At 45.3% G+C, this 127050-nt stretch overlaps 5 protein-coding genes, 1 long non-coding RNA gene and 1 pseudogene across 13 annotated transcripts; 5 read left to right on the top strand and 2 right to left on the bottom strand.

Annotated features, from left to right (window-relative positions):
• The first annotated feature begins 6236 nt into the window (after positions 1–6236).
• Positions 6237–18934, top strand: Tm4sf19 (transmembrane 4 L six family member 19). 3 transcript variants are annotated; one of them, XM_087901484.1, is made up of 7 exons: positions 6237–6483; positions 9896–9972; positions 12817–13018; positions 13567–13632; positions 16959–17128; positions 17240–17423; positions 18547–18934. In XM_087901484.1, the coding sequence occupies exons 3-6, from the start codon at positions 12818–12820 to the stop codon at positions 17421–17423; spliced, it is 621 nt and encodes a 206-aa protein (XP_087757610.1). In that variant the 5' UTR covers positions 6237–6483; positions 9896–9972; position 12817; the 3' UTR covers positions 18547–18934. The 3 variants fall into 3 exon arrangements, with proteins under 3 accessions (XP_087757610.1, XP_048309981.3, XP_087757603.1); XM_048454024.3 differs by lacking the exon at positions 9896–9972 and having other exon boundaries at positions 6238–6483; positions 18550–18934; XM_087901477.1 differs by lacking the exon at positions 9896–9972 and having other exon boundaries at positions 6239–6483.
• Positions 18935–26310: 7376 nt separating this feature from the next.
• Positions 26311–37258, top strand: Dynlt2b (dynein light chain Tctex-type 2B). Of its 2 annotated transcripts, XM_048454028.3 has the most exons (5): positions 26315–26530; positions 27912–28045; positions 30345–30414; positions 31799–31862; positions 37117–37258. In XM_048454028.3, exons 1-5 carry the CDS (start codon positions 26409–26411, stop codon positions 37162–37164), a joined length of 438 nt encoding a protein of 145 aa, XP_048309985.1. In that variant the 5' UTR covers positions 26315–26408; the 3' UTR covers positions 37165–37258. The 2 variants fall into 2 exon arrangements, with proteins under 2 accessions (XP_048309986.1, XP_048309985.1); XM_048454029.2 differs by lacking the exons at positions 30345–30414; positions 37117–37258 and having other exon boundaries at positions 26311–26530; positions 31799–31860.
• Positions 37259–38464: 1206 nt separating this feature from the next.
• On the top strand, positions 38465–89601 carry Pcyt1a (phosphate cytidylyltransferase 1A, choline). Of its 4 annotated transcripts, none has more exons than XM_048454031.3 (9): positions 38465–38619; positions 59369–59495; positions 63899–63998; positions 71388–71504; positions 72586–72737; positions 75601–75679; positions 76275–76417; positions 84689–84877; positions 85869–89601. In XM_048454031.3, the coding sequence occupies exons 2-9, from the start codon at positions 59379–59381 to the stop codon at positions 86073–86075; spliced, it is 1104 nt and encodes a 367-aa protein (XP_048309988.1). In that variant the 5' UTR covers positions 38465–38619; positions 59369–59378; the 3' UTR covers positions 86076–89601. The 4 variants fall into 4 exon arrangements, with proteins under 4 accessions (XP_048309988.1, XP_048309990.1, XP_087757589.1 ...); XM_048454033.3 differs by lacking the exon at positions 38465–38619 and adding an exon at positions 38632–38867; XM_087901463.1 differs by lacking the exon at positions 38465–38619 and adding an exon at positions 50094–50224.
• On the top strand, positions 54489–56376 carry LOC148122994 (putative ribosome biogenesis protein RLP24 pseudogene; annotated as a pseudogene).
• A 477-nt stretch (positions 89602–90078) lies between the features above and the next one.
• Positions 90079–99728, bottom strand: Slc51a (solute carrier family 51 member A). Of its 2 annotated transcripts, XM_085685442.2 has the most exons (9): positions 99461–99727; positions 98643–98737; positions 94580–94734; positions 93613–93686; positions 92910–93068; positions 92038–92149; positions 91705–91851; positions 90940–91045; positions 90079–90512 (listed from the first exon to the last, which is right to left on the bottom strand). In XM_085685442.2, exons 1-9 carry the CDS (start codon positions 99496–99498, stop codon positions 90376–90378), a joined length of 1023 nt encoding a protein of 340 aa, XP_085541568.2. In that variant the 5' UTR covers positions 99499–99727; the 3' UTR covers positions 90079–90375. The 2 variants fall into 2 exon arrangements, with proteins under 2 accessions (XP_085541568.2, XP_085541569.2); XM_085685443.2 differs by lacking the exon at positions 92910–93068 and having other exon boundaries at positions 99461–99728.
• A 1415-nt stretch (positions 99729–101143) lies between these two features.
• LOC146895627 (uncharacterized) lies at positions 101144–108011 on the bottom strand. Its single transcript, XR_015736383.1, has 5 exons — positions 107841–108011; positions 107415–107581; positions 106125–106366; positions 102440–102858; positions 101144–101715 (listed from the first exon to the last, which is right to left on the bottom strand). It is a non-coding gene; the product is annotated as an uncharacterized LOC146895627 (long non-coding RNA).
• A 6738-nt stretch (positions 108012–114749) lies between these two features.
• On the top strand, positions 114750–122602 carry Zdhhc19 (zDHHC palmitoyltransferase 19). Its single transcript, XM_048454039.3, has 10 exons — positions 114750–114817; positions 114948–115030; positions 115137–115281; positions 115641–115762; positions 116293–116432; positions 117286–117458; positions 117778–117883; positions 121221–121306; positions 121650–121872; positions 122404–122602. Exons 3-10 carry the CDS (start codon positions 115139–115141, stop codon positions 122506–122508), a joined length of 1098 nt encoding a protein of 365 aa, XP_048309996.2. The 5' UTR covers positions 114750–114817; positions 114948–115030; positions 115137–115138; the 3' UTR covers positions 122509–122602.
• The last annotated feature ends 4448 nt before the right edge of the window (positions 122603–127050 follow it).

The following is a 127050-nucleotide window of genomic DNA, read 5'->3' as shown; positions in this document are numbered from 1 at the left end:
GCCTGTTGCTGAATCCAAGAAAATAGTTGACAAAGCTAGTTCCTGTGATGTGTTTCTGACCAGTGCTCCCTACTATGGGTGTTTAGTTTTCAGGTTTCTGGGCATTAATTCCACAGTACTATGAGATCATTTATTGTTAGAATGCTTCCCCAAATTGGAATGAAGACTTTGAGACCAGTGAAAAGGGGAAATTCCACCATCCACTGAAGTTTTTGTCCAGATATTCATGTGATTGTAAAGTGCTAGGGGAAGCCTGAAATCAAAAGGCACACGGAGGCAGGAACTGTAACTCCTGGCTGAGACTCACTGGGCTCCACTTGCTCTGAACAGAGGGCATGTTAGACACTTGGCTGTGATGTATCCATGGACACACATAGGCTATAAGCAAATGCTTTCTGAAGTCAGGATTTCTCTGTTGATGATTTCCTGGTTTGGGCTGTACCAAATTGTGAATATTTGATGTGTTGTACCCAGTTGCTTTATATTAATATTGCAACTTGAGTTGGGGTGGGTGGGTGGGGCAGCAGGATGGGGGAGGGAGGGGAATGGAATGAAGAAGTCTTTTGAAGACATCAGCTCACTGTGCTGAGAGAGGGACCAAACTCAAGGAAACCTCTTATCTATAAATTTAACTGCTGCATTTTTTTTATAAATACATGTAAATGTCCTGTTGTAATATTTGATCTTGGAAATAAAAACAAAAACTTTTCAGTATTAGTTTTTGGTGTCATTGCTTTTGTTGAGTAATGGATAGTTTCATTTATGTAATTCAGATTCCAAAGTTTCTCATGTGTTTTTAGAAACTTGATTTCTTAGTACTTTGAGGCAGAAGGATCAGGTGTTCAAGGTGAGCCTGGGCTATATAGCAAGTTCAAGGTTAGCCAGGGCTATCTAAAATACTCTCAAAAAAAAAGCCAGGCATGGTGGTGTATGCCTTTAGTTCTAACACTGGGGGGCAAGGGGCGTAGAGAGATTCTGTCTTAAACAACCAAACTAAACAAATCAACCAACAAACAAAAAACTAAGACGGTTGGTTTGTATTCATCAGATGGTTTTTGCTCTTGTTTTTCTCCGTCCTTAGTGATATAGTGAACATTTCAGTTAAAGTGTTCTGAAAGCAGTGGTTAGCGATAAGCCTTTAAAGTGCATTTATATATTTAACAAAGTTTACTCTTTCAGACCAATAATGATGATGAAAATCAGCTAAGATGGATATGGTGGGTGTTTCCTTGTAATCCAAGAACTTGGAGGCAGAGACATCAGTAGTCCTAGGTCATCTTTAGCTACATCACAAGTTTGAGGCCTGCCTGGGCTACGTGAGCTCTTACCTCAAAAACAAACAAAAGAACTAAAAACTCCATTTAAACAAATGAAGGGAAGATAATTACTAAATGGGCAGAAAATCAGGAGATATGATTATCTTGTATAATAGACATTGTAGTTTTGCCTAACTCACCAAGGTCAGTTTGTATTTCTTTCTCTCTCTCTCTCTCTCTCTCTCTCTCTCTCTCTCTCTCTCTTTTGGATTCTTAGTGTCCAAAGTACCAGACTACCATTACCATATTCCAAAACCTGCAAGTTTGAAGGCTGAAGCAGGATTTCTGTAAGTTGAAGCTGGGCTCCTGGGCTACAGAATGAAACTTTGTCTCAAAAAGTGAGCAACAGGGCACTGGAGAGATGGCTCAGTGATTAAGAACAGCCAGTGCTCTTAACCAGAGTGCCCAGGTTCAATTCCTAGCACCCACATGGCAGTGCACAACTGTCTGTAACAGCAGTCCCAGGAGATCTGGCATCCTCAGACATATGCAGGCAAAACACCAATACACATAGAAATAAACAAGAAACACCAATACACATAGAAAGAAATAAGTTTAAGTGGACAGAAAAAACAGTGTAAGAAAGTGGTAAAATGACATAGTCCCTGTCCTCAAGGAATGGGTGAAGTCATAGATTTTGCCAAGGTATGAAAAGGAACTGGTGGGGGGCTTTGTTTTCACTAGAATATTGAGGGGATGGGGATAATAAGCATTGGTAAGGTACCCAGGATAGGAAGAGGGCAGCCTGTTGAGTTCATTCTCATGCTGAGACCTGACCTGAAGGCTGACAAACTAATCAAGAGCAGGAGAATAAATGCAAAGACTGGAGAGGGAAAGAGAGTTTCAGATTCTGAGGAAGCCAGTTGGGCATGTGGTGAGTGCAGGGGGTGATTTGGAGACTCCTGTGTATTTCAGAGGCATTGGGAGGTAGAAAATGGAGTTTGCAGTTTCATCCGAGATGATGAGAAAAAAGAAATGAACCATTTCTGACAGGTGAGCACCTTGCTGAATGCATCAGACGTGGTTGGCAAGAGCAAACTTGGCCTGTGTGTTAGCTTCTCTTCACGCACAGTGTGGGAAACTGGACCCAAGAGTCAACTAGAAGGAAAGGTGAACTGGAGTTAGAGCCAAGAAACGCCAGTATAGGTGGAGCTCAGTGCTGAGAGTGAACGAGACTCCCTCGAGGGGAAGTGAAGGTCCAAAGCCTAAGGATCACCCTGCAAAGAGCCGTCCATGAGGTACAGCTAGAGAGGTGGGAGAGATGCCAGGGAGGTGCCAGGGACCAAGGGAGGATGTCCATCTACAGCTAATGCGGCGGGGGTTGAGTAAAGGGGTCAGTAAAGTGTTCACTAGAGTGAAACCAAAAGCAGTTTCAGTGAGCTGGAAATGAAGCTAAGCTTGAGTGGGCTCAAGTTTTCAGTATTTTTATACCAAGGAAGGAAAACACACCCAAGTGACCAGTGGCGTCTCTTTCAACCTCTTGAAACTTCCTTTTTTCCTCCCTCCAATTAAAGGAATGTGCTCTCTTCTGTCAGCTATCAGCGGAGGAGGATTAGTCACTCTGAAGAAGACTGGAAAACAGCTGGCCTGCTAGGCCTGTCTTTTCCTCTTTCCCTTCCTTCCAATCCTGTTGTCTGAACTTCCCCTTCTCCTGTCTCAGGCCCCACCTCAGTACCCTGAGAATGGAACATCTGTCTGTCTTGTTTATTTCCAGGCCTTCCAGCCTGACAAGCCTTGTATGGCATTAACCGTCCTACCCCAGCCCTATTCATAATCTGATGTGCAAATGCTCTGGCTAAGTGAGGTCTAGACCATGCCTCAGAGAGCCAAAGTCTGAGGCTCACACATCTGTGAAAGGATGGTGACCAGCGCTCTGTTGCTTCCCCAAGCTGAGCTGGATGAGGAAACTGACCTAATTCTGGCCTTTGTAAACCTGTTTGTTGCAAGTATGTATGTAGTTTGTTTGTAAAAATTTGAAAGTTGCATTTATTTTGTGGGTGTGCAAGCGTCACAGCACTTGTGTGGGGGTCAGAGGACAACTTGCAGGAATCAATTCTCTTCCACCGCGTGGGCCCCAGAGATCTTTAGTTTTGAAAGCAAGTCCCTTTGCCCATTGAGCCCTCTTGACAGCCTGCAGCATGTAGTTTATTGTGTTGTTTGTAAAATTAATCATTTTCTTGTCACAAATTGACCCAGCTGCCATTACAAGCTCCCCACTCAACTCTGCTCTTTACGATTTAAAGCTAGTGGTAGCCCTTTCCCTTATTCTACAGGTCATGCTTTGTTACTACTCACAAGCCAGGCAGTGGTGGCACACACCTTAATCCCAGCACTTGGGAGGCGAAAGCAGGTAGATCCTTGTGAGTTCGAGGCCAGCTTGGTCTACACAGAGAAACACTGTCTTTGGGGGAAACATGTTCTCATTCTCGCCAGGATGGTTATACTCAGCCTGGTATCTTTATTGAATTTCAAATTTCTGGGAAGATGGGGAATTAGCTTAAGCTCTAAATTATTGCCCCTTATAATGAAGTGGAGACTAAGCTGTACTTAGTTTTGGAGTGGTCACTTCACTGTGTTGCCCAGGCTGATAGTCCTCTCGCCTCAGCCTCTTGTATTCCAGAGACTACGGGCACATACTATCATACCCAGCTTAGGTTCTGTTTTTCTACAGGCATGTACAAGTTTACATATATAAACATACCTACATAATGCATATGGAGGCCACCTTAATCCCAATACAAAGGAGACTAAGGCAGGAAGTTGCCTGACTTCACAACCACCAGGAAAACATAGTGAGTATAAGGACAACGAAGAGAAAAACCCAGCTGGTATACAGTTTAAAAGTCTTAGTTGGAAGTAGATGGGAACATAAAGATCCTTGTGCTCACAGGTTAAACACGCAAAATTGTCTCCTCAACAGGAAAGATAACCTGTTTTTCATCCAAAACCTTGGGAATGGAGGTAGTTAATAGCCTGGTGATTTATGCTATCTGTACAACCAGACCATACCAAGATCCCACAACCAGGACCATTGGGGTGGCTAATAGATTAGGTGACCTTTGTTTATCGTGTGGCCAGGGGCACCCCCAAGCTCCCACAACCAGGACTGGAGGTGGCTAATAGCCCAGATGCTCACTACACTATCTGTATGATGGAGACCACACCAGATTCTCATGGATCATTACTCTGCTGACCATGGTGTTTGTAGAGACCCCCATGGAGTGGTGGTACACACTTCATATTCCAGCACTAGGGTAGCAGAAGCAGGCAGATCTATGTGAGTTTGAGGCCAGTCTAGTCTACAAGGTAAGCACTAGGATAGCCAGATCAACACAGTGAGACTCTGTCTCAAAACAAAACTAATTAAATAAATAAATACAATAATAAAAAAAAACTTAGACTAGGGCTGGAGAGAAGGCTCAACAGTCATGAGCTGTTCTTCTCCAGGGTTTGGTTCCCAGCATCCATAACAGACAGCTCACAACCACCTGTAACCCCAGTTCCAGAGGGATTTGACCCCCCTCTTCTGGCCTCCGCAGGTACTACATGCCTGTGATGCACATACTCAGATCCATACACATAGGTCATTTTGTTTCATCAACAGAAGTAAGGTCTGGCCAGGGACTATGTGTGTTACTTTATTTGGCACATTCATTAGTAAAATGAATCTTGAACTTCTATCATGATGGGTTGTGTATTCAGATCAAGTAAGATACAGCCTTCACCCTGTAGAACAGTGGTTTTGAGCCTTCCTAATGCTGCAACCCTTTAATACCTCATGTTGTGGTGACCCCTGACCATGAAATTATTTCTGTTGCTACCTCATAACTGTAACTTTGCTACTTCTATGAATCATAATGTAAATGTCTGCATTTTTTCATGCAGTCTTTGTGAAAAGGTCATGTATGACCCCCCAGTTGAGAACCACTGTTCTAGGGCCAGTTGCATGAACTGAAGTTCCCAGAAAACATTGCACAAGGCCACTGAGTGATTAAAATGTCTGTGGTTGGGCCTGGGGAGGTAGTTCAAACAGTTAAGAGCACTGGCCGATCTTCCAGAGGGCCTGGGTTTGATTCACAGTGCCTACAAGGTAGCTCATGACCATCTATAACTCCAGTGTCAGGGGATCCCATGTCCTCTAGCTTCACCAGGTACCGGGCACACACAGATGTGCATGCAGACAAAACTCCCATACACATTACATAATAAAAGAGATTTCTATGTCCCTTCCCTTCCTGAATTTGTGAATTTATTTTCTAAAAAATTCTTAAGCTGATCACTATGACCAATAGCCAAATACAGTGCATTCTGCCTCATGTAATTATCTCTGCTAAGTATGAGAAAGAAAATTAAGGGGAAATATTTTACTTGGATAGTTTCTAGAAAAAAATAAAAGAATAATTCTTGGATATTAGTTGTCATCTTTGCCATTAATATGGCATGAAATTATTTTAAACTCTGTTTTATTTTTGCTTTTGAGACAGGGCTCCTGTGTCCACTTCTCTCTTAGGATCACGGGGAGCTTCCACGACTGGCAGGGGAGGGGGCTTGACTAGGACCTTATCTAGGACAGGTCTGCCGCTCCCCTAGCAGTACAGCAGACCACATTTGTTGTGACTGTGATACTAAGGGTGGTGCCTGGTGCTTGAACAGGAAAGGAAGAAGAACGCCCCTGTGAGGCCAAGTACGTGGGGTGAGACGGAAAAGGGGTAGGTTTTGCTCATTGCTGCTCCCACGGAGTCCAGATTCTACAAGCAAGGATGATACAGCAGGATGGTGCAGTGGGTGTGGGGGAGGGGCACTGGTGGTGGTGGAGGCTGAGGTAGTTCTCCAGGGTGCATCTGGTGACACTTTAAAACCATTGCGCTCATGAGGTCACACCCCTTGTTTCCTTCCTTGGGATCACATGAAAATGAGCATGGGTCATGAGCATAGGGCTCGCCTATGTGACAAAATGATCCTTCGGCGGCAGCCTGTGGGCAGCTGTGGGCACACCCCCACTCGCGCACGAATGCCCAGGTGACCTCTCTATATACAGACCCTTCCTGACCCTGCAAGCCTGGCCTTCTAAGAGTCCTGGCTGGGACTGCAGGAGCCAAGGCCCATTTTGAACAGAGCGCCCTCCACTTTCTTGTTCTCCCATCCTGACTTTTGTCTTCGGGCACAGGTAAGTTGAGATGAAAGGGTCGGATGAACCTGCAGGGCGGCAGGGCGGCAGGGCGTAGCAGCTAAGCGCGCCAGTCTTGTAATACAAACCACGTCCCTCTCCTTGCTTTTTGCCTGTTCTGCCTAGCTTTATAGTCCTCAAGGAAAGGGACTGTGTTTTTCCACGTTTGTCTCCCTAGGCTCTAGCACAGCACCAGGCAAAGACGGGGCACTTGCTTAAAATTAACTGAGGATGAAGGGAATGGAAAATGGAAAGGTGGAAGAAACAGACACAGACAGAACTTGTACTCTCTCCGAGACAATGGTCCCTGTGCCCAGACGGTGGCTGATGTTTGATCGGCTCACCCAGCCTTCACCTCAGGTTTAAACACAGGCCTTCTCTACAACCAAATTTTGAGATTTGACCCATGAGGCATGAACATGTGTGCCTGAGACACCAGGCTTGGGAGGTGGAGGCAGGAAGCCAACCTGGACTACAAGAGACCCTGTCAAAAGAAACAAACTCAAAAATGACCTGATCCTGCCTGTCTCTACTCACATGGAACCGAGCCCACCTCTTTACTAGTCTTCTGACTCGAGTATTTGGAAGGATTTCTCAGAATGTTGTGATTTCTAAGGGAAAGGTCATGGAGAGGAAGTGAAAGTCAAACCATGGCTCAGCCCCCTGTCTCTTTAGATAGAGTAGGACCTCCCTGTTCTTGCTGCAGAGTCCGAGGTGCAGGCCAGCCGAGGGTTATTAGTGACTAAGGCTGGCACCCTCAGGGGCAGACTCTTGGGTTAATTCCCCTTCGGGGACCCTTTTTCTGTTTTCACTTAAACTCTTATGCTGCAAGCTAAGCATGCCCAGAGACATTTCTGTCCATTGATTCTACCTATGTGCACCCCCCCAAAAATATGTCTAGATTTCTATTTTAGGTTATGACTTAAGCTTCCTCAGAACGATTTCACTGAGCGTTCATACGTACATAGCACACATGTGTGCTTCTGCATACTATACAGAGGCCACATTTGCTCTCCTGGACTGGATATGTAATAACATGTCTTCCTTCACTCTCTCACATCTTATGTGCTGAATTTGGCTTGGCACTCACGAAGATACTGGGAGCCCACTGTGTTCAGTTAGAAGGGTTCTCTGAATTCCACTCACCCAAAAGATCACAACTCAGGTTTGTAGTTTTTCCTCTAATTTGTCTAAATTTGTTTGCTTTTAAAAAAAAAATCTAGGCTAGCCTCCAATATACTATGTAGCCAAGGCTAGTCTCGAATTCCGGATCTCTTGCTTCCAACAAGGAACTGGGTTAATGTGTACACACCATCATGCCTGACTTCAAGAATTATTCATTTGTTGGTTATCTGAAATTCAAGTTCAGTATTAACAGAGAGTCTTTGTTTGTTTGTTGGGTTTGAGAGTTTTTGAGACATGGTCTCTTGTAGCCACAGCTGACCTCAAACTCACTTTGTGGAGGACAGCCTTGAACCTCTGTTTCCCAATTCTGGGGTTATAGGTTTGTGCCACCATGTTTGACTCAGCCTCGACAATTTTCAACCCTTTCCTGAGAAGAAACAGTAGAATTTGGCTTTGATCATTGGGGGATCTCAATACACTTCACTTACGGGTGATTATGAGCAGGTGCTAAAGGGCCAGGTCCAAAATGCATTCCTGAATGCTTAGTAACATAGCAGTCCTTACAGGGCCATGACAAAATCGGCCCTCTGAGGGACAGTGGGTGAATGTCGAAAGCAGAGCACTGCCCTTAAATAGCAAGATAATCTGAGGAGGGAAGACTGCCTAAATCACAAGATAATGAGGAACTGAGTACAAGGGGGAAAAAAAAAAAAGCAAACCCCAGCATGGCGGGAAGGAGTGTTTTCCTTTTCTCTCTTTTTTTTCTTTTTCTTTCTTTCTTTCTTTTTTTTTTCCCAAGACAGGTTTTCTCTGTAGCTGTGGAGCCTGTCCTGGAACTTGCTCTTGTAGGCCAGGCTAGCCTCGAACTCACAGAGATCTGCCTGCCTCTGCCTCCCGAGTGCTGGGATTAAAGGCATGCGCTACCACTGCCCAGCAGGAAGGAGTGTTTTCTAGAGGACCTTGTCTCTGGACACCGGTCACATCCTGACAGGAACTGGGAGGCTGAATCTGGTGCAAGGAGGTAGGCTTCAAAAGGAGGCCACCATCGTCTTTCCTAGCTACTCACCACTCCTTTCCCTTCAGGTCCCTGGTATCCTGCTGTGAGCCACAACCATTATACAGTAAAATACAGCTGACAGATCACTAGACAAACTTAGGGGGGTAGTAAGGAACCCAATTTTCAGCGCTTCAGAAACATCTGTCCTTTGAATAGTCACTGTACTCTGTAGAAATCTTGTGAAGCCATGGCTCTTCTCCCTTCTGTAATGGGATTCATCCCAAAATATCCCAACAGTGTATAAATCATTCATTGAGATAATTTCTCAATGCCTGTACAGGCAACTGGATGACCTCTTCCATATCATGGGGCCCTGTTATGAAAGCATTCACTCAGCCAAACCTTTTCTCTCATAGTCAAATCTACATAAAGCTAGACCCCCACAGTTATCCTTATTGACAGGACTCATTGACAAGAAAGGAGCCCTGAGCAGGAGGCACTGAGCAGAGAGACAGTATGTCCACTCTTACTGATAAACAGGTCTGGGTGACCGTGAATTCTCTTGCAACAGACTCAGGAAGGTGTAATCCACTGGCCTTTGCTCTACCCTAGCAAGCTATTAATATTTTGTACTTACCTTCATCTTTCATTTGACACGAGGTCTTAGTCCCGGAAATTTAACTGTTTGTACCTTTACCCTAAAATATGCAGGAAAAAAAAGCTTGGGTTGCTAAACCAGCCCCAGAGAAAGAAATTCCTTCTCACCTGGATGACAGTGGATATATCACCCTGATGCTTAGTCGGGGATTGGGGGGAAGCTCCATCCTAATTCTCCCAGAATCTGAAGGGGAGCTTCACAGCCATGCTCTTCTGAGACATAAGATGCCTGCCTTGTCAGTCTCTTATCCATCCTGTTAGCCATTAAGAAATGCATGCATGGTATCATTGATATTTACCAGAGAATTGCTAACTCTGTCTATGTGGGTATTATAAATCGGAAACCTTGTGGGATGGGAGGAATATCAGAAGAGAAACCCTGAGGAGGAACATCAAAAGAACATTAGAGAGAACATAGAAAGAATAAATGGGATGTGATAAAAAGACTTAGGTGAGCTAATTTATTTTGTTTAATCAGACCATATTAGTTAGGTTTTTGCCTGCTATAGTGATCCTTCTGAATCCTGAGAGGTTTAGTGGGGCTTAATCCCAACATAAATCTCGTTAGTATCCCTGGGTAAGGGCTGCTCTTCACAGCCACCCCAGCTCCTCTAACACGCCCCTCTCCTCCAGACAGCCTTTCCCTTGGAACAGTGTGAAAGGGTTTGGTAAAGGCCGCTCACCACACAGAACAGAACTGCAGCAGGAAGGTAGGTGTGTGTGTGTGAGGGGGGGATCACAGCCACCAAGGGTTGTGGGGTGGGGCCCTGCTGAGGAGAGAGCCTGCCTCTTCGGTGCTGTCTCTGGAAACCATCTCCTTACCGTAAGCTGTAGTTTACACTAGTAGAAATCAGGCTAACTCACAGTCTTTGGTTTAAGACTTTTTTCTTTGTGTTTAGTTGCTGCTACTGAGACAGGGTCTCTCTTTGTAGTTCTGGCTGTCCTGAAACTCACTGTGTAGCCCAGGCAGCCCTCACTCTTACATTCTTTTTGGTTCAACCTCCTAATTACTGCGATTACAGGTGTGAGCCACCTATAGCATGGATCAGGACTTTCTCTTTATGGCTGAATATTTCCCTATATGCATATAAAAAAGTATTTGGTTGACAGATATTTGGGTTATTGACATCTGTCTAGTTTTAGCTGTTATGAGTAAAGCTACTATGGACATTCAGACATCAGGGTTTGTGTGGGAAAGCATTTTCCCTGCACTTTCATAAAGCATAGGAATTGCTGGTTGATTTGGTAAGTGAATGTTTAGGCACACAACAGTGTAAAAGGAGCAGCGGGCTGTGTTCCCACCCGCCACCCAGCTAGCTTTACCCAAAATAACTACACGGAAACTGTATTTTTTTAAACACTGCCTGGCTCATTAGTTCTAGCCTCTTATTGGCTAATTCTCACATCTTGACTCAACCCATTTCTAATAATCTGTGTTCACCACGAGGTCATGGCTTACCAGAAAAGATTCAGCATGTCTGACCTGGCAGCTTCATGGCGGGCGGCTCTCTGACTCTGCTTCTTTCTCCCAGCATTCTGTTCTGTCTACTCCGCCTATCTAAGCTGCTGTCCTATCAAAGGCCAAGGCAGTCTCTTTATTAACCAATGAAAGTAACACATAGACAGATGACCCTCCTACATCACAACAGTACCACATTATTCCCCAGAATGGTTCAGTGGTTATGTTCTTACCAGCAATGCCGGACCATTCCAGTTGCTCCTCATCCTCGCATATACACATATACATATATACATACACACATTTGTAAATGCTAACAAGCTGGGGCTGTCATTGGTGGTGCATTCCCAAGGGCAGAAGCAGGCTGATCTCTGTGAGTTTGAAGCTAGCTTGGTCTACACAGTAAGGTCTAGGTCAGCCAGGGCTACCTTGTGAGACCCTGTCTCAAATTAAAAAAAAAACAAAAAACAAACTTCTAACAATGACGGAATGCATAGTCAGTGTGTCACTCAGTCAGTCAGTCTCTCCTTCTGTCTCCCCCAGGCTAGCATTAAACTCCTGGGATCATGTGATCTTTCTCCTCCTGCCTAACCTTCCCACATAGCTGAACTACAGGGATGCACGGTCACACTGATGTGGGTCATTGAGGTCTTCCTTTTCTTCACAATGCTCTGTAATTGTTATATACACATTCTGCGCACACTACTAAACACAACCATAGGTGGTTTTGCTTTGTGCTATTACAAATACTTTTTAAATTAAAATTTTCAACTTACCGTTGCCTCTGTAAAGGGATGGAATACAGAATAAATATTTTATTCTATGTCCTTGCTAAACTCACCTGTTAATAACCTAAAATTAGTTCAAGTAATTTTCAATAGATTGCTTAGGATTCTCTACCTATATAGCCAGATTATCTTTGAATAATGTTACTTGCTGTTTATGGCTTTTTTTTTCTTATTACACTGGACAAGCGATAAGAACATCACTGGCAGACAGGTGTGGGGACACATGCCTTTCTTTGATCCTAGCACTTGGGAAGAAGAAGCAGATATATCTCTCAGAGTTTGAGAATTTGGTCTATATACTGAGTTTCAGAACAGCCAAGGGTACACAGTGAGACCCCAACACAAAAAAACAAGCAACATCATCAAAAGAATACCGCTGGCTTTGAGCATGGAGAATGGGCATTTTGATGGTCCCTTTAAAAGCTTTATTGAATAGAAAGTCTATTGAGATAACCCAGTAAGTAGGTAAAGGTGCTTGCCAACAAGCCTTACAGGTTGAGTTCAATCCCTGGGACCCACATGATGGAAGGAGAGAACAGACTCTTGAAAGTTGTCCTTTGGGCTGAGCGGTAGTGGCACACACCTTTAATCCCAGCACTAGGGAGGCAGAGGCAGGTGGATCTCTGTGATTATGCAGTTAGTCTGGTCTACAGGGTGTTCCAGGATAGTCAGAGGTAGACAGAGAAACCTTGTCTTGAAAAACAAAAAAGAAAAGAAAAAGAAAATTATCCTCTAGAAGGATGGCTCAGTGGTTAAGAGCACTGGCTATTCTTTCAGAGGTTCAAGTCCCAGCACCCACTTAGTGGCTCCAAACCATCTATAACTGTAGTCTTAGAGGATCAGACGGCCTCTTCTGGTGTGCAGACAGATGTACATACAGATAAAACATCCATATACATAAAATAGGTAAATCATAAAAGAAAGAAAATTGTTATATTTTTCTCTGACTTACACACATGTGATGTGTCACATGAATGCCCCTACACACACATACATATGCACACGCATGTGCAAGCACACACACATACACACACTGAAGAAAGTGTAAAAATTTTAAAAGAAAAATGAGAAATAATCACTGGCTATAATAAGGCACAGACAAAATGAACTGTGGAAATATGTGTGGTTGAAGCTTGGCAGAAAATGGAGGCTGTAACTCCAATTATTATGGAAGACTTAGCAAGGCAGTGTGTTTGAAAAGTGCCTCAGCTGTCCTTAACACGACCTGTTCTCAGAAGCCATCTCCAGCCATCTCCTGTTGGGTACTCCCACCCTGGCTCTGTTGTGACTCACTCCCATTGTTCCAGGATGTTGTCCTTTCCCCGCGTGGTGGCCTGCTCCCGGACCTGCTCCCGCTTCCTTGGGCTGAGCCTCGGAACTGCATCGCTGTTTGCCGCTGGGGCCAACATCACACTCCTCTTTCCTAACTGGGATACGACCTACCTAACGAGGGGCCTCATTGGCAAGCATGCCATGCTGGGCGCTGGGCTCTGGGGAGGAGGTTTCATGGTACGTGTCCAGGGTTTCATGAGTGGGAATTCTTTGGGAATTTCCATCTCTTTCAGGGATGGAACTGGGAGGCGGTGGTGGTCAGGGTGTTCCAACAAATTGGTATTGGGTTCATAAACAGCCCAAGGAAAGGGGGATTTATCATGAGTTGCTGGGTTTTAGCTCAGAACCAGGAAGGCTAGATGGATGTTAGCACCAGCAGAGTCAAAACAGGCTAAGTTCAACCTGGGCCCTAAGTTTATTTCAATAGCTGTGTGTGGCAGCTAGAAACGCAAATCCCCTGGTCTCTTCTTTCATATTTATTTATTTTTATGTGTATGGATGTTTTGACCGCACATATGTAAGGATGCGGACCATGTGGGTGCCGGGACCTTCAGAGGCCAGAAGGGGCTGTTCCATTCCCTGGAACTGGAGTAACAGGTTGTGAGCTTCCCTGTGTGCTGGGAACCAAACCTGAGCTATCCTACAGAGCAGCCAGTGCTCTTAACCACTGAGCCATCTCTCCAGGCCCACTTTGTCTCCTCCTAACACTCTCCTCTGCTTTCCAGGTACTCGTGGCAGCAACTCTCATCTCCCTGACGGGCTACTTCAGCAACAGTGCGCCCTGTCGGCATGTAAGCACCAAGCCCCACCCTTTAACACGGCTCTCATGTTCTCTGCTCTGGAGGAAGAAGGCTCAGTTTAGTTTTCAGGCTTGAAATCAGCGCCTAGCTATGTCCTTTAACAACTCCATCCTTTTGGCAAGTGACTTAATTTTTCCAGACTCATCTGTAAGAAGGGAGGTGGTCACTACGAGGTGGTGGCGCACAACTTTAATCCCAGCACTCAAGCAGATCTCTGTGAGTTTGAGGCCAGCCTGGTCTACAGAACGAGTTCCAGGACAGGCTCCAAATCTACATAGAGAAACCTTCTCTTGAAAAATCAAAAAAAGGGGCTGGAGAGATGGCTCAGAGGTTAGGAGCGCTGCCTGCTCTTCCAGAGGTCTTGAGTTCAATTCCCAGCAACCACATGGTGGCTCACAACCATCTATAATGAGATCTGGTGCCCTCTTCTGGTCTGGTGGCATACATGCAGACAGAACACTGTATACATAATAAATAAATATAAATAAATAAATTTTTAAAAAAAAAGAAAAATCAAAAAAAAAAAGAAGAAGAAGAGGGGAGGTGGTCAAGGCAAAGAAGGAAGTGCCTAACTGAACCACAGATGTCTACACAAATGTGATAAGCTGTTTATTCTCTCATACTAAAATAATATGAATAGAATTTAAGTATACTATAACCATATATCATTGATAGAAATCTTCCTGGCTATTTTTTATGTATTTACTTAGTTATTTCGGGTTTTCTTTTATTTTTATTTGTATTATTTGACTTCATGTGTGTATGGTGTTTTGACTGCTTGTATGTTTGTGTGCCACATGTGTGCCTGGTGTCTGTGGAGGCCAGAAGAGGGTGTCAGACCCCCTGGAACGGGAGTTACACTGGGTCGTGAGCAATCAGGCGGGTGTTGTGAACAAAACCTGGGTCCTCTGAAGATCAGGCAGTGCTCTCCGCCATGAGACATCTTTCTCCAACCCCTGTCTGGGCTTTCCTGAGACAGGTTTTCGCTGTGTAACTTGGAGCTATCTTTGAACTTGTCATCCTCCTGCCTCATCTCCCCAGTGCTGGCAATGTAGGTGTGAAGCACTCTGCTGGTGCTTGGATAGTTGAACCTTTTCTTAGAGGCCTGGGATGTAGCTCAGTGATGGAGCATTTGCCTGGTGTACATGAGGTACTGGAGTGAATTCTCAGTGCTAAAACAACCAACCAAGGAACCCAAACAAACCACATACATATACCCCTCCACACCCCTCCACACACAATCAGACACCTGTTCACATGTGTGCCCGCACACACAGACTTTTTTTCTTTTTTCTTTTTAAAGATTTATTTATTTATTTTGTTTACAGTGTTCTGTCTGCTTGTATTCCTGCAGGCCAGAAGAGGGCACCATATTTCATGGTGTGAAATATGTAATAAACCATATTACAGATGGTTGTGAGCCACCATGTGGTTGCTGAGAATTGAACTCAGGACCTCTGGAAGAACAATCAGTGCTCTTAACCTCTGAGCCATCTCTCCAGCCCCCTCAGACTTTTTTCTTACCATTAGAAATTACCACTACCTTGGTGTAGACTTTCTTTTTATTTTTTTAGACTTTCAAATACCCCAAGCTGGCTATGGTGGCTTACCCCTTTTAACACCAACTTTTGGAAGATGGATACAGGAGGATCACGAGTTCAAGGTCATCCTGGGCCACATAGTTGTGATCAGCCTGGATTCCTTGTTATGTGTGTGCACATATCTATGCATGTCATACATATGCATATATATTGTTCTAGTTTGCTTTCTGATTCTGCGGTAAACACCATGAACAAAAGAACTTAGGATTGAAAGGGTTTATTTCCTCTCACATCTTCCAGGTCACAATCCACCACTTGGGGTGACCAGGGCAGAAACTCAAGGCAGGCACCTGGACGCAGGAACTGAAGAAGAGGCCGTGGAGGGGTGCTGCTTATTGGCTTGCTTCCAGGCTAATGATCAGCTACCTTTCTAATACCTCTCAGGACCACCTGCTCAGGGATAGCACCTCCCACAGTGGGCCGGGCCCCATGGGCTCGGTCATCAATCAGGAAAATTCCATACAGACATGCCTAAAGGCCAACCTGATAGAGGCAAACCCTCAGTTGGTGGTCCCTCCTCCCGGGTTGTTGTGGTTTGTGTCAAGCTAACAGAAGTACTCAGCACATATGTATTTAGTGCTTATTTGATCTCAGACATGAACGCTGTCACCCCATATGAGACCTGCTCTGGTTCCCACCGCCACATACATACTGGGAAGCCCTCCAACTGCATTCCATGCTAAAACATTAACTATAAACACACAGGTGCTTCGTTTACTACTCTCTGTTCTCTTTGGCCTGAGCGAGCGAGTGGCTCTTTTTTTGCCCCCCTGAAACAGGGTTTCTCTATGCAGCTCTGGGCTGGGCTGTCCTTGAACTCACTCCTCTGACCAGACTGACCTCTGCCTGCCTGCCTCTGCCTTCCAAGTGCTGGTATTAAAGGCATGTGCCACCATTGCCTGGCTAAGCAAGTGACTCTTGGGTGAGCATCAGACTTTTCTTATTTATTTGTTTGTTTGTTTTGTATTTGGTGTTCTGCCCGCATGTATCCCTGCAGGCCAGAAGAGAGCACCAGATCAGATGGTTGTGAGCACATGTGGTTGCTGGGAATTGAACTCAGGACTTCTGGAAGAACAGCCAGTGCTCTTAACCTCTGAGCCATCTCTCCAGCCCCAGCATCTAAAGCATTTAAAACACAAATTGCTCTGTCTTACCTGGAGTTTCTAACCCAGAGCATCTGGGATGGGTTGTAGAGAGTCCACATTCAATTATGCATTCCCAGGTGATTGTGTTGACACTCAGTTAGGAGAAGCATGGCTTTGGGCTTCTGATAAACTAACAGAATTTGTGTCCTCTAATGACCCAGCCAACTCCTTATCTGCTTCCTTCTCGTCTTTTTTTGCTTGATTTGAAAGAGAACAAGAGTGGGACTTTGGTGGCTTTAAAACCGATAGCTTGTCAGTAGAGGAGAAAAGTGGGCATGCAAAAACCACTTTGTTAGTCCAGAGCTCAGAGACTGCAGTGGAGTAACAAGGGGGTCTCAACCTGCTGGAGGGGCCAAAGACCCTGTGCAGGGAGGAGATCCATATGTCTGTCTGTCCGTTTCTTCTTGGCTTTACCCAGGGACAGACACCCTTGGACACGTTCTAAATGAATCTGTCACCCCCACCCCTATGATAGAATGCCGGCCACCAGAGAAGCTAGTCTTGGCCGTGTCACCTCACTAGTCCAGTGACCACAGTTCCATGTAAGCCGTGTCTCCTGCCTCCTCTACAGATGCTCATTGCTTTGTTGTCAAGCAGCCTGGCTCTGCTGGGGGCCTTGGTTTGCTTTGTCACTTCTGGAGTAGCCTTGAAAGATGGTCCCTTTTGTATGTTCGACACCTCATCCTTCAATCAGACACAAGCTTGGAAATTTGGCTATCCCTTCAAAGATCTTCCCAACAGGTAACGGTCACCCTCACAAGCACAGTCCTGCGGCCTGGGCCGGGGGAGCCCCAACCCTGTGCTTTTCTATTGGAGTTCCTTGATGGGCTATTTTTGTTTATTCCGGTCTAGGAATTATTTGTATGACCATTCACTCTGGACCTCCGTCTGCCTGGAGCCCTCTAAGGCTGTGGTTTGGCACGTGGCCTTCTTCTCCACCCTCGTGTGTATCAGCCTCCTCCAGCTTCTCCTGGTGGCCATCCATCTTGTCAATAGCATCCTTGGCCTGCTCTGCAGCTTCTGTGAGAAGAGTTAGGTAACAGATGTCCTCTCCTGAACTGGTGTTCTCACTGCAAGCTTCCTCCAACCCTTTCTGCAAGAATAGGGTGGGAATCCCCGTTAGGCCTTCCTGTAAGCTGCCAGCATTTTCTTGCACACAGGGGGAATGGTAGGATAAAATGAAAGTCACGCTGCATACATTGAAGATGACACCGTACTAGAAAGAGCGATGAAGTCATTGCTGGTGTATAGAGAGGAATTTTTAACCCGTAAAATAATTTCATTTCAGCCTCTTGACAACCCCATGAAAGTTGATCACATGTTAGGACAGAGAAGCTAAGACTCCCAAAGGGGGCTCTCCAATCTCAAACACACAGCTAGGTGACCCCCTCAAATTCTAAAATCAGGTTTACTATTGTAATAGACATAACTGCATTTCCTCCAAAGCATAGACAGGAACCCTTAGCACCAATGAGACTGTATTAGAGAAAGAGCCTTCCTTACATGTAATCAAGGATACATGGGGTCATAAATGTGAGGTCCTGATCCAGTAGGATTGACATCCTTACAAGACGAGCAAGAGGCTGGGCACGGTGCTGCACACCTGTGATCTTAAGCTGGAGTCAGGAGGATCATCACTTCTAGACCAGCCTGGGCTACATATTGAGATCCTGTCTCAAACAAACAAAAAAGACTCAGGAAGGTGAGGCAGGAGGATGAGCAGTTCTGGGCAAATTAGAGAGACCCTGTCTCGAAATAATAGGGCCAAGGATGTAGCTTACTGTTACAACATAAGCAGAATTCTGGTATCAGTCTCCAATACCAGAAAAGGACAGAAGGAGCGGAGGGAGAGGGGGAGGGAGGAAGGGAGGAAGGGAAATAAATACTCCATGAGAGAAAGTTGTAGATCACCATGCTTATTAAGCCAATGAAGAGTATTAAGAATATACTGGGCATTTTCTTAGCAGGCAGTGCCTCCAAAAAACTCTTGGTAGAGAAGGGAGGATAAGGTCCTTAAGATAAGGTGCAGGCTGAGGGCTGGTTTTTAAATAATAATGGACCCTTTTCCAGAAGGGAGGGAGGAGTCCTTTGATCTGACAAACATCATCCAGGTGTCAATTCTCAGAGAAACTATTCCATTTCATCTGCCCCTCTCCCAGCAGGGAAGAAGGAATCTTTGACCTATAAAACACCTGGAGAGCATCCTTTATCAGAAGAAAGGAGAACCCTTTGTTTAAGGCAAGATGAGGCTCCAGAGAGGAGGTGTGGGTTTAGGGTAAGCTGGCCTTTCCTAAACCTTTCAAAGGAGGGACCCATGAAGGTGACTCATGGGTAAAGAAGCCTGCTGCTAAGCCTGAAGACGGGAGGTTTAATCTCCAAAACCCACTTGGTGGAAAGAAAGAACTGACTCTTGTAAATTGTCCTACCTCTACACACACAGACACATATATACACACACACACAGATGTGTACACACCATGGCAATGCACAGACTCCTACTCCTATATATAAAGAAATAAATAAATAAATGTAATTTTTAATTTAAAATTTGTCTTATTTTACTCGTATATATGGATGTTTTGCCTGTATGTATGTCTGTGTACCTTCATACAAGAAGAAAGCCTTTTCTTTTTCTTTTTTTTTTAAGATTTATTTATTATGTATACAACATTCTGCCTCCTTGTATGCCCGCACTCCAGAAGAGGGCGCCAGATCTCATCACAGATGGTTGTGAGCCACCATGTGGTTGCTGGGAATTGAACTCAGGACCTCTGGAAAAGCAGGCAGTGCTTTTAACCACTGAGCCATCTCTCCAGCCCGAAAGCCTTTTCTTGCAGGCCAGAAGAGGGTGTGAGATTCCTTGAGATTGGACTTACAGATGGTTGTAAACTACCGTGAGGGTGCTGGGAATTAAAACCTGGGCTCTCTGGAAGAGTAGGTTGTGTTCTTAATCACTGATCCATCTCTCCAGGCCCACCCCCATTTTTTTAAAGGTTGAGGAGAAGACGGAAGATGGTGTGTGTACATGTGAGAACAAAGAAAAGGCCACATAAAGACAGAGCAAGGAGTTACCCATCTGCAACCTGAAGAGACACACCTCCCTAGAAATCAAATCTGTTGTTACCTTGATCTTCAATTTCCAGCTTACTGAACTGTGGGAAAAATATGGTTATTATAGTTCATGCTTATAATACCATCACTCAGAAACCTGAGGCAGGAAAATCATGATTTCAAGGCCAGTCTTGGCTGAATAGAGAGACCTTGTTTCAACAACAGCAACAACCACAGACTTCTGTTGACTAGTCCTCCAGACTGAGGAAGTCTGTTAGAGTGGCCCTAGCAGACTAACAGACCATGGTTCTTTCCAGCACTCTACAGTAGAGTTCAACAAGTAGTGTGTTCTGAGTACCTGCTGTATGCCTGCATTGTTGTATATGTTATAAATCCAATCCAGAAGTGCCCAAGACAAGCCGCTTGCCCTTGGTCCCTGCCCTGTCCTTCAGACTTACCATAATTTGGACATCATATGGGTAAGAACTATGTTAGCATTCAACACAGGTACCAAAGAGCTCAGAGGAACAGTGATCTCCAGAGAAAGCCTCAGGAAGGCTTTGGATGTGCCTGAGCTGATGCTGCTTGGCAGAGTTAAGTTAGTCCAGCAAAGAGGTGTGAGAGGTGGCTTAGCTATTTCACTACTGTTGTGAAGACATGCCATGACCAAGGTCATTTATAAAGTAATAGTTTACTGAGGTTTACGGTTACAGAGAGTGAGCCCGTGATCACCATGGCAGAGAGCTTGGCAGCAGGCAGGCAGGCATGGTGCTGGGACAGTAGCTAAGAGCTTTGTATCATCTGGAAGTTTGGAGACAAAGAGAAAGAGACTGGGCTAGGCATGGACTTTTGACACCTCAAATTCCACCTCCTGTGACATGCTTCCTCCAACAGTGGTATGCCTCCTAATCCTTCAGAAATAGTTTACCAATTTTAGGCCAAATGTTCAAATATATGACCCTATGGGGACCATTCTCATTCAAACCACCGCAGTGCCAGACAGATTTCAAGCTTGTCTATGGATGCAAGGCTCATGCCAGAAACAGGGCTGGTGCTGTTGAGCCAAGGGGCAGCCACAGAGACTGTGAGCACTGAGCTGGTGTGGGCTGTGTACCCTGCCCTGTGGTCTTTCTCCACAGACCTCAGTTTGCAGGCCAGTTCCAAGAGGAAGTCATAACAAGTCAGTCAGAGCATGAAGAATCTTACCGACAGGCAAGAGGCAGGTGGATCTACGAGTTTAAGGCCAGCCTGGTCTACGAGTGAGTTCTAGGACAGCCAGGGCTACATAGAGAAACCCTCTCTTGAAAAACCCAAACCAACGCCCCTCCCTATTAAAGTGCTTTCAATTCCTGTAATCTTCACTTGTCGTGAAGTCCCATCTCTTCTTTCTGCTTTGTTTTGAAATGGTCTCTCTCTTAGCCTGGCTGGCCTCCTACCTCTGCTCCTGACACTGGAATTACAAGAGTGTGCCACCACGCCATCTTCTGGTTTTTGTTTTTGTTTTGACTTTACAGTTATTACAAAAATATAAATTTGGGATAGTAGGGATGCCTATAATGTCAGCACTCTGGTGGCTAAGGTCAAATTGCAGGCTACCTCCCAAAACCGTGCCTCAACCAATGGGAAGGCCCTATTGCTGAAGATAACACAGTTTTCACTGAACATGGAGGTGTCGAGCTGGTGCCTAACAAGAAGCATCACCCTATTTTCTGGTGACCTGACTGGAAGATATGGTGGGAAAATAGTGGCACAAATGTTATGACAGTTATCAACAACTCTCTGATTAGATTTAAGGCTTACTCCATGAGATAGAACCCCTGCTTGATACTAGGATGGCCAAGAACCTGAAACTGGATAGGCTATGGGTCTAGGGGAAAATAAAATATTCTTGTTAAGGAACATTGCAATAAAAAAAAAAAACTAATGACGTTTATACACATATGTAGTAAGGGGACGTTTGTTCGTTTTCCAGCTGCCCAGACTCCCGAAATAACCATACAGAAACTATTAATTAAATCACTGCTTGGCCCATTAGCTCTAGCTTCTTATTAGCTAGCTCTTATGTATTAATTTAACCCATCTCCATTAATCTGTGTATCGCCATGTGGAAGTGGCTCACCGGCAAAGTTTCGGCATGTCTGTCTCTGGCAATGGCTCCATGGCTTCTCCCTGACTCTGCCCTTCTTTCTCCCAGCATTCAGTTTAGTTTTCCCCGCCTTGCTCTGTTCTGTCCTATCAGGCCAAGCCAGTTTATTAATTAACCAATGGTATTCGCAGCATACAGATGGGAATCTCACATCACCCTTATATCAGCATCTTTCTCGGCCACCATCTGAGAAGCTTCTTCTTGTAGTCGAAGGGGACTAACACAGAGACCCACAATTGGACAGTGTGCAGAGTGAGACTTTTAAAGACTCAGTCCTAAATGGGATGACTTCATCAAACTGCTCCCTTCAGGGCTTGGGGGTCTGTTCTGAAGAGGAGGTGGAAAGACTCTCGAGCCAGAGGTAATGGATGACTCCAAGGAAACAGTGTCTTCCAGACACAACAGGACCGAGATACATATAAACTCACAGAGACTGTGGCAGTATGCCCCAAACCTGCAAAGGTTCAAGCCAGAAAGGGGGCCAACGCTGAAAGGTAAAAGTGAAACAGGCTCCTACCCCCAACCGAGAGGCTATGTACAACTGATGCCCTTTGGCAAAGGAAAATTACTTTCCTCCAGTGAGACTCACTGGGAATATTAAACACACTTCAGGGTAGACTTCCTGCCCAGGAACAGTTGATCAACACAAAATGAACGTGTCAGGTCCAAAGGAAACTCCAATTCTCCAAACTCCAAAAGTCAGTCCAAATATCCAGAAATGACCTTAACTGGGACTATAGGAAGAGTTCTGAAAGTTAGGTAAAAGCCAGCATTCCTCAGGAGCTTGTGAAACTGGTTCCCAGCCTGTTGAAGAAGTCATTCCCTTTATCTCTACCAGAACGGGCAGAGGTAGCAGCTGCTACAAGCCCAGCACGTGGCTGTTTGCTCCCCTCCCCCAACAGCCTCCAGGACCCACAGTTTAAGCTCCAGTCAGTTGTACGTGGATGTGGCTCTAGCTCTTGCCGCTGCAAACCCTCATCTTCGGCTCCTCCCTGGCTGTCTCTCTCCTTGCTCTCAGACTGTAGACCCACTGTGCTATCTCTCAGTCTCCACCTATGGTCCTGCAGCTCGTTTTCACACTCAACTTCCTCACCCCTAAAAAAAAAAAAAATTATTCCTATGGTATCTTATACTGCAAACTTTTGTTTCAGGATTTTTAAGTTGGTTATCTGACATGGTTTCCTGCAAAAAGTTGTTTGTCTTTCTGTGAAAAAGTCCCATCTATTTTGTTTGTATGGATAGAAATGTGTAAAGGTGTGTGGCCACGTGCTTGTTTCTGACTGATCTCGGATAGCTGAGTTTATGTGTTCTGTATGTCTTGGAAACAGCTAGCTGCCTGGACTCAGAATTTGCTTCTGGAATTTTTCTAGCCCTGAATCTAATGTAATGACAGAGAAAGTTATTTATGCTGCTCTACTTTATAAAAAAAAAAAAGTTAAGGAATTGGGTATGGTTAAAATCTGTAACAAATACTGGTAACTCCAAATTATAACACTCTGAAAACCAGCACCTGGGCAGCCCCCATGCTGACTAAGATTAAAAGGGTGAGGTCATGTGACTCCACCGCTATGTTACAACAGGTCTCCAAGATGCTTTAGATTAGGATGGGTGTTTGTATAATTCCTGCCCTGTCCTAAGAACAGGTTTATGCAAGATGAGGTTTAAAACAATGCTGGTTTACAGAAATATCAAAGCTGCACCTCCATTGCTGGCAACCAGATTTTGTAATGTCAGAGTAATTTTAAAAATGCTAAATGGTTTACATTGTGAAAACTGGGATTACCTTTTAGATACACTAAACTGCTTATGTTTAACAGATAATGACCCCCTGATCCTCAAACGCTTCAGAGGTCTGAGAATATGGCATTTTAATAAAAAAGCTTCTCATGGTAGAGACATGCCAGCTCCTGGCAGCATCCTGTATGGATGGCCACAGAAGAACTTCCATCTGGAGCTTGCTTTAAATGTAGCAAAGCTAGTCACAGGAAAAATTGCCTTGCATCTGAACTGCTGCTAAGACCCTGTCCAGACTGTGGACAAGCAAGACATCAGGGAATAGATTGCCCTGCTTTGTCAAGACAAGCAAGGTAGGTGGTCTCCCCCAAATTCCTACTACACAGGAAAGTCTGTCAGATCTTTTGACTTGGCAGTTGAAAACTGATACTGTCTTGGAACCTCGGAGAAACTTGGGGTAGCTGTCTAGGTAAATGGAAGGCTGTCTCATTTCTGCTTACTCAGGTAAAATTTATCCTTCTCAGATCTGATGGTGTTTGATGACTAGGGTACTGATAGATTTACCAGTTTAACAGCTCTCCCCTGATCCCCAAGGTTACAACCACCTCAGGATCTCATTAGTTCATTAGTTAAGTTGCCTGTTAAAATTACAGACAGGCGCTGGGGTATAGTGGTGGCGCACACCTCTAATCCCAGCCTGATCTACAAAGTGAGTTCCAGGACTGTTACAAAGAGAAACACTGTTTGAAAAAAGCAGAAAACAAACAAACAAAACAACAGCAAAAACAAAAGATCCTTCTCACCTGTACCTAGGCGCGCAGTCCTGTCCTCATTTTCATCTAAGTTCCAGGACAGTCAGGGCTACACAGAGAAACCCTGTCTCAAAACCCAAGAGAAAGTCTTTATTGTACATGAGGGAGAAACCAGCCAGTGGCATCTGGAAGAGTCCAGACTGACCATGGTCTGTAGAATAGACTGGGCTGTAGGGTGGGGGCAGGAAGAGGAAGAGGACGAGGAAGAAGAGAGGAGAGGGAGATCAAGAGGACCAAGAAGACCAAGCGAATGCATGGGAACCAAGAGGCTGTGTAGCTAAAATGGCTGTTGCATAGGGGTCAGAATCTGGGGGAAGGCAAATGAGGCTCAGACCCTAAGTTGGAGAGGTTTAGGCTGTGGGCCTGGGTGAGAAGTGCTGGGAGGAGCTACAGGTACTGAGTGAGACTTGTCCCATGTTTCTTTGGGAGCTAACAGAACTCCCTGTAAGTATTGCAGCTTGGATGGAAAGGAATTCTGACCGTCGGGAGCCAAAGAATGTCAGAGTCACTCTACGAGTGGCAGCTTACAGCTCTGCTCTAGGGAAAGATTTTCCCAATACAAGTGGACCAACTCTGTTCTGACAGGGGAGGGTTTCCCCAGTGAAGTTGTTATAGCTCTGCTCTGGCTCTGGCAAAAAAATCGTTACAGCTGGGCTCCACTCCAAGGAAAATGATACACACTGCACAACAAACCTCACTCAGGAGATTTATTGGGAAGGAAAAATCCAGGAGGGTGGTTGCCTCTAGGGTGAGAAGCAGGAGCAAACTGAACAGGGCACAGAGCTTACACAGGGTTTCTTGGGGAATGAGACTTCCCTGGGTGGTTTGGGATTGGTGGCTTTTGTGGCCCGATTCTAGGGCAAGATCAGGGGATTGGTGGGATTTTTGTGCTCAGGGATCTCAGGGATCGGTGGGATTCTGTGTTCAGGGATTGGTGGGATTCTGTGCACAGGGGCCTCAGTGGTTGGTGGGATTCTATGCTCAGGGATTGGTGGGAATTCTGTAGCCTGACTCTGGGGCAAGCTCAGGGATTGGTGCAATTTCAAGCTCTGGTTCTGGGGTCAAGTCAGGGGCAAGTTGTTTTCATTGACCCTTTCACCCTACACTCCCTCTGTAAAACAGGCTGGCCACAAACTCCAAGATCTGCTGCCTATGCCTCCAGACTGCTGAAATTAAAGCCACTAGACCTGGCTTTTTTGTTTTTGTTTTTTTCAGAGAGAGAGAGAGAGAGAGAGAGAGAGAGAGAGAGAGAGAGAGAGAGAGAGAGCAGTCTTAAGTTGGGGTTGGGGTAGGAAGTGTATTCAAGGGGACACAGTAAAGAAATTGCCAACATGACAGAGTTAAGGTTTTTATTATAGATATGAGAGAACAGCCAGAGACATCTGAAAAAGTCCAGATCAGAGTTCAGAAAGAAGTTGACTGAACAGGGCCAGAGGACTGGACATGGCCAGAGTTATCTGCGAGGGAGCCTGGAGGCCAGCATACACTTTGATAAACTGAGAAGAGCTTGGGTAGACCAACGTTCTTTCTGCAGAAGGTAAGGTGTAACCCGTTTCACAGGTTCTTGATTAATGCTGGCTTTTATCTCACAGCCAGAATTCCTATAGTCCAGCAGGAGTTAATTTCTGGATATTTAGGCTGCCCTTTGGAGTTTAGCGAATTAGAGTTTCCTTTGGATCTGACAGGGAGGTGAGGGGAATCTGGTGGAATTGGCATAGGGAGAAAGCGTGATAAGAATGTAGTGTATAAAATAAATTTCAACTAAAATAAAAAAAATCTTGCCTCAAAAATTAAAACAAAAAATTATACATAAATTCTACTGTTGACTCTTTCTTTTAATTCACAAGTTGTCCAAAACCAGAAGGAACAGTGTGCATAGATGTGGCTCAGTAGAGTTCTAGCTCCGGCACCCATAAAACAGCACGGTGGTGCATGCCCGTTATCCCAAACCTGGGGAGGTCGAGGCCGGAGTTCAGCGGTACCTTCGGCTACCTAGCGAATTCGAGGCCACCTGTCTCAAAAACAGGAAGAGAAGAAACAGAAGGAAGTTAGCCTGGGCTGGTCCCGAGGCTTGCTGGCAGCCTGCAACCGGTAGCTTCCCTAACTATTCCCAGACTCCTAGGCAACATTAGCTGAAGTCAGTGCGCAGGCGCCAAAAGGGGGCATGGCTATGCATGTCACGTGAGCGACCCGTTGCCCTGGGGATGCGCTCCGGGACTTCTGGGCTGCAGCAACCGGCCGGGCCGCTCTAGAGGTCCGCTGGTACAGACGCGGGACTATGGCCGTGTCCACCAAAGGCCGGGTTATATCAGTCGGCGCCTCCGAGGGCTTGTTCGAGGCCGACAAGAACTCAGGGGAGCCGGAGAACACCTATATTCTGAGGCCCATTTTTCAGCAAAGGCGCGTAGCGGTCGGGGCACTGCGGGCGATGTGGGTCGGGAGTGGGGCCTGGGCGCTTCAGTGTCACCAAGGAGACGCGGAGAGGGGCGGAGCTGGGCGGGCTTTGGCATTCTGATGTGGCGATTTTTCCAACGCCGAGCTCTGCTGCGGGATTGGTCGGTCTTCCCGGAACCCTAGACTGGCGCACGGGAGTGGTTGACCTCTTGGAGGCTTTAGGGGGTGCACACCCGGGACAGAAAAAAACAGAGGCTGGAAACAAGCAACTTGCTGGCGGTACTCTGAGAGTTACCGCGTGCTCACCTGTACTGTGCACTTGTGGTCAGGGGATAACTTGTGGGAATTGGTTCTGTTCAGTTCTCCCATTATGTGGTTCCTGAGATTGAATTTAGGTCATCAGGCTTGACTGCAATACCAGCTAAGCCATCTCACTGGAACCGAGAGAGGATTTTTTTTTTTTTTAATTTGAGGGGAAGGGGGCGTAGATTGTGTGTGTGTGTGGGGGAACTGTAGAGAGTTCTGTCTGTCATGTGCTTGCTCTGAAAGCTGAAGTCCTGAGTTCAATTCCTGCACCCATTAAAGTCGTTGCATGTTGTGATCCTAGTGATGGTATTGGAGAAACAGGCTCTGGAACTCTGGCCAGCCCAGCCTCACGTTCAAGACCTAGTGAGAGACCCTGCCTCAAAAAACAAGGTGAAGGGCTGAAGACATGACTCAGTGGTTTAGAGCATTGGCTCCTCCTCCAGAGGACTGGAGTACAGCACCCACATGGCGGCTTTCAACCATCTGTAACTGTAGTTCCATAGGGTCAGATGCTATCTTCTGGCCTCTACAGACATACATGCAAACAAAACACCAAAAACATAAAATATAAGTAAATCTTTAAAAAGGTAGAGATAGTCCTATATGATAGCAACTTCATGCAGCAGATTCCCCATAGATATAGAAAAAGGTATGTTCAGTTACCGCAGCAAATGTTCTAATGTATAGAATGTCCCTGGGCTGTGTTTCCTTTGTAAATGGTGCAGAAGGGGCTAGTAACAGATGTGTACCAATGAGCCCAAGCGTTCACGTGAGACTTGTTTAAGAGAAGCTTAGCATTTTATGAATGGTGGAAAGAGCGTAAGCAGGGGCTGGAGAACAATTAAGAGCATCTGCTGTCCCTGCAGAGTACCCAGGTTTGGTTCCCAGCACCCACACGGCAGCTTACTGTTTGTAACTCCAGGGGCACCAGGCTTCAGCCTCCATAGTGCTGGGACCTAAAGGCATGCACCACTACATCCCAGCTATTTCACAACTAGGTACAGTTTTTAGGGCTGCTGAAGTGTGAAGGATGTTGGGGTGCTGAACTGACATTTAGATGTTCTCAAATTGTTTGACTTAGGTTTAGACCCTCTGTGGTTAAAGACTGCATCCATGCCGTGCTCAAGGAGGAACTGGCAGTCGCTGAATATCTTCCAGATGAAATGCCTCATCTCACAAAACGTCTATCAGAAATCATTAAAGATAAACTGAAAGGTAACCTGGGCTGTCGCTGGAAATGAAGTTCCCTTCAAACACCCAGTTCTGACCATTTGTTTCTGCCACCCCCCCCCCAGACAGTTTCTCTGTGTGTCCGTGGCTGTCCTTGAAGTCACTCTGTGGAGCAGGCTGACCTTAAACTACAGAGATCTGCCTCCTGAGTGGCAGGATAAAGACATGGGTCACCACTGCCCACCTGGCACTCTGCCCCATCTTTGATACCAGGACATGATCTATGCATTCTATAAATGACAATTTTTCTTCAGTGTCTAGAATTCTGTGATTCTTTGGTAACTTTTTCTCAGGTAGGATCTCGCAGACTGGAGGAAAGAATATAGATTTGTGCGAAAGCATCACAGGGAAGCCATGTCCGAGAAATTCAAGTATTCACAAAGCTTCCTTCCTTTCCCTTGTTATTATTGCTTCTTTTCTCCCCCACCAACCTGTAGATTATTTAGTCCAGCATTCAGTACCCTCCCAGACTGTCCTGGGCCCCACTTCTTCACTGCTTTTCTTATTCAGCCCTCCACTCTTGCCAAATTCAACATATGCATAATACATTTTGTGCTTTTGTCTCTTGCTAACAGAAACTGTTTTGTATTTTGAGACAGGGTCTTACTATGTAGCTTGCTATGTAGACCAGACTGGCCTAGAATTCATAGAGATCCATCTGCCTCTGTCTCCTGAGTGCTGGGATTAAAGGCGTGCGCCACCACCGCCTGGCACCATGCCCTATTTTTAATGATATACCATCAGAGAAGCTCTTTACTTCTGTCTGTGCCATCCTGCTCTTGTACTGTTGGAGATGGAGCTCAAGGCCTCCCGCATGCCAGGCAGATGTTCTACCACAAAGTCATGGTCACATGGATGTCACAATTTCTGTTCCCTTGAGGCCACTGTGTAAGACTCCAGTTTCAATGGATCCAAGTACTCTCTTCTGGCCTTCATGGGTACCAGGCATGCACATGGTGCATATATATACTTTCCAGCAAGGCACTAACCTACATAAAAATAAATCTTTAAAAGGCCTTTTATTTCTCCTTCAGAATGATGATGTCATGGCTAGATGTAGAGTGCCCTACATACATTTCTATGCCATTAGGGGTTCAGGAAGAAGGGAGAAATCTCAGGTGAGGATGAAGTGTTCTTAAAATAATGATTTGGAGGGCAAGGTGGTGGTGCCCACATGTAGTCACAGTACTCAGGAGGCAGAAGCAGGAAGACTAATGAGGGTGAGATCATGGCTCTAACAAAACAAACCAACAACAAAAGCGCACCAGCAAACTGGGCTCTTCCCCAAGGATTTTGTTCAGGCTGCCTCTGGACAGTGTCTGTAGTCCTCAGGTTGTTTGTCCAGTTTACTGTGCTGCCCTGCATCCTGACCTTGAACAACTCCTCCTGCAGCCTCCAGAGTGCTGAGTTTCATGTGCAACCGTGCCAGGTTATGTTTCTTTTCTTCCTCTCCACCTTAATGAATAGCTTACAGTTTCCTGAAGATCCCATGTTCTCACCATCTACCTAGTTTTAGTCTTCAATTTATGTGATGCGCTGTGTGGGTGCCCATGGAATGGGGCTAGGGATTCTCTGGGGTTGAAGATAGAGGTGGTTTAGAGTTGCTGATGTGGGCGCTGTGGACTAAACTCTGGTCCTCTGCACGAGCAGCAAGCACTCTGTACCTCTGAACCCCCCCGCCCCACCTCTCCAGTCCTGTTCTCATGCCTCTGTTATTCCCGCTCCATGAAGGGAATAACACGGAAGAGCTCTCTTCCTGGTAAGCTCTCACTCTCCAGCACACTCTGTGTGCAGTCTTTGCTGATCCTGTGCCCCACCCCCAACACAGTGACGAACTCCCAGCTCTGATACACCTTGTACATGCCACTTCTAAAACAATTATTTTTGTCTACTTTTGAGTTCTGTTATGAGCTCTTTGGTCCCAAGGCAAGAAGAATGTTTTCTTATTTCTGTAAATTGAAGGGCAATCTCAGGAAGGGGCCAAGGCTCACTGGGACCCTCCCTGTGTGCCAGCACTGGGCAGAGAGCTGTGTCTTCACACCTTTGCAGGCGAGAACATTCCCTTTTAACAGAGAAATTAAAGGGAAAGTTAGGCTCCAAGGATTTACCTCAGGGCAACATTGTAGTCAGGGCTTATCTCCAGGCCTCAGCCCTGTAATCTTACTCTGTACTCCTTAAGTACCCAGGGACTGTGTGCTTCCTCTATTCTGGAAGAGTCTGTGACCAGCAGGTCATGTTACCACGGACTCAAATAGAGCTAACTTTCTGTTATTCTCCTTTCTAGAATTGGGATATGACCGGTATAAAATGGTGGTGCAAGTGGTGATTGGCGAGCAGAGGGGTGAAGGCGTCTTGTGAGTAAGGGGGGGGGGTGTGTTCCTGTCCTGTCTGTGCTCCTTGGGAGCTGTCCATTGTGTGCATAGATAACTCAGTACGCCTTTGTCTCTGCAAGACTCAGGAGGACTGTTTAACAGATGCAGCCGTGAGCAGAAGAGGTTCTGGCTGCTGACTCTTAAGACTAACATCTGGGTGGTTCTCAGGTGGATGTCCGTAGAATCACCTCTGGTCACTATAGTCTCGGCCCCCACGAATCTAGCGCTGTCTTCAGAACAGAAGCGTCTACTGGTTTGGGTTGGCACTGTGAAATGTAGTCAGGCCGAGCTCCAAGGAGCACTGAAGGCTGAAGAGACGGCTCATCAGCTAACGGCACCTGCCGTCAGGCCTGATAACCCAAGTTTTATCTCTGGACTCAACTTAGTGAAAAGACAGAACCAACTCTCAGTAGTTGCCCTTTGACCTCTATTTTATGTCATGGTGCACAAAAACTCTTTCTCCATCCTTTCAGTTTGAGGCCTGCCTGGTCTACATAGTGAGCTTTAGGATAGCCAGAACTGTAGAGAGACTCTGTCTTTAAAAAAGGAAAGAAGCCATTATCTAAAATTTCAGTACATGCAGAGTTCAGGGACTAAAGAACTACTCTATGATTTAACTTTATAGTTATAAATATAGTCTGATGCTATAATTATATTCCTACTGCCCCTAAAGGTATTTTCAAATTCTAGTTTTGTTTTCTGAGACAGGGTCTCATTGTAGCCCAGGCTGGCCTCAAGTTTATTTTGTGGTTGAGAATAACCTTGAATTCTAGATCTTCTGCCTTTAATTCCCAGGTGTTGAAATTACAGGCTTGCAGGACTGTACTTGGTTTTTGTTTGTTTTTGAAACAGGGTGTCCCTCTGATGCCCTGGTCTTTTTAGTAACTACCTTCACAGCTTCCCAAATGTTGGTTTTACAGGTTTGGGCCTCCTAATGCTGGTCTAGTTAGAAGATTGAATTATAGCTCAGAGTTGTCCCTTTCTTATATAGGTCTCTACAAATGACCAGGTTGGATGAAGTATTATATTGGGCCTTTCCCAAGACCTCTTTTCCTATTATTCTGCAGGAATTGAGCCCACTGAAATTCACCCACAAGTGTCGTAGCCAAATTAACCTGATCCGTGTAATTGTCAGGAAGCCAGTTGGGATGCTAGGTGGCTTAGAGACTCTGGCCCTCACCTCTAGCTGCAAGCAGCCTCACCTGTGACTCCTGTCCTTCCTGGTGGTCCAGCACATTTTGCCTTTATGTGCCATGGAAAGGTTGAAGCATGGACGTGCGAGATTGTAGGGAATGAACTTGCTTGTGGCAGATCATAGTTCAGATATACAGTGTCTACTGCTGACCAGTCTTCATTGGCATTCCAGCATGGCTGCTCGATGCTTCTGGGATGCAGACACTGACAACTACACTCATGATGTCTTCATGAACGTAAGTCTTTGGGAAACTCCTTTCTCCTTTCTGGGGACTCATGGCCATTGTGTAGCAGATTACTGCTAAAATGGGAGGACATGATAGTATTTTTTTTTCCTCAAAGTTTATTAAGTACAAAAGTCTCCATTTCCGCCCCTCCTCCCAACACCCTCCCACTCCCCCCACTCCCTCCCCTCCTCCCTCTCCATCCCCAATAGCAGTCAGGGTCTCCTGCCATGCGGGCAGTCCAAGCTCCTCCCCCCTCCCTCCAGGTCCAGGAACATGATAGTATTTTTGAGACATATCTCTTGGATCACTTAGATTTCTGGATAAGGAGTTTTTGTTGATTTTTTTTTTTTTTTGAGACAGGGATTCTCTGTGTAGCTGGCTGTCCAGGAACTATAGACCAAGCTGGTCTTGAACTTTGGGATCCACCTGCCTCTGCCTCCCTAGTGCTGGGATCAACAGTGTGTGCCATCAATGCCCAGCATCAGTAGTTTTATTTTAAATTTTACTGTTTTATTTGCTTCAGGCAGTAGAGCCCACTTTTGTGAGGAAGGCCTGGCAGCAAGAGCAGTTGGTAGCTGTGGCAGAAGGAACTTGCCCATGTTGAAGGCAGGTCTTTCCTTTCCTCCTCATGTAAACCTGTCTAGTGATGCTCCCACAGACTTCCCCCAGTGTCTCTGAGGTGACTCTACACCTAGTCAGGTTTACAATGGAGATTAACCATCTTACGCTCTTGTCTTAGTTAAGGTTTCTACTGCTGACACCATGACCACAGAAACTCTTATAAGGGTGTAGTGAGGAGTTGCGGGCAGGCCTGCTTTTCGTCCCACCCAGCTCCCACACAGCTAGCTTAGCCCCGGAAATAACAACACACAAATTGTATTCATTTAAACACTGCCTGGCCCATTATCTCTAGAGAGTTAGTTACTGGCTAACTCTCACATCTTGATTAACCCATTTCTAATAATCTGTGTAGCACCACGGGGTGGTGGCTTACGGGGAAAGATTCAGCATGTCTGACCTGGTGGCTGGCTCCATGTCGTCTGCCTCATTGCCCTCTTCCCAGCATTCTGTTCTGTTTACTCCGCCTACCTAATTTTCTGTCCTATCAGAGGGCCAAGGCAGTCTCTTTATTAACCAATGAAAATAACACATAACAGAAGGCCCACCTACATCATAAGGGAAACAACTGGGGTGTCTGGCTTACAGTTCAGAGGTTCAGTCCATTATCATCATGGAAGGAACATGGTGGTGTGCAGGCAGACGAGGTCCTGGCTACATCCTGATTGGAAAGCAACAGTAGACTGTGACACTGGGAGCAACCTGAGTAAGGAGACCTTGAAGACCATCCCTGCTCCCTCCAACAAGGCCGCACCTCCTTACAGTGTCACTCTCTTGGGGGCTTTTTCTTTCAAACCACACCTGCTCTCCCATAAATCACTGTGTTATAAAAACCCGTCCTGATAATCCTTCAGAGTAATAATTAATTTAAGACTATCTGTTCATTTGAACATACACTTCACTGAGCTACAAAGGAATTTGGATGAAGATTCTATAACCAAAGATGACCTTTTTTTTCAATAATAAAATTAGCTACTTTATCCTAAAACCATTTTGCAAAGCTAAAAAGAAATAAAAGGAACTGTTAAAAAAAAAAAAAAGACGTAACTGGAGAACCAGAGCTCTTTCTGCCTGGCTGCTCACAGTGCCAATGCACAGACAGAAACTGCATCTCTGTGCTTTACTCAGAGAGCTGACAATCTGAGACAGGCGATTAACACCCTCAAAAGTGTGTCTTGCATCTCTTCTTCAGGCAGCAGATAATGAAGAGAAGTGGGGATGGGTAGGAGACAAAGACTCATTCTGGAGCTCAGTCTCACCCCTCTAGTTAGGCACTCAGCCATATTTTGGAGGCTGTGATGTCTACATGTCTCTCATTAACATCCCTTCCATACATCCTTCATTTAGCTGATATATGGGCTCAGGAACTTCAAATGCTGAGTAAAGATAGTTTCTGTTGGTACTAACCTCTAGTCCTCCAGGGGCATCTGGGATGTGGGTAGGGTTAACTCAGAACAAACAGTTAGAGGCAGGAGATATGGTTCATCAGTTAAGAGCATTGGTTGCTCTTCTAAAGGACCCAAGTTCAATTCCTAGGCTTCACATAGCAGCTCTGGACTGTCTGTAACACTAGTCCCAGGGGATCCACCACCCTCTTCTGGCTTCAACAGGCACTGCACACATGTTGTGCACAGACATAAATGCAGGCAAAACACCCAAACATGTAAGATAAGAGACATTTAAAAAACAAAACAAAACAAGAACAATTAACTGGGCATGGTAGTGCATGCCTTTAATCCCAGCATTCAGAAGGCAGATGAAGGCATATGTTTGTGAGTTCAATTGTACTACAGTCTATAATATAGTTCCAGGATAGCCTGGGATACATAGAGAGACCCTGTCTCAAAGATACAAACAAACAAAAAACAACTGATGGTGCATTCTGCTACCACATGCAGACTCCTGTCTACAACAGGAGGACAATAGGAAAGTACCCCATCTAAACTTCCTTTCCCCTGTCACTTTCACTGGCTGGACATAGTGGTCAGTGTCCCAGCACTTGGGGGGTACAGGCAGAAGGATCAGGAGTTCAAAGTCATCCTTGACTAGCCATGAGAATCCTATCTCAAAAAACAAAAACTCATTGAACACACACACACACACACACACACACACACACACAGCCAAAACAAGGAAGCACATAAACATTGGTGAGTTATGGTACATGTGTTCCAGGTAACTAACTTTGATACTTCCTTTCAGAAATCGCCCCGTACTAAAGCCCCCAGTTGTAATTATTGGAGCTGCAGTTGGTAGAGCAGAACAGAAACTGAACTGAGGGAACTGGGAAGGCTTCTACTTCCAGCTGAGTCACTTTGATTGACTTTAAAAGTATAAACGCCAGGGCCTTTTGCAAGTAGATTCTGATCACTATGCCAACGTTTGGATCAGTGAACCCCAGTCTGTAGAAAGTTTCCCACATGCTACTGCCTGTTGCCAGGATTTACAAAAGCGTCATTCTAAAGTAGATGTGGTGGTACATGCCTTTGATCCTAGCACTTGACAATTGGAGGCAGGAGGATTAGAAGTCTAAAGCTGTGACTACATGAGACCCTATCTCAAAGTCCCCCAAAACCACCCCTGCAAATCCTCACAAACAAAACCAGAGTGTCACTCTGTGAACCCATGCAAACTAAAGCCAAACCACCAAGTCCTCCACCACAGATCTGCCGTTGTTAGAACAGACATACCCAGCCGTGAAGCTGGAGTGCTGCCCACCAAGGGGTGCTTCTGGCTGATAATTAGGTACTCAAGTTCAGCTCATTTTCCTCCCTGCTACCAGGCTGGAGTAGGACAACCATTGATTGCTAAGGCAGGGAGAACTCCTGTAGTAAGTTCTTAAAAATATCTTAAGTTTAATTGAGCTCTGAAAAGCATGTGATTTTAAGCTAAAAGATGAACAAAGAAAGCTGGGCCTGGTGATGCAGGCCTCTAACTCCAGGTGCTCAAGAGGCCGGCACAAGAGGGTTGAAGATCCTCTTGGCATAGTGAATTTGGGATTAGCCTGGGCAATTTCGTGAGATCCTGCTGCAAAGTTAAAAGAGTTTGCCTAGCTTGTGTGAAGCTGTCTCCCCTATCCAGAGTGTATATAATATAATGTTACTGCCAATGATAATATCCTATATTACTTGCTCTGGGTAATACACTTACTCCAAGACATTCGAAGCATTTGATAACTATTTCTGTCTTAAGTAAGGCAATATAGAATAATTATTTTGTGAGTATGCATTACCTAAAATTTCATTCACATATTTAATTTAAAAATCTGATTATTTTACCTCATTGTTTTTTAAAAAATATATATATAATATATACTTATAAGTATATATAAATATATGTGTATGTGTTGTGTGTGTGTTGATGTGAGTGCAGGTGCCCCGGAGGTCAGAGAGAGTATCAGATTGATTCCCCGTGAGTCACCTGATGTGGGTGCAGGGACCACGCAGGTCCCCTGCAAGAGTGTATGTGTTCTTCACCACTGATCCCTCTCTCCAGCCCCGGTTCTTGTTTTCTTAAAATAAGAGTCTCAGCCGGGCAGTGGTGGCCATGCCTTTAATCCCAGCACTGGGAGGCAGAGGCAGATGGATTTCTGTAAATTCAAGGCCAGCCTGGTCTACAGGGTAAGTTCCAGAACTGGCTCGAAAGCTACAAAGAAACCCTGTCTCGAAAAACAAAAAAACAACATAAAGACAAGAGTCTCACTATAGAACCTGTTAAGAGAAATCCACATGCATCTGTTTAAGTGGTATCAAGGATTTATTAAGATATGAAAGGGGGAGGGAAATGCACTCACGATTACAGGACACAGTAAATCTGGTTGCAGAGTTCTTGAAAAGCTGGGGACCAGTCACACTGCTTCATGCAGCCTGACCACCTGACCCGGTCTTCACCACCTAAGAGAGAGCGACCACCCTCCCTCCTTCCTTATAAGAGGTCTCATAGGCAGATAAGAAGCACTGCCTCTTAAAGGGCCAGATAGCCCAAGGTTATTGGCAGAGTGAATACCCACCACAATAATCCTGGCTGGCCTGGAACTTTCTATGTAGACCAATCCTGCCTCTGTATACTGAGAGCTGGCATTAAAGGCATGCACCGCCACACCATATAATTAATTATGCAATTAATTATATATATGTAATTAAAGAGGCTGACCTCCCACTCTCTATCTTCCTTTTGCAACCTCAGATTAATGCATGTTAATTATACATAATGGGTTTCACTGGCTTTTCCCCACACGCAAATAGACTGCTTCGATTATCCTCTCCCCCATCTCCCCTCCTACCTTACTCAGCACCTTTTAGGGAGCAGTCTTGTAGATGTCCTCAGGAAAACAACTTTATAGCGGCTCCTTGGAAACCTTCTGTTTCTCAAAGGAAGAAATCTCCATAATTGAAAATTGATGAAAAGGAGAGTATGGAGGGTCACACCTGTAACCCCTATACTTGGGAGGCTGAGACAGGAAGATCAGTTCAAGTTTGATTGTCTATGTTGAAGTCTCTGAAAACAAAAGAAAAAGTTAACAATGGTCTAGTATATCTACACTAGTACATAACACTGGTCTAGCATTGATGTCAGTAGCCTGTGTGACCTACTGTCTCATTAGCACTAACACACTGGGTTTTTGTTTTCTGTATTTATTTTTTAGGACAGCTTATTCTGTGTTGTAGCAGTGTTTGGTTGTTTCTACTACTGAATCTTTGGAAAGGGTGACTGTGAGCATGAAGAAACCTCGACTTCTGTATAATATCCTGACCAAATAAAAATAAGTTGGACCTTGGCACCTAAAATCTGTTGTTTTAGGTTTTATATATCTAATGGTTTGACTTTATCATGCTACCTGAGCTCTTACTACATCTGTCTAGTGTCAGGGTCTGAGAAGTTTCCAAGGTGTATATAAAGTAGAACCCCTTCAGATTTGGAGACTTGTGTGTTGGCTACAATCTGTACTGTTTCTGTGATGACCATCTTCCCCAGAGAGGCCCTTGGTGCCTCCTCCAGCTAGCTGTCCTTATTTGGGCCATTTTATCTGCCATGTCTAAATACTACTTGCACTTCAAGGGGTGTTTGTGTGTCAGACTTTAATCATTTCTTGAAGCACCTCAGCAGGTGCAGTTACCTATCTTTCTTTTTTTTAATTTATTTTATTTTATGTATGAATATTCTATCTGCATGTATACCTTTATGCCAGAAGAGGGCATCAGATCCTACTGTAGGTGGTTGTGAGCCACCCCATGTGGTTGCTGGGAATTGAACTCAGGACCTCTGGAAGAGCAGCCAGTGCTCTTAACCACTGAGCCAGCTCTCCAGCCCAGTTACCTATCTTTCTTCCTTCCCGGTTATCTTCAAGCAAAAAGTGCAAGCAAACAAATGTATTAAAGTTTGTGGGTCCCCCCATATTTTGTCTGTAACTTTATGTACCCACTTGTCTTACACCTACAAAATCGCACTGGGTGTGGCGGCTAATGCCTGCATTCAGGAGGCTGAGGCCAGAGGCCCACTGCAAGTTCAAGGCCAGCATGGGACACGCAGTTTCCATGCCAATCTGGGAAATAGTGTAAGACCCTGTCTGATAAAGTTATTTTTAATTTCCAAGCAAAAACCCACCACCACCATCCCGTCCCATAAAGGGGATGGAGCAATGGCTCAACTACTTTCTCAGTCGATTCGTAGGGATCATTTTCTGTGGGTCACCCTAGGTCAAAATAACCGGAGGCGGTGAGGTTCGCCGGACGTGGCTAGAGGGCTTGAATTCTTTGCTGAGGTTAGGTGTCGGGGCCGCACGCGTGAACACGTGCGGGGGTCGGCGGGTGCAAGGGGCGTCGGGAGAGCACAGGCCGAGGGAGCCCCCGCCGACAGGAGGCGCCACACATCCGGTACTCCGGGGCTGCTGACCCAGCGCCCGTCTCCGGTGCTTCTGCTCAGTCCCTCCACCCGCCAGGCCCGGCTGGAAGCGGAACTACTCTGTCAGGTAGTGGTTTTCAGAGACGTGGTGGTGGGATTGACAAGAGGGCGGGCAGTAGGCGGGACTTCCGGCCCGCTGTCCGGTCAGATGTTTCCCGGGCGTCTCCCCGCAACCTATTTGACTTGGATAGTCGGTGACGCGGCGCCAGGAAGGAATCGGACCGGACCCGAGCCCGGGAGAGCTGCGGTAAGGATCCCCGGGGTAGTGTTTGCTTGCGTGGACAAGCGCCGGCTGGGCCAGTGAGAGGGTTGTGACAGCCAGGGAAATGAGGAGCAGTGACTGCGGGGCTACTGTGACCGAGGTACAATGACAGCCAGGGGAACTGTGACCCAGGGGCGACTGCTTGTGAGGGGTCTGCGACCCCGGAGCAGTAAACGCGAGGGACTCTGACCTCGGAGAGCGCGAGGCAGAGGCTGCGACGGGACCATGACCGAGTAAGTATGCCGCAGTGACTCCCAGGGGACTGAGTGGTCGATGGATGGTGGCTGAGGGGACTGACCCGTGGGAACATGAAGCTCGGCGAGGGCTCGCTCATCAGCAAGCGGTGACTTGGAGGAGAACGTAAGATCAGGAGTTGGGGTTGGTGCTCTGAAGTTGTGTTTGTGTACGGAGTGCGAGTGAGTGAGTGACCGGGAAGAGTTCTGTCTTTAGTAAAAACCACACGAGCGTGACACTCATCAGACAAGAGTTTGAATTTTAGGGGCAAAGTTCTGTGGGTGAGAAACGCATTTCACCACTAAAATGCAGTTTCTTCATTTGTGAATGGGAAGTTCGGGTTCAGATTAGTGTCTCCCAACTATGAGTCTCAGAGTATCTATGTACTGTTGGGTTGTGAAGATAGTTAGCGCATGACAACGGAATAAAAACGGAAAACTGGACTAGAATAGAAATTTCCACTGTGTTTTCATAGTAAGGATTTATGAAAAGGGTTTCAGGTATGTGTGCTTGCAATGATGTAAAGTTAGTTACATACATCTTTACGATGTATACAGTAAAGTACAGCTGAATTTGTAAACTGGGTGTGGTGATACACAGCTAAAATCCTGACACACAGAAGGCTGAGGCAGAAGTATTTTGAGTTGTCCTACCGCCTGCTGGGTTCAAGGTGAGCCTGGGCTACCAGGCTGGCCTTGAACTCACAGAGATACACCTGCCTCTGCTTCCCAAATGATGTGTGGGTCACCACCACTAGCTCTGGTTTTTGTTTTTGTTTTTTTCTTTTTGAGACTACCTTGCTTGGGCTGTCCTGGAAGTCACTATGTAGACCAGGGTGGCCTTGAGCACACAGAGATCTATATCTGGCTTCTGCCTCCCTAGTGCTGGGGTTAAATGCACGTGCCACCATGTCCAGTTTTTGCTGTTGGTTTAGTTTGAGAAGCAGTGGATTGGATTATTTCTGAGCTTTTCTTTCTGTAATGATTCTGTGATTAAGGAACTGCAGGGAAGGAAGTGTGAAGCTGAAGTAGGAACTGGGACCTGTTCTGTTCACAGGCTCCAGCAAATGGGCTTAACTAGAGAACCCTTTTTGGACATAATTGAAGTGACTAGCTATGATTGAGGAATAAAACTCAGGGCCTTTTTTGGGAGAGCCTAAAGCTGTATTGAAATAGGGATACTGAGTCTCTTTAATCCCAGTACTTGGGAGGCAGAGGCAAGTGGATCTCTTTGAATTCGATTCCAACCTGGTCTACAGAGCTAGTTCCAGGACAGCTAGGACAGTTACACAGAGAAACCCTGTCTCAAAAAACCAAAAAAAGAAAAGAAAAGAAAAGAAAGACAGAGGCCATGAGGAATAGGAGTTTGTAGTAGGAGAAACTGCTAGGAATAGCTATTGAGGAAGAAGAAACTGAGGATAGGAAAGGAACAGAGCTGGAGAAGGGAACTGAACATAGAAAACAGTCTATGACAAATTAAGTAGAGGTGGGGAGATATATGATCTTCACAGTCTATTCAATTTAGAGAATCTGCAATTAATAGAATTACTAATAAAAATGTTACTGGGCTAAGTGTGATCTCAAATGACCTTAATTCCAGTGCTTGAGGGGTACAGGCTAAACTATATATATATATATATCAAGGACCAGAATTACACAGAAAGACTTTGTCTTAAAAAAACAAAAACAAACAAACAAAACTATTGGGACCGGGCATGTTGGCACACCTGTAATTCCAGCACCTGTGGGCTAGTTTTTTTAAAAAATTAGGATTACTTAGCCATTAAATGTGTTTACCTGATGCAGGCCTGCCTTCCTGAATTTAACCTCTGGAACCCACATAAAGATGGAAGCAGAGGCCGGGTGGTGGTGGTGCATGCCTTTAATCCCAGCATTTTGGAGGCAGAGGCAGGCGGATCTCTGTGAGTTTGAGGTCAACCTGGTCTACAAGAGTTAGTTCCAGGATAGGTTCCAAAGATCCAGAGAAACCCTGTCTCAAAAAACCAAAAAAAAAAAAAAGATGAAAGTAGAAAGCCAGGTGCACCTCTGAACATGCACCATGACATTCATGCACCTCCATGTCTAAACCATAAAATGCATGCATGAGCAAGCACCCACATAGGGAATCATATTAATAAATGAAAAATAAAAAGAATGATATTTTGTCCTGGTATGGGAGGTCCTTCTGCCTGTGTGTTGCTTTTCTTGTTTAAGAATAAAGAAACTGCTTTGGTCTGTTGGTAGAACTTAGGTAGGTGGGGAAGACAGAACTGAATGCTGGGAAGAAGAAGGCAGAGTCAGGGATCTGTGGCCGGAGGTAAACATGCTGAAACTTTGCTGGTAGGCCACAACCTCGTGGTGATATACAGATTAATAGAAATGGGTTAAATTAAGATGTAGGAGTTAGCCAATAAGAAGCTAGAGCTAATGGGCCAATCAGTGTTTTAATTAATATAGTTTCTGTGTGGTTATTTTGATTCTGGGCAGTCAGGATGAACAAGCGGCCTCTTCCTGTTGCAACAAATTGGCGCCCAACAAATTGGCGCCCAATGTGGGGCTCGAACCCATGACCCTGAGATTATGAGTCTCATGTTCTACCACACCACTGTCCTGTACAATGGTAAACAATATGATAATAATAAATGACAACCATCATGGGGAGAAAAGGAGGACAGAACAATGCTAGGAGTGGCAACAGTCATGATAATCTGGCATGGAAAGACTTTGATGTATTCGTCTCTCTAACTTGATGGTTTTTGCACTGTAGGCTAAGCCTGACACCTGGGAATGATGCTACATTCTGGCTCATTCAATTAAAGCTTTAGCTTCTAGTTTTATTTCTCACTCATTCTCTTTCATGAGGGCCATTAGTAATACAATTTAAATTGATTAAAATGAGTATGGTCTCCCCTAGTCTATTTTGAGATAGGATCTCTTTGTAGCACTGACAGGCATTAAATTTTTGGCAGTCAGAGGTGTGGTGGCCCATGTCTTTAATCACAACACTTGGTAGGCAGAGGCAGCTGGACCTCCGTGAGTTCAAGACCAGCCTGGTCTACATTATCAAGTTTCAGGTCAGGTGGGCTACAAAGTGAGACCCTAACAAACAAACAGATAATATGTATAGCAGTTCTCCTGCCTTACCTCCCAAGTGCTGGGATTAAAGGCATGCACCACCACTGCTGTTTGACATGGGGACCTCCTCTTAAGAAGAATGGTGTCATTAGGTGATGTCTTGGATTCTGAAGTCCCAAGTTACTTTACCTGATGTTAACACCAACTCACTCTAATTATGGGAAGATTACACTTATATTAGATTCAGATTTCTTAAATAATTGAATTATTTGTATAGTATGTTTTGGAAAGCAGTTTGTAGGTAGGTATATAGCAGGGCATGTCTCTCTCTGGTTAATTCTGTTGTAGCCACAGTTGGAAGTCATGTTAGTTGGGGCTTTCTGCTTGAACTAGGATGAGTGCCAGTGAGCTAAGGGAGCCTAGGTCTACAGGACTGTTACATCACACTCTCAGCTGTTTACAGATAGGGCCGCTAAAAATAGTGACATGGTCTTTGCTCTGTACTTGAGAACATGAATGTATGACTTTTAAGAAGGGTGAGTTTGGTTTGGTTTTGAGATCTACCTTGTGACTGTGTTTACTTCCCTTTTGGTTTCAGAACAAGGATCTTTTTATGGTATGATGAAACTTTATGAAGTCCATTTTCACAGTAATTTTTCCTTTTTTGAGGAAGGATTTCCTATAGCCTAGGCAGATCCAACCTTTGTAACTGAAGATGACCTTGGACTCCTAATCCTCCCATCTCTACCTCCCAAATGCTGATACCACAAATGTAACACCAAGCTTAGAGTAATTTTTCTTTTTGTTTTCTTGAAACTGAGTCTCAGCATGTAGCCCTGGCTGTCCTGGAACTCACTATGTAGGCCAGGCTGACCTCGAACTCATGGAGCTCCACCTGTCTCGGTCTCCTAAATGCTGGCATTAAAAGCCTGCACCACATCAGCAGAATAATTTTCTTTTTTAAACATTTTAAAAGAAATTTTTAATGATTTATTTAACTTTATTTTATGTGCAATGGTGTGATGGTGTCAGATTGCTAGGAACTGGATTTACAGACACTTATGAGCTGCATGTGGGTGCTGGGAATTGAACCCAGGTCCTCTGGAAGAGCAGTGGAGCAGTCAGTGCTCTTAACTGCTGAGCCATATCTCCAGTCCCCAGAATAATTTTCTTATACAGAATTAAAATACATACAATTATAAAAGAATTGTTATATTGCAATACATTTAACAAAATATTTTAAAGTATGTACTATAGCAGTTTATATTTTTAAAGGATTTATTTATATTTATTTTTTTAAAAATTTTACTGTACGTGTATGGGTACTTTTCCTGCATATGTGTTTGGCCACCAGATATGTGTCTGATGTCCTAGAAGGCCAGGAAGGAGCAGTGGCTCTCCTGGAATGAGAATTGCAGACAGTTCTGAGCTGCCATGTGGGCACTAGAATTGAACCCAAGCCCTCTGAAAGAGAAGCCAGTGCTCTTAACTGCGGAGCCATCTCTCAAACTGCTATTTTTATTTTTAAAAATTAGCCAGGCAGTGGTGACGTATGCCTTTAATCCCAGTACTTGGGAGACAGAGGCAGGCGGATCTCTGTGAGTTCAAGGCCAGCCTGGACTACAAAGTGAATTCCAGAACAGCCAGGGGTGTTGCACGGAGAAATCTGCCTCGAAAAACAAAACAAAACAAAACAAAATGTTTATATGTGTATTGTGTGTGTGTGTGGGGGGGGTATGTGCACATGAGTGCGTGTGAGTGCAGTGCCCATAATGTCTGTTGGTGGCAAAGTCTATTTTTCTGCTCCTTGTGCCATTACTGTTGTGGCTCCTGTTCCTAACACTCAAGGATGGTGACTCTGTTAGAAGCTAGTGAGAACACATGTGTACAATGTTATATCCAGATTCAGAATTCTCTAACACACCTGCCTTAGAGGAGTCTTACATCTCACTTTAGGAAGAGCGTAAGTTCAACAGCGGCTACTCCTTAAATCTTCATGGGCTCTTTTTGTTTGTTTGGCTATTTTGAGGGGAGGTTGGGGAGACAGTGCTTCACTTGGCAGTCCAGACTGGTCTGGAACTCATGGAAATTCTCCTGTCTCAGCCTCCCAAACGTTGAAGTTACAAATATGAGCCGCCCACCAGACATGGCTTCTCTTGAATAGTACAAAATAAAATTATCTGGATCTGGGTTATGCAGTATTAATGTGCATGCCTATTGTGCTTTAAGTCTCAACTTTGATGTCTCACACTGTCACCTCCCAAAAAGTTCAGATGTAAGAATTAGTGGGGGCTAGAGAGCTATCTCAGTGGTCAAGAGTGCTGGCTGCTCCTTCAGCAAACCTAGGTTCCACGGTGGCTTACGACCGTCCCCCTCCAGGGGCTATCACAAGTCCTCACGTCTTCAGGCACTGGACACACACGGTGCATAAACATATAACACAGGCAAAAGAACAGAAAGAAAGAGGAAAGAACTGATGTTAGTGTCCATTGGGAGTTTCAGGGGAGTCCTTTTTTTGTAATACCTTACTCTGTTTCTAGGCCCAAGAAGACACTCTGTTTTGCTCCAGCGGCTAACTCAGGCTTTCCACAGAACTCGTACCCACTCAGTGTCGAGCATGGGTGCCTTTGAATAAATTAGAAGGAGGGGAGCAAATTCAAAGTCAGTATTGTAGACAGGGCAACGTTCAGACCTCAAATATTGGAGTGTGGAGCATTGAACTCCAGCCTGAAACCAATGTGAGTTTGCAAGTTATGTTACAAAATTCGCCTTTACTTTTAGAAGTTCAAGATCAGATGTTCTCTTTGATTTGTTTGTTTAGTTTTTCGAGACAGGGTTTTTCTGTGTAGCCCTAGCTGTCCTGAAACTCACTCTGTAGACCAGCCTCGCCTTGAACTTACAGAGATCCGCCTACCTACGCCTTTCAGGTGCCTACCAGTTCTTCCTTTTTTTTTTTTTAAGTTAGATTTATTAGTGTGTGTGTATGTGTGTGTGTATATATACCTTTGTCACAGTAAAGGTGTGGGGTTCAGAGGACAACTTTGTGCTCTATGTCAGAGGATGAAGGCAACCCACCCTTGTGTGGATTCCAGGATAAACTCAGACTGTCACGTTTGCATGGTGGTGTCTGCCCACTTAGCCATCTACAATTTACTGAAATAATCCTATTCCTAATGCTGTCCTCTACCTTAGAGTGTATAGTTCTAGGCAAAGTTTGTCAACAGAAGATTTGTTAAAACTGAGTCTGAAGATGGGCATCATGGTGCATACCTTTAATCCTAGCAGTTGGAGGCTGAGGCAGAAGGATCACTGTGAGTTCCAGTTCAACCTGCTTTTACATCAATTTTCAGGACAGCCAGGCTACATGGATAGACCCTGTCTCAAAACAAAATGAAAACCAGTTCTGTCTTTATCTGTAAATCTAAGTTGTCAGGCTTGTATAATGTGTCAGTAAACGTTTTGGATTTGCAGGTCACGCGGTCTCTTTTGCAAGATTTGCCTCTGCTGTTGAGGCACAGAGCAGCCATGAACAATAATCAGTAGATAAGTTTGGCTGTGCTGCATTAAACCCTAGCAAAGCAGGCAGTAGGACATCTTGTGCCTGCTAAGAAGTGTGTTTCTTCCCAGTCTGGGAGATCTGTTTCTCGCATACAGCCCTTCTTCCTCATTTAGGTTAGCCCTATCTTCTTTTGAATTTCAAGAGACTTTGCGGAAGCAGTGCCACTGCTGAATGACCCGAGCGCAGGGTAGATGACACGGTTGCCATGCCCAGAGCATTGGAGTCACTCCTGGGGATTTACAGAGCTCTCCTATGGTCCAGCAGGGTGGACACAGAGTAAGTTTGCTCACTCAGAAGGCAGAAGTCTGAACACTGCAAAGCAACAGTTCACCTCTCCGTCATTGCAGATTTAGCCCCTGTATAGTAGTCAGCTAGGCTTGAACTTGTTGAAATTTGGAAATAGTTAATGTGGTACCATTTAGGTTGTCACACTTTTGGAACCACTTCCTCTTTTGCCCTGAGTGCTTGCTAGATGTAATAGCAGTACGTGTAATAGAAGGGTTTGGGTGAGAGTCCCTAAAACTGCTCCCAGGGTCCTGTCATCTTTAAGACACAGGCATGTGCATGCCTGAACCAAGGTTTCTTTCCTTCGGGTCATTCATATTGAAAAAGTACTAGATAGGGTAAGTTCAGTGGAGAAAGGCATTGTCCCCAAGCCTGATGACCTGATTTCTATCTGTGGAACCCACAAGTAGAGGAGAGAACCAACTCGTGCAAATTGTCCTTTGTCTTCCACACATATGCTGTGGCGCATGCACACCAACAACATGCTCCCATGCATTCATATGCATGCACACATGCAATGTTAAAAAAAAGTTCTAAAAATATAATTTTTTAATTAAAGAAAAAACGCTTGACTGGTTCCATCCTTATTATCTCCTCCCTGCTGCCCCACCCCCACGTACACATCTCCAACTAAGTCGGTGTGTCCAAGCAGGGAGGCGTGTATTGGAACACTGAAGAACAAGGCGGTCAGTGTGTGCTGGGAGGTGAGTCAGCAGAAGCACTGGGAGCCTGTGAGCGAGTCGAGATAGCAGGCAGAGACGGCACTGTGTGTCCTGAGAGCTCTTGGGAGCCGCTGATGTGCTGGCAGGCTGGGCGGTGCTGGGAAGGTGGGACACTGACCACATTTGGATGGTGTGCTGGAAAGGAGAGTTTGTGATTAAGGCAGTCACAGGCCGAGCAGGCAGAGGTATTAAAAGTGGGGCCTTATGTATGCTCCATTCCACTGTTGGCCCCTTTGACTTTTTGTTACAACTGTTCAGAAGAACTTTACTGAAGGGTAAGGTGTTAAGAGGGAAAGAGGAAATGTTTTATCTGCAATGTCTTTCCTTCCTGACTCTTCTATGTTGGAATATCTAGTATTGGATGCCTCTTGAGGACTAGAGGCCATTACTAGCATTGCATTATAGTTATGATTCAGGTTTTTATTCTTATAATTTTTTTTTATCCCAAGTGGTAAACAAAAGAACTGTTCTTAGCTGACTTGGGCAAAAGGAGAATGTATTAGTTGGTATGACTAAATAGTTTGGGTCTGGCTTCTCACCACCAGGTCTGCCTTACCTATGCTGACTCCCCAGTCTTTTCTCCTAGTGACAAGATGGGCACTGAGCTGGTCCCAGAGTGGTTCCTAAAGTCACACCCCCAGGTCCAAATACAGAAAATAATAATTGATCATTTTTGTCCAAGTGTTTTCATCTGTACGGTCCCAAGATTTCTTCTGTGTGGACTGGTTTGTCATGTACCACTGCTCCCGCCCCCCAACAAGTTGTAGCTGAGCCGGACTGATCACTGATTGGTTTAGGTTTGCCACATGGGGTCAGGTCCTAGGGGAGGGAGAAGGCACACTGAGCGCGTGAACCTCTGAATGAAAAGGAGGTCCTTTTAGGTCAAGGAGCGTGAGCGTTTGGAAAGGGAACAACAAATACCCAGGATAATCGGGATTTATAGTCTGATTTCTTACTTGATCTTTACCACAACTCTGGAATTTCTGCATTTTATTGCAGCCTTTCTTCATCACAGAAGAAACTCCCTGTCTCCTGGAGTTAAGAAGCTGGGAGGACCTAGAATTAAATCTCAGTTTAATTGGGATCCTGAGTACTCTTCTAATGATCTGCTTAGTGGGAAGGAAGCCCAGTGCTTATGAAAAGTGCAGTTAAATCCTGCCTGGCACTGTAGTCTGCAACACGGTGTGTTTTTGTGAGAGAGAACACAGACTGTAGGGAGAGAATTCCTGAGTTCAGATCATTTTGGGGATCCAACAAGCTATATCCTATGTACTGTCCACCTGTGCCTTTAAATATAAGAAGTTATCTTGGAACACAGATAAAAATGCTAGGGGCTGGAGAGATGGTTCAGTGGTTCAGAGCACTTAATGGCTCTTCCAGAGGTCCTGAGTTCAGTTCCCAGCACCCACATGGTGGCTCACAGCCGTCTGTAGAGGGATCAGATTTCTTCTCCTGGTGGGCATGAAGACAGCACTCATACATAAAATACATGAATGAATAAATCTTTTAAAAAAGAAAAGAAAATGCTGCTTCTTTCCTGTGTTAAGTGGGTGAGCTCAGTGGAATCATTTAACCGTGTGCTTCAGTTTTCTCATGTGTGAAATGAGGGCACGAATGAGCAGCTTTGTAGGACTGCGGTGAGGGTTCCATTAGTTAATATGCACAGGAGGCTTGTAACTTCCTGACACATAGGAAGTGCTCCAAGTGTGATCATTGTAATCACTGGTTTAGCATCGTAATATTTAGGACTGCCATATAGGAATGAGGATTGTTAGCACAATGAATTAGACTTATATCTGTTTGGATATACTTATAGGAATTCTAATATATTCTATATTTTGTTTTATAAAGATAAAATTATTTTATTGTATTTTACCTAAGAAATATTAGGGTACTTATTGGAAAGGAGAGGTTCTGGTAATATGTTACATATATTTATTTATTTTTGGTTTTTCTTCCCCCCCCCCCCATTTTTGGTTTTTCAAGACAAGTTTTCTCTGTGTAGCCTTGGCTGTCTTGGAACTCGTTCTGTAAACCAGGTTGTCCTCAAACTCAGAGATCCTCTTGCCTCTGCCTCCCAAATTCTGGGATTAAAGGTCTGAGCCACTACCTGGCAAAACAAAGGTTTTTGACAGATATGATAGCTTGCTCCTATAATCTCTGCACCTAAAACGCTGAGACAGGAGGATTGCTATGAGTTTAAGGCTATCCTGGGCAACATAGTGAGTTCCAGGCCAATGTGAGACTTTGTCTCAAAAAAGAAGTGAAAGTTGCTTTTCAAATTTATAAATTATGTAAAATTGTGGTAAGGAGCTAGCGCGGTAGATAACATTCAAGGTTAAGTTATCTGAATAGAATAGAACAAAGAGCTGCATGAACCTTTTCAGAATTTTGATAAAAAAATGAGCTTTAAAAGGATTAAGTATTTTATAATCTTTTGGTAGAAAGGTCAGTTGGCATCTCTGTATCACCACAAATGTTGGCTTGTGAGTCTCTGGACTAGGCAGAAAGTGTTTCTCCATGCACATAGATCTTCCTTTGTACTACAGTACTATCTCTATTGAAAATCTACTCTGGAATGCCTTTTATTACCAAGATACAGTGGTTCCTGAGCTGCCCAGTTCCTTTGCAGATAATTCCTAAAAAGAGTTTATTATATTCAGCTAGAACCTGTATCTCTACATTTTCCAGTAAGTAATCATTTTTGATGCCTGGACTTTCACAAAATAAGTCTCTGCCCTATCCACTGTGACACATTCATGTATTTAAAGATAATTACTAGGTACCTTTTTTTGTGTGTGTTTCTTTTAAGGTATGGTTTCTCTGTGTATCCTTGGCTGTCCTGGAACTTACTCTGTAGCCCAGGGTGGCCTCAAACTCACAGAGGTCCACCTGCCTCTGCCTCCCGAGTGATGGGGTTAAACCTCTCCAAAAAGAATTCATCATTTCTTTTTTGAAAATTATTTTCAGATTTGCCGATTTTATTCTTATGTGTATAGGTATTTGCCTACTACTAGTGTTTTCTGGTGCTCTCTGGCTGATTTTTTTCCCTTTGTTTTTTTTTTTTTTATTATTTCTTTTGTTCATGAGACAAGATTTCTGGCTATCCTGGAACTCACTGTATACACCAAGCTTGGCTTAAACTCAGAGATCCAGCTGCCTCTGCCTCCCAAGCTAGGATTAAAGGTGTGCATAGGTCAAAGGGTTGTGAACACTAAGAGTATTAATAATTTTAAAGTGCTCTTGGTGTGCAGGTGCTATATGAATGCTTACTATTAGTAAGATGGTTTTTTTTTTTCATAACAGCACCAACCTCCAAGAGTTCTTGCCAGAGCAGTGGCTTTGAAATGGGATATACCCTACCCCTCAATCACCTCAGGGCTCTACTAGTAAGACAGCCATCCTCAGGTCCTGGAGAAAGGACTCAGTGACTGAAACACTTGCTATGCAATCTGTAACTGCTGCTTTGAGAGTTTCAGCAACCCCTGCTAGCTTCCATATGAGCGCACCCCCCACAACACGTAAATATTAACAAGAAGAAGAAGAAAAGAAGAAGAAGAAGAAGAAGAAGAAGAAGAAGAAGAAGAAGAAGAAGAAGAAAAGAAGAAGAAGAAGAAGAAAAGAAGAAAGTAGTAACTAAGACAACCATTGAGCTATCTCTCCAACTCCTGGTAGAAGGGATTTTAGAACAGCAAAGTATCCAGGCTGAGAAGCAGGTATTATGGGTTATTTTTTTTATTCAGATTTACAAGGAGACTGAGGAGCAAAGGAATCAAGGTTGAGATTTGGAAGATTAGCAGCCAGAGGAGCTGAGAAAGGTCATAGAAGGTGTTTGGGTGGAAGCCTCACCCCAGCCCCTGGCATTTATATACCCAAAGAGTCTGGATTGTTTGGGTTAAAGCCTCATCCCAGCCCCTGGCATTCATATATCCAAGGAGTTTGGAATGTTTGGGTGGAAGTTCCACCCCAAGCTTCCTCCCATGGGAGTTGCCTCAGTTCAGACTCCACCTCCAGAAAGCCCACCAAACGATGACCCCACTCCAGAGATAGTCAAGATCACTCCCAAAGGGTATTTAAACTGGGTATTTTCCAGTCTTCCTTTCCCTTCTCCTCTCTGGGGGGCTGGAAAGCCATCTGGGAGCGTTGGTATCCACTAAACCTGGGTCTTTTCTTATTCAGTTTTATTTGGTCTGATTTGGATTATTGCATCAGCAGAGAGGCTTATTGGGGTACAGAAACTTTTCAGAAGGATGCATCCAGGAAGCTGTATGCCAGAGAGTGGTATTGGCTTAGCATTGGGATGGTTGGAAAAGGCGTGTAGTGTAGCTCAGAAATCAGCTTATTCTCCCCTCACAGGCGCAGAGGACTTGCAGAACAGAATTATTTCAGCATGTGCCTTGGGAAGGAGGTACCTTAGGCTCATTTCCCTGTTTCAGACTGGCCAAGCACTTTGTGGCTGCAACGTGAGTCACATGGGTCTAGGTACAGCTTGTACTTTGATGTCCATGTACTGAGTATGAAGACTTGCAGAATGCAAGAGTTAAGGAGTCATGGTGGCTTCTACCCAGCTTTCAAAGGAAAACCTAGGAAGCAAGGCAGAGTTTCTCACAGGGTAGGAACTTCTTCAGAGAGCCCAGATAGACTGTTTCTGTGTTGTCAGGCATGTTGAGACTCCAGAAAGGTACAGCTATCAGCAGTGTGAAGTGTGTGTCAGGCAGAGCTTCGGGCAGTGTGGAAAAGCAGCCCCAGGTAATAAGCAGAAGTCTTGGGGACTCACTTCTCAGCAAATGTATAAAAGAAGCTAGGCTTGCATTTCTTCAGTTAGAGTCTTTGCTGGGTTTCAGACTTTGCTTTGGACTGGGTGATCCTTTCTGTTTGTCTCTAGCCTTATATTAGATAAGGAATATCTATTCTAGTCCTCACCCACCATTTTATCTTGGAGGTATGTAACTCACTTACTGTTTTACAAGGAATCAGAAATAGAGGTGGTTGCCTTGAGTGTCAGATGAGACTTTGGCCTCTTGAGTGGCACTGGAACCTGTTATGCCCTGGGCTGTGGGATGGACTGAAAGCATTTTTGCACTGTGAGATGACAGGGCTATGGACTGATGTGACTACAGTCTCGAATTGTAGCCACCATGATTGTTACTAAGTAATCATAGCTAATTTTTTGGCTTATTTCTCCAGCAAACCATAAATGGATAAAATCACTACATGTAGCGATTTACCATAGGACCCTGATCCAGGATTGCTCTTGACTCCTTAGTATTATCTTAAGATAAAGCAGGTACATTCCAGCCACGATAGTCATTTTTGTCCTGACCCATAAATAAACACCTCCCTTTGACCCAAATTGCAGGCTCTAACTGGACTTGATACTGTTTATGACCAAACTTCTGTCAGTAAGTCCTCCAGTAAGCTGTGTTCTGTATAGCTTAGGTCTGTTCTGTCCTTATTGTACGAGTGTAATAGTGGGACTTTTAAGAGATGGAGCTTAATAGGATGTTTCTGGGGTTCCACCCCTCAGTAGGTGTTAAGGTAGGTTTATGGGACCCAGAGTCTGTCTGTCTGTCTGTCTGTCTATCATGTTAGTTATTTGAGACAAAGTCTCTCTATGTAGTCCTGGCTGTCCTGGAACTCAAACTTGAAATTGCCTATCACTGGGATTAAAGGCATACACCACCACCCCCAGCCTTACAGTTATATATATATCTTTTTATTTTTTGATATATTTTATTGGCATTATCAAAAGTTATCCTTGAAGATATGAAATTATTCAGAAATCATGTTCTCGGCTTGCCTATATGTTGGCACTATGCAATAATTAAAATATCAACTGTGTCATAAAATGTATCGGAAGTTAGTATGTTAACACTATTTTATTTCAAACTGTAGAACTGTTCATTCCATTTATTTTTTTTATTCTACTTTTCTTTAATATTGAAGAAGATAGCCTTGCAGAAAAAAAACAGCAGCAGCAACAACAACCAATTTCTAATAGGCAGGCCATCAGTACTACTGACTAACTACATTTCTTTTTTTATTACTTTATTAATACTTCCTCCCCTCCACCTGCTTCCCTCTCACTCCCCCACTCACCCTCCTACCCTCCCCCTCCAGTCCTAAGAGGGGGCAGGGTATCCTGTCCTGTGGGAAGTCCAAGGCCCTCCCACTTCCATTCAGGCCTAGTAAGGTGAGCATCCAAATAGACTAGGATCCAAAAAAGCCAGTACATGCCATAGAGATAAATCTCAGTGCCTCAGTTATATTTTTTTAAGTTGCATTTTAATTTTTAAATTTATTTTTATTATTTTAATTATATTATTTTAATTGTTTATATGTATGTGTGTGGTAGGTGTGTACATGTGAGTGTAGTGTGAAAGAGGCCAGAAGCACAACATTCCTCTGGAGCTGGAGTTCCCAACAGTTATTAGCTGCCTGTGTGGATCCTGGGCACTGAACTGGGGTCCTCTGGAAGAGCACCTTCTCAATTACAGAGCCATCTTCCATCCCCTTGTGCAGTTTAACGTATGTCAATTATACCTCAAGAGTTGTAAAAATATGGCATGCATTATATAGCAGTGCTATGTACATACGTCATGTAGCACGTGAGCATGCATTATGCAGCTCATGTTAGGAGTCAACAAATTGGGATTAAGAAGGAACTCTAGAGATGATCTCATTTGAGGGCTGATCTGTTCAGGAAACGGTAGAGATATTTGTTTTTTAAATAAAACATTTTATTTTGGAAAGAAAAGCTTCTGGAAAAGTTGCAGGAACACTAAGATGAACTTCCTCGTGCTAAATCTAGGGTCATACTTTGCTGTTTTCCTCAGTGTGGGATCCAACATAGGGCCTTGTGACTGGTGGGCAAGTGCTCTACTGAGTTATACTTAAGCTCTGCTTCTTAAGTATATATTATGACATTTTCCTTGTTTTCCCTTCCTCTATTTGTGTTGGGGAAAAATCATAAAAAGGAAAGCCTATCACAAAGTTCCTGAATATTAAGATAAGTCCCATATTCCTCACCTAGATTCATGTGTTGCAAATATTTTGCCATTGTCAAAAAATAATAATTTCTTTTTTCCCCTTCCTCTTTCTTGTCGTACCTAGAGTAAGTTGTAGATATGACTTTGTTTCAGGAAACTTCAATGTATGGCACCTAAAAACAAGCACTGCATGACAGCACAATCACCAGTTTCTTTGTTTCTCGTGACCAACAGTTTTTGAGGATTAGGCTCCTGTGGGATGTCCTTCAGTGGGAGTTTGTTAGCTTTTTTCCTCCTGACCTCATGGTAGACTAGTGATTATGGGTGGTTTTGTGGCATGACACCCCCCCCCCCCCGCTATCAAGGTAACCCCTTTCCCTTTGTAATTAATAATTAATCTATGGAGAGATGTTTTGACATTGTGGAAATATCTTGTTCCTCAGCAAACTGTCCCATGATAGGTTTGGAATTCTTTATCAAACATTCTGAAGGTGGAACCTAGAAGTGATAGTATTAACAGGTAGATTGTTGACTTTACTTTTATTTATTTATTTATTTATTTATTCTTAAATATTTATTTATTTATTATGTATACAATATTCTGTGTGCGTCTGAAGGCCAGAAGAGGGCACCAGACCTCATTACAGATGGTTGTGAGCCATCATGTGGTTGCTGGGAATTGAACTCAGGACCTTTGGAAGAGCAGGCAATGCTCTTAACTGCTGAGCCATCTCTCCAGCCCCCCTTGACTTTACTTTTAAGCCAAAAAAGCAACAACTAGTCTTAAATATTTTACATTGGTATGGATTTTTGAATATTGATACAAATCTGAAGTTGTTTTTGTTAGAACATATTGTATATATGTTTCTACTCTTTTTAAAAGTATTATACCTATGCAGCTCCTCTAACAATGTAATGTAAATTTCTAGTCCTTGAAAGTTATTATTACAAACCATTTAGGATAATAAAGAAATATAGGTTCCCTTTTAAGCTCGGCGGCTGGGAGGTGGGGCCCACGTGGAGTCAACATGAGGATCGAGAAGTGTTATTTCTGTTCCGGGCTGATCTACCCTGGCCACGGCATGATGTTCGTCCGCAACGACTGCAAGGTGGTGTTCCGATTTTGCAAATCCAAGTGTCATAGGAACTTCAAGAAGAAGCGGAATCCACGTAAGGTCAGGTGGACTAAAGCCTTCCGGAAGGCAGCTGGCAAGGAGCTCACGGTGGACAACTCATTTGAATTTGAAAAGCGTAGAAATGAACCCGTGAAATACCAGCGAGAGCTATGGAATAAAACTATTGATGCAATGAAGAGGGTTGAAGAGATCAAACAGAAACGGCAGGCCAAGTTTATAATGAACAGGTTGAAGAAAAACAAAGAGCTCCAGAAGGTTCAGGATATCAAAGAAGTCAAACAGAATATCCATCTTATCCGGGCTCCTCTTGCAGGCAAAGGAAAGCAGCTGGAAGAAAAAATGGTACAGCAGTTACAGGAGGATGTGGACATGGAGGGTGCTTCCTAATGGTGCCGCCTGCAGCCAGCCCTGCGCACACTGGAAACCAGTGGAGACTGTCGGTCCCTAAGTTATTGATTGGTTACATAATGTCCCCCAGGCAAAGGTGACTCATGTGCTTCTCTCTACAGTGCAGCCTGTAAAAGCATCCATTGCGGGTGATAGGTCTCAACTCAATGTGCTGCTTCACTGTGTTATGCTCACAGAAACACGAAAGTTTGTGTGTAGATGAAGGTGTGAACCGTGGGCATCATATGGTTGAGTCGTTGCTTAATGGCACCAGGCAACATTTCTGCACTGACTATCATGCTAGTGTGAAATTCGTAATAAAGTAATACTTTCCTTGCACTAGGATAGTTTATTTATTAGGGTTATTGATGCAGAGGTCACAGCAAGGAACTAACCATTCTCATGACAACCTCAGTCTCTTGTTTTGCTTTAGTTTGTTTAGGATCTCCTTAGACTTGCATAATGGCCTCATACAGTGCCACAGTGCAGCTGAATTATGCTGGGCTGTCTGCCCTGTCGGCAGCTTGTGGATGGTGGGGGTGGGGTGGGGTTTAATAAACTGCCTGAATGGCCTCTCATTACTGCTTTGGAGAATGCTCAGTTCCCAGCTGTGACTTCTGCTCCCTCCACTCCAGTTCTCTCCAGCCCAGCAGTAGTCTAGAAACAGAAGAATCTTGGTGCCTTTTAAAATTTATTTTGTGGTTTTCTTTTACTTTTTTTTTTGAGATAAGCTTTCTCTATTGTGTAGCTTTAGCTGTCCTGGAACTCACGGAGATCTACCTGCCGCCTCCTGTATGCTGGGATTAAAGGTGTGTACCACCACACCAAGCATTTTTGATTTTCTTAATTAAAAAAAAAAAACGCAAACAACCCAGCCAAACAAAAACTCATTGTTTTTTGAAAACAGAATGGAAAGAATGTTGCCTATTAATTTGTACATAAATAAAACCATTTCTAAAGTGCTAAAAAAGAAAGAAATATAGGTTGGTAATCACCTATTCCAATCAAACCTATAGTCTTGTTAAATATGTTTTCAAGGCCATACAGAGATATTTAAATAGGCAAGTCATCTTCAAACACTTCATAGATCTACAGGATATGGCATTTAAGATGTTTTAATATCATAGATTCTTTTTTTTTATGACAATGAGACATGTCTGCTCCTGGTAACCCAAATCTACTTCAGAGAAGATCATGGACATCAAAGAATCTCCATATGGAGTTTGCCTTTTTCATGGCAAAAGTTAGTCACTGGACAAGAAACTGCCCTTGCCTGGACTGCTGACAGTATGCTCTCCAAACTGGACAAGTAGGACATAAAAGATAGTGACTGCCGAACTTTGCCAAGACAAGGTAGGACAGTCCTTCAAAATCCCTGCTTCTCCAGAAAGTCTGTCAGATATGCTAGGCCTGTAGGCCAAAGATGGATGCCCCATTGTTACATAAGTACTTTGGGTGACTGTCAAGGCAGCCAGATATCTATGTTGTTGGTAACATTTCACCCTTCTGGAGTCCTTAAAGAAGTTGAAGACTAGATAGTCATAAAGTTTTTCCTAGTTATAATAAAAGGTAAATTAGGTATAAAACTTTAGACTCATAGGGATAAATAATAGAGTATTTTCTTTAAATTTGCCAAATACAAATGGATTGGGTATTGTTAAATATAATTCTTACTTAAGAACTGTTTTATTGTATATAATTTTACTATCTAATTAAACAAAAGGAGGAAATGTGGAGTATTCTTCTTTACACTGTGTGAATATATGTTGCTCTGATTGATTTAATAAAGCTAACTGGCCAATAGCTGGACAGGATAAGGTTGAAGGGAGAACCAGACTAAGGACACTGAGAAGAAGGGCAGAGTTAGAGGAGTTGCAAGCCAGACATGGAGAAGAAGCAGGAAGTGCAAGAAAAAAAAAAGAGGTAACGCCATGTGGCAGAATATAGATTAATATAAATGAGTTAATTAAAGTTGTGCGAGTTAGCTAGTAACCAGTCTGAGCTACTGGCCTAGCATTTATAACTAATAATAAGTCCCTGAGTGCTTATTTGGGAATGTCTGCCAAGACAGAAAAACTGCCTTCAGGAACCCTGCATGTGGCTTCCATGTATCAATTGATAAAATAGTGGCTACCTGCATTTAATTTTGCTACACTTACTTATTTCTTTGCTTCCTCATTTTTTATGGGAGGTTTGTGCATATGTGGCGGTCAAAGGACAACTTACAGTAATCAGTTGTCTCCTTCCGTGGTGTAGATCCTTGATATTGAACTTAGGTCATCAGACTTGGCAGTGGGAGCTTTTTCTCACTAATCCATCTCACCAGCCTGTATTATATTTTAATTGGCAAATAATAATTATGTATAGATATGGATACTGTAATTGTGTGTTTGTGGTGCTGGAAATTGAACCAAGTGCTTTTGCATGGTAGACAAGACTACCACTGGGCTACATTTCCAGCCTTTCCTTTTGTGCGACAAGATCTTGCTGTATAACTCAGACCGACAGGGAACTTGCCGTGCAGGCTAGGAGGCTGGCCTTGAACTCGTCATTCGCCAGCCTTTGGCACTCAAGTACTGAGATCACAGGCCTGTGTCCCTGTGTATGCACACTGTGGTGCTGTATGTGTGCTAGTTGGGAAACCTCAGCTGAGGAACTGAACAGCAGCTTCTAGAAGAGCCCTGTGATGGGAAGGTCTTAGCAAGCCTGTCAGATCAGTGCATAGTTAGAGGTTAATTGTTAACTAAGTTCTCAGTGTTGGTGGCACTTCACCCTCTTCCAGGCCTGTTTGTGTTTGTGATGAAAGGCAGTTTCTGGGCGGTGCTCCTGTCAGTCACGACTGCTATCTCCCTGTGTCAGGCTCCTGCTTAGCCATGACTCACAGGGCGTCGTCACTTCAGCCTCTTGAGAACCAGGCCAGGTTTCTTGTAGATCTTGACACATTTCCACATGGGCCTGAGCTGGAGGGAGGAAAGGGAAGCACAGCTGCAGGACATCTGGTCAGGACAGCTCTCAGGAGGCTGACAGGAGTCGTCCAGGCAAAGAGGGATGCCTCGTCCTCTGTCTTCTTCTATCCAGCGATCTTCCACTGTGCCATCCTTTATCATAGAGCTTCCTCTAGCCCCAGTTTCTGGCTGGTGCCTAATAATTCATCATTCAAAAGAAATTTGTTGCTTCATGCAGACTGTATTACCCAAGAAAATGCAAATTTGGGGCTAACAGGGTGGTTCGTCAGATAAAGCCACTCATCACCAGACTTCACAACTTTAGCCCAATCCCCAGAGCTTGTGTGGTAAAAAGAGGGAGCTAGTGCTCACAAGTTGTCCTCCTCCACATATATGTACTCGTGTATACGCGTGCGCGCGCGCGCGCGCACACGCGCGCGCACACACACAACTGTAGTAAAATTTTGTAGTGCAGCTATTTCCACTGGGACTGGAGAGGTAGACAAGCCCACATCTAAACAAGACATCAGTTGTTCTGACTCTCAGGATAGGGAGATGTTAGATACTTCCTGCTAAACTAGACAGAAAAGTGGGTTTTCTTTTAGAGAAAGAGATTCTGTGTATTTATTAGCTGGGAATTCTGAACCAGCTTTAGGTGGTGACCCTGAAAGAAGAAGAGATGGCATGGTGACTCACAACTGTAATCCTGTGCCAGAAGGCTGAGGCAAGAGCACTTTACCGAAGACAGCTTTCCCATTGCACCTGCTATGTTTCTGGGATGGATGCAGAGCGCGACAAGCTGGGGGTGGTAATGCCTGCCTGTAACTCCAGCATTTGGAAGGTAGAGGCAGCAGGTGCCTCACAAGTAGGAGGCCACCCTGTGTTCTAGGCCAGCCAGTGCTACATGAGACCCTGTCCTAACTTCCCAATCCCCTGATACACTTCAGAATTAAATAAAATAAAAAAGTTACCCATTACCAGTGTGCTAAAATACTTTAGATTTTACAGTGTTTGTATTTCAGGTTAGGAATTTGTAATCAGTGAAGTCTAAGTGTGTATTCCCAAATCCCAAATCTGACAGATCGGAATCTGACAGCCCTGGTCACAAGCACTTCAACTAACTTGATTTGGACAGGAGTCATCCTCAGCCAAGTCTCTGAAGTCCTCTGCACACAGTCAAGATAGGGAATGGGCAGTGTGTGGGCTGCAGTGCTGGGGAGTAAGTTTCGGGGCAGGAGATGAACTGTGGCCATTGTTCACAGTAGTGCCTTCTGCATTTCTTTATTACCATTGGCTCATCTTGGTGAAAGGTATGCTCTGTAATTACTGTTTTGCTGAGTGCATTTGCATCTCTCAAATACTGGTTCAGACATTTTTTTTCTACAATTTTCTTTTTTGAGCAGTTAAAAGAAAATGGATGCACAGAGTTCAGCTAAAGTCAATTCGAGGAAGAGGAGAAAAGAGGCACCTGGCCCTAATGGAGCAACAGAGGAAGATGGCATTCCTTCAAAAGTGCAGCACTGCTCAGTCGTAAGTGCAGAGCTGTGGCTGGGACGCCCTGGTGATGGAGGTAGAAGGTGGTGGAACGTTGACAAAGGTGTTAGTGTTCTTAGATAGCGTGAATGGTCAAGGATGGTGTGCTTTCTTGCCTTCCTATGAATTGCAGCTCAGTTGTAGAAGCTTTACATGGAAATTGAAAAAATTGACTAGGATAATTTGGAAGATATAAAATATCAAGCCAAAAATCAAATTTTAGTAACAAAATAGAGACATTTCAGTTTCTGCTAGTAATTGGGTATGGGTATCATCTCATGGTGTCAGTGTTCTGTGTGTTCTGTCCTCTCTGTATCTTTCTATACTTCACTGTCTCCTTTGTACACCTTCGTCTCTTCTTCCTAGACTATTTCCAAGCCTTAGATGAATTAGACCCCATTTCAAATTTCTTGTCTTGTCTCAACTTGGTACCTTCTTTTTTTTTAAAGTTTTTTTTTAAATTTATTATGTATACAATATTCTGTGTGTATGTCTGCAGGCCAGAAGAGGGCACCAGACCTCATTACAGATGGTTGTGAGCCACCATGTGGTTGCCAGGAATTGAACTCAGGACCTTTGGAAGAGCAGGCAATGCTCTTAACCACTGAGCCATCTCTCCAGCCCAACTTGATACCTTCTTAATGTGTCCCCTAAAACATGTCAGAAGACTTGGAGATGATTGAAGTTACTACTGAACCACAATATTATTTTGAAACCCGTGTTTCTGTGTTTCATTTCCTCTATTGACCATAGCCATTTATCAAATTAACAACCTTTGCTAATTCCTTCTGAGCTCTCTGGCCACCTTGAGACAAACCAATACTTCATCTACCTCTTGTCTGTTCATTTTGAGATAGGGTCTCCCACGCTGACTTTAAACTCAGGACAGTTCTCTTGCCTCTGAGTTCTGAGGTTCCAGTTTGGATTACATCACAGCCAACTTGAATACTTTCTCTTAAACAATAAAATCAGCTGATCTCCATATGTAGGAGCCTTGTGTCCTGGCCTGGTTCAGGTGGGGCAGCCCGACTCCTTTCCCATTGTTGCTGTGACAACCACAAGTGGAGAAGGAGGACTGTTCTGGAGAGGAGAAGTCTGAAGTGGTGTTGGAGAATTGGAAGCAGTATTGGCAAAGATGGGGATACTAGGGGAAAGTCCATTTTTCCCCCTCTAGTTTCTAGAGGCTGTTCACATTGCCTCTAATTTTCCGTTTTCCTTCCTTTTCTTCCTATTTATAAGGATTTTTTGTGGTTGCTTTTGCCATATCTGTATTATCCAGATTAATTTTCCTGTCCTGATAGCCTAAATTTAGCCATGTCGGCAGAGGCCCTTTTGCTGAATAAGGTAGCATTGTCAGAGGTTCCATAGAATCACAAAGATGTGGACATTCTTAGGGAGTATGATTCTGCATGCCATAGGAAACTCAGAAGATGGCTTAGTAATCAATGGAATAGTGCATTGTGCCAGCTGTGTTTATTCCCAGAATCTAGTACTCGGCAGGCAGGCAGAGGTCGAGACCATCCTGGTCTACATCTAGAGAGGAGCCCAGCAAACACTACATAATGGGATCCTGTCTCAAGAAACAAAACAACACAAAAAATTAGGGCATTATTCATTTCTGAAAGTCTCTCAGAGAATTCAGATTAAAGAGATGATGATGGCCTCAGTTCAGCTGTGTCACTTAGAGTAGGGACAGCTCAGCCACATAGCTCCAGTCCTGTGCTGAGGAGCAGAGCAGAGGCCAGTCTGTGCAGTGAAAGGAGCTTCAGGAAGACTTGAGGGGGTCTCGCTGCTTTAAATGACTTTGCTTCACAGATCCCTGGAAAATGATTTACATGGATTCAGTTACTTGCTGCCCCCATCTCCTGGGTATACGCCAGCCCTGGCTAATGGCCCAAACCCTGCTCACCCAGCATGCTGACTGACCCTAGCAGGAGAGCATTTGCTAAAGGAAACTGTTGACCATCACTAAGAATTAAGGAATAACATTGTTCAATTTTCTCTATATTTTTAGAGTATTTGCTGATAGGGATATTTCTAAAGGCAAAAATCAAAAGGATCATGATGGCTAGGGATATACCTCAGTGGTAGAGTGCCGGCCTAGTAGTTACCGTCCTGAATTTGATTTAACCCCCGCCCTCTCCTCAATATCGCTCTCTCTTTCTCTCTCTCTCTCTCTCTCTCTCTCTCTCTCTCTCTCTCTTAAAAAATCAAATGATTCACTGGGCATGGTGTTTGCATACTGGAGGCAGAGGCAGGCAGATCCACAGAGCAAGTTCCAGGACAGCCAGGCTACACAGAGAAACCCTGTCTCTTATAACTAAAAATAAGGAAATAAATAATCACAAAATTATTTGTAAAAATTAAAATTTAGCATATCTGAATATGTTTCACTCATAAGTATATGTGGTATGTATGTATGTATGATTAAGTAAAGCACCTAAACTGAGGAAAAGCCAGGGTTATCCTTATGACTAAGGTTCCACAGTCCCTTTTCAGCAAACACATATTGAGAACGCCTGGGTACCAGTTGCTGCTATTGAGATTGCAAAGATGAGGCTATGACCCAGTTGTAGTAAATACCTATAATCTGAACAGTTGAGGCTAAGCCAGGAGGATTTAAGAAACTGGGCTGTATAGTTCATGGCCAGCCTTTGTTTCAAAAACAAAACCAGCAATGATAACAACAACAAAGACAAGAAAAGGAGACAGTCACAAATCATATGTAGGTGAAAAGTACCAGCTAGAAGGAAACTGAAGATACCGAGAAGTTGACATTAACTGAGGGGTGGAGGAAGTAATTTGTTCTGACCCATGGCCCACAGACCATGTGTGGCCAAGGAGAGCTATGGAGCAGCCCAGCACAGAAGTGTAAGCTTACTTAACCTGGGGCTGGAAAGATGGTCAGTGGTTACAGGCACTGGCTTAACTCCCAGCATCCATGTGGTGACTCACAACCATCTGTAACTCCAGTTCCAGGGCATCTGATGCCCTCCTGACCTCTGCCAACACCAGGCATATAAGCTGCACACAGACTTGTGTGCAAGCAAAACACTCACACGCGAAATAAAAAATAAAAAGCCTTGAGGGGCTGGAGACACGGCTTAGTGGTTGAGAGCACTGACTGCTCTTCCAGAGGACCAAGGTTCAATTCCCAGCACCTACCTGGCAGCTCACACCTGTCTGTAGCTCCAGTCCCAGGGCTGCTGACATCCTCATGCAGATACACCAATGAACACAAAATTTAATATATATATATAATAAGCCTCATCAAAATAGTGAATTAATTTTTTTTTTATTTGAGACATTTTCTCCCTCCCTCCCTTGCTTCCTTGTTGCACAGCCCTTGATCACGAACTTTGTAAATGATAACTTGTCATTTCACAGTGTCAAAAGATTGGACATCCCTGCTAGGGGATAGAAACTCCCCGCTCCATTGTTCTCATCTCTTTCTCTAGAGCCTTTCCCCTGGCATTATGAAAATAATGATTATTCTACAAGGACCTGGTTTTATTATGTAGACTGTTTGGGCAAAAGAGAATTGCTCTGTGGCCATCAGAAACCTGTGCTAAGGAATACTCAGAGACAGGACAAGGAAGAGCAGCAGTAGGAAGCTGCTGAAGTTAAGGTTCATGCTGATGTTGCCACAGGACAAACCCAGGGCACAATTAAACATGTGTGTGTGTCCAGCCCATTTGAAGTGTTCCTTCATGCTCCCTGCCATTCAGTTTCCTCAGCCAAATTTTAATAAAGCATTTATATGAAACAAGTAGAAAGCTTGTGTTTATTAAAACATAGTGCACTCAGATAAAAGACCAGATCTTGTGAACACTGAAAGGCTGTATCAGTGGGGTGCTGGAGACAGTTACTAAATAATCAGAAAATTTGTCAGCTGATAAAATCATTGATTACTTGGAATGCTACATGTCAAAGCCAGACAAAACACAACTAAGGAGATTGCGACTTAAAGTCTCTCACAAACTGAGATGCAAAAAACCCTTAACAATATTTTAGCAGATTGAATCCATGAACAAAGCCTAGGCAAGCACTATGCTGTCCCCACAGGACTGCAAGATGGATTAATAGAACACACTATAATTAATCAATGAAGGAAAGAATAAGCATGATTATTTCAGTAGTCCCATTTTCTTGGATCTGAGCTTAGGTTCCCATCAGATTGCTCAGTTTTATCCTGAAACCACCGGAAAAGACATTTGCTCTCCATGCCGTGGTTTATTCAGTCCGAAGGTTTTCACTTTGGAGCACTCTCCTCCTTCTCGGTGTTATAGAGTCTCCATCACATTGTGGAATAACTGTCTATTCTTTAAAGCTGTGTTATTTTGAGCGCTTCAGTGTACACCATTGTGTCTGACTTAATTTTCTGTCATGTTCTTGTTCAGGGCTTACGGCAGCCAGCTCCTTTTTCTGATGAAATTGAAGTTGACTTTAGTAAGCCCTATGTCAGGGTAACGATGGAAGAAGCCTGCAGAGGAACTCCTTGTAAGTAACTGCTTAACTATTCTGTTTGCTACAGTCTTTAGCGTGCTAGTCTGCCGCAGTGTTCTGTCGCAGAGGATAGCCTCGTTCTATAAAATTGTACACGTTTTTCCTTGTTACACATTTATTTCCTGGGTTGTTGGCATTGCTGTCATGAAACAAAAGACAAAACAAAATAAAAAAACCAAACCGCAACAAAACCCCTCACAACTGTTTAGTCTGACGTCTAAGAATGTCACTCATTGGTCGGGTTTGATCCCCATTGTGGCAGGACAGAAAAGATAGATGTTAGCTCTAGCTGGATTGTGATCTTGTTTGTTTTGTGGTACAGGGAAGTCAAATCTAGAACCTTGCTCATGGTTGGCAAGGATTCTATCTACTCAGCTTTACTTCTTGCCCTATAATGTTGTCTATTTATATAAATACCGAAATAATTAATATATCAAACTGTCATATATTTTTCCTAGCCTCAGAATTTCCTCCGTAATTTTTTCTCAAAGTGTCAGTCAACTATGATGTTCCTGATTGATGGAAAACAAAAACATCTCATTGGGAAAGAGTCATCTCTTAATTTTATCTTTAATGATATAATTGTATTCTTTTTAAAATGCTTGCTTTATTATTTTTAATGCCCATTTTCTTTATAGGTTTAATATATATCATTAGTTAACAATTTTGGCCAAGTAATTTTTTTAGTGAGCACTCATGTGCATGCATGTGTGTACATGTGTGTGCATATGCATATTGATTGTGTGTGTGCATTCTGTGTATATGTGGGCATGAGTGCCACAGTACATGTGAGGAAGTCAGGAAACAAGTGAGTTCTTTCCTTCTGCCTCCTCATGGGTTCTGGAGATCAAATGCCTGTCACCAGACTTGTGTGACAAGTGCTTTCACTCGTTGAACTGTGTCATTGGCCCCTGATAATTATTAATATATGTTCTGGGGATTCTTCTGCTTTGAACAGTTGGCTTTGGGGATCACCATACATAGAAGCACTCAGGTGTGTGGTGGCACACCTGTAACCTCAGCTGGGGGTGGAGGCACGAAGATCATTTCGGATTGTCTTTGGCTACCACTAGAAAATTTGAGGCCAGCTTGAAGTTGAGACCCTGTCTCAAAATACCACCCACCTTGGGCTTAGATGACTTACCCATTAACTCCAGCCTCAAGGACCTGACACCCTTTCTGGCCTCTGTGGGTATTGCATGAACAAGATACACAGACATATATGAAGGCAAAATACCCCCCCACACACACACACACCAAAAAACCAAAAGCAGAAAAACCCAATACAACAACCCAAAACCAAAATAAACCACCTATCCTCACAAATAAATGAAACCCCTCATAAGCATGTACTGTAAATACTACCATGCAGGCAGATATTCTTTCCTTCTTGTCTATAAATCCTCCATTCTCTTCCCTTTTCTACTCCTTTGTCAGTTCTGATAAGTATTCTGTCTACTCTGCAAATATAGGGCTGCACTTAGCTCTAGGCAAACACAGAGTAAGAGGCCATTACAACCACAGCACATTCTCATACAGACACAATGTGTTTATGAATCTTACCCCTCATCCTTCTTCCCGGTTGGCCTGGAACTCACAAAGACCATTTGCTTCTACCCCTCCACCCCTACTCCAGCACTGGGATAAAGGCTCCACCTCTGCTGGATGTGACTGCTTTTGGTTTTTTGTTTGTTTCTTTGTTTGTTTTGGGCAGGGTCTCTTGATGTAGCCCTGGCTGTCTTGGAACTGTCTGGCTGTCTGGCTGTCCAGAGTCCCTCTGGATCAGATTGGACTCAAACTCACAGAGATCCACCTGCTTCTGCCTCCCAAGTGCTGAGATTAAATTTGTGCACTGTGATTACTTCTTAATTGTGTTTGTTTGTTTCCTTCTAAGTGAAGACTAGTAACATACAACTATACCTGCTGCTGGGCAATGTCGATGACCAGGAATCCCAAGACCCTTTGACTATGTTTTGGTTGTGTAAATTATTATGATCCCTAGATTCCTAAGACAACAAAAATCTAGTTCCTGAGGGCTTGATTTCTGCAAAATATTTAGGTATGACTCATGTTGATCACAGCCTTTCTATTCATGAAGTGAATTTAATTTATTTAGTTATTAGGACAGATTTTCACTATGTAGCCTCTTAAATTTTTAAAATTACATTTATGTACTTATTTTGTGTGTGTGTGTGTGTGTGTGTGTGTGTGTGTGTGTGTATGTGTGACACAGTATACATGTTGAGGTCAGGGACAACTTTCAGTAGTTGGTTTTCTTCTACCATAAGTCTTGGGACTTGAACTCAAATAGGCAGGCCTGGAGGTCAAATTTCAAAATGCCGACAGACAGTTCATGTTTCACAGTCAGCTGTAGTAGTAGAACTTGTTGTAGTCAACAACTTTATGCATTGTGTATGACACACATTCAGAATTTACCCTCTGCTCAGGTCTGTTCACAGTTATCCGGGTTGTTATTAGCATCCGCGCGTCATCGTGGTGCATCAGAAAAGTAGTGGTGTGCTGAGGGAGAGCTCAGAGGGAGAGCCTGGGCTTAGCGTGCCTGAGACCTGAGGTCCGTGTTTAGAAAGAAAAGAAAAGGTGCTGCAGTATTCCCAGGTTTTGAATCTTTTAATAGATAAACACTGATGATTTTAATTATTTAAAAATTTTAGAAAAAATACTTTTTTGGGGGACAGGGTTTCTCTGCATAGCCCTGACTGTCCTGGAACGCATTCTGCAGATGAGGCTAGCCTCAAACTAATAGAGATCCTCCTGTCTCCATCTCCTGAGTGCTGGGATTAAAGGCGTGAGCCAGCACCACCCAGTGTAGAATATAATTTCTAAATAATGCTTGAGATTATCTTCATTATATATGTGAAAAAATTAAGAAAGCAGGTAAAGTCAACAGAAAATAAGAAGTAAAGCTAGCTCTACAGTGAGAGACAGTGAGTGCTATCAGTGGAGGCTAAGGCCTAGATCCTTCATCTTGGTCTTCTCCACAGCTGAGAGGCATTGCTCTTTGTAGGCATTATGCTAAGCAATGAGGGGGAGCTTTTGATGAAATTACTGCATCTTATTTTTTATTAGTTTATTTTTGTCTTTTTATGTGTGAGTGTTTTGCCTGCATGTGTGTATGCCCACCATGTATATGCCTGGTGTCAGAGAAGACCAGAAGAGGGCATTGGATCCCTGAGACCTGAAGTTACAGGTGGTAGCAAGCTGCCACATAGATTCTGGGAACCGAACTTCAGTCCTCAGAGAGAGCCACAAATTTGGGGGTTTTAGCGAGCTCTCCGGTAAAGTTGGCCAACTGGTTTGACCTCTTGTTTTTTCTCGAATCTTCCTCTTGCTGTATCTTTTCTTATGTTAGATAAGAATATATTTGTGTCGATGTAGGACAAGGAATAAAACAAGAAAGGTTCTTGTGCCAGTCAGGGAATTCTAATAACTGACACAGAAATATTTCCTTCCTGTTCATCTCCCCAAGGTTTTCACTAGGAAACTTCAGGGAGCTTAAGAGGGAGGCTGTACACTAGAACAGAAGTCTTTAGTCAGAGGTAGAGCTATGATAGAGCAGGTGAGCTCACCTTCAGGCATCTATTGGAAGATGACGAAACAGCAGTGTGTCTAACTCAGAGAAAGGAAGGAAACATGGATCAAAGGCAGGGGTTCCATGACTGATGTGAGAGGGTGTCTCAGCAGACAGTGAACTGAGCCTGGCTTAGCTTACTTAGCCAGAGTAATGCAACTACCTTATTTATAACCCAGAGGGCGACAGGAGGTTGCTCTTAGTAAGCTGAGATGGTTGTCAATCGGGGTGTGTTTTATTTGGTTAAAGAATTTCTGGTGCTTGCTTTTCCCAAGACCTGTGCAACAGTGGCTCCTGCTGACCGCTTGGCTAATATAGCACCTGTGTTACCGAACACTGGAGGTGAGGTCTCAGCACACTGAGCTGTCAATGGTCGGGAAGGGCGCTCTAGAGGTAATAGGACACATGGAGGTGTAGGTTGGCTGGAGAAAGGTTCGTGATGGTTTACTGTGCTGGCAAGCAACTTCCCTCTGTAACGTTAGCTCTTCCACTCTCTGGACAGTGTGATTCCTCAGCCAGGCTGCCCTTGTTTTCCCTTGTTTGGCTAGACTGTAATATGTTCATAGCTTTTACAGTCTTCTAGCCTTTACCTTCTGGGATCAAGTGATATCATATAATAGCCCCCTTAGCCTTGCTTGGGAAAATCCAGTGTTAGTTTCTTCATTAGTTCAAGGATTAAGATTGTATATGTTTGATTTTTTTTTTTTTATTTTTGCTTGTTGGTTTTGTGACAGAGTTTCTCTATATAAACCTGACTGTCCTGGAACTCACTCTGTAGACCAGGCTGGCCTTGAACTCATATCCTCCTGCCTTTGTCTCCCAAGTGCTGGGATTAAAGATGAGTGCCATCACTTCCTGGCTGATTGTATGACTCATGTTTTATTTTACTTTGTCCTATAGATGAATAAACTTAGGCTTAAAGAGGAAGGTAGCTGGTTGACAACTTGAGCTAACCCTTGTATTATAGAACAGTATTAATATATGTCTTATAATATTAAATATATTATAGGATAAAGGTGTAACTCAATGATAAAGCAGGCACAGGAATTCCTGGGTTTAATTTTTAGCACCAAAAGAAAAATGCCCATTCTATTATTTTTCATTATATTAATGTTTTACTTTATTCAAAAATTTTGGGCTAGCAAATGGCTCAGTGGGTAAAGGAGCTTGCTTCCAAGACTGACAACCTGAGTTCACTCCCCAGAACCTTCGTAGTGGCTCCTGCTCATTGTCCTCTGTTCTCTACATGTCACATGGCATTCTTGTATGTGTTCACTCTCTGTTTCTGTGTCATACACATGCATACATACTAGATAAAAGTTTAAATAATACAAACAAAAGTGTGTTTCCTGTTTTGTAAAATGAATGAGTCTTGATGATATGACTTCCACAGAGTACTGGAAGAACATAACGGGAGCCATCTTCCTCTTCCTGCTCTGTCTCCCAGCCACATGTGTCCCTCTTACAGCAGCCAGCGTGGCTCTTAGTTTACATCCCCTCCCACCTTGTCCTGGACTCAGTTTTCCAATGCAATGTTGTCTTCACACCTTTGCTATTGCAAATATAAGTATTTGCAATGAAAGTATATCTGAAAGATAGTTTTCCAGAATGAGAATGGCCAGGTCAAAAGAGCCAGACATTTGCCATTTGTCTTTGGTAAATATTGCTGAATTTCCTTTCTAAGAAATTATGAGCTGGGAGGTGGTGGCACATGCCTTTAATCATAGCACTCGAGAGACCGAGACAGATGGATCTCTGTGAGTTTGAGGCCAGCCTGATTTACAAAAGGAGTCCCAGGACAGGCTCCAAAGCTACAGAGAAACCCTGTCTTGAAAAAAAAAAAATTATGTGTTTGTGGAAAAAAAAACTATTCTAAAAACCCAAACCTCTTAATAACCATTTCCTCTTCTCTGATCCACATCCCTTAAGAGTTTTTAATTAGCAATAATCATGCCCTGAATAAGCCTCATTGGCTGTGATACCACTGTGCAAAGCTTACAGCCCTTGGGACAGGAGGGAGAAGTAAATTCTCCAGGCTCAGTTCTATCTATTAGAACCCTCTGGCCCTTCTTCCCTAAAAAGGTGCCAGTGTTCCTACTGCTGGCTTCTACGCCTACAGTGAAACAGCTGCTCTTCAGTGTCATAGTGACCGAGTTCTTAGGCTGCTGGGAGTTCTCATTTGGAGCACAGCAAGCATTATGCCAGTGCTTGTTTGTCTGTTTGTTGTTTTACTTTTTACCTTGGGATTAGTCTTATACACTGGGAGATAATTTTCTGACTTCATATAGGCCATTGCCACTAAAAATAACTCAATAGACAGTTCTTTTTTATTCTAAGTAATGGAAAAATGAAAAGCTATAATGAAAAGTCCTAAAATATTTATATTTTATTTTCAAGCACTTCATTTATCTGAGAAGTGTCCTGTCATGCTTACTAGGAGGGAGAAATGCTTCCAGGATGTTCTGCTCTGATTATATATCCATCCTCCCTCTATTTCAGCCAAAACCTCCAGATCATTTATTACTTCCAGGCAGCAGTAGGCTTTGGTTGTTTTTTTGAGACAGGGTCTCACTGCATAGCCCCGGCTGACCTAGAATTTGCTATGTAGACCAGGCTGACTTTGAACTCAGATGGCTCTGCCTTCCGGGTCCTGGGATTAAATACATGCCCCACTGTGCCTACTAGCATTAATTTTCAAATCTAAGCATTAGTTATTAACAAGCACGGCAAATTGAAAACGAGAGTCAGAACAGTTTCATTATGTTCCGTTTAAACACAGAGTATAATAAACACAGAGGAAGATGGCTCCCGCTGTGTTCTTCCAGTACTCTGTGGATGTCACACCATCAAGACGTAGTCATTTTATAATACAGGAAACACATTTTTATTTCTGACTTGAAATGTCATCTCAGATGAGAGCTTGGAGCTTAGTGGCTAAGAGTGGGGGCTGCTCCTGCAGAACCCCACAGCTCCGTTCCCAGCCCCATATGGGCAGTTCATGGTCGCTTGTCCCAGACGTCTCTGGGGCAGGTACTTGTACTTACATGCACATACCCCCTCCATACACATAATTCAAAGTTAATCTTTTTTGTAAGGTGAGGATTTTGAACTTCAGAATGTATATGTATTGCCAGGCAATGTGTCCACATGCCTTTAATCCCAGCACTCAGGAGGCAGAGGCAGAGGGATCTCTGTGAGTTTGAGGCCAGCCTGGGCTACAGAGCAAATTCCAGGACAGGCTCCAAATCTACTCAGAAACCCTGTCTCGAAAAACAAACAAAAAAATGTGTTTATTGACTATATATTTAACATCACTTCTAAGGTAGTATTAAGGGGAAAATACTTAATCCATATAAAAACATGGACTGCAGTCTAATTCCAGAGGCCAGAGAGAAATTGCTGCTCTCACTAAGGGAAATCCTGTGTTCAGGAAATCTTCTGTACTCATTTGCTGAGACTGTGTAATAGTAAAATCGCTTATGTTTGCTTTTATTTTATTTTATGGTAGTGGCAGCTGACCTTAGGGCCGTATGCAAGATCTCTACTATTGGGTTATTTTCATTGTGAGACAGGGTCTCACTGCATTGTTCAGACTGGCCTTGATGTCACTGTGTAGCCCAAGCTGCCTCAGCTTTCAGAGTGGCCAGGATTATAGGTCTGTGTCACCAGGCCTGGCCCTAGAGAACTGACGAGAATGAAATGAATGAGAGTTCCACAGTGCTTCTGTCACAGTGCTCAGGTGTGAGGGGTTGAGTAAATGTATTTTTGTGATGAGCTCTTTTATTTGGATTCAGGTGAGCGGCCTGTGAGAGTTTATGCGGATGGAATATTTGACTTATTTCACTCCGGTCATGCCCGGGCTCTGATGCAAGCGAAGAACCTTTTCCCTAATACCTACCTCATTGTGGGAGGTAAGAGGGCATCGGATGGTTCTGGGTGTTGTTCTCTCTTTGTGGGAGGTAAGAGGGCATCGGATGGTTCTGGGTGTTGTTCAGAAAGAACAGTCTCCCTCCTGCTTGTGTGACTTGAGTGCAGTCATCGGCCCTGGTTACATTTATGAAAGGAAGGGTATGGCACAAGCTGCCCCAGATACAATCTATAGGGTAGATCAGCAGCAAGCGCACTGAGAGGGCCTGGATTATCTCACAGTCCATAGCTGAGGTTCCACAATTATAGAGGGGCTCTGATCTCTACTTAAAAACACCTCATCAGGGGGCTGGAGAAGTGGCTCAGCGGTTAAGAGCACTGACTGCTCTTCCAGAGAACCCAGGTTCAATTCCCAGCCCCCACATGGCAACTGTCTGAAAATCCAGTTCCAGGGGATCTGATACCTTCACACCAATGCACATAAAATAAAAGATAAATAAATCATAAAATAATAATAATAACAATAATAAAAGACTTATAAAAAAACACCTCATCAGCTTTGACTTCACAGAGGTAGAAAAGTCTGCCAAGCAAACGTTATGGTCAAGTCTAATCTTAGAAAAATAAGAAAGCGTTTTTAAAATTTATGTGTATGGGTAGGTTGGTTTGTTTGTTTTTGTTTTGTTTGGTAAGTTGGTTGGTCTTTATGTGTGTTTCTGTACCATATGTGTGCCTGGTGCCTGAGGAATTCAGAAGAGGACATTAGATCTGTGGGTCTAAAAGACAGGTGTGAGTGCTGGGACTCAAACTTGGGTATTTTATAAGAGCAGCCAGTGCTTAGCTGCTGAGCCGTCTCTTCAGCTTGAAAAGCTCCGCTGGTGTTTATTTCAAAGTCAAAATCTGAGTTCCGTTTTACCTTCTTTTCAAAAGTGTGAGCCTTAGTGTAGTTAGTTATGAAAACCATCGGTACCCAGGCTGAACTATATCAAAAGGTTCGTCTCCTGATTGGGTGGGGATGGGATCAGCACTGTTACTGGCCTAGAAAGTAGAAGATGGGGAAGGTTGGTGACTGGGGAAGGGTAGACAGAGGGGCCTTGACTTACGACTTTGGTGCTGTGAACCCAGTCTGCAGTGATGAGCTAACGCACAACTTCAAGGGCTTCACTGTGATGAACGAAAACGAGCGTTACGACGCCGTGCAGCACTGCCGCTACGTGGACGAGGTGGTGAGGAACGCCCCCTGGACACTGACACCTGAGTTCCTGGCCGAGCACCGGGTAAGAAACTGGCCATGTGCACTCATTCCTAGTTCCAGCATCCCCTCGGTGCCTGAGACAGAAGGCTAGTCTATCCGTCATGTATTTTTATAGTCGCTGTGTTCTAGTTGTTCCTCACAGCCATCTTGTGGGGATTATTCTTTCCTTTACATATGGAGAACAAGGCCCAGAGAAACTAATGAATGTGCTCCAGGTACACTGTTAGCAGGACGTCAATGAACTGTCTGGCTACATGGCGTGTTCCCCCACACAATAGGTGTGACCTACCCTTATAGCGTGCTAATCTCTTTAGAATAGCCATAGTTTTAGCCATATATTGGCGGGGTTTATCTATCTGGGTTAAGAGACAGTTCAGCAGGTAGAGACACTTGCTGCCCAGTCGGATGACCTGAATTTGAACCCTGGAACCACATGCTAGAAGGGAGAGCTGACTCCTGCAAGTTACCCTCTGCCTACATGCACACATTCATGAACAAGTTGTACACATACAAAATAAATAGATTTAATTTTTTAAATGTACAAAAAGTGTTTATATTCCAAAGCCAAGAGACTGAAGCAGGAGGACCACAGGTTTGAGGCCAGCTTGAGCGACATAATAAAGACTTTGTCTCAAAAACAATCAAACATATGCTGGAGAGAAGACTCCGTAGTTTTAAAAATGTGTTTGTGTTCTTTCAAAAGACCAGAGTTTATTCCCAGTACCCACATGGAGTGGCTTGTAATTCCAGCTGCAGAGGATCCAGTGTCCTCTTCTGGGTTCCATAGAGCTTCATAGACAACTGTACACACACACACACACACACACACACACACACACACACACACACACACTACTAATAAAATCTTTTTCAAAGTGGCTGGAGAGATGACTGTGTGGGTAAGAGCACTTATTGTTTTGTACAGAAGCTGAGTCTGGTTCCCAGCACCACATGGTAGCTCACACTGTCTGTAACTCCAGTTCTGAAGGATCCAACACTTTATGGCCTCCATGGGCACCAGGCACACACAAAATATAAAAATAATACTTTTCAAAAAGACAAACAAACAAAAACTGAATTCAAGAAGAAAAGCTTTGCATTTAGGAAATAGCACATGTTTTCTTCTGTTAATATTTTTTATTTATTTTTTATTGATTTTATTGAGCTATACATTTTTCTCTGCTTCCCTCCTTTCCTCTCCTCTTCTGTTGATTTAAGTTTACTTTCAGCTTTGGTTTGGGGCTAGAAATTGTGAGGGAACAAAAACCAGGGGTGTTTTTCACTCTTGTTTTAAGAAGTAATTATTATTTAAAACCCCCCTGCCTTTGAATTCTCCTGTATTGAAGCATGCTTCCTACAAAGGTGGGCATGAGCCGGGCGGGTGACGCACACCTTTAGCACTCAAGAGGCAGAGGCAGGCGGATCTCTATGAGTTAGAGACCAGCCTGGTCTACAAGAGCTAGTTCCAGGACAGGCTCCAAAGCTACAGAGAAACCCTGTCTCGAAAAGCCAATAAATAAATAAATAAATAAATAAATAAATAAATAAATAAATAAATAAAAAACCCAAAAACCTCAAGGTGGCCATGAAAGGGATGGATTTGTTACAGTGGTTAGAGACCCTCAAGTCTGAGAAACAGTGTACATATTGTTACTTCTCTGCGTGGGGGCGTGGATCATTGCAGGAGGCAGGAAAGAACAAAGCCGCCTTTCTTCTGAGGCAGTACTTGAATAGGCCTGAAGCCAGTGGAGAGTTATTGTAACTGTTTAGGATTAGGACAGACCATTTACTACATTTTATTTACTTTATTTACTCCTCGTGTGTATGTATGGGGGCCATAACACACACATAAAGGTTAGAGAACAGTGTGGGGGCGCCAGTTTTCTCAGGGATGAAACTGGATAACGAGGCTTGGCAGCAGGTGCCTTTACCTGCTTGCCAACTCACCAGCCCAGACCTATTGTGGTTCTCCAGCTTTCCTCCATCAGCTCTTAACAGTGGAACCCAGGGTGGTTTGCAAGGTGTCCTCTGCAACACAGCTGGCCCCAGACAGAGGTGCCAGAGGTGAACTTGCCATGCCCCCTTCCTCCTTGTAAGCAGTAAATCTTCACCATGTGGCCTGCTTGCTGCTGAGCCTTTACTTTGCTATCCTGTCGGCTTGTTCATGGGTGATGGAGAGGTTAGCTTAGGTCCTGAGGAGCTTGCTTCACACTTGTGCAGCGTCTGGGGGTTGGGTTTGCTTGAGTTAGTATTGCATTAACAAAGGTTTACGGGCTGTCCAGAGAGAGTCACTAGATGAGGGTTTGCAATCTTCCTAAACTTGTGAAGTCTGTTTACAGCAATCCTGTGACAAACACTTGTCGCTTTGGGTTTTCTATTTCTTGGTAGAACAAATATATTTGTTCTGGGAAAAGACATTAGTTGCTATTTATAAATACTCCTTTTCTTGGGAACTAAGAGAAGAAGCAGTTAACTAAGCAATAACAAAATCTTTCACCCTTTTAGAAGCCGTTTTGTGGCCTTTTTCTATAGACCTGGAAAGACAGGGAAATTCCCTTCTTTCTAGGCTCTGTCTACTAACTGGCTTACCAGACGCCTCTCCTGCTCCACTGAACATAGCATGCTGGTGGTGTACGGAGGGAGGCAGCATTTCTCTCTTAGACCAGGAGAAGAAATTGGCAAACTTGCTATGTAGAAGCCATAAATAATTAGGTTGCTTTCCCAGCAGATTGTGGGATATATGAAACAGGTAAAAAGGTACAGAGAAAAGGTGGTTTTGAGGTGTGATCCTTGCCAGTTTCCCTTTTTCTGAGCCCAAGAATATTTACAGTGTCTTTCCAAGTGGTAGTTAGCCTGGAGATGAGCTGACATTTTCTTATTTTCAGATTGATTTCGTAGCCCATGACGATATCCCCTATTCTTCTGCGGGGAGCGATGACGTGTATAAGCACATCAAGGAAGCAGGTGAGTGAGCTGAGGTTCAGCTTCACTTTATGGGGTCTTGGGCAACTCCAGAGATCCAGCTACGGCACTGCTTTACAGTAGGGAGCAGGAACTCTGAGAAATCCATATTCTGCTTCTAGTCAAATTGTGGACAGCAGCCTAAGTGAGCACCACCAATACCCGTCAATTCTTGGTCCAAACAGCTCATTTTCATCTCTTAAATTTAGGACAAGTCCCTTATTTTTCTTACTATGACAGTGTTTGCTTCCTTTCTCCTAGGCCTTGATTCCCGTGTGCCAGATTTCTAGAGTTTGCTCACCCTTCCTTCCTTCCTTCCTTCCTTCCTTCCTTCCTTCCTTCCTTCCTTCCCTCCCTCCCTCCCTCCCTCCTTCCTTCTTTCTTTTCTTTTTTCTTTCTTTTTTCCTTTCTTTCTTTCTTTTTTGTGATCTGGAACTGACAGTGTAGACCAGGCAGGCCTTGAGCTTACAGAGATCCACCTGCCTCTACCTCCCAAGTGCTGGATTTAAAGAGGAATCTGTTTTTTGAGAAAAAGAAGTGTATTAGTCCCAAGTTCTGTCTACGACATGACAGTGTTTGTCTGTTTGTTTCAACTCAGGCATGTTTGCTCCAACACAGAGGACAGAAGGTATCTCTACATCAGACATCATCACCCGCATTGTCCGTGACTATGATGTGTATGCGAGACGGAACCTCCAAAGGGGCTATACTGCCAAGGAGCTCAATGTCAGCTTTATCAACGTGAGTTGCAACCTCATCTTGCAGTTCCCTGCTTCTGTAGGGCACACCTTCCTTCTCCATCTGGGCTGCGCACGCTTTTCAGTCTGCTGGGATTATCATTCCCTAGAGCTAATGTACGCCTCTTTTCAGGAAAGACCACATTAATCACTTCACCCAGGTTCTGCCCTCGTGGTCTAAAAGATCAGTGTACTGATACAAGGACAGGCAAACAAAGCCAGACGTGGTGGCGCATGCCTTTAGTCCCAGCACTCAGGAGGCAGAGGAAGGAGAGCTCTGTGTTCCAGGCCAGCTAGGGCTACACAGTGAGATCCTATCTTTAAAAAAATAAAATAAAATAAACAATTCAGCAAAAATATGTGCCTATGGTATATATATATATATATATATATATATATATATATATGTGCAGATATATCTGTTCTAGGGAAAGAACTAGGGGTACGATCAGAATTTTCAGGCTAGAATTAGTAACATGACACTCTGTCTCAAAAAAATAACAAATATCACTATGTCAGTATATTTAGAGAGGCTCTTAACTGTTTGGTTGCTTTTTTTTTTTTTTTTAATCGGGTGTTCTTTTGAGACTGTGTTGAAAACTATGGATCTTTCCCATGTGGCTAATGACACACAGCACTTTATGCACAGTTTCCCCACATGGGCAAGTCCTGTTTCATAAACATGCAAGTACTTTTGCTTAATATTGGCTTTTAGAAATGCTATAAATTTTATATATACATAATACTTCAGTAAAGTTGATTTAAAAAGAAGAAATCGAGTACTGAGCTACCTCCAGGACCAGGAATAACCAGCAGGATGACTAGAACTGCGACACTGACTGTACCACGAGGACAACCATCCGAGCTTTGGATCCACTGGCACCTAGAAGACAGCCCCAGCCACACCTGTTAGAGGAAAAGATGAGTAGAAAAGGTAAGATCACATGCTATACCACAAAGAGCAACACAATACCAGTAAAACCTAAAGACCCTATAAAAACAAGACCTGAGCAACCAAATATGGATGAACCAGAAGAAAATGATGTAAAAAATAACCTCAAGAGAATGTTTCAAATTCTTAAAAATGAAATGAGAAATTACCTTAAAGAAATGGAGGAAAAAACAAACAAAAAATTGGAAGATATCAGCAAATCACTGAAAGAAAACCAAGAGAAAGAACTCAAACATTAAAAGAAGCTATTCAGGACTTGAAAACTGAGATAGAAAAAATAAAGAAAACACAAGCCAAAGGAATGATAGAAACAGAAATCATGAGAAAAAGATCAGGAGCGACAAATGCAAGCATGAACAACAGAATACAAGAAATGAAAGAGAGAATCTCAAGCACTGAAGATAAAATAGAGGAAATAGACTCATCAGTTAAAGAAAACATTAAATTTAACAAAAGTTTAACCCAAAATATCCATGAAATATGGGACACCATAAAAAGACCAAATCTTAGAATAATAGGTATAGAAGAAGGAGAAGAAGTTCAACTCAAAGGCACAGAAAATTTATTTAACAAAATCATAGAAGTAAACTTGCTCTACCTACAGAAAGATATGCCTATGAAGATACAAGCTTATGGAACACCAAATAGACTGGATCCAAAAAAAAAAAAAAAGTCCTCTCACCACATAATAATCAAAACACTAAACATACAGAGCAAAGAAAGAATATTAGGAGCTGCAAAGGAAAAAGGCCAAGTAACATATAAAGGTAGACCTATCAGAATTACACCTGACTTCTCAGTGGAGACAATGAAAGCCAGAAGGTCATGGTCAAGCATTATGCAGACATTAAGAGACCACGGATGCCAGCCCAGACTACTATACCTAGCAAAACTGTCGATCACTATAGAAGGACAAAATAAGATATTCCATAACAAATCTAGATTTCACCAATACGTAACCACAAACCCAGCCCTACACAAAATACTAGAAGGAAAACTCCAACCCAAGGAAGATGGCTACATCAACAAAAATTCACACAATTGATGATCTCATTACAGCAAATATCAAAGAAGAAAAACAATGCACAAATTAACATCACCAACACTGAAAACTAAAATAACAGGAGGTAGCAATCACTGGTCATTAATATCCCTTAATGTAAATGGACTCAACTCACTTATAAAAAGGTACAGGCTAACAGATTAGATACAAAAACAGAATCCATCCCTCTTCTGCATACAAGAAACTCATCTCAACCTCAAAGACACATTGTCTCAGAGTAAAAGGTTGGGAAAAAATATATCAATCAAATGGACCTAAGAAACAAGTGGGTGTAACTATCCTAATATCTAACAAAATAGACTTCAAGCTAAAATCAGTCAAAAGAGACAAAGAAGGTCATTTCATATTAGTCACAGGAAAAATCCATCAAGAGGAAATTTCAGTACTGAACATCTATGCCCCAAATACAAGGGCATCCTCATATGTCAAAGAAACACTTCTAAAGCTTAAATCATATATTAAACCCCACACACTAATAGTGGGAGACTTCAGCACTCCCCTCTCACCACTGGACAGGTCAGTCAGACAAAAAATGAACAGAGAAATAAGAGAACTAACAGATGTTAATACTGTTATTACTCAAATGGATTTAACATCTATAGAATATTTCATCCAAACAGAAAAGAATATACCTTCTTCTCAGCACCTCATGGAACCTTTTCAAAAATTGACCACATACTTGGTAACAAAACAAACAACAAATACAAAAAAATTGGAATAACCCAATGTGCCTTATCAGATCACCATGGTATAAAACTAGAAGTCAACAGTAATACTAATTCCAGAAAACCCACAAACACATGGAAATTAAACAATGCTCTCCTGAATCATCAATGGGTCAAGGAAGAAATAAAGGGAGAAATTAAAGACTTCCTAAAATTCAATGGAAATGACCACACAACATACCCAAATTTATGGGACACAATGAAAGCAGTGTTAAGAGGCAAGTTCATAGCACTAGATGCCTACATAAAGAAGCTAGAAAATCCCACATTAGTGAATTAACAGAACATTTGAAAACAAAAAGAAGCAAACTTACCTAAGAGAACTAGATATCAGGAAATAATCAGATTGAGAACTGAAATCAACACAATAGAAAAAAAAAACAATTCAAAGACTCAATGAGACAAAGAGTTGGTTCTTCCAGAAAAATCAACAAAATAGACAAACCTTTATCCAAACTAACTAAAAGGCAGAGAGAGAATATCCAAATTAACAAAATCAGAAATGAAAAGGGGGACATAACAACAGACACAAAGAAATACAGAGGATCATCAGGTCATATTTTGAAAACCTGTATTCCACAAAATTGGAAAACTTAAAGGAAATGGACAACTTTCTGGATAAATATCACTTACCAAAATTAAATCAAGACCAGATAAGCAAATTAAACACCTATAACTGCTGAAGAAATAGAAACAGTCATCAAAAGTCTCCCAACCAAAAAAAGTCCAGGACCAGATGGTTTCAGCTCAGAATTCTACAAGACTTTCAAAGAAGAACTAATACCAATACTCCAAATTATTCCACACAATAGAAACAGAGGGAACATTGCCAAACTCTTTTTGTGAGGCTACAATTACCCTGATACCCAAACCACAGAAAGACAATACTAAGAAAGATTATTATAGATCAATCTCACTCATGAACATTGATGCAAAAATACTAAATAAAATCCTAGCAAATTGAATCTAAGAACACATCAGAACCATCATCCACCATGATCAAGTCAGCTTCATCCCACAGATGCAGGGATGGTTCAACATACGAAAATCTGTCAGCGTAATCTACCATATAAACAAGTTGAAAAGTAAAAACCACATGATCATCTCATTAGATGCCAAAAAAGCATTTGACAAAATACAACATCCCTTCATGATAAAAATCTTGGAGAGAGCAGGGATACAAGGAACATAACTAAACATAATTAAGGCAATATACAACAAGCCAACAGCCAACATCAAATTAAATGGAAAGAAACTTCCAGCGATTCCATTGAAATCAGGAACAAGACAAGGTTGTCCATTCTCTCCATATCTACCCAATATAGTCCTTGAGGTCCTAGCTAGAGCAATAAGACACCAAAGGGACATCAAGGAAAAGAAGTCAAACTCTCACTGTTTGCTGATGATATGATAGTGATCCCAAAAATTCTACCAAGGAACTTCTACAACTTATAAACACTTTCAGCAATGTAGCAGGATACAAGATTAACTAAAAAAAAAAATCAATAGCCCTCCTGTACATAGATGATAAAAGGGCTGGGGAAGAAATCAGAGAATCAACACCCTTTACAATAGCCACAAATAGCATAAAATATCTCGGAATAACTCTAGCCAAACAAGTGGAAGACTTGTATGACAAAATTTAAAATCTTTGAAGAAAGAAATTGAAGAAGACACCAGAAAGTAGAAAGACCCCCCCCATGCTTTTGGGTAGGCAGAATTAACATAGTAAAAATGACAATCTTACCGAAAGCAATCTACAGATTCAACACAATGCCCATCAAAATCCCAGCAAAATTCTTCAAAGACCTCGAAAGAATGGTACTCAACTTCATTTGGAAAAGCAAAATACTTAGGATAGCCAAAACAATCCTGGGCAATAAAAGAACTTCTGGAGGCATCACAATCCCTGACTTCAAACTCTACTACAGAGCTACAGTACTGAAAACAGCCTGGTATTGGCATAAGAACAGACAGGAGGACCAATGGAACTGAATAGTAGACCTCGATATCAATCCACACATCTTCAAACACCTGGTCTTTGACAAAGAAGCAAAAAATATCAAATGGATAAAAGAAAGCATATTTAACAAGTGGTGCTGGCATAACTAGATATCAACATGTAGAAAAATGAAACTAGACCCATATCTATCACCATGCACAAAACTCAAGTCCAAATGGATCAAAGACCTCAATATAAAGCCAGCCACACTGAACCTTATAGAAGAGAAAGTGGGAAGTACACTTGAACACATTGACACAGGGAACCACTTCCTAAATATAATCCCAGCAGCACAGACACTGAGAGAAACAAATAGTAAATGGGACCTCCTGAAACTGAAAAGCTTCTGGAAAGCAAAGGAAAGACAAAACGACAGCCTACAGAATGGGAAAAGATCTTCACTAACCCCACATCAGAAAGAGGTCTGATCTCTGAAATATACAAAGAACTCAAGAAATTGGACACCAAAAGATCACATAATCCAATTAAAAATGGAGTACAGATCTAAACAGAGAACTCTCAACAGAGGAATCTAAAGTTGCTGAAAGACACTTAAGAAAATGTTCAACATCCTTAATCATCAGAGAAATGCAAATCAAAACAACTCTGAGATTCCATATTACACCTGTAAGAATGGCCAAGATCATAAACACTGATGACAACTTACGCTGGAGTGGTTGTGGAGAAAAGGGAACACTTCTGCATTGCTGGTGGGAATGCAAGCTGGTATAACCCTTTTGGATGTCAGTGTGGCGATTTCTCAGAAAATTAGGAAACAACCTTCCTCAAGACCCAATAATACCACTTTTGTGTATATATCCAAAGGATGCTCAATCATGCCACAGGGACATGTACTCAACTATGTTCATAGCAGCTTTGTTTGTCATAGCCAGAACCTGGACACAACCTAAATGCCCCTCTACCAAAGAATGGATAAGGAAAATGTGGTACATTTACACAATGGAGTACTACACAGCAGAAAAAAATAATGACATCTTGAATTTTGCAGGAAAATGGATAGAACTAGAAAACATTATTTTGAGTGAGGTAACCCAGACACAGAAAGACAATTATCACATATACTCACTCATAGGTGGTGTTTAAACATAAAGCAAAGAAAGCCAGCCTACAAACCACAATCCCAGAGAACTTAGACAACAATGCGGACACTAAGAGAGACTTACATAGCTCTAATCTACATGGGAAGTAGAAAGTAGAAAAAGACAGGATCTCCTGAGTAAATTGGGAGCATGGGGACCTTGGGAGAGGATTAAGGGGGGGAGGGGAACAGAGAAAAATGTATATCAATTAAAAAAAAAGAAAAAAAAATCTACTAACTATATTCTGTGCAACAATTAATTAGCCAAAATCCTTTATTTGTTTCCAGTTCTGTGAAACAGTAAGGTAAATCAGAATAAGCCTTAATGCTACATCCCTTCATCCCAGGATTTGGGAGACAAAGACAGGAGGGTCACTTCAGGTTCAAGGTCAGCTTGCTATATAGTGTGTTTCAGGGCAGCCAGGGCTATATAGGAGATCCTATCTCAAAAAAACAACAACAACAAAAAAAAAAGTAAGTGAGCCAAGTGTGGTGGTGCATACCTATAATCCCCAGCACTTAGGAGGCTGAGACTGGGGGATTGCAAATATGAGGCTCATCTAAGATACATAGCGAGTGTCTCATAAACCAAAAGCAAGAGCTAGAGAGATGGCTCAGAGGTTAGGCACACTGGTTGCTCCTCTGGAGGCCCAGTTCTTTTCCCAACATCATTCAGCTCACAATCATCCGTAACTCAGGTCCCAAGGCATCCAGTGACCTCCCTTTACCTGTGCAGCCAAGCGCAAGCTGGGTTACTAAGCTATACTGTGGCCTCTTCCTTTCTTATGATACAGAAATTCGGAGACTACCTTATCCCCTCCTCCACCCCCACATTGTTTTGTTTTTAACAAAAGGTCTGAAGTCCTAGCCCAGACTGACTTAAAACTTGTGATCCTCCTGCCTTGGCCTCCTGAGTATGGGGTTACTAGCAAGTGCCGCCATGCTTAGATGATACAGTACTTTACATTTGACTAAACACCACTCCTTCTTCATAGAGCAGTGATACCATTTTACACTAATGTTTAAGAACTTTGGTAGAACCAACTTTTTTTTATCATTTTCCAGATGAGCAAGCAGATCTTCAACTTGTATGTATGTATGTATGTATCTGTCTGTCTGTCTGTCTGTCTGTCTATCTATCTATCTATCTATCTATCTATCTATCTATCTTTCTATCTATCTTGGTTTGTTCAGGACAGGGTTTCTCTGTTGCTTTGGAGCCTGTCCTGAAACTCACTTGGTAGACTAGGCTAGCCTCAAACTCACAGAGATCCTCCTATCTCTGCCTTCTGGGATTAAAGGTGTGCACCACCACCTCCGGGCACAGATCTCCAACTTCTAAGAAATAAACCATGAGCTAAGAATAAGAAGATGGCTCGGTTGGTAGAGTGCTTGATATGCAAGCACTATGACCTAAGTGCGACCCCAGTACTCATGTAAAGAGCTAGGGATGGCACATCCTCTAAGACAGCAGGGGCACTGAAAGTCAGCAACCGGCCAGCCTCATAGAATCAGTGTGCTCCAGGATCAGCCAGAGAGCCTGTCTCAGGAAAATAGGTGGAGTGTGGGTAAAGACTCATGATGTTGACCTCTGACCTACACACACATGCATAGACATGTACACACACACACACAGACAGACAATTTATCTAACATCATGGAATGAGCTAGAAATGGGGCATCTAGTATAATGAATTAATTAAGGATCTAGTGTTTCCATGTTGACTCTGGCATAATTGGCTTGTTTTTTGGTAGTGTTGTGTAGTGATCTTGTGGCTATACATTCCCATCTGAAAGAGTCATGTTGGGTATATTTATTTTTATTTCATTATATTAGATTTATCTTAAAACCTTGACTTTGTTTGGCTGCATGCTGATCTGTTTCTGCCCTCACTGTTGTAGTAAGTTTAGTCCAGAGCTTTTACAGTGTTAAAATTATCACACTTTCAGCCAGGTGTGATGGTGTGCACCTTTAATCACAGCACTTGGGAGGCAGAGGCAGATGGATTTCCGAGTTCGATGCCAGCCTGGTCTACAGAGCAAGTTTCAGGACAGCCAGGGTTACACAGAGGAAACCCTATCTAAAACAACCAAAAAAGAAAAAAAATTATCATACTTTCATATAAGATGACTGTCCATAGATTATCTTTCCTATTATTATCCTAAATAAATACAGAACAGGTTAGGCAAAGCAGAATTTTAAAAATTGAAAGTTTAATTTATGATTTTTATTATTATGTATGTCTGTGGGTAGGTGCGTGTGAATGCAGATGCCAGCAGGGCCAGAGAGCTCTCGGGCGCTGGACACAGAGGCAGGTGTGAGCTGTCTTAAGTGGGTGCTGGGAATCAAACCCAGGTCCTCTGGAAGAACAGAACCTGAACCATCTCTTCCAGCCTGGGCACTATGTCTTAAAAAGCATTTACTTTGTCCTAGGAGAAGAAATACCACTTGCAAGAACGGGTTGATAAAGTAAAGAAGAAAGTGAAAGATGTGGAAGAAAAATCAAAAGAATTTGTGCAGAAGGTGGAAGAAAAGAGCATTGACCTCATCCAGAAGTGGGAGGAGAAGTCCCGAGAGTTCATTGGAAGTTTTCTGGAAATGTTCGGTCCAGAAGGAGCACTGGTGAGAGCCCTCCTCCCCAACACTTGAGGGAATATGGTGGGGGGGGGCTTTTCATTTATCTATTCTTTATTTTTGAAACAAGAGCTCACTATGTCGCCTTGGTTAGCTTGAAACTTGCAGTGTAGACAAGGCTGGCCGAGGACGCAGAGTGATCTGCCTATCTCTGTCTCCCAGCTGCTAGGATTAAAGTTGTGTGCCACCAACCAGGCTTATTTAATTATTATTTTGAGGCAGTATCTCCCTAAGGTGCCCAGACTGGTCTTGAACTCTCCATGTGGTCCAAGGCAGGTCATGAACTTGTGATACTAATACTTCAACAGCCAGTCAATGTACAGTGGATTCAAGAATTGCACTGCTGTGGAAAGGAATATAGACTTTTTGAGTAGAAAGGAACATCAAAATTAAGACGTTATTTTATCCAGTCTTACTTTTTCCTACTAATTTTGTCAGCTCTCTGTCAGCCTTGACATCTGGAGTCAAGATAACTAGGTAGTCTTAGCCACTCCTTCTGTGTTTTGCACTAACATGGAAGAGAAAGGAGAAAGAGCACAGATAAGAAGCCTCCTCTCTGTGAGGAGCTGCTGTGGGTCCCCAGTGAGACTAGCAGTGCCCTCAAAACAGAGAGCTCCATTAGTGAGCCTTTGTGTTTGGCTGGCGTGTGGACTGCAGTCTAGCCTCTGAAGAATGTCTCTGGTGGAGGTCAAGAAAGGCTAAGAGGTAAGCAGGTAAAGACACAGAAAAGTGGTCCAGTGTGGAGAGGGAGCTTAGGACAGACACAGTTGTGCCCTCCTGTCTTCTTCAGTCATGCTTGGCTTTAGCAGGGGCAGGGTGTTTCCCTCACGTGCTTGAGACCATAACTTTGATCTTCAGCAATAAAAAGGAAACGTAATTACAGGGGAGATTCAAAATTATTTGCGGTTTCTGAGGCTCTGGTGGTGACCCGTGGGGTCCATAGGTGTCTGCTAACTCTGCCTTTGGTCTCCCTCCCCAGAAACACATGCTGAAAGAGGGAAAAGGTCGGATGCTGCAGGCCATCAGTCCCAGGCAGAGTCCCAGCAGCAGCCCTACTCACGAACGCTCCCCCTCCCCCTCCTTCCGGTGGCCCTTCTCTGGCAAGACCTCCCCGTCTTCCTCCCCAGCAAGTCTCCCTAGGCGCAAGGCTGTGACCTGTGACATCAGCGAGGATGAAGAGGACTAACTTTTCATCTTGTACCCTCTCCCTTCCCCTGCCCATCACCTCCAGAAGCTCTCTGTCGAATTCCATTTTGTGATCCCAACACTAAACCTAAGGACATCTACATAGAAAAGACAAATGGGCAGGAGGACCTGGGAATGGGGGACAAAACAGCCTGTGCCCCGAGCCCTGGTCAGCCACATCGAGAAGCCTGCCATGCATCCATCCTCCCTCCCCAGAACTTCGCTTTGCTGTTTATGCTCATGTAATCTTGACAGGGAAATTGACATTTTTATTAATTTTTTAAAAATTAGTCTTTCAAATATAGTAAGTAGAGCTAATTTTTTGCCCCTGAGGAGTGGGCAGAAGAAGGAAGTGTGTAATACCCAGAGGCCTTTCTTCCTGATGCACTAGTGCTTGCCTTCCATTCTGGAGCAAAGTGACTTTCCAGATCCTTCCAACAGAGAGCCATGCTGATGGGTCATTTGGTGATACTATTGCAATTTCCACTTCCCTTATTTATCTAAAACCTGAATTAGCTCCCAATGCCCCGCGTGTCCTGCCGGCCCGTGCGTCAGCATGGCTGTGGGAAGGAGGAGATCTGAGCCTCACTTTTCTCGCTCCCTGAGGAGTTTCTTGTCGGACCCCATGGGGTCCATGCGGACACTGATGGGGATGCAACCAAACCAGAGAGCGTCAGGTGCAGTTTTTCTGCTGCGTTCATCTCAGAAAATCTGTTGCCCAACTATTTGGGAGCTCTTGTCAATCTCTTTCCTGCAACCTACATGTCAAGGAAGAAGCCCTGAGGGATGCTGGTACTGCAGAGGAGAGTGGGGTGAACGCAGTCTAGTGAAGGGCAGTTGTGGTTGAGTTTCTGTTGGGAATACATCCCTCGCCCTGCAGCTGCCAGTTCAGCACCATGCCTGGCTTTATACAAAGGATGCTCTGTAAATGTTTCACCTTGAACTTGGCCCGTTAATCCATGTTACTTATTGCCATATTTAACACTTTGAGTTTTCACAGGTCATGCAGCAAAAGCACTTTGATCTCTAAAACACTTATCAGGCTCTGTTCCTCTGAAGAATGCTCTTGGGTTGAGTCAGTGTCCCATCGAGACTCTCCCCTAAGAGCTGCACTTGGCAGGGACTTCCCCCACTGTCCCCTCTAAACTACTGATACACAGAGGTCCAAGCCCCTAGCCCCCCCGTGCTGGTACTTATGCCTCCACTGCACCTGTTTGGTTTCCAGAGGAAACAGAGCTTGAATTTCAAATCAAAGAACGATGATTCTCAGCACTTGCTATGGAGTATGAGCTGATGTTTTCAGTCTGCACTACATGGCCCAGCAAGTTCGTCACTGTCAGTTATCCTGTAGCTGGATTTAGGGCACAATTATTTATTCCAAGACCTGCTTGTCATTACTCATAAATACCCCTTGTAGGGGTGGAACTTTAGTGTTTTCAGCAAAGAAAACCACATTTTCTTTTTCCTTGTACCTCTGCTGGGACTGTGAGCACTTCACAGCCCTCCCTAGATACTCTCCGGTGGAAGCTGTGCTAAGCCTCAGAGTCTGAGGCTAGCACCACGCAATGTCTGCATGACAGGACTCCCTAGGCTCCTAAACTGTCTTTCAGGCAGGCAGAGCAGAGGAGAGGGCCGGAGAGCCACATCTGGGTGTCTCAATAGCCTGTGGGAACACCATTCCTAACTTCTCGTGAAGTGCTGTTACCACTCAGATCTGATTCCTATGGCCTTGGCCTGGAACCCTTTCTAGAACCTGTTGAAATTAGTGTTTTCCATGTCATGTAGCGCTGCCCAGCTCCCTTTACCCTTCCTACTCTGGTCTTCTCTTCGGTGATCCGTGTTCCTCTCTGCCTTATTCTCCCAGGTACACACAGGCGATGACATCAGTACCTACTTGCCTGCTTGTTCTCTCAGTGCATATCCCCAAGCTAGCCCTGTGGAAATGGAGAGGGTCTCAAACCTCAGAGCCTGGGCTGAGAAGATGTGTACCATAGCTAGGACTAGCCTACACTCGTGTCCTCGGAATGTCCCTCACCCTTTCCTGTCTTCTAACACTCATATCCTCAGATAACTTAGACATGAAGCAGAAATGCTGAGGGTATGGCAGCATGCTAGGTACCTGAGGGTCAGTGTCCTAGGTGCTAGAAAAAGGTGCTGTTGGGATGCTGAACTGTCGGCCACCTGTACTTAGTTAAATGTGGCCAAGCATTTGGATGTCCTGTCTGACCAATCTGTACCTCTTCCTGTGCAACCTCAGCTGAGGAACCTTTCCCTGAGACCACATACAAATCAGGCAGCATGGAAGGGTGCAGCGGCAAGGGTGGGAGAGCGTAAGTGTTGGGCCTCGCAGCCTCTATGCCGTAGGGAGTGGCTGCTGACCGGAGTCTATCTGGTGCTGGGAAGAGGCCAGTATAGCAGTTAGCCTGGACGTGGGCTGGACAGGAATGTTGCCCTTCTCATATACCAGGCTGAAGACTGGAGAATAGAAGTTGCCACAGAGAGAAAGCAGAAATAGATCGCTAGTGCCCACAGCAGCTGCTCCTGAGAGCTAAGCCAAAGACCCTCTGTAGACTTGAGGGGACTGGGAGTGTACAAAGGCTGAAAATCCTGAGCAGAGAGATGGGGAGCTCTTTTCGGGTCCCTTTCTCAGTAGTACCGCAGTTGTTATCACAAGTGGCCGCACATCTGGCCAGTCATCTGGGAAAACCCTCCACAGTGGCTCGTGCCAGTTCTTCGTCGCGTCCGCAGCGCGTGCTCACTCATGTAGTTCACATCCCGGAGCCTGCCGTCTTTGAGATCTGTTCCTTATCAGCTTTCAGTCCTTTCTCAGATTAGTTCTGTTTCCCTGCTTGGTTTGATCCCCTAAAGCCTTAGCTTCTACATTTCTGTCAGCGTACATGTGCCGAAACTGAACCCACACAGGGTTCAAAGGAAGCTTCCCCAGCGATGTTTTAAAAACTAATGGTATTTTTTTTAAGCTTACCAATATAAGTATTTTTAAAGGTTGTATTTTTCGAAGTCATAACAATGATTGTTTTCTCTCACAAAATAGATTATCATGGGATAAAGAATGGTCCCTAGCTTCTATTTTTCAGAATAAATAAGTACAACATGTTCTTGGACTTTAATATTATTAAAGGTTAATTCTCCTGAAAGAAAAAGAAAAATAGTCTGTCTGCCAGAATGTTTTGTTGGTACGAGATTGGGGTAGAGAACAGGAATGGCAGGATTAACATTCGGGTGGCCCAGGTCGGGTTCTGCTAGGTTGAAGTGGGCACCTCCCACCGTCTTGGGGGAACTGTTTTAAACAGTGAGAGCTGACTGCTTAGGTGTTTAGCATCTAGATTCCTGAACAGGAGACACTGTTGGAAAGACTCACCTGTGCCACGAACACCTGCCCATCACTGTGGGAGTCAAGGGGAGTTTTTGCCTCAGAGTTCAATGTATCGCTTTCCTGTCTAATTTGTTCAGAGTTATTTTGGCTTTTGTCATTTAGCCAAATAAAGGCCATGTGGTTTTGCCTGGTATTTCTATTTCCTGTAGTTTTGGCCAGGTATATGTGTGTTGATGTCTTTTTTTTTTTTTCCTTTTTCTTTTTGGTTTTTCAAAACAGGGCTTCTCTGTAGCTTTGGTGCCTGCCCTGGAACTAGCTCGTATAGACCAGGCTGGCCTCGAACTCAGAGAGCCACCCATTAAAGGCAGACGCCACCACCTCCCAACTTTGGGAGGGGCCTTTTATTTGCATTCTCAATTCCTTTGAGTTTGTGTCCTGATCTCCGCCCTCAAGTTCAAGCTTCATGGCGATATGAATGGCAGCTCCATTTGCAGCTTCTTACAGAAAACTTCAGAAGCTGGCACCAAGGGGCCTCAGCCCTCCCATGGCCAGCTGGGACCCCCAAGGAAGCACGGCTTGTACTGCCGAGCCGGCTTCTTCGGGAAGCTAGGCTGGTGCTGCTGTGCCCAGCTAAGGTCTACTCCCACCAATAAACCATACATAAACCACGTACTCTTCTCCCCTTTATTCTGCTGTGCAAAAGCTCAGGGTGACCCATTGTGGCAGCCACAGAAGCAGTGTGCCCTCTGCAGAGTCTCGGCCCCACCCTGTTCGTTTCAAAACTTTAAATGCCTCCCCTGAGCAAAGCTCCAGTTCAGCACCTTCCCCTCATCCCTATAGTCACATGGAATCTGCCAGCCTGCGCTGCCAGTGGGAGCCTGAACCACTGGTTCAGGTTGAGGGACAGAAGGACTCTCGTGCTCTCCTGAGAAGGACAGTATCTTTTCCATAGTCCCAGCCACTTGCCTCAGGCTTTGAGTTTCAAGTCTGGGTCTGATGCCGAAGAAGCCTCATACCCAACCTTGCCATCTTTCCTTCGGTAGTACATCCGTGCCAGCACCGTCATCAGGAAGGTCTCCACGACAAGCATGTGGCAGTTCATCACTGCAGTGTGGAGCAGAACATGACAGAGGTTACACTGCGCTCCTGGCGAGCAAGCTGAGAGACTTCAGCTTACCTCTGAACCAGGACCCAGGGATACAAACTGCTGTGCGGAGCAAGGCAGATTAGTGGTACCCAGAACTCGGCTTTGACAGCTGTGATCTGAGTCTGCTTCCTAACTGTACCCCATTCCTGTCCCAAGGTGAGGCCTGAACCCCTGGTCTCCTGGTTTGGCCATTAGGACTGGCTTCAAGCTGGGGACATTGCAGTTCTCTCTGATGAGAAAGGGAAGGGGCCTCAGAGCCTCTGCCTGGTTTCTTGGATTCTTCCTGTTCATTCTGAGTTTGCCCAACTTCTGCTCCAAGGGCCTCTCTCCTCTCATCTGTCCCCAGGCTCACCTGCAACACAGGAAAGAGTCCTACGCACTTACCTTGAGACCTGGTTTTAGAAGAAAAGGGAGGTGAGCAAGCAATCTGCCCGGTGCTAGCCAAGATGGAGAAAATGGAGGGCTGCAGGGCGGTCAGGATGACAAGAACCTGTGGGAGAGGAGAGACAGGTGTGGGGGATGAGTGGCACCTGCCAGCCCTGGTCTTGAGGCCAGTGCAGCTTAGGCATGCCTAGCCTCTGCAGTTACGGAGGCTAAAGTTTAGAACTATTGAAAATTTTCTAATAAAATTTCAGATTTCATCTTCAGGCAAATTATAATCCTACTTCCACCTCATTTATTAGGGCCGCTCATAAACAAATTCAGCCTCTCTCTCTCTCTCATGCCTCCCAGTGGCATCTAGCACATAAAATGCAGACAGACAGGTGGACAAGGTCGTGTGATGATGGAAGCAGAGGCTGGAGTGACAGCAGAAGGCCGGGCAAGGACCACCATGGATTGCTGGCCAATTCTAGAGTGGAAGTGGCAAGCCGGGTCCTTCCAGGTTCCAGAGAGATCGCGGCCCTGCCTACATTTTGATTGGGGTTTCCAGGCTCTGGATCTGTGCTACAATACGTTTCTGTTGTTTGAATCCTGGCTGGTGGTATTCTGTGGTTCAGAAAGGCAAATAAAATAAGATGCAAGAAGAGGATGGAGACGATGCCCCATATCTCCCAGGAGACCCAAGGGTTAGGACTAGTGGGTCCACTCCTGCCTCTGTTACCCTAACTTGTCATGTTTTGTCTAACACCATTTCCGGGGTTTAGTTACCTGGAAGACAGCAAACTTGGATCCCATATTCTGTTCACTCAGGTGCAACTTTGCTTGCCGGAAAATGATGGCCAGCGACCAGAGAGCAAACAACGTGGACACGCCGAGGAAAGTGTTGATCCACAGAGCCGTGCTCTTCTCAGAGATCTGGTGGCAGATCGAAAGACAGTCAGAAAGACAAAGCCCCAGAGCCTGGACCATCTCCCCACCGGATTCTCTGGGCTGCCTCTCTTCCTGTGGCCGCCCCGCCCTGTGTGTTTCTGGTGCTCGGATATTAGTTCTAGAACCCAAAGATAACGAGTCTTAAGATTCTACTGCCGTCTCTTGGCTTACATCTGACGGATCGAAGATGCCATCAGGCATGAGAAACAGGCCCACTATGTTCAGCAGTATCTTGAAGAAGGCATACTGGAAAGGGCCCAACATCAGCAGCTGAAGCTTCTTCCTGAAGGAGGGAGAGAGTTAAGAACACGGACCCATACACCACCCACCCTGAGGAAGCCTAGCCCCTCCACTGAGCTCCTGGACTAAGGCTGGGCTGCCATGGAGACACAAAATTGTCTCATGGGTGAAGGCACGGTAGAGGGTAGTCTGAGCCTCTGAGGAAACCTTGTGAGCAGGACCTCCAAGTATTGACTCCAGGTTCATTACTCAGTAGGCAGAGGGGACAAGTGAGCACTCAAACTAAGTATGCAGTGTAAGCTGGGCATGAACTCCAGCACTCGGGAGGATCTCTGTGAGTTCAAGGCCAGTCTGGTCTACAGAGGTCCAGGACAGCCAGAGCTACACAGAGGAACCCTGTCTCAAAAAAAAAGTAACTGAGTAAGGAAGGCAGTGAGCTGAAGCATTCGAATTCTTCCTCTGGGGCTGAAGAGACGGCTCAGAGTGGTTAAAGGCACTGATTGCTCTTCTAGAGGACCCAGGTTCAACTACCAGCACCCACATGGCAGCTCAAAACTGCCATCCAGTTCCAGGAGTCCCGAAACCCAAAGCAAAACACTAATGCACATTTTAAAAATATGAATTATTCCTCCGTTTCCCTCTCTCTGGGGTGCTGCGAGCCCATGTGGGGGTTCCTGGCTGTGGGATGCCTGCTTTGATCATTGGCTTTGTCGGGTACAGCCCCCTAACTTCAAGAGCCTTGAACTAGGATTACAGAGTCACGTGTTCACTTGGCCCTGGCAGATTCGTCTCCCCTGCCTCACCTGGTAAGCATGAGGGGCGGGCAGCAGGGGCAGCAGCAGCAGCAGGGACCCGTGTGCACCCTCATGGGGATGTCCTTCAGTGTCCTTAGAACTGCTTCCTTCCCACCGAAGCCTTCCACCATGACCAGCATCAGCAGGTAGAAGACTATGGCATAGAACCTGGTCGAGAGAAGTAGGATTGCAAGTACGTGGGTGGGGGCGCCACAGCGTGCCCTTTGCTGCTAAAGAGTAACGATTGCTAGGAGGGATGGGGCTCGCTGAGGGAGGAGGCAAAGGGCCTGGCATTTTAGTTGGCTTTTCAAGACAGGGTTTCTCTGTGTAGCCCTGGCTGTCCTGGAACTCCATCTGTAGACCAGCCTGGCCTCGAACTCAGAGATTCACCTGCCTCTGCCTCCCACATGTTGGGATTAATGGTGTGTGCCACCACTGCCCGGCGGAGGCTGGCATTTTAGAGGCGTGACTTGAGGAACAAGAGAGGTGACTGGGTCCAGAGGACTGGGAAGGGGACTGGGAACAAACAGGTGTCCAGGAGTGTGCCCCCAAAAGGCATTCCCTGAGCACAAGCCGAATCTTTCCTTAGCACAGGTTGGCAAGAGCTAGATTAATATCAATGGGGCTTAACAGACTTTGGAGGCTTGGGGGTCAGAAAAGGATCGCAGAGGGGAGCTCATCCCCAGGGGTGAGTGTGGGGTCAGACACTCACGAGGTTATGACCATTTCCACGAGTGTGAGGGCGCGAGGGATCCAGAGACCGAAGCAGCAGATCACAGATACCACCTGCTCGCAGGAGAACATGATGCAGGTTAGGGTGGGACGAGCCAGACATCCCAAGTTTTTGTAGCTAGGGTTCAAAAACGCCAGATCTGTGCGTCTGAGGCGCTAGTCCTTCCACTTGCTGGCTGCTGTGACTGGGTCAGGGTAGAGCCTGCATCAGGCCCTGGGCTCTGTACCCGGAACCAACCAAAATAGAAACAAGGACTGGCGAGATGGCTCAGCCTGTAAAGGTGCTTGTTTCCGATGAAAACCTGGCAACTTGAATTCAATCGCCAGAACCCGTGTAAGAGCAGGACAAGAGAACTGACTGCACAAATTTGTCTTCTGACCGCCACATATGAGCTATGGCATGCATGCTCCCCCATCATTGCATGTGCGCGCGTATTATTATCATTATTATTAATCCATTTTAAAATAAGCAGAACTGCAACTGGGAAATAACTGAATAAATTAAATCCAGGTCCTATGCAATGGCTGCATAGGTAAGTTTAAAAAAGACTTAAGAGTCGCTGGACCTGTGGCTCAGTGGTAGTGTGTTCAGTACACATGAGGGGAAAAAACAAGCCCACAGCAGCAGGGCAACACTGCGTATGACCCTCGGGAAACAAATGCCTGCATATTGGAAGGTGGCTTGCTCTTAACAGCAGTGCCGTAGTGAAGGGAGAAAGAGCGGCACAGCCTGGTGCCTAGTGGGTTGCTGTCTCTGCAGCCCTCTGCAATAGAAGACGTCATCCCACCGGCGGACAGGCAGAAATCAGTTCACATCGCCAGTGCAACATGGCGCTAGCAGGCAGCTCGGTTCTGGAGCAAATGAGTTTAGGAGAACTCTCAGGCCAGCCTGCCCCATCTCCCGGGGCCAGCGCCAGCATCTGAAGGACCAGTGCCAGCATCCTCACCGTTGGCGCAGAGCTACTCCAGATCAGAGTCCTCCTCTTGATGGGGCAAAGGGTGTTCTTGTACAGATAAACAGCATCCTCAATGAAGATGGCGATTGAGCCCATGGTAAGAAAGGTCAAGATGATGGTGAGGGTAATTTCCAATGGGCCCAATTCTAGAGGAGAAGGGGAGTAGATGCCAATGAATTGAAGGTCAGATGCTGCTCCAGTAATGCCTACTGAATAGAGCCCAAGTGTGTGTGTGTGGTGTGTGTGTGTGTGTGTGTGTGTGTGTGTGTGTGTTTTAAGACAGGTTCTAGACTTGAGCTCACAGAAATTCTCCTGCCCTTCACTCTCAAGTGTTTGGTATTAAAGGTGTGTACCATCATGTCTGACCCTACAAAGGGTCTTTAACTTCTCCTCATAATTAAAAACATCTTCCCAAGTCATCTCATCCAACCTCTACGTTGTTTAAGCAGGGTCTCTCATTGAACCTGGAGCACACCAATTTAACTGGACTTGCTAGCCAACGAACTCTAGGGATCCATCCATCTCTGCCTCCCTAGTGCTGGGTGTACATGTGTACCTCCCCATGCTTTTTATGTGGGCACTGGGGATCTGAACTGAGGTCCTTAATGCTTGTGTGGCATTAAGCTATCCCCATTGAGCTATCCTCCTTAGTCCCCAACATTTTTAAATTTTCCATTTTAAAGGTGTGATGGCCATGCATAGTCTTAACACTGGCAATCAGTGTGCAATGGTGATGTGCTCACACAAGCACACCAAAGCTCAAACCCTGTCTGCTCCCTTCTTGGAAATCTCCCAGGAGCCCATTCCTGGCTCTTCCCCTGGCCTCTGAACTGGGATCTTCATACCCTGCATTCTCCAGACTCAAGGGAGTTCTTCTGAATGAGGTAGGACAACACATATTTCACAGCAGAAAGGTGGAGGGGTCTGTAGAGGAAGACTGGGTGGCGGGAGAGCAGCTAGGGCTCCACAGTCTGTTGTTTCCAGGGTAACGATAAGTCACAAAAACTAGTTCACATTTTATGAAAGACTAGAAACAGGAGCTTGAAGGTTCCAAATAGAAAGACAAGGAGCTGGAGAAGTTAGCCAGCCTGGTTTGATCAGAGTTCTTTGTATGCATGTGTTGAAATACTGCCCTGTACCCCATCAATGTGCACAATTACTCCACACTAATTAAAAACGCGTTCACCCCAGCTCTCCCCTGTGTTCCAGACTAAAGAGTTCATTCTTCCAGCCCTCATGATGAGCTGTTTCTGCCCCCGCCCCCAGGGCTTTCTTTTTGGCCTCTGCTTTTCTCCCTGACCTCTGCGTGTCCTGGGCATGTCCTAGACTTTAGCCACATGTCCTGGCAGCCTGCGTGACAACTTTCATGTTACCCCCACCGCTGAGGCAGGGACCCTGTCAGGCTGTTCTCTATTTCTGTTGCCAAGTAACAGTAACTGTTCTTTAAGTATGCTTGCTATTCAATTTGACACAAGGTAGAGTCATGAGAGAGGAGGGAACCTCAGTTGAGAAAAAGCCTCCTTAAGATCGGACTGTGGTCAACCCTTTAGGGTGTTTTCTTAATGAGTGATGGATGGGGGAGGACCCAGCCCATTGTAGTGGTGCCACCCCTAGACTGGAGGTCCTGGCTTCTATAAGAAAGCAGGGTGAGCCGGGCAGTGCTGGCATACACCTTTAATTCCAGTACTCAAGAGGCAGAGGCAGGAGGATATCTGTGAGTTTGAGACCAGCCTAGTCTACATAGAGAGTTCTAGAATAGCCAGAACTACACAACAAGACCCCGTCTCAAGAAACTAATAATAAATAATTACAATAAACAAATACATACAATAAATAGGTTATGAAAATGGAATCTTACAAACTCTAAATGTTTTTTGCCCAACCTTATTTCTGTAACTTTTACTGCTCTCATCATGAGAAGCTGATGTTGCAGTTAGCATCCTTGGGTGTGTCTCCTCGGTGCAGAGAAGCAAGTTTCTCTAGCATATGCCTGGAAATAGAACTGCTGGGCTGGAGGAGAGAGGAGCTCGGGCTTGGCGGGTACTGTATGTTATTTGTAGGTATTATAGATTATGTTGGGTGTGACTGCTGTTTGTTTGTTTGTTGTTGTTAACATGGTCCTGGGTATCAGACTCAGGTCTCAGACTCGCACAGCGTTTTCACCCCCTGAGCCATATCACTGACCCTTTCTTAATTTTAAGAAATTATTTGCTGTTTCTAACCATAAAGACAATTTCTACTTTTTTAATTAAAAAGTTTTAATTTTACATTTATGTCCTTAGTCTTTCTGGATTAAATTTTCTGTGCATTTATTTCCTTGGGAATAGACTCTCCTGTGGGTCATTGCCACCTCAGAATCACTCTCCTGTCTAAATATTTACCAGGGCTCCTGCTTTGTGTCGGCTGCGTGTTCCACTTCTTTCCTTCCTGCTGCCCCGGTTCAACCTCTGTAACCGACTTGACGGGGTCAACAACCTCTTGGCTTTAACCCTGCTCAAGGCTCTTTCCCCCCAAGTCATTCTGACCCCTGATTAAAGGTCCTGAAACGCTCCATCCAGCCCCTCCCAATCTTACAGCCCTCAGTGCTGACTCCATCTTGAGGATAAAGTACAAACTCAGGCTTGACCTTATTCCGCCCCACCTCACCTGCCCAGCCCTTTCAATTGCCCCAAGCTTCTCCACGAGTACCCATCAACCTTGCCAGAGGAACCTTCCCAGTGTGGGGAACCCACCGCTCCCTCTATCACCATATCCACTCTGCACTCCCCAAATCCCTCCTGCTCCTGCCTCAGCAGGCAGCCTACTTGATTATGAGACCCAGAGAGTCAACCTGTTTCCAAATCCTTGTGGGTTCTCCCTGCGCATGCGGTCTGGTAGCAAGGAGGTATGAAAATTAGTGTGTGGTGTGATGCAAGGTTCCAGAGGCCAGGAACTGCTGACACCTCGACTCTGTGGGGAGCATTACTGTGGAGGGCTGTGCTGTGGAGGGCCCGATCGTACAGGACTATATTGTGGGAGATTGTACCACAGAGGGCCGTGCTATAGAGGCTTCTACCATGAAGTACTGTACTGTACCCTGCAGGTGGTCTAGTGACCTCCTTAATATCTACCAGTTAGCTGCTGAGGGCAGGCAACTTCCAGTGTGGCCACTCAAACTGTCCACAGACACGCCAAATACCTTTCTGGGCTGAGGACTTCCGGTTTAAGATGATGTTTGTCCCTCCAGCTCCACTCCCTAATTATGAGGCTCTTAGAGCTGGGTGCAGCCAGCCACCTGCTGGCGCTAACCACAGAGTGCCACCAGGCGTCTGGACACCTGCAGCTGACAACACGCTGGCTCAGAGCATCTGAAGCAAGGCTATCCTTAACCCAAGGACCTGGCCACCTCCGCTTCCCTCAGCACCTGGCAGTGTCCCCTTGCTTAGCAGGCGTCTATGTTGGAAGGAACCACCAAGAGCTCCACATTTCAGAAATGGATACTCATGGAGCAGGCGACGAGATGAAACCAGCCTGGCCATTTCCTTCCTAGAAGCACACGCGCCACTTTGTTCTCGGTGGTTAGGAGGCAGAAAGCGTGATCTCAGCTGCCTCCGGTGTCTGCCACTTTCAAAAGCAGCTGGACACCGGGAGGACAAGTTTGCAGGCTCAGGCCAGCTGAGCCCACCCCTCTGCAGAGCTGTGAGCTCTCAGGGAGTATGCACACACTCCAGGGGAGATGTGGGGTTGGATTATACAGGTACCATTTTGAAAGCCGGAAACACAAATAATGTCCCAGATCCTATTGTCCCTAGTTTGAACACGTCTTGAGACTGGGGTGGGTGGAGGCCCAGCTTCGATTGTCTCCTGAACTAGATTTCATGTCTCATTGTGGACCTCTGGGTCCTTGGGAGAACTGACCTTCTCAAAGGCCTTAGCCATTATGAACATCGGGCCAGCCATCCTCTCACATTGGCCAGATGTGGACCAGCTCCCCTTTGCTCCCCCAGTTGTCCTGACTTCCCTCTGGGGTACACATGTCCTGCTTTCACCTCCTCCAGGGGGCACCCCGACTCACCTCTCAGCAGCTGAGCTGCGGTGGGAGGGTAGGAGAAGCAGGCAGAGGAGGTGCTATAGTTGGTTTTCAGCAGCTCCAAAAGATCTGCCGTGTACCTGGAGAGACACCAGTTTGCTCAGAACCAGGCAGCTGGGGAAGGGGTGTGGCAGACTATGCCGTTTGATACCCCTCAAACCCTCCTGAGTGCTAGGAGCTAGTCTATTTTTCCTCGAGGCTACGGAGAACCGGTTTAGGTTAGAGTATAAAACAAGCTGCCTGTTAGCCATGGGCAGCTCCATCGGGGCGGTAGTTCAGCTGGCCAGGGAGGATGAGCTGGGTCCAAGAGAAAGTGAACCCATAGCCAGGCATGGTAATGCAGGCTTGTAATCTCAGCACTGGGGAGGGAGGCTGAGGCAGGGGGATCTTAGTTTAAGGCCAGCTTCAATTACATGATAGGGCTCTATCAGAAAAAAAGAAAGTAAGGAAAGAAGGAAGGAAAGAAGGGGAGTGATCCCATAGCACCAGGAATGGGCCGGCCTGCCTTTTGATGAGGGGCTCTGTGTGTCTGGGGGGTGCCTTCTGCAGCCTCCACCTCTGTAATCTTTCTCAGCTCCTATAGGGAGGCAATTCACAGCCCTGAAGTGGCCACACACTGATCCAATCCCAGTTTTCCCGAGGCCTGAGGGGATTCCCAGACAGTTTTCAATCTTATCTTGTTCTAAGTGCTGGAAGTCAAAGGGCCCTGTGAAGGAGCCAGGGAAAGATAGGCCAGGGTGATAGGGGCTGCCACTCTTCCTTAGCAACTGGCTCCCAGCCCAAGACCTGCCGCCCTCACTTACCTGGGGTCAAGTCTTATCTGAGTCCTGCCCAGCTCCATTCTTCTGTTCTCTCAGGCAGGCTCTGTGGTGAGGAGAGGTAGAAAGGGTCAGCAGACTGGGACACCAAAGAGCCCTGTGGTTTCTGTCCCGGCACTGTGGCGCTTTCGGCCTTGTTCTGCTGGATGAGTGTGAAGAAGAAAGTGGAAGTCTCCCTTGCAGGCTCTACCTCAGCAAGCCTCCAGTGTGTCAGCCTTTTATCTCTGAGTTCACTCCAGAGGAATTTGATCCTCCTGTGCTGCTGACCAAGTTCCCTGACTCCTTACTCCTCCCTATAGGTTAGACTTGGCCCCTCCCACCTCTCTCGATCTGCCTTTGATCACTCCTTGTCCCTGGGCTACCCAACCCACTTCATACTCCCTTAAGGAGTCTTCTAAGGCTCGCTGGATCCAAGACAGAATGCTCTCCCCCCCCCCCCCATCCCCAGAAGAGGGGGACAAAGCCCTTGCTTGGTCAGTAACTCCCGGTGATCCAGGAGGAAGCATAGGTTCTGGCCCCTTGGAGATGACAGACTCAGGACAGAGGCCTCACTGTGTCTGGGTTTGTGGCTTGGCAGGTGGGTGATGATGGCTGCTTGGAAAGGCAGAGGAGGCCTGCAAGCTTTGCTGCTGCTGCTGCTGCTGCTGCTGCTGCTGCTGCTGCTGCTGCTGCTGCTGCATTTTACACATGGTCTTGTTATATAGAGCTGACCAACCTGGAATTCATTTGTAGACCGTGCACTCATAGAAACCTGCCTCTGCCTCCTGAGTACTGGGATTAAAGGCGTGCACCACCACCGCCAGGCTCAGTGTTTGCATCTTAAAGGTCAGTCCTGGTTGGGGTGAGGACGGACTTGGCCACACTTGGACCTGAAGAGCAGGGCAAGCTGAGACTGCATCGCATCTGAGTGTCAGAGCACACAGTCAGAGCTGAGCACATTGACAGGGCTTCTTTTAAAATGCCAAATTAAGGTTGAGGAGATGGCTGGGTCTGTAAGCACTTACCCTCCAAAGAAAGGATCTGGATTTGATCCCCAATACCCACATAAAAATGATGAATGTGGTGCATGTGCTTGTAATCCTACATCTGGGGAGGTGGCGGTGAGAGGACTCCTGGGGCTTGCTGGCCATTCAATCTAGCTGAACTGGTAATTACAGGTTCAGTGAGCGACCTCACTTTAAAAAGTAAGATGGGGCTAGGCCATGGTGGTGCACACCTGTAATCCTAGCGTTTGGGAGGCAGAGGCAAGTGAATCTCTGAGTTCGAGACCATCCTGCTCTACAGCTCGAGTTCCAAGACAGCCAGAACTGCCACAGGAAAACCCTGTCTCAAAAACAAACAAACAAACAAACAAACCAAAAACATGGAGCGTGATTGAGGAAGATGCTCCATGCTGACCTTGCCTATAGAGGCTTGCACACCCACACTCCGCAAGTTCTTACATGCTTAAGAACTTCTTTATTGGGCTGGAGAAGCAGTACAGGAGCGAAGAGTACTGGCTGCTCCCCCAGAGGTCCTGAGTTTAATTCCCAGCAACCGCATGGCGGCTCACGACCACCTGTAATGGGATCTGATGCCCTCTTCCGTCATTCGGAGCCACATGCGGATAGAGCATTCACACACACACACACACACACACACACACACACACACACACAAAGTAAACAATTTTCTTCTCAAAAGAACAATTTTATTGGTTTCTCCTTCCATATAGACTTAAACTCCTTTGAGGCTGAGCATGGGGTACTGTGAACCGAGATCCCTGGCATGAAGTTTGGCACACACTGTGTGCTCCTTGGAACTGGCTGGTACCATTGACAGAATAAGGAAACCAGGGTAACGGCAGCAGGTACTTCAGGGATGCCAGGCACTGTGAGAAATGGAGAATGTTCCTTATCTAAAACCTTATCACCCTCTTACAAAGTAAGGGCGATCTCTATTCCCAGTTCATAGACATCAAAGCGCAGGGCAAGGGAGGTCAAGAAACCGGGTTAGAGTGTCATGGCTTGAACGGAGGCACCTGGGATAGAGGGGGCCTCACCGTGGAGGCTCAGCGGGAGATTTTCCATAGTGTGGCCAGGAAGTGGGGTCCTTAGGAGGTATGGCAGGAGCCTTTCCGCCGCCTCCCCCGCACGCGTCACCATGTCTCTTGAGTCCTGCCGTACCCTCCGCAGAAAGCACAGTTCTCAGGATAGGGCGATAGACCGCCAGGAGTAGGCGTGTCACGGGCCAGTTACCTCCTGAGGTGGAGGGAAGGGCAGGAAAAGGGGGTAAGGATACCCATCCTGGAAGTCAACGGCCTCGGCCACACCTAACAGGCACGAGCTGACTCAAGCAACTTACACTAGAACACGCCTCAGGTCATTCGTCTGTGACCGCAGGGAGCTTTGAACTTAAACCCCACGCACACAGACCTGAACTTTAGACTTCCCTGGAGACTCAAGACTGAGGTCAGGGTGTAGAAAGGAGGTGGGGGGACCTGAGGCTGGGCTAGAGACCGATAGGCCCCCGGGGGAGATGGCCATTTCTCACTGGGCACAGGTGGAGGGAGGTAGCCTGATGGGTGTTCCTGTCCTAGCTGAAGTCTCTAGGTGGCTGTTTTCTTTACTTGTGCCATTGAGATCAGACCAGCATGCCAGCTCTGCTCCTCAAGGCGAGTCCCCCTCAGTTAGATCTGGGCCAGTCAAATTCTTCTCCTGGGTGCCCAGACTGGCAGCGAGCTAGCTATCAGTCATACTTTCAGAGCTAATAAGAGCCAGCCAGCCTTCGGGTTTTTTCCCCAATAGTTTAAATTAGAATATGTTAATTGCATGAAATAATGACTTCGATATGTTATCTTATTTTTAGCTTGGAGGCCAGCCGAGGCTACAGAATAAAATTCTATCTCTGTATTAATAAACAAACAAAAATTTAACAAAAAAAAAAACTTGCACGTGGAACCGTGGTGGTCTCTTTAGCACTTACCCGCCAGGATGCTATCAAATTGGCCAAGGTCTATGCGACCTATGGCGTGCAGAGCTTTCTTCCCCGGTAAGGCTGAAGGAGGTCTCCTTGTCTGTGTTGCTTGCCCGCTTGTTCATTGATGGACACCGAGTTCTCACTGCTGTGAGCAGTACTGTTGCGAGGACAGTCACACAAACATCTCTGAGACTCTGCTGAGAGCTGCTTTGCTACATACCCTGCACTGGGCAAGTGGTAGTTCTATTTCTTAGGTTTCTGAGGACCACCATACACTTTCCTACAGCAGCCGGACCATAATGTACTCTTGTGTCTAGGATCCCTGGGGAGGGCACGAGGTCGTCACGCTCACACAGATGAGCACTGGAGAAGGCAGGAACGTGAAGCATGCAGTCATGCCTCTTCGATGAAAGGGACGTGTGTACCTGTTTTTCAGAAGGCCGGGAAAGGATATTATTAATAACCTGGTGATCTTTTGTTGTATATAGAGCCAGGCCTCACCTGAACCCCCAGATTCCATTTCCAACACTAGAACCCATTCTTATGGAAGAGCCCCCCCCCTGTACTTTACAAAGGATCCTGTTATTAGGCTTATTCTAGATCCCTCCTCCCTAGACCTGTTGCAGGATATTTGATCACATCTTGAACCCCGAACCCCGAGATTGCATTATTTATGGAAAAACCTGTATCTAGTTGTGGTATGGCTTGGCCCTAGCATGTACCTTAATCCAAGAGCTTTCTGCTTTGGTACTGTAAACACGATTAAATAAAGCCAACCATAGGTCAAGAGGCAGAGCAAGCAACCAGTTGACAGGAAGTGAACATAGGATTCTTAAGAAAAAAAATATAGAGGGTAAGAGAGAGTCAGGAGGATGGATAGAGATGCACAGGAAGTAGAAGGGAGGGACATTCAGTTTGAGTAGAGTTTTTGAGATGGCTGAGGAGAAAGGAGAGGTTACTGGGTCATTGGCTGAGGAGGAAGATCAGCGGGGTGCTTTCTCGGCCTCCCTGAGCTAGCAGGCTTTCACCCCAGCATCTGACTCCCGTGTCTTTATTGGTAAAATCAAACGATTGAAAATTAGTTAAAAACAACATAGACCTTTATCCTGAGCATTGTCAGTCAATAGAATCCATACTTTTGTTTTGTTTGAGACAGGGTTTCACTGTGTAACCCTGACTGTCCTGGAACTCACTCTGCAGACCAAACTGGCCTCAAACTCAGACATCTGCTGCCTGCCTCTGCTTCCTGTGTGCACCATGTCCGGCTGTGATTGCTTCTTTTACACATGAATGTTCAGTTGTTCTAGCCCTATTTATTGAAAAGACTACTCTTGGGCTAGAGACATGACTCAGTGGTTAGGAGCATTGTTCTTACAAAGGACCTGAGTTCAATTCCTAGCCTCCCTAGAGCAGTTCAAAATCATCTACAACTTTAGTTCCTGGATAAATATGATACAGACATACATGCAAAGCAAAACACTCATACATATAAAATAAATCTTTTTTAAAAAAGTTCATGGGGAGATTTTATTTGTTTGTTTTCTTTGGGGTGGAGACTGCAAAGGTTTGAATGTGGAGCAATGGGAAGATGAATGGAATTGGGGTGCATGATGCGAAATTCACAAAGAATCAATAAAAGCTAAAAAATGAAAAGGAAAGTTACTCTTCCCATGGAATAACTGGCAGTCTTCATGAAAACAAATTAACCAGAGATATATGGGTTTATTATTTCACTCCATATTTCTGTTTTGTTTTGAGACAGGATCTCATATAGTTCAAGGCCTTGAACTCATTATGTAGCCAAAATTAATTTTGAGCTCTTGACCCTCCTGTTTCGGGCCCTGGAGGGCTAGGATTCCAGGTGTGAACTACCAGGCTCACTGTACTCCAAACTTGATTCCCCTGACCTGTATTGCTAGGATTAATTGGCAGGAGTACCTTGTGGGTGGGTACTCAGAGATCACAGCATGCAACAGATCTCACCGAGAGATTTAGTGGGGATGTGTGAAAGACCATCTCAGAGCAGGAACACGTGAGAGAAACAGGACAGAGAGACAGAGAAAGACAGACAGAGAAAACAAAAGAGCGATCTGTGATGGCCGGGACCTGTAAAAGGGCTGGGGATTTGGGGTGATGTAGTTGCTTGTGAGGGGTCACTTAAGGCAGGCTGGGGGAGGGCACAAATTCAGCATAAATGTCTGTGTCCACACCAGTGCCATCAATTTGATTGCTGTGGCCTTGTGACTGGAAAGAGGGAGGGAGATTTCCGATTTCCTTCTTTTTCAAGATTGGTTATTTGGGTTCATTCTCATTTCCATATGGGTTTTAGGACCATTTCTCCCTTTCTGGGGAAAAACTCTCAGTTGAAATTCTTCCTTTTCCATTTTTTCAAGTGTGTGTGCATTCTTTCATGTATATGGATACACGTGTATGTGGAAGCTTGATATTAATGTCAGAAATCATCCTCTCTTCCATCTTGTTCTTTGAGAACAGAATTCCTCAACAAAATCCAAAACTTGCCAGTATGTCTGGTCTTGCTAGCCAGCTTGCTTCTGAGGTTGGAATCACAAGTGGATTTCTGGGGATCTGAACTCTGATCCTCACATTTGCTCAGCAAGTGCTTTAACCACTGAGCCATCTCCCCAGCCTGTCAGATGGATTTTTGACAGATGTTACATGGATTGATGGATTGGGGCTCAGGATTATAACAGGGCCCCAGACCTTAACACAATTGACTCCATGATGGAAGTGCCATTCAGTCTGTAACACTCAGCATGTAGACAACACCACCTCTCAAAACCTTGTTTTTAGCTTCTGTAGTTCTCTGTTCTTGTTAACTGAAGTATGTCAACCCAAAACATGGTTTTTGTGCTTAAAAACGCAGGGATGTACTGGGATCCCGAACACCCAGTGTAGCGGCCGGCTGACTAATAAAAACTTTCTACTGACTTAAACGCATGTCCAAACATCAACATCTCTGGTGACTACCCACATCAGGGATGTAGTTCAATTGGTAGAGCACTTGCCTGGTACTCATGAAGCTCCGGGTTTCCATCACATACACCACGTGTGGTGCTGCGTGACTGTAATCCCAGCATTCTCCAGGTCTAAGTGGGAGGGTCAGAAGTTCAACGTCATCCTTGGGTCTAGAGCGACTTGGATGCCAGCTTGGGGTACATGAGATCTTGTCTTGAAAGAAAAGACCAGCCGGGTAGTGGTGGTGCACCCCTTTAATCCCAGCACTCAGGAGGCAGAAGCAGGCAGATCTTTGTGAGTTCAAGGCCAGCCTACTCTACAAGAGCAAGTTCCAGGATAGGCTCCAAAGCTACAGAGAAACCCTGCCTCAAAAAAAAAAAAAAAAAAAAAAAAAAAAGAAAGAAAGAAAGAAAAGAAAAAAGAAAGAAAGAAAAGATGAAAGAAAGAAAAGATGAAAGAAAGAGGGAGATTGGTATAAACTCATTGGGGTCTAGTGCTGTTTTGACAGTGTCAAGCCTTTCAATCATCAACTCAGGGCTGTTAATGATTTAGGGTCTTTTGTCTTTCCCCGCTGTACTTTGTACTTTTCTGCTCATAAGGCTTATACTTCCTTTTGAATTGTTACTAAGATTTTAAAAAGTACAATGAGCTGCCTGTGGCACGACTGTTGGAGATGGTTGTTTCATGAAGCAGGAACCCCGAAGGACTGTCTCACCTTTAAGGAAGTTCAGTAGTCATTTCTCTGTGGGTCCTGCATGTCCACTTCATACAGCATAACATCAAGCAGTCCCGGCAAGAGCAGTTTCTTGCCCAAATGGCTAGCCAACACCGTAAGGAGCCTCTTTGGTGCCCATCTTCCTCTTGAAGTAGATTGGTGCTGCCAGGAGCAGATGAGCCTCATTGTCATGAAAAGTCCTAAGTTCTTAAAACATTTTAAGTGCCATATTCCGTAGGTCTCTGAAAGGTTTGAAGATTATCTATCTAACTAAAATATATCTCCATATCTAGAAAACCCAACTAACATGACTACAAGCCTGACCATTATAGATGACTATCTATTAACCTGTATTTCTCAATTATATATTACTTTTCCAAATGAACTGCACAATCACAATATCTTAATCAAGAGCAGAAACATACATATAACAAGATTAACCTAAAATTTGCATCAATAGACCAACATCCATATTAATGCAAAGTATTGATCTCTACAGCATATTCCCCTTTAAATGTAAACAGACATTTATAAACAATATTTGTGAATTTGGGCATAGTTCTCTCCAAACTGCTTCCTGCTTTTTGTTGGGTGAAGTAATTTTGGGGGAAGTTTACAGCAACCTTTCAGGGGGGGGGTCTTCGTTCATTAAACCACATTAGTCTAGAATTAATCCACAGGTTTTGTTTTCTCTTTTCCAAATTCTGAAGTCAAGATAACTTTATGTTGGTTTAATTTAGCAGTTCATACAATAAAATGTCTCTCATTATGTAGCTCTTTAACAGTTAAAAAATTTAAAGAAAACATAACAATATAAATAATACAGCCTCTCTGTGTATATTCCATTTTTATGTGGCTTATTTTTCTTGCTCTATTACTTTTTCTACAAGTTTAATATTTATTTTATTTTTACTCCTTTAATCTATGACTATCTGTACTCTTTTATAGTATATTTACTCTCTTCATTCTTTTTCTTCTCTCTCCTAAGTCTACATATATATATATATATTTTCCTCAGTCAAACTCGGATACATATATTTTTTTAAACATACTGTGACTCATTTAGTATTCTTTTATGTCTGAATCTGTCCTATTGTATATCTGTCCTTTTCTGTCCTGAAGAGCTTTTAAAACGGTAAGCAACATTACTAAGACTAAGGCTGCTTTGCCTTTTGGCTCTGCCCAGTCCAACATAGCAGAGATCTGTTCCATGTGAGCCATGCTCACAGTCTCGTTTTTAGGCACACAGCTGGTCTGTTACCATTCAGCAAGTTGTACCACTCTACTCACAAACTCCGTTTAAATGCTCGGTCTCCTGAAGGAGCCAGAGTTCATGCTGGCAGCATGGTCCAGGAAGTTGCCATTTCAAAAATGCATTTTTTTTCTTTTGTTACCCCGGAATCAGGAAGAACTCTCTTAAAGGAGCTGCAGCATGCCACCAGCAAGCAGAGCCCATTCTGGAAAAAAAATGCAAATAAACTTTGTGTTTTAGTGTCTAGATTCCTTTCCAAGCCCTCTCAGGTTTTATGTGCATTTGGTGAGCACACATTGGAGCAGCAATCTGTTGTAGGAGACTGCTTGTTCGTTCCTGGCTGTCCAGAACTGAAATAACCACACAGAAACTGTATTACTTAAGTCACTGCTCTGGCTTACTCTTATATCTTAAATTAACCAATTTCTATTAGTTTATATTTTACCATGAGGTTCGTGGCCTACCTGCAAGTTTCCACTAGCAGCTTGCATCTTTCTCCTCTGGCAGCTCCATGGCATCTACTTGACTCTGCCGTCTTTCTCCCAGCATTCAGTTTAGTTTTCCCTGCCTAGCTCTGCTCTGCCCTATCACAGGCCAAGACAGCTTCTTTATTCATTAACCAATAAAAACAACACATATACAGAAGGACTTCCCACATCAGGTTTCAGGACAGGCTCCAAAACAACACAGAGAAACTTTGATTCAAAAAACCAAAAAAAGAAAAAAGAACAGAAAAAAGAAAAGAAAAGAAAAGAAAAGAAAGAAAGAAAGAGTGATGGGGACTTGAATAAATATTTGTAAACACTCATTTATGACAGCAATGCTTATAGAAGCCAGTTTGGGAACAGCCTAGGCAAACACTGACAGATGAATGTATAAAGAAAATATGGCATAAACATAGCATGACTTGTTTTATGACTTTTAAAATAAATGAAGCTCAAGCCAGCCACGGTGGTAGGAGATTGAGACATGAAGATAGGTATGGGTTTGAGACCAGCCTGGGAGGCATTATAAGAGCCTATCTCACAAAGAAACAAAAAGAAAGAAAGAAAAAAAGGAAAAGAAAAAGAAAAGAAAAAATACAAACAAACAAAAAGAAATGGGAACAAGCCTTTGATGCTACCTAGCTGGAAATAGACATTGTTCTCAATGTAGCTGGAAGACACATCGTTCTTGGTAAAATCTTGATAGGGAAGAAGGAAGGGAGGAAAATAAAGAGGTTAAAAAAACCCCATCTTTTTAAAGAGGTGCTTCTGAGCAGGGCATGGTAGCTCTTGGGAGGGAAGCAGAAGCAGGCAGATTTCTGAATTTGAGGCTAGCCTGGTCTATAGAGTGAGTTCCAGTACAACCAGAGCTACACAGAGAAACCCTGTCTTGAAAAACAAAAAAACAAAATAAAGCAAAAAGTGTGTGGGAAGGGGAATACTCTGCTTGGCAGTTGTGAGCTTGGTAACTTTCTAGAAGAAACAATATTCTGGCTAAAATCGATGAGATTTTATCAAGAACTCTAATAACTACCCAGAAGCAGCTAGTTAATTATCATACACAGAAAGTCCCCGACTTTTTCGAACCCCTGTTTCCAGCTGAGCCAATCTTTAAAGTTCTGTCTCAGTTTTTGTAGTTTGCTGATACCAAGTGGCTGTGTTGCCTTGGTGATTACTTTTTGTTAAGACTTACTTTTATTTTTGTGAACGTGTCTGTGTGTGTCTATGCCATATGTGTGTGGTGCCCACAGAGGGCAGATGGGGGACACTGGGTCCTCTGAAGTGGACTTGCAGGTGGTGATTGTGAGTGTTGAGAACTGAAGCTAGAGTCCCCTGGAAGAGCAACCTGTATGTAGTGGCTGTGTGCCCCTCAAGCCCCGTGACCACTTTTCATGTTTCTTGTAGGTGCTGAAAATTAGCTGCAAATGCTCTTTTCACAAGATTTTTTTTTTTTTCGAGACAGGGTTTCTCTGTAGCTTTGGAACCTGTCCTGGAACTAGCTCTTGTAGACCAGGCTGGCCTCAAACTCACAAAGATCCACCCGCCTCTGCCTCCCAAGTCCTGGGTTTAAAGGTATGTGCCACCACATCTGACAAACTCTTTTAAAATGTATTAATTAAGCCAGGCAGTGGTGGTGCATGCCTTTAATCTCAGCACTCGGAAGACAGAGACAGATCTTTATGAGTTCGAGGCCAGCCTGGTCTACAGAGTGAGTTCCAGGACAGTCTCTGAAGCTACATAAAGACCCTGTCTCGAAAAACCAAATATGTATATATAATTTAAAAGTTATTTAGGTGATTCCAAAATTCTAGTTTTTTTTTTTCTGAACCCATCTCCTTGGCCATTCTGAGGCTAGTTTTGTTCATACTATGTATGCAGACACAGCCCTTTCCTCCCACAGCCCCAGCTGTCCAGTGCTCCTAACCTTCTTGAAACAGACAATAAGCAATGCAGAACTTTGTAAGACCACAGCGCAGACGCCAGTTCTCTGCAGGGGTTTTGTTTCCATGTTCTACATGTAAAGTTCAGTTGAGTTCCATAGTTATGGGCTTGTCATATCTAATTAGATGGAAGTTGATTTATTTATATGTGTGTGTGTTCTTTAATCCCAGCACTCAGGAGGCAGAGGCAGGTGGATTTCTCTGAGTTTGAGGTCAGCTTGGTTTACATAGTGAGTCCCGGCTAGTCAACGCTACATAGTGAGACTTTGTCTTTAAAAAAGAAAAAAAGAAAGAAAGGAAGAAAGGAAGGAAGGAAGGAAGAAAAAAAATGAGGAAATGAAAAAAGGAAGAAAAAAGGAGGAAAGAAAGAAAGAAAAATGAAAAAGGAAGAAAAGAAAGATGTGTGCACATATGCCTGTAGGCGAGGGTGCACACACGCCTGCTTGTGCATGTGGATGCCAGACATCGGCATCACATGTCTCCTAAAATTGCCCTCCACCTTATTTTTTTGAGACAGGATCTCTCACTGAACCTTGAAGTCACCAGTTCATCGATGCTGACTGACCAATGAGCTCCAAGGAGCTACCTTACTCTGCACCCTCATCTCTGGGGTTACAGAGTTGCATGCCTGCATGCCTGGTTTTTACATGGATGCTGGGCCGCAAACTCAGGTCCTCGTGTTTGCGCAGCAAGTAATCACTCACTGAATAGATTTATCTCTCCAGGCTCCAGAGGAAATTAATATGTAAAGGTCACATTTCAACACTGAGGACAGCAGGGTATGGTGGCGCATGCCTTTAATCCCAGCACTTGGGAGGCAGAGGACGGTTGATTTCTTCCTCCTCCTCCTCCTCCTCCTCTTCCTCCTCCTCCTCCTTGGTTTTTTGTTTTTGTTTTTGTTTTTGTTTTGTTTTGTTTGTTTTGTTTTTTGAGACAAGGTTTCTCTGTAGCTTTCGTGCCTGTCCTGGAACTAGCTCTTGTAGACCAGGCTGTCTCGAACTCACAGATATCCACTTGCCTCTGTCTCCTGAGTGCTGGGATTAAAGGCGTGCGCCACCACCCGCGGCGAGGCAGGTGGATTTCTATGAGTTTGAAGCCAGCTTGGTTTGCATAGTGAGTCCAGGTCAGTCAAGGCTACATAGTGAGAGTTTGTCTTTAAAAAAAAGAAAGAAAGGAAGAAAAGAAAGAAAAGAGAAAAGAAGAAAGAAGGAAAGAAAGGGGGGGACGGGAGAGATGGCTTCGTGCGGAAATAAAGAGGTGGGGGGACGCGAAAGATGGCTTCGTGCTTAGGAGCACTCTCTTCTCTTCCAGAGGACTCAAGTTCACTTCCTAGCACCCAAACTGAGCAGCTCACAGCCTCCTGTGATGCCAGTGCCAGGGGCTCTGATGCTTTCTTTCAGTTTCTCCTCAGAAGTATGCATGACATATACTCACACAAATACACATAACTATAACTAAAATAAATCTTATTGGGCCCAGAGAGATGGCTCAGGGATTAAAAGCACTTATTGTTCTTGCAAAGGACCAAGGTTTGATTCCCAGCACCTACATGGCAGTTCACCATCCTCTATTTCAGTTCCAGGGGATCCGATGCCCTCTTCTGATCTTTGTGGGCACCAGGCGTGTATATGGTACATGTACATATATTCCAGTAAAACACACACATAAAATAAAACAAGCCTAAAAAATTAAAATTTTAAACACTTGTTTTTGCAAAGATAAAGGGCAATTGAGAAAGATACCTGATATTGCCCTCTGACCTCTATCTACATACACAAACATGTGCGCCCACACTTGCAGGCCCAGGGACTTTCTCATTTAACACGAAGCTCAGGGAGGCAGTTCAGGGCTGGGACAACCACTCAACAACAACACAGGTGAGTGTTGGTAGCAAACTGACTTGTTGCCACAAACATATCTTGTTCAAGATAGACTGAAGGGGACAGAGAGAGTCCTGTTACCTGAACCTTCCTTTCTTTAATTGGGGGGAAGTTTGTCATACCCGTTCAGCACCAAGCCTGTCTCTTTGAGCAAAATTGTGTTATGAAGGTAACTCTGGAAAACCCTTCGGCTGAGATTAATGCAATGTGTGTTGGGTTCAATTAGTGGAGGCCCCCAGCGGAATTGGTAACTAGGGATCCCTGAGAGATAGCCCTCAGTAATGGTGACAGTGCACTGAAGATGGGTATGTGTCTATGCGTTTTTTCATCCCCAGACTCTTGCCTGATAGTGGTTCCGGGTGGTGCAGGCACCACATGAGGCACTGCTGAGATTGGGAACTAGAGCCGCTCTGAGGGATGCCCTCCGCAAGACTGGTCAGCAGGAAAGAAATAAAGAGAAGGTCTCGAAAAGATGGAATGCACACAGAGAATCTGGATTATGTATATTATTGTGTTTTCTTTTAATTTTTTGACTGGAGAGAGACATTTGGTTCTGGGGACTGCTAAGAAAGGTATCTTGACTTTAAAATTTGGGTCTAAGGATCTGTTGCTTTGGAAAGAGGTTCTGCTTTTGTTTCCACAGAAGATGAGGACCTGTGGAATCTTTCTATATTAATGTGATTTGATGGACCAAGACTCCCGGACAGGTCTCCATGAACACCCCCAAAAATTACTTTGCCCAATAAACAGCAGGAAGTAGTTTGGAGAGAATGACTCCCAAATTCCCTAAATGATTGTTTACTGGAGGTTGTGGGGCTGAGTGAGACGCCGGTAGGCAGCAGCGGTGCCAGGAGCCACAGCAAGGAGTGAGGTGCATCCGCAACTGCAGCAAGTGCTGGAGCCGGAGCCGCGCATACCCCGACGGGCTGCCCATCTGTGCCCGGCTTATGGAAGGCGTGGCAGGGCAGGGAGGTGGAGGCGGTCCCTGGGTCTGTGGGAGCATTACACAAGAGTTTGCAGCAAGCGGAGGGCTTTCCTGTAGGACCCAAGGGATCCGCGCAGTATCCGCGGAAGGTCCCAAAGTCTGCCTGCCGCCCTGGGTCCCAGTGAAGGCGGGCCAGTTGATGCCCGGCCTGGTGGAGCAGCCCTGACCAGTTGTGGTGGCACAGGCCGGTAGAATTTGCTGAAGAAGGAAGAAGGCAGGAGGATCTGGAGTTCAAGGATGACTGCCACCCATCCAGGCCAAGACTTCAGGGATCACCATGGCTGTAGTGGCTGCTATTGTCACCGCTGTGGTCTCCTCTGTGGCAGCCGGAATTGCCATCAGCCAGATGTGACTCTCTTGTAGCTGGATTCAGCATTTAATATCATTCATGTGGAAGAAGAGCTGTTGGATTTCTTGTGGGATTTGCATGTGGTTGGTTGCTCTCCTTCCTTCCAACATATTTGTGCTATGCCCATGCCAGTCCAGAACCTTGGTCTAATTATATAGAAAAAGGGAAAATGTTGGGGACTGTGGACCCCCACACACACCCTGAATTTCCTGTGAGCCCCTGCCTGCCAGAGTAAACAACTTGTTTTCCTATGCTTGCAGCTGCTCTGAGCAAACAACTTGTTTTGCAGCTGCTCTGAGCAGGAGACCCTCAGGAGTTCCTGATGGCAGGGGAGTGGTTTCTGGTGGGCTTGCAGCTGAGAGTTAGGGCGTGGCCATTAGTCATGGAGATGCTGTATAGGCTGCCCTGGAACACAATAAAGAGAGCATTCTCAGTTCTCTCTCTCTCTCTCTCTCTCTCTCTCTCTCTCTCTCTCTCTCTCTGTGTGTGTGTGTGTGTGTGTGTGTGTGTTTCAATTTCCAGCCCCTTGTCTGACTTGTGAACTGTACCGTAGTACATGGCACATAGACCAAGCATTGTGCTACAAATTAGCATTGGACCCGAAAAGATAATGCAAACAGTAGCCATCTTATGTACTTTTGAATGCTGTGTGACCTTTGCAATAACCTGGGTTCCATTGCTACAACAAAATACTTGAGAATTGGTACTTTAAAGAAGTTTATTTATTTTGTATTTTTGGAAGTTTAAAGATTACCAGCCATACCCAATGGCCTTTGGTGAAGGTCCCCTTGACAGTATTACACGGCAACGGGCATCATGGCCAGGACAGCTACGGGGGTGGGGTCTGTAAGCTCCATCTTGAAACACTCCTCATGGAGGGAGGATGGGAAAGCAGTGAAACTGACCAGAACAGAGACACTCAGAACTGTACTCTGGTTACAAGGCCTGTCTGCAGTTGTGCAGGGAGCTCCAGGCGTGTGACCTTGTGAGCTTTTCCATGATGAAGCTGTTGCTTACATCAACCATGCTTCTGTAAGTAACCTCAATAACTATTGGTTCACCAAGTTAGATTTGGGAGGGCTCAGTCCTTTGGCCTGTCATCAGGTCTGGCTGGGCTGAAGCAGTGTGGGTCCTCATCACTCCAGGAAGTCACATGACTGGCAGGTTCTGTGAGGAGTCAGGCCTATGCTTTTTATAATGACCTGCTAAACAGGGGTCCCATGACGACTACATCGATCCCTTCGAAAGTCAGTCAGGAGGCTGAAGGTTAACTCAAAGGTTAAGAGCACTGGCTGCTCTTCCGGAGATCCTGAGTTCAATTCCCAGCACCTACACGGTGACTCATAACTATCTTTAGTGAGATCATGGTGCCCTCTTCTGGCCTGCAGACACACATGCAGACAGAACACTGGATACACAATAAACAAGTCTCTAAAAAAAAGAGAAAGTCGGTCAGTGTCCCTGGTAAGCCCTCTCTTGCTCTCTTGAGACCTCCAGCACATCAACAGGGCCTCAGCCTGTGAACCTTTGGGGGACAAACCCCAGCAGCTTCCGAGGCAGGGTCGGGGCACCTTAGTCTCCAGCATGAATGATGGGGAGAATGACCGGTACTGAAAGTGACTGGAAGCAGCCAGAGACTCTGTCCCTCTGCGTCTGTGACATCACACTGACACTTTTTCTGTTCTCCTGGACTGGGGCTTCCGTTGCTATGGCAATGAAATTCTGGGAGTCATCAGGGGAAAGAGTAGCTAGTGGCTCATACTCACCCTGTGAGTGAGTAGCTAGTGGATCATACTTACCCTGTGAGTATGAGAACCACACTCTCCCCTGCCTTCGTGGTGTGTGTGTGTGTGTGTGTGTGTGTGTGTGTGTGTGTGTGTGCCAAAGACTGCTGTCTTCCTGAATTAATCTCACCTTCCTTTCTGAAACAAGGTCTCTCACTGAACCCCTGAGCTTGCCGTTTGGCTGGATTGCCTGGCCAATAAGCCCCAGGGATCTTCTTGTGGCTGCTAAAGGTATGCCCTGATCCACCCTGTTTTTACATGGAACCTGAGGGCTGAACTCAGGCCCTCATTCTTGCAAAGCAAGCATTTGGTCAATTGAGCATCTCCTCTGCCCTAGCCATGCCTTTTAAAGACACCATGACACTTGTGAAGGAGCCGCAGCCGCAGCCTGTGGTCCCTCTGTCATGGTTCCTCCCGAGCCTGTTCGCTGCCTTCAATGTAATGTTGCTGGTCTTTGTGAGCGGCCTTTTCTTCGGGTTCCCGTGAGTGTCCCACATCATCTGTTAGGTTTCTGACAAGGAGACAGGATGGAAACTAAAGATAGTACAGAGGCAGGGGGATGCAGGAAGGAGTTACGGGAGGATGTTACAGATGTCCCGGGGAACATCTGTCTGGTTAGAGGAAAACTTGCCAGAGGTTTGGAGTATTGGCGCCTGGGGTGGGGTGGGGAATAGACACAGCTGGTGATGCTGGAGACATTTGGTGGGACTGCTGTGAGTCTGTCGCTCATCTGGATACTTAGAGCTGGATTTAAGTTCTGGGAATCCTGACTCAGCTGGACAGGGCCTGGGGAGGAACTCCGGGCTGCTCAGCTCGGGACTGAAAACTGCTCTGGTCTCAGTTGCAGGTGGCTGGCTCAGAACGGGGAGTGGGTCTTCCCAGCGGTCACAGGCCCACTCTTCGTCCTCACCTTCTACAGCCTCGTTTCGCTCAACTTCTCAGATCCTGGTATCTTACATCGAGGTGAGTGAGGGCTCAGCTCCAAAGGCTGGGACCCCACCTCCAGTCTCGGGACCTCTATATCCCATCGCAGTACTGTTCTGGCTCTAGTATTTCATTTCCTGAACCACCAAGGAGTGTGTGTATGGAGGGGGGGGCCACAAACAAAACAAAACAAAACCAACAAACACAGATCATGGATGTTTTTCAGTTGCTTCAGAGGAGTGGGCTGCACAGGCTGGAGAAAAGCCAGGAGGCTTGTCCAAACTATGCAGTTCCTACTCCATCTGCGCACGACACACAAAAACTTCACGTGCTCCCTCTGTTTCAAAGGCAGAGTTCTATACACAAGGCTAGCTGGAGCATGCCCCCAACCTCCCTCCCTCTCTCTCTCTCTCTTTCTCTCTCTCTCTCTCTCTGGTGGTCAGCTTGCTCCATTAGGTCAGCGATTCCCTTGTCCACCTCTTCCCACACCTCCTGTGCCCAGGGCTGCTCCAGGGCTGCCCAGAGCAGCAGTGTGAAGGCTACTACCGCCTACCCCTCTTGTATGCCAGGCTCCGCCGCCGAGGACCCCATGACCGTACACGTGGTGAGTGTGAACCAAAGGGCCTTCCGCCTGCAGTGGTGCCGAAAGTGCTGCTTTCATCGCCCACCCCGGACCTGCCACTGCCCCTGGTGCAACATTTGTGTGGAGGTGAGCTCCCCTTGCTACCGACCTGTTTGCTAACCCGTCTCCTTGACCTGGCCAGAACCTAAAGCCTCATCCTATGTTGCCCAGGGGTGGGCATGAGAGTTTTCCATGACTGGTGAGGCCAAGGATGACTGTATGTCCACCTGTTCTTGGTCCCTCACACGGGGCGCAGCCTCAGTGCCCGTATCTGCCCAGAGAGGCTGGCATGTCAGCACAGGCACTTTCATTTGTTCTGGCCCTAGGGAAGGGGACAGTGGTTTGCTGTCACTGGGTATCTGAGCCAATCTGGAGACTTCCCTGTCCTCCTCCGGATGTTTTGGGTTGAAGCTCCCGGTTTGGACAAGCTTGTCTCATGTGCAACGGCACACCAGTTTACAAATGTGGGGAGGACTCTGGCTGGGCAAGGCTGTTTCTCATCTTCACCTATAGATGAGAAAGTAAAGGCCCAGGGATAGCCTATGTCTGACTGAAAGCTATACCAGGACAAGTCTCAAGACACAGAGCCTTAGCCAGGCGGTGACGGCGCACGCCTTTTATCCCAGCACTTGGGAGGCAGAGGCAGGTGAATCCCTGTGAGTTCGAGGCTAGCTTGGTCTACAAGAGCTAGTTCCGGGACTACCAAAGCTACAAAGAAATCCTGTCTTGAAAAACCACCCCCCCCTCAAAAAAAAAGAGGCTAGCCTTAATTGGATTATAACTGGAAATGTCAGCATTAGGAACATTAGTTCACCTGGGTGAAAGTCAGCACGGAGGAGGGAGGCCCAAGAGTAAGTGACCTGGAGGGCTGAGTTGTTTGGGATGACTGGAAGCTGGGCCAGAGGATGGATTCTGGAGGCTGCTCCTTTTCCTGTCCCAGGACTTCGATCACCATTGCAAGTGGGTCAATAACTGCATCGGTCACCGCAACTTCCGTCTCTTCATGCTGCTGATCCTGTCCCTCTGCCTCTACTCCGGCGCCCTGCTGGTCACCTGCCTTATGTTCCTAGTTCGCACAAGACATCTGCCCTTCTCCGTGGACAAGGTTATGGCGTATCTACACAGGTCCAAGGAGCCATATGAGGAGCAGTGGGGAGGGGTGGAGGCAAGGGAGAGATGAGATCTCTCAAAGGGTTGAGTCAGTGATGAATGACGCTAGCCTGCGAAGCCACTCGAGAGGCTCAGTGTAGGCTGATGAATGTAGGGAAATGGACGGAGGAAAAAAAAAAAAGGAACATTAAGAACCTTGTGGGGCCACATAATAAGGCCTAAAAGGGACAAGCAGGGCCACAGTGTAGTGAGATAGGGTGGCGGGAGTAATGATGGAGAGGGGAAGATGAGCTGGACCGGGCATGGTTCCTTAGCTGGTTAGTATCCTGGTGGCTCTGCCGGCTGCGGGCTTCCTGATCCCGCTCGTCCTGCTGCTGCTGATCCATGCCGTATCTGTGAGCGCGGCGGAGCGCTCCTGCGAGAGCAAGGTATGTGGGCGCCGGGATATACGGTTGTGGGAGGTATCATGAGTCTTCTGGATTTGATCCTCCCCTGCCTTTGGCCCTGAGGGTAAGGCCTTTGGGAACGCACGTCCAGAGCAGCAGTTCAGACCACAGTGCCACCTGCTGGAGCCCGGTGGCCTCTCTCCGCCCCGTGCGCCGCAGTGTGCCTGCATCTGAGGATTGAGCATCTCCGCTTTGGACCACACCAAGAGAGGCTAGTCCTGGCCTGTGTAGTTTGGACCGAGAGAAGGAGTTAAGGGTTATCAGGACCGAAACGCCACTCTGGGTTTCCTAGTGTGATCCCGAAGGATCGGTCGTTGCCAGCTTTGCAAAAACTAGGGAGCCAGCAAATAGAATTTTTTTTCCTTCCAGCACTGAGAATTGAACCTAGGGCCTGGAAAATCCTAGGCAAATGCTCTTCCACTCAGCTCTAGCCCAAGCCCACTCTCCCCCAGCTCCTCCCCCCCTTTTTTTTTGAGACAGTCTCAGGCAGGCCTTGAATTTTCGCTCCCCCTGGCTCAACCCCCCTGGCAGCTGGAGCTAACAGCATCAAGTCTGACTGAAAGCAGAATGTTGCTAAGAGAGTTAGGAAACAGCTCTGATTGGAGCAGAGCGTGGCAAGGGCGATTGAGCAGACCCTCAGAGCGGGTCACAGTAAAGCAGCCAGTAAGACCGAGTGTGGGAGTTAGTCTTGATGCAGTCACGGTAAGGAGATCTGAAAACAGTACCAGAAGTACTCCAGAAGAGTCTCTCAAGGTGATTTGCAATCGGTAGCCCCGACAATGGCTGATTTGTTTTCCACCCCTAAGGGTCGTTGTTGTTGTTTTGCTTTATCTTTCAGAATCCCGCATAAATGAATCGTTGTCTTTCGAGACTGCCTTGGCTGGCTTAGCACAATACTTTTGAGATTCCCCCATGTTGTTCTCCCCCGTTTATTCCTAATTCTTAGAAGTGGCACCGCTGTGTTTAGTTTTATAACAAATGACCAGATTGTCTTCCAAAACGCCATTTTGCATTCATGCAATGACTTATGAGAATTCCAGTTGCTCTACCTTCTTGTCAACACTTGACACTGTCGGAGGTTTGTTTAGTTTTTTGCTTTAACCCATCTAGTGAATGTGTGATGGTATCTTATAGCTTTGATTTGTATTTTCCTCATGAGAGTGTTGCCAAGCAGTATATCTTTGACGTAATGTGTGCTCCAATATTTTGCCCATTTAAAAATTGGATTATTTGGCCAGATGGTGTTGGTGCAGGCCTTTAATCCCAGCACTCGGGAGGCAGAGGCAGGCGGATCTCTGTGAGTTCGAGGCCAGCTTACAGAGCAAGTCCCAGGACAGGCTCTAAAAAGCTACAGAGAAACCCTGTCTTGAAAAACAACAACAACCACAACAACAAGAAGGAATATTTTCGTTTTGTGCCCTTTGAGTTCTTTATGTATTCTGGGTTCAGGTATATGGTTTAAAAGTATTTTGTTGAAATCTATAGTTCATGATTTCATTTTCTTTTCAGGTTCCAAATAGCAGAAGTTTTTCACTGTGAAGTACTTGTGTGAAGGTGCACATGTGCACGGTGTGTGTGTGTGTGTGTGTGTGTGAATGTGTGCTTTGTGTGTGTGTGTGTGTGCTTCCCAAAATGAATCACATGCATTTGGCATGGCCATCAAGAAGTCTTTGCCTAGGGCTAGAGAGATGGTTCAGAGGTTAAGAGCACTGATTGTTCTTCCAGAGGTCCTGAGTTCAATTCCAAGCAACCACATGGTGGCTACAACCACCTGTAATGAGGTCTGGTGCCCTCTTCTGGCCAGCAGGCATACACACAGACAGAATATTGTATACATAATAAATGAATAAACAGATATAAAAAAAGAAATCTTTGCCTAATCCAAGATCACACAATCTCATTCACGTGTTTTTCTATGGAAGGTTTGTAGGTTTAGATTCTATGTTTGGATCTAGGATTCCTTTGGGGCTAAATTATGTGGTTAAGGCTCGCTTTTGTTTTCCAAGTTCTTTTTTTTTTTCATGTGTAGGAATGTTTGCCTGAATGTGTATTTCTGTACCATGTACATGCCTGGTGAATGTGGCGTTCAGAAGAGGGTGTCAGATCCCCTGAAGCTGAAGTTAGTTATGAGCCTCCATGTGGCTGCCAGGAACTGACCCTGAGTCCTCTGCCAGAAGAGACCATGGATGCTCTTAACTGTTGTGCTGGGTCTCCAGCTTACAGACTTGCTGCTTACACATCTGCACCATTTGCTGGAAAGGTTTCTTCCCTCCACTGTGGTGGATTTGCATATTTATTTAAAAAAAAAAAAACCAGCCAGGCAGTGATGGTGCACGCCTTTAATCCCAGCACTTGGGAGGCGGAGGCAGGTAGATTTCTGAGTTCGAGGCCAGCCTGGTCTACAAGAGCTAGTTTCAGGACAGGCTCCAAAGCTGCACAGATAAACCCTGTCTCTAAAACAAACAAACAACAACAAAAAACAAAAACAAAACAGAACTGGCTGGATAGACACAGCTTAGTTCTGGGTTCCCCGTGTCGCCTGTCCTGTTCTGTCTTGGTCAGTGTTGCTTTATAGCTTGGAAATCACACAAAATGAGTTCTCCAACTGCTTTTTTTCTGAGGTTCTTGACTGTTTATTTCTTAGAGAGAAATTTAAGAAATCAGATTGTCACTTTCTACAAATACTTTGGGTTTCTCATCAGAATTCTGTCGACCTGTAGAGCAGACTGAGACTAGCTGTCCCTTACAGGAGTCTGCATTTGGGGATTCGCCTTACATTCATTTATTTACTATTTATTTTTGCTATCTTTCATCATTATGTTGTAGCATGTGGACTCTGAACCTGTCTCATTAAATGATATTTGGCAGATGTTTTAGGAAGGCAGGTGGGCAGTGTTGTTGGGTTATTGGGGGGAACTACAGACAAACAGCCGAAACACAGACAGAGCATCCCCCTGCCTCTGCCTCCCTTCCTACTCACCCCTCAATCATTTCATGGCATCCGGTTTCAGACGGTTGGATGGTGGGACTGTCTGTGGAGGGGCTGGGTGGTTAAGGGAGGATCGGAATTTTGTCTGGAAGACAGGCAGAGGAGGGCGTGTGTGGTCACAGAGATACAGGCGATGGGAGCCCTGAGAAGCCAAGAGAGCCGCGGTGGGTACAGTGTCATCAGTCTTGGCAGAGTGCTCAGAACTGGGGTGCTCCCTGCCCTCCTTTGCAGTCTGGTGGCAGCTGGAACTGAGCAGACTGTCTGAGGGGCAGGTTGCTGCCACGAGGGACTGGCCAGTTCTGACGCTGTCTCCTTCTCATCCCCTTCCAGTGCAGGTACCATCCAGAACACAACCCCTTTGACCAGGGCTTTGCCAGGAACTGGTATCTAACGATGTGTGCGCCACTGGGTCCCAAGTGAGTTGGGAACCGAGACGTCTGAGTGGTGGACCCCAGGGCTGTGGATGGATGAAGTGGCCTCCTACACCAGTGCAACTTTCAGACTTTTCCTTTGTGGTCTCATCTCTGCTCCCCCCCACCCCCCGACACACACACAAAACCATTGGACCCTTCTGTGAGTTCTTGTGGGTTGAGGGGATAAGGAAACTGCAGCCAGAAGGGGCTAGCCTAGCTCCAAGCAGGACTGAGATCACCCTGGGAATATGCCCCACCCCACCCCCAACTGAGAGGGAAGATGGAGAGGATGGAGACCTGTCTAAGAAGGGCCTTAAATCCTTGCAACGGCTTTGTTTTTCTTTAGGTACATGTCCGAAGTTGTCTGTCTGCAAAGACCAGTGGGGACAGAATGGATTTATGAGAAGATGCCGCCTTCGCCACCACCATGTCCTCCTGAACACTGTTCCCCAGGTCCTCCTGTGCTGCAGCATCAGCCCCAGGCCCAGCCCCAGCTCCAGCCCCAGCCTCCACTCACGGCCCGGAAAGGGTCTTCAGGAAGTGGTGAGGCTGTCATTGTTCTGCAGGAGGTGAGAAGTCAGGAGGTGGCGATGTCCCCAGGAGGCGGGACTGGCCTGAAGCTGGAGCACTCAGAGCTTGGTGCAGACTGTTAAACCTGGAGGGACCTGGAATGAGGGTGGTTACAGACCTCTAGAACACTCTCAGATGCCCCCCCCCCATAAAAGAGAAAAGAACACATCCCCAATTTACTTTGGACCTGGGCCAGTCAATAGGTCTGAACCGGGTTCCTCAACTGGTAATTGAGGACAGAGATTAGCCTACAGTTTATACCGTGTTTTTTTTTTTGAAGAATATTCTTTTATTTAGACAAAATTTTTCCATACGGTTCAATTCCATTGAAATATATGGAAGCGGAACGTAAGAAATATGAAGGGAGCCAAGTAACCACAGCTTCCTCCAACCTGTAAAACCTCTGAGGTGCTAGTCTCCCCTCGGCTCAGTCAGTGGGGAGTTGGGGAGGAGGATGAAGCACCGGGGTTGGCTGGAATCTGGATTTGGGGAGGCTGGAAGGAGCCTGTATGTGTCCACTCTGTGTTTAGATCGATGCCAGCCCACGGCTGTCTTTGCTGTCCGAGACCCCTAGACGAGGCTCACCCCGGCGCTCACAGAGCCTGGACCCCCTGAACCTACGCCTCCCTGTCTGAATCCCTGTGGTCCACTTGGGCCCAACTCATGTAGCTTCATTAGTGGGAGCATTGGCACCCACCGATCCTCATTAAATTGTTTGTTGGTTTCTGATGAGGGTGTCAGGCCTGTTCAAGGGGCTTGGGGACAAAGACCTCCAGGGATGGGGAAGCCAGGATCCCTGCAGACCCAAGCACAGGGTTTATTACGGTCTGGCTCCGTGGCCTTGGGCAGGACACCGAAGCTTCTCTCATCCTTACAATGGATGGGTACAGTCTTCCTGATGAGAGCCAACGTGAGAGAAAACCACCAAGTCATGTCTGCACTGGGGAAAGACGCGGCCTCCGCCCTGCAGTACCGTCATCTGGCTGCAGAGGGCGCTCACTGCCCGGGAACGCGCAAGTCTCACTCAGGCTCCTTATTGCGGACCTTGTGGGTGGGAAGGCCATCAAACTAGGTGTGGGTACCCTTCCAGCGGCCACTCTAAACTACATGGAGGATCTAAGATGCTAGGCCTGCATCTTTCCTGCAACCGTGTCTCATTTTTGCTGTAACCCTATAGTCCACCCGTCCTTGGTGTAATCCAAGGTCCCGTGGGTCTTCAGGTCCCTGGAGGTACTTGGTGGGGCACATTTAAACTCTGCCTTTACTAGTGACTACGGTGCAGCCTTGTATAGTACAGACCATCTCTCCAACTCTTTAGACAATAAAGTACAGCTTCACTCCCTTGTCACCCCACCACCACCCCTGACACATACCCGTCCCCCACCCAACTCCCCATCCCTCTTCACCTGTCCGTGGAGGCCCCAGACCCCTCCCTGTCATGTCTGTCATGTCTGTCTGTTTCTGACCCCTTCCACCCTCACTCTCCCCCTCACCCCCACCCCCACCCCCGCTGCTGGCTAGCCCATTTTTTCAAAATCAGGAGCTTCTGTGGGACGTGGGGGCCTTTCTCTAGTTTTACCCGTGCACAACTTACAATCCTTTGGGTTCTAGGTGGAATCGGATATATGTCATTGGCATATCAAAACTCAGGCCAGGCGTGGTATCTCATGCTTTTAATCCCAGCACTTGGAAGGCAGAGGCAGGAGGACATCTGTGAGTTTGAGGCCAGCCTGGAATACATAGCAAGTTCCAGGACAGCCAAGGCTACATAGACCTTGTCTATAAAGAAGTAAATAAGTAAATAAAATAAAAATTAAAAAAGAAGCTTGGCCCTTCCAGGTAGTGCCAGGGACCCACATTCGGACTATTACAGGGGATACTTTTTATGTTTTGCTTTGCTTTGTTTTGTTTGTTGTTGTTGTTCGAGAAAATATTTCTCTGTAGCTTTGGAGCCTGTCCTGGAACTACCTCTTGTAGACCAGGCTGGCCTCGAACTCACAGAGATCCGCCTGCCTCTGCCTCCCAAGTGCTGAGATTAAAGGTGTGCACCACCACCGCCTAGCTACAGGGGCACATGTAAATGTAGAGCTAATACAGCTCCACGGTTACATGGCAGCCAAAGACAGACGCAGTCCTTCTGAGTCACTGAGCCCACTTGTGCGTCCACACCTGGGTGTGCAGAGGGGAACGCCCAGCTTCAAGAAAATGGCAAGAATGCAACAAAGGGTTCCTGCTTGCTTCCTCCAAAGAAGAGCTCTCCGGGTAATCTGGGCCTGGGTGAGAGGGATAGAGGGGTCCAGGAGCCTGACCCAAGGCTGAGAGGGTTACCTGCTGAAGTCCCAGCTCCACTAGGGGCTTTTTTTCTGTGTAACAGTCCTAATTGTCTTGAAACTCTCTTTGTAGACCAAGCTGACCTCGAACACACTGAGATCCGCCTGCCTCTGCCTCCTGAGTGCTGGGATTAAAGGTGTGCACTCCCCCCCACCTCCGCTCCACTAGGGGCTTTGGGGATGCTATGTCCCTTTAGCCCTGCCTAGCTTGAGACTGTATTTATTGGTTTCTAGTCTCAAGGATGCTGGAGACTCACCCGCCTCAGGCAACTGGCCTCTAGAGGCTAAGTTCATGTTACCCTCCCTGATTTAGAAGGCCTCAATTTCCCCACTAGGCAAGGATGCAGTTTTCTTCAGATTCACCAGAGGCCCTGACACCTCCAGAGGCAGACACTTCTTGCTCTGAGGTGAGGATTCTGGATCTCTGTCCTTCCCAGTTGGGAATTTCTACAGCTCTGAGAGGGATCTAGCCCACCCCCTGCCCTTGATGGCCCTTTGCCCTTCCCCTAAACGTCAGGCCACACTCGTGTCCTTCCCTGCCAGGCTGGAAGGCTCCGGTTATGCTTCCCCCACCTTTCTGCAGAACTTGCCTTTGGTTCTCAGATGTACCCCCACCCAGTCTTTGGTCCACAGATAAGGTGCGAGCTGTTCTCAGAGCCCTGTTGTGGGGCCTGCTCTCCAAATGCCTGGAAAGCCTTGCCACCCTCAGAGTGAGGGATGGAGTCAAGAATGACCATGTGCCAAGTTGTAGCTGGAGAGCCCTCTGCAGGAGCCCAGCCAATTCCTAGACCCCACAGGAGGTATCCAAAAGCATCTCCAAAGTGGTCCTCGTGGCCTTTGGGGATGTGGAGACTTGTACGACATAACAAAGCTGAGTGACTGACGACTCAGCTCTGTATGCCACGGTAGGTGTCACTTCCCTTGACTCAGCCCAACAGTCCCCACAAGTGTCATTTACCTCATGAAGAGTTATTGGCTTTGACCTCCTAGAGGAGGGCAGGGATCAGAGACTCTTCATCTCACAGCCCACCGCCACCATGGTTTGGGGGCTAGAGAGGAAGTGGTTAGCTAAGAAAACCTGATGGCAGAGACAGTAGCAAGCCTGGTGGCTCTCTGATTCCCAGAAGGCCACTAACAATCCTACTCTGAGAAACTCCAGCAGGAGAGCCTGAGCAGGAGCTGCAGGAGCCTGGCCCCGCCCACCCGAACTTCACTGATAAGTGGGTGCATCCCAGTCTGGGTCACTGGGGAGCCGATAAGGAGGCTGCCGAAGCCCTCTCCATCCTGGGCCCCCTGATAATGGCTCCTGCTGCCTCTGGTTCACCCCCACCCTGCTCTGCCCTAACCACCCCACCCAAGGAGGGCCCTGATGGTGGGGCCAGGCAGGATGATGGGGCCGAGGGACAATGCAGAAGGAGAGTCAGGGCCAGACTCCTCACCTCACAGGGCACAGACACCTTGCTGGTCACCCTCATGGGCTCCTGGGTCAGGTGTCAGGCCCTTAAGAGACCTCCATCTGGGCTTGTGTCTCTTTAGTTCTTAAACAGGCAGATGCAGCCCAGGGATGAAGCCCTGGTTCCAGGTGACACTGTTGTTACGGTCTTATCAGGCCTGGGCTATGTTATTCCTAATAAGTCCTTTGATCTTCTCACCAAGGCTGCGATGTTGCTATTTTTGTTTAAGAGATGAGACACTCTCAACAAACCAGTAGCCTCCCCCTGGTCATGCTAAGGGACCTTTCCAATGACACATTCTTCACTGTGAGGACAGACTGGGGGCTTCTCTGTGACAGGAGATGAGTGGTCCTAAGTCACAGCACGGTCACAGGCATTGCCCCGGCAGAGCCATACTCCAGCGCTCCAAGGGCTGCTTCATCCGTGGTGGTTGCTATCAGAGTGGGACCCAAGGGCTGCAAGAGGCAGAGCTTTTGCGAGACCCGCTTAGGACTTCAAAATGCCAGTTACCATGACAACCAAGTCCAGGGCTGCCCAGTTTAGAGTGGGATCCCTTGGGGCTGGGTGGCAACCCCTTGGGGGAAGAGAGTACTGCTTCATGGGGAAGTTTTACAGAAAGTCAACCCCTGGGGGAGTCTCCAGGCCAAAGGAACTGGAGTGTAGGCTGGGGAGTGGAGGGGTGGGGGTGAGGTAAGAGCCAGGACTCCCCCGCAGAGCATGGGCCATGGCTGTACACTGGTTTTAAGCAAACAGCTTGTGTTCATGGCACCCCAGGCTGAAGGGAGTCAAAAGCCACAGTGGTTCTGGGCGCCTGTTTCTCAGTGTCGGGGCGGGATGGGGTGGGGGGGGCTCCAGCTCCAGCTCCCCCTCCGTCACATCTCCACTCTCCTCTCCAGTCCCTTGTCCCTCCTCTCCCTCCTGTCCTCTTTCCTACCACACATTCTGGGGCTGCCCCCCTGCTCGCCATCCCTTTCGCTCCCCGTCCTGCGCCCTCCCACATCCCCCCACTCTCTCCCCACCCCCCACCCCCTCCCCCCTCCCCCCCCCCCCCCCCCCCCCCCCCGCAACCCTGACTTTTCCTGGATGGTGACTTCCAGGAACACAAAGTCAGTGGAGGACTTTCAAGTAAGGATGTCTAATGGTGATTCTTGGAAGCTGTGGGATCTGGGTACAGGGCATGAGGGCTGGAGGCGGCGTTTGCACAGGGCGCCTTTGTCTGCTGCCGCCCCGGGGTTCTGCAGCCCAGCCAGGCACTCACTCGGAACTGCCTTCTGACTGGAACAGTTTTATTTTGCTATGGAAATCAGAGGTTCCAAACTGGGGGGACCTTATGGGTTATCTGGCCACCCCATTTCTCAGGGAGAAGGAAACAACGGATGTGGGCATCAGGGAG

Source organism: Myodes glareolus, chromosome 2 (genome assembly GCF_982192425.1).
Source record: "Myodes glareolus chromosome 2, mMyoGla1.1, whole genome shotgun sequence".
Lineage (NCBI taxonomy): Eukaryota > Metazoa > Chordata > Mammalia > Rodentia > Cricetidae > Myodes > Myodes glareolus.
The sequence above is the reverse complement of the archived record's forward strand: the minus strand, read 5'-3'. Positions and strand labels throughout refer to the sequence as shown.

Coding starts and splice junctions, on each gene's coding strand:
- Pcyt1a (XM_048454031.3), top strand. CDS start 59,379: ATGGATGCACAGAGTTCAGCTAAAGTCAATTCGAGGAAGAGGAGAAAA. Junction 71,505..72,585: donor TACCTACCTCATTGTGGGAG/GTAAGAGGGCAT, acceptor CTGTGAACCCAG/TCTGCAGTGATGAGCTAACG. Junction 72,738..75,600: donor AGTTCCTGGCCGAGCACCGG/GTAAGAAACTGG, acceptor TCTTATTTTCAG/ATTGATTTCGTAGCCCATGA.
- Zdhhc19 (XM_048454039.3), top strand. CDS start 115,139: ATGCCTTTTAAAGACACCATGACACTTGTGAAGGAGCCGCAGCCGCAG. Junction 121,307..121,649: donor TGTGCGCCACTGGGTCCCAA/GTGAGTTGGGAA, acceptor GTTTTTCTTTAG/GTACATGTCCGAAGTTGTCT. Junction 121,873..122,403: donor CTGTCATTGTTCTGCAGGAG/GTGAGAAGTCAG, acceptor CTCTGTGTTTAG/ATCGATGCCAGCCCACGGCT.
- Slc51a (XM_085685442.2), bottom strand. CDS start 99,498: ATGGAGCTGGGCAGGACTCAGATAAGACTTGACCCCAG. Junction 98,738..99,460: donor CAGATAAGACTTGACCCCAG/GTAAGTGAGGGC, acceptor GTGTCTCTCCAG/GTACACGGCAGATCTTTTGG. Junction 93,687..94,579: donor GGAGTAGCTCTGCGCCAACG/GTGAGGATGCTG, acceptor TCCTGCGAGCAG/GTGGTATCTGTGATCTGCTG.
- Tm4sf19 (XM_087901484.1), top strand. CDS start 12,818: ATGTTGTCCTTTCCCCGCGTGGTGGCCTGCTCCCGGACCTGCTCCCGC. Junction 13,019..13,566: donor TCTGGGGAGGAGGTTTCATG/GTACGTGTCCAG, acceptor TCTGCTTTCCAG/GTACTCGTGGCAGCAACTCT. Junction 13,633..16,958: donor ACAGTGCGCCCTGTCGGCAT/GTAAGCACCAAG, acceptor CCTCCTCTACAG/ATGCTCATTGCTTTGTTGTC.
- Dynlt2b (XM_048454028.3), top strand. CDS start 26,409: ATGGCCGTGTCCACCAAAGGCCGGGTTATATCAGTCGGCGCCTCCGAG. Junction 30,415..31,798: donor CAGAGGGGTGAAGGCGTCTT/GTGAGTAAGGGG, acceptor TTGGCATTCCAG/CATGGCTGCTCGATGCTTCT. Junction 31,863..37,116: donor CTCATGATGTCTTCATGAAC/GTAAGTCTTTGG, acceptor TTTATTTTTTAG/GACAGCTTATTCTGTGTTGT.